This window comes from Ictidomys tridecemlineatus, chromosome 4 (genome assembly GCF_052094955.1).
Source record: "Ictidomys tridecemlineatus isolate mIctTri1 chromosome 4, mIctTri1.hap1, whole genome shotgun sequence".
NCBI classification, from domain to species: domain Eukaryota; kingdom Metazoa; phylum Chordata; class Mammalia; order Rodentia; family Sciuridae; genus Ictidomys; species Ictidomys tridecemlineatus.
This window is the reverse complement of record NC_135480.1, coordinates 188,101,563-188,204,351: the sequence shown is the minus strand read 5'-3', so window position 1 is coordinate 188,204,351 and position 102,789 is coordinate 188,101,563. Positions and strand designations below refer to the sequence as shown.

The following is a 102,789-nucleotide window of genomic DNA, read 5'->3' as shown; positions in this document are numbered from 1 at the left end:
GCTTGCTCACCTCTGTACTTACCTATATTTCTATGATTCTTTTGCCTTGGAATCTTGAAAACCCCAAAGATAGAGAATCCATGAGGCTGTAGAAGCCAAGAGGAAGAGACAGGCAGAAAGAGCAGGGATTCAGGAAGAGAGGAGGGAGCAGAGAACAGCTCACAGTGGCAGAACAGGCCTGGGGCTGTGGAAACCTGGTTCTGAAAGGCAGTGGGATACCTGGAGCCAAGCTTTGTGGTAGCTGCTCTGAATGACTGCCTTGCCCTGCTTTTCTGGAATTTAGCTTTTTCTAGTGGCCTGACTTCCCTGACACTACAATAAACCTTTATCATCCGAGCAAACACAAAGACAACTCTGAAATTTGCCAAGTATACACGACCCATATGTGAACAATTTAAAATACACCATGGATATCTCCACTGCACCACATAAAAATAAATAAAATAAAGGCATTGTGTCCAACTACAACTAAAAAAAATGAATATAAAAAAAAATTCAGATCATTTCTTCCTTTCCCAAACTACCAATTAGTTTGAAATAAAGCAAGCAGGTATGGAGCAGACTGCTCTTTTCTGTACCCTATTTGCTTATTTTAGGAGAACTGGTGTTCATGCTGTCTCAGAAATAAACTCTTACATTTTTTGTTGGACTTAGATAAATATATATTATGTGGGGCTCCACTGAGAAGCATCAGAAATCTAAGTTCCAGAAGTTTTTGTTAAAAAAACAAAATAACATACAGCAAGATAGGTGAATATGCTGTGCATAAACATAGGAAGTAACTCTATGCTATGAACAGTTGAATTGGTTTCTATAAGAAGAATGCACAAAAACATCAGTTTTGAAATAACTTGGAGCCACAAGAACATATTGTAACACCCCATATCATACATCATGGTTTGAGAGATTTAATAGATAGTGGAAACAAAGTTTGAAATGTGTGACTTCAAAGGCACAAATAGAAGAAATAGATAATAATTTTTTAAAGATGTGTATGTACCAGTATATATAAAATATGTGTTTTTAATATTATTATTTCTTCTAGGTGCTTATTGTATGTATGAAATAAAGGAGAAAAAAAGCAGATAAATAACCAAAAAAGTACAGAGAGGCTCAGAAAGAGGAAGAAGATAAAGGTTAAAGCGAAGTAATTAAGTTTTCAAAGAAAAAAGAAGAGTGATAAATTGCCATTTTTTTTTCAGGAAAAAAATATGTAGAAATAAAATAAGCAGATTATATATTCATGACAAATGCACACTAAGGAAAATCTTAGCACTAGAGGAGCCAAGATAGAAAAAGGAACTAAGAATAACAGTAAGAATAGAGCCTTGCTGGTTTGTCATTTTATTCCTTAGAAACTCTCTGACAATAAAGTAGAAGCACAACTCTAGAATACAGACAAATATAAAACTATGCATTAAGTGCAAAAAAAGAAATTCAACCAAAACCTAGAGCCTGTCTTTTGAAGGTAAAAAAAAAAAAGTGGTTTCTCCTGCTTTTTCAATTTCTGAACTTGACCTGATGTATCACGTGAAATCACACTACTATTACAATGGACAGGAATCAACTCTATCAAAAATGAAGCTCTGAATCCCACGTCCTATAAAATTTAATACAATAGAGTCTTCCTCTGCTGCCAGCTAACTCAGGAACTGAATTCGATGATACTCTTTGCTGTACAACGTGTGACACAAACTTTTCCCATGAGGAAGAGGAGCTCTCTCCTGTTATCTGACACATTTCCTAGCCTATGTTTCCAATCATCAATTCCAATGGTTCTGTCCATCTAGGGGTTCTGTGCTGTCATTTTCCCCCCCTCTGGGAAACAAGAGGCAAGGGATGTCTACTGTTACCCTTTCCCGTCTGGGCCTGGTGGGCCTCTGCTGTAGCATTCCTCTGGCTCACTGAGTCTGACAGAGACTGCAGCATTTCATCTGAGAACCTTCAGCCTTACACTCCCACTGTTCCCTCTGCCCTCTCACACATGCGTTCCAGAATTCGGTGGATGCTGGGGAAACTGGGCCTGTCTGCAGGCAGCTTGCTCCAACACAGACGCATGAGATTGTACAGCTCCAGGGGGCAGTTCTCAGGGCAGGAGAGGATGTGGCCATCCCGCACATAGTAGATGACCTCCTCGTGGGCCATCCCATAGTAGGGCTGCAGGCCATAGGAGAAGATCTCCCAGAGGACCACACCGTAGGCCCACACATCTGACTCTGTGGTGTAGCGGTTGTAGAAAATGGACTCTGGTGGCATCCAACGGATAGGGATAGCATCGTTCTCATTAGCTTTGTAGTAGTCTGCTGAGTAGATGTTCCTGGAGAGGCCAAAATCTGCGATTTTCACCACCATGTTCTCACCTACCAGGCAGTTCCTGGTGGCTAAATCCCGGTGGACAAACTTGCGCTCGGAGAGGTAAGCCATGCCGGCTGCTACCTGCCGGGCAATGCAAAGCTGCTCAGTGCAGGAGAGGGGTGGGGGTCCTGGACTGGAGACCTGAGCCCTCGTGGACAGGTCACTGTGACTGAGGCTGCAGACAGTGTGAGGGGACATGCTGCGGAGGAACTCGTTGAGGTCACCGTAGGCCATGTATTCAAAGAGCAGGCACATAGGCTTCCCAATAGCACACACACCTGCAACCAAGTAGCACACTCAGTTAGCTGGTTTCCAGAATCACACAATGGAAAAAGCACTCCAAAAGCAAATGACCAGATCGGAAAATATGGGCCCTATTTTTTTTTTCTTTGTTGACAGCATTATGGTCAAACCTTGGCCCTCCTCCTTTGTTTAAACATCTCCTATTTACCTTTGAAGATTCAACTTCTTTGTTATCCTTCTTAGGGGGGCCTCAGCTTCTGACCTCTAGTCTCAGATTTTGCTTCTAATATCTTTCAACATAGTACCTACCTTCCCATTTTTTCAAGAATTGTTCATTTGAGATTTTTCCCCAATATTTTAGCACTTGGCCAGGAGAGACTATGTCTTATTCCTCTTTAGATTCCCCATGTCCCCCAACGTGTCTGGCTAACCAGGTGCTCCATGTTTGGCGAGTGAGTTCATGAGTGGATGTTTGCTCTCAGTATGTGACGTAATTGCTGGGTTTCTGTTTACTTCTCTGAAGAATTATAATGAGGAAGATGTATCAAGTTTGGAAAGAATAACAAAAATGATCCAAGATATCCTCGACCAAGTATTTAGAAAGCTATAGTAAAATATTTTGAAATTTAGGCATAAATAGAGTTTTAGAGTTAATGCCAGGAGGACATTTGCAGATCTTAGGACTGCTATATTTGAGAAGGAAGCCGGAGAACTTGGAATATTAGATCAGATGGGCGTAATTTCACATCACCATAAAAATAGATTGCTAGATTTATTATTTTTTCAGGCCAAAATTAGAAGCTTATTTTTTTAAAAAGAGACATAAGAAATAATGTTATCTTTATTTATTTATTTTGGAGTTATTTTTTAATTCTAGGGGCTATAGAAATCAGCATATTTGAGAAAATTAAGCAATGTCAACTGGATCTAATTGAAAATTTCTTCTATAAGGTCATCTTTAGTCAACAGGGATTTACCTACCTCATCAACTGGTGTTACCACTGTTAACGCCAGTTGAATTGATTTTAAAAGAATTCTTATTTGGGGAAAAAATAATGACAGCATAATTTTCTGAGAAAAAGAAATCTTCTGGAACTGAGGTTATTTAATGAAATGTTTTACTTCTTCATGCAGAAAATATTATATAGAAAATTTCTACTTTGTGATGGTTATAAACAATTATATATTCATGTATATTATATGTAATTTATAATTATGCATGTGAAAAAAATATGTATATATTTAAGAGTTCAAAATGTTTTATATATTGTGATAACTCCAACCCCATTCTTAGTTGGGACTTCAAAGTAGAATCAAACTCTTAAGAGAAGGATTGTTTTCACTTTTGTAACTTCAGGCCTGGCTCCCTGTGGCCTTTCAATATAAGCTGCTGGGTGAATGGATTTAAAGATGGAGAGGTGAATGGGTGTAAGAAAACATCATGCCTATTCCAACCCATGTCTTTCAATACTAATGTGACATCTTCAACAAATCAAATCACCTTGTATTATCGTGCTATTTCCTCAACTAGAATATTGGGTAAGAGTCTATAATTTCTAATGTCTCTTACTTTTGAAAAATTCAGCATAGCCTTGCATTTATACCCATCTCCAATTTATGACTACAAAACCATTATTTACTAGGATTTCAATAAAACCGAATCAATTAAAAAAAAAAACATGTTCAATGAGTGCCTGATAGTCTACATGTGTGTAACAAAGCAACTTTCTTTCATTGAAGGTAAATGTTATAGATTTTTCCAATTCTCCTTTTACCATTGTTATCTCATTTAGATGGTATTAACTTCTAAGAAACTGTGAGGCTGGTGGAACCACATGCATGAATGATTACTGCTTATGTACACTTAAGTAAAAGCAGACCCTGTGTTTATAGGCTGTTGATGTGGAATTTGAATATGGCATTTAGCAAATGGTAATATAAGTCTGAGTTCTTGTTGGGCAATAAAAATGAGGGAAAACTCTTAGTAGTGATGTTTAAACATGCCACCACAATAATCACAAATTTGCAAATTGCACATAGTTTGTCTTTGAATCAATCCCAGGAATTCTAGATGTTGTAAAATTGTAACTACTTATATATAAATGCAGAGTCAACATTTTTAAGGAACAGTAAAACACTATTCTGCAACAAGAAAATATCTTGCTTTGGTGCTCATTGCATATTATTTCCAAAGGCTATTCAGTTACACAAAATTCAAGGAGCAAACTGTATTTATCTTTTGTCAGTACCTCTTTCAAAATCTAGTGCCCTATTTTCTATGCCTGATAGATGTTGGTTCTCTCAGGACCATGTGGTAAGAGGAACTCAGCTCTCCTCACTGATCATCAGCAATTCCTGATTGTTCAAGGTCACCATGTTTGACTGAGACTCAGAGATAAACCATCTAATTTAAAATGCATTCTTAGGCATGGTTTTGTAAAAGCTGGATTTGAAGTGGTCATAAACATGGAGCAAAAAATAGACAATTGATACCTGAAGTTATCTGCCCACGAAGAGTGGTTTGGAGGAATTGTGTAGAGTGAGACAGGCAAGGACAGAATCTTTGGGCATATTGAATCTTGGAGTTGCGGGTGGCAGTAGGTGGGGGAAAGAAGAGCCCTTGAACAGGACGAAGGGGGAGGAAACTCTATGTTGCCCCCAGCGTCATTTTACAGTCCTTCTCTCACTGCATGTAACCTGCTCACTTTCAACTTTTTGAAATCCTTCCTATGGAGCCTAGAACACACCTCCCTCCACCTCCACATTTTTTTGGTAGGTAATAGTTGCACATAATGGTGGAGTTTGTTGTTACATATTTTGTACATGCACACAATATAACAATATAATTTGGCCACTGTCACTACCCAGTATTTCCCCTTTCCTTCTCCTCCTCCCTCCCCCTGGTCCCTTTTCTATTGGTTGCTCCTTTTCAGTCTGTTTTACTGTTCTTATCATTTTCCCCACTCTAAATGTTGCAGTGCCACAGGGCTGAGTCCTTGGACCTCTTTTCTTTTGCTGACTTCTTTTCCCACTCCTTAGGTGACTTTAAATACTTATATGCCCTCATGATTTCTGATTTATACCTTCAACCAAGACATCTTTTCTGAACCTGAGACCTCCACATCCACCTGCCTGCTTAGTTTTATCTGGATGTTGCGTGAGCATCTCAAAAAAAAAAAAAAAAGTTTTAAAAAGAACTCCCGCTTTCTACTAAGGAAACCTGAAAAAAGTGGGAAGCATCTCTTAAAATGAATTCTCACTCTCTTTCCAGTGGAGACACCTGCTCTTCCTGGTCTTACCCAGCTCAGTCAGTGGCCCCTTGATTCTCTCAGCTGCGAAGCTGACACCCACTCTCCTTGAGTCTTTCCTTTGTTGCACAGCTCCCATTTGGCCTGTCAGAATGTTATTTGGTGCCCTCTGAATTACACAAAGAGCCCCATCACTTCTCAGGCTCCTCTCTTCCACTCCCTGGGGGCACACCACCCAGCTTTTCTTTCTGTTACTGAAATACCTGTTTACTGTCTCCTTGCTTTTATTGCCTCCTTTCAGACTATGTTCCATAAAGCAGCCGGAGAAGTTCTGGACAAATGCCAGTCATGTCACGTCTTGTCACTTCTTGGCTCAAAGGCTTCCTTTACTTCCCATTTTATTTAGAGTAAAAGTCAGTTTTTAATAAGGTCTAACAGAATCTTTCGACTGTTCCCATGACTTCACCTCTTAGGTCTTGTCCTTGATAACTCTTTCTTGCTCATTCTGCTTCAAGCCTCTCCTTGCTATTCTCCAAGCACAGGAGACACGCTCTTGTCATGGGGAATTTTGCAAATCTTATCATTCTTCTAGGGACGCTCTTTCCCATGCTATCCACATTGCTACTCCCTTACCTCCACTAGGTCTTTCTATAAACGTCACATTTTTACCAAAGTATTCAAATAGTTTACCTTACAGTCCAAAGAGTTCTCTTCTACCTTGATTTATAAAAAGTCTTTGGCTATAATATTTCACCATACCATATTTTTATGTGTTTATTTTTATTATCTGTCTTTCTCAAAATGAATATAAGCTCTGTGAGAGCAGGAATATTTGCAAGTTTTGTTCACTGCTCTGTGATTATACAAACCAAATATTTGTTAAGGGTTTGTTGCATTTATGAATCCAAAAATAAATAGGAACACTACAATGAGTAAAAAGAATTTAAATTACTGTTCTTGTGGCACTCTTGTTAGAGAAGAAAAAGAAGAAACAAAATAAAACGTAAAATATAGAGACTCTTTTGATATTAATAAATTCTGTGGTGGAGAAGCATTGTCAATGAAAGATTATGTAGGGACATTTAAAACATTTTATAGAAATAGGAAGATGGCAGCAAAGATGGAGGAAATTTGATTTGATGAAATTAAACATAATGAATTCAGAAAGCATGGAACATCCTCCAGGGTTGAAGCAGAAAAAATGTTGGGACCTAGGTGAAGAGGCTGACCTTGGGAAGGAACACAGACATCGGGAAGTAAAGGGAAAAGTATAAATAAGTGAAATGTAAGAGAAGAAAAACTTGGAAATCCTGTTTTCTGATGAAATAAATTCCTTCATATATTTTCATACCTAAGAGTTTCACGATGTTGGGGTTGTCGAATTCTGCCATGAGAGCGGCCTCCCTCTGAAAGTCTGCCTGCATATCCGCTGAGGCTTCTTCTTTGAGCATCTTTACTGCCACCATAGTGAAAGGTTCGTAGGGAAGTAGGCCAGGAGCCCTGAGAGATAAATTTATTGATAAAGAAACCAAGGAACAGGAAGATTATGTGTACCCACCTTATGGCCCTAGACATCCCCACATTACTTCATCTTTCCCAGAGCCACAGAATCAGTTGTACTTCAAACTCCTTGTCTCCCAATTAATAAAACTCACTGGGGCTGTTTTCAGCATAGATTAAGGTTGAGAAATGCATTATTTATCAATTACTGGAATTCTAAAGTGCAAAGACCTAATGAACTATCATTGTGCTCTAATGCCTTAATCTCTGGCCAGAATCTAAATTCCTTGAAGGTAGGGATCGTGACTTATTTATCTTTCTATCCCTCATATAATGTGTGGCTTGTTTATTTTTGGTTCCCAACAAGTATTTGTGTGAGATTTTCACCACTCATGTAATCTTGACACCACGGCTGCTACCAATATAGGTCAAGATGTATCTTTATGTAAAAAAGTTTTTTTTTTTTTTTTTTTGGCAGGGGTACTAGGATTAAACCCAGGGTCGCTTAACCATGAACCACATCCCCAGCCCTTTTTTTTAAAAAAAAATATTTTATTAGTTGTTGATGGACCTTTATTTATTTATATGTGGTGCTGAGAATCAAACTCAGTGCCTCACACATGATAGGCAAGCACCCTACCACTGAGCCACAACCCCAGCCACACCCCAGCCCTTTTTACTTATTTATATTTTAAATTTTGAGACAGGATTTTGCTAAGTTGCTGAGGCTGGTCTTTCTGTGTAGAGACAGTGTTTTATTCCATTTCACACAAAAGCAATAAATGGGCTAATGCTGGCCCTAATAATACTCCTTTATAAGCTCATGGTTTTCTCCATTTTTGTGGGATTTTTTTTCCCTTTCTGTTTTGTGACTCCATTGACATCTATGTGTGTTAAACTCTGAATTCTTAAATTGAAATGCTAATTCAAAGTAAACATCATATGGAGAAAATAACAATAGGAAATTGAAGAGAATTAAATTTGAGAATACTTTCCTAAAAGCAATGGAAGAAATTTTGGTTCAAAATGTAAGACAATATTTTTTTTCTAGAAAGAAAATGAGATTGAACTATTAGTAATTTCTTGGGATTGGAACAAGAGACTTTTATATTTCCTATAAGGTACTTCTTTGAAATGCAATAAAATATTTTGTTTTCACATTCATGCCTATTTTCAAGACAAAAAGGGGAAACTATCAAGATTTAAAGTATAGCATGTAATATGAATAAAGTTAATGGCGTGAAGAATTAACAACTATTTAAAAAAATATATGTACACACACACACACACACACACACACTTCAGGCTAATGGTCAGGTAACTTTCAGACATGACATATTTTAATGGATTTTTTTTCCCATGGGTAACTTTACCTTGCTTGAAAGACCCTTCCAAATGCTCCCTCTCCGATATCTCTCACATATTCAATGTTATTCCTTGGATACTCCAGGCTGAGCAATTTGGGATTCAGAAGGAGTGGCATCCTCTGGTACATGGGGTTAGGATGCAGCCTGTCTAGGAGGAGCTCAGAAGGTAGTGTGGTGAGGGTCACTGCTGCTGCTTCTCTGTAGGTAGAACAGGCAAGACAAAGACTGAGTTCAAGGGCAGGTAAAACCTTTGCACTCCAACTTAGATCATCCTGAAAGTTGTGGCATTTGAAAAAAAAAAAAAAACCAATTGTACTAAGGCAGCCCCAGGATCTTCAGTTTGAAAGCAATAAAATATTTTGTTTTGTCTAGAGTCAAAAGGCACATTTTTCTCAAGAATTTTGTCACTATCCAAATTGGCAGGGGCAATGGGATGGGGAGAGGATATGGGGATCAGAAATATCCATTTTCTTCCAGAGTATTAAGTTCTATCTGTTGTGAAGTAACTTTAGGACATGTGATTGTAGGCAAAAAAAAGTCACTGACATTTGTTTGTTTATTTTGGTACCAGGGATTGAACCCAAAGATGCTTAACCACTGAGCCACATCCCTAATCCTTTTTATTTATATATTTTAAAAATTTTGAGATGGGGTCTCGCTAAGTTGCTTAGGGCCTTGCTAATTGCTGAGGCTGACCTCAAACTTGCTGTCCTCCAGACTCAACCTCCCAAGTTGTTAGGATTTGTGCCACTGCACCTAGAAATTATCAACATTTTCAAAAATCATAATAAGACAGGCTTAATTTCAAAGCAGGGCTATGGGTTCTCTTAGAGGCTGGAGGTATTGTGTATATTCCTCTTTCTATCCCCAATTCCAATATTAAATATGTAGGTTTTAAAATATTATTCTGTGTGATTAGCTTCAACTAGGATCTCACCTTTTCTTATTTTTCCATTCTTTTCTTCTTCGGCAGCAATAAAGAGTAGTTATTGTAAGAAGCACAAATACTGCAAAACTGGACATGATGGAGATTATTACAGTCATGGAGTACGTAGGTGAGACAGAGAAGGAAGAAGATGAGGAAGAAGGCAAATTGGGAATGTCCACACTCGGCTTTGAAGACGTCATTGGTGGGAATGCTGGAAGTAAACGGTAATTCTTTTCATTCATTCTCAAACCTTTAAAAAGCAGTTTTTATAATGAAGAAACCAGTAAATTAAATTTAATGTTCAGAATGTGCTTATGTATTGGATTCTCCCTGGTTACAGATCTATAAAATCCAATTGTGCACATAGAATCATATGACTTTAAAGATGAAACTCAAAAGGGAATTTTTTTTTCTCCCAAGAGAAATGTGGATTCTGGGTTAGTGCTCTTTGTACTGTGTTGTATTGTCTATGATTGACAACAGTTGTGAAAATGGTTAAATACAATGTTTTCTTACAATTATACTGTAGTCAATTGTCTAGAGTGAGCTTTTATACACATGTACTATCAGTTTACAGACAATAGAAATAATGAAAGGAGACTAAAAAAATGAAAACATTAATATACAAATGAGCAGAAGTTAGTTCTTCTAAAACTTGAATTCCTGCCAAACTCCAATGTTAAAGGCCATTGCAATTTAACAACAATTAATATACCCATTACTGCTGAAGACCAAAAGATGCCATACTTGTGCCATTCTGTAGTGTGCAAAGGCTGTTGCATATGTACTAAAACAACTTGGTTAATTATATTTTGACTCCTCTTTATAGATTAAGACAAGAACACAGACACAGAATACTTTAACAACATAACTAACAAGAATGTTTTAATAGCTAGGAATGAACTTTGTACCCTAAAAGAGAGAATAAACCTTTCAGTGTTCATGGAATACTGAGACACATAATCTTAAGCAAGGCTATAAAGGCGTTTCAAATTTCAAAAGCCAAAATTATGCAGATATACTCCTGACCAAATGCAGTTAATATAGATTAAGTAAAATCTAATAGGATTTTAAATCCTATAACTTTTTAGATTAAAAAAGGTAAGAGTAGCCAGAGTTATAGGTTAGATTTTTTTTTTTTTTCTGTGCTGGAGATTCAGCTCAGGGCCTCACACATGCTAGGCAAATGCTCTACCACTGAGTCACACCCCAGCTTCAGAAAAAAACTTTGAGGGTATGAGACTTGACCAAAGCTATACTTACTGATAAACTCAGAGTGTTATCTTCTTACATTAGATATAAAGTAAGAAAGAGAATAAATGCTACATTTAGTTCAAGACTGGGGACAAGAAACAATAACTACAGAAAACAAAGAAAATAAGAGATAAAATAATAGCCAGATGCAAGCAGAAATTAATAAGTTAGAAGGAAACAAAAATGATAGAGTTGAAAATAGAGTAATAGTTTAATAAAAAACTAATCCGAGGAATTTTAATTTTAAAAAAAGAATAAGGCACAAACAAAATTAGGAAAGATAAAGGAGTTATGACAACAGATTCAAAGATCAATAAAAATGCAATAATACATAATTGTGCAATTACTTTTTAAAAAAATCTTAAGGAAAATGTTAGGTATATGTTAGTTACCAAATTTGAAGAATAAGCAAAGGTGAATATAACCATAATCCAGAAATCAGTTTTAAAAGTCACTGTAGAATTATGAATATAATTTAGTCTTGAAACAGAGAAAACTTCCATATTTTATGATACGTTCCAGTAAGAGAAAAATCTTTTGGATTCTTCCAGGAAGTTGCGATACTAATATCACAACCTGGCAATGTTATCACAAGGAAAAATGCGTATGTAGATCATACAACAGACTTAGAGGATCCTAAATGAAATATTAGCAATTGACTGCAATATTGTTAAAGAACAATGAAATGATATAAGGGAATGTAGTAATATCACATTAGAAAGTCAAAAGAAAAATTTATCCCAGCAGAGGCCTAAAGCCATTTGATAAAGGACATTTGTAGAAGTGGCGGTTACCAGACGCTCCTGTATCTGACTTCTTAGTCTGGAATGGACACGATGGTTACGCCCTGCCCACTACTAGCTAAGCAAAGGAAAGCCTTCATGCCATTTGAAATAGGACACTTATAACAGCAGAGGTTACAAGGGGTGCTTAGTTTCAGGAGTGGACACAGGGATTGTGCCCTGACCACCAATAGCTAAGCAAGTGGCTTTGAAGCCCATGGAGGTCCAACTTGGTCCCTGCTGTGACTCAAGCAGGCACCTGGGGCTAGAGAAATATCAGCAGAGCACTAAAACATCTGTATGGGAGGGATGACAGCACTCCTCTTCAACACCACAGCAGGGGTGGACCCAGACGTCCTGGGTCCACTGGGACTGGCTTGAAAGCCGGGCCAGTGCTCTTCAGACTAAAGCCTCCCTAGGCTTCTTCATCCAAGTAGGGAAGTTCCCCAAGTGAGTGAGCTCTGCTTCATGCCAAGAGTAAAGTAGAAGCAGTTATTAAAAGACAGGGAGAAATGGCTATTTTTGTACCTGGATTTTACAGTTTGTATCATATCAAACACGTGAGGCAGCATAATGAAATCTGTAAAATCAGTAAAGTCACTAGTTAAGTATAAGGACATTTTTTTTTCTAAAAAATATCAGAAAATAGAATTTAATGGCATGTTTAAAGAAAAATCCATGAAGACTCATTAAGATTTAATTTTAAATGCAAGAAGTTAAATGGTTTGAACAATAATCTTGCTGTAAGGATTTAAATGTACCTTCTTTTCAGAATAGTTCTATTTGTTTATTCCTTGATTATTGCTTCAGATCTATTTGCTCTGATCTTCCCTAGAGCTACATCAATTATCTCTTTGGATCTAAATTATTGATTTGTATTTCCATTCTGTCTCCATTTTACCTTTCTTTTTTTTCTGATCAATTTTATCTCTTTATCCTTTTCCTGTGAACATGAGGGGGAGTTATTCAGTCATCCATCCATACATAAATACATTCATTAAATCAATATTGATTGTTAGGCATCAAGAATGCTGTGGTGATCATGACAAGCCTAGTCATGGGAAAGAAACTAGAAAACAGTTAATTATAATAAAATGTAAGAGTTGTTACAAGAGAAGTAAGGACAGGAAGCTTGTAAGCATATAGAGACAGTACCAATTCAGGTTTAGGCATACCGGATAGGTTTTATATAGTCATGTCAGTTGAAAAAGTTGCTATTGTGTGTTTGTGACTCCTACATGAGCTTTAAGTTGCAAGAAATGAGAAACCTTGTGAAAGGGATTAATGCCTTTATGAAAGAGGGGGTTGAGAGACCTCCCTTGCCCCTTCTGCCATGTGAGGTTGCAATGGGAAGGCAGCTCTGTCCATGAGGAGAGCTGTGTCTACAGCCATGTCTGTGACAGCTCCTTCCATGGCTTTCATCTGACACCAAATCTGCTGGTGCCTTGATTTTGGATCTCCAGTGAGAAATAAATTTGTTGTTTATAAGCCACCCACTATAGGGTGTGTTTTATAGCATCCTGAACAAACTAAAACAAATTTATACATGGGGGTGAGGTGGGTGAGGAGAGTGGAGTGGAGTCAGGGTTGGAGAATGGTATTCTAAAAAGAAAAGAAAAAAAAAAAGCATGTGTCAGTATTTGAACAAAGCTGTTGCAAAGCTTTCCTAAAAATGCAAATATAGTTTCATTATTGAAGCTGGGGAGTATCTAGTATCTACAGGTAAGGCTGCAGATATCAGGTTTAGATCATAAAAAGTCTTGCATGCCAATCCAAATCATTTGAGTGTGCCTTGAAGCAAATGGAAAAACTCATTGGAGTGTTTCAAGCATGGGAGTAGCATGCTCATCTTTTTGCACTATAAAGACCCTTCAGCTGCTACTGAGACTTCCATGATACAAATATTCCCATTAAGGCTGCTTTCAATCCACTAATATGAAATGCTAAGTGTGAAATTGGAAAGAGCAGCACACCATCATGTAGGATGCAGATACCATGGTTAAAGAAAAAAATCTAAAAATTTCTATCTTAGGTGGAAAGAACACATAGGAAAAAATAACCAGACTCAATTGAACCAGAACTTAGTCACACTGAAAAAAAAAAAACAGATTCATTTCCAAAACCAGAAGCTGAAAAGAATGAAATCACATTTATATACTACTAAGAAAAAAAGACATAGCACTGAGGATTACCACATGTAGCTACTAACCTTGATTTCTCCAGGTAAAAGAAAACTATTGCATGATATACAAGGTCTCAGGCACTCACAGAAGATCTATTCTGAGGAAATACTTGAGGGCACTCTAACTAAATAATAATTGACTCAAAAATTGAGACTTTAAGATGAAGAATAAAGAGTGGTGATAAAACAATATATGTCAATCCAAATGGATCATGCTGAAGTAACTGGGAATTTTTTCTCATTGTCTAAACAAGAATCAACAGAGAGAGCTACTCTGCAAGATGAAACCTAATAGCACTGGAGGAAGGAAAGAAAAACAGAAAAAATATTCTAAGTGTCTTATTGGAGATTCTAAAGTCCCATGGGGGGACAGAAATGAGAAATAAACAGAACATGGAAATGCATAGAAAGAGCTGAGGTCTGGCATTCACTGACTAGTGGGGGTGGTGGGAAATAACCAACAATAAGTAAATAAGGAAAAGGAAGAAATGAGAAAAAAGCAAAATTCACAGAAATGCTAAATACAGTAAGGATAAAATTAACTACATTACTTGTTATACAGAATACGAATGGACTAAATTCTTCTATTAAAAGAAAATGACTTCAGATTGAAGTAAACCCAGGTATATGTTGTTTATAAGAAAAGAACATTAAGAGATAGAGATTCTAGGTACATGTAAAAAGAGAAAGATTACCAACACAAATGCCAGATATTTAAAGTTAAAAGCACTCAAATAATACAAGAGTGACATTTTATATTGATAAAAGGCTTAATATGAGAGAGAGTCATGAATTGCTATGCCTCATAGAACACAGCAGCCAAATATTTAAAGCAAAATTAATTATAAATGCAAATTATCTGATGAAATGAATTATGCATTAGATTGGTATACTGGAAATTTTAAGTCAGAAATCAAGTCAACTAAACCAATAAACCCGTGTGTGTATAGAGGGTCTATAAAGTTCATGCAATTATTCAACAGACAACATTAGTGTATTCTGTACTAATGGAAGAAGAGGGCCTTCATCATAGAAAATAACGGTTGTGTTGTAATTTTTATCAGATCATATTCTGTGTTTGCTATTCAATTCTAAACATCTCTCAATCTCTTGTTTACCCAGCAAAGGGTAAACATGGAGGTGTGTGTTTTAGAAGTCAGGTTGCAAAAGAAAAAGTTGAAAATTGAATGTATATAAAGTGAAGAGAGAACACTACAAGGAGATAGGATACCTATCCCCAAATAGTTATAATGGCTGTCCTATAGAAGATGGATCAAAGGAGAACAAAGGTAAGTTGTTGGAAGTTATAGGGGCCCAGAATTTAAATTAAATAATGGTTAAAGTCACTTCTAACTCAAAGTTTCTGTGAACTTAATATCATGACAAAATTTATCCAATTAACATTTCAGATAACTAAGCAGCTCATGAATTACATACAACACACACACACACACACATGTACATGCACAAAGTTTACAGTTTCATTTGTGGACACATAGTAGCTGATCATTATGGAAAAATGAATTGTAAACATAATGCATATATCTATCTAAATGTTGGCCAAAGGTCAAATTGTTAAATTTTCTGAATGACTTAAAATTGTGAACTACAGAATTTTTTGTGTATTAGGGTGTATTCAAGTATGAATCCTATAATCTGGTAAGTTTTATTATAAATGAGGTCTTGGAAATAAAAAACAATGAGTACAGAGAAATATTAGGTTTAAAGATTAAGGAACTAGGTTTTGAATATAGAGCAAGAATCAGATCTGGGTTCTAATCCTGGCTCAACCGCATACAAGGTTGGTCGACTCTGACAAGTTGTTTACTCTTGCTTTGTTAGATTGACTAGTATGTAAAATAGAGGGCATTCACAGGGCCTAACTTCATAGGGCTGTTGGGAGTAGTGTGAGAGAGAATATATATAATACACTAACCATTTTGCCAAGATTTGGGCACCTAGTTATTCATTCTCCATGTGTATGTATGGAGACAGTAAAGATGGGAAGAAAGAATTGAAAAGAAAATCATTACAGGAATTAGCCAGGTTACACTTTTTGTCCCACAGAAACATTGAAACAGGAGAAGACAGACACACTGCTGAATGTTCCTATAGTAAAATATGTGAAATACCCCAGAAGAGAAGAATCGTGTGCTCAGCAGACAAAGAAATGGAAATAGCACAAAAGCTTTACATGCTCCTAAACATATTTCACATCAACAAAAGAAATGATAAAAAATAGAAATGACTATAATTTCAGTTCCCGAGTTTAAGCAAGAAGAAATATTGCAAAGATTAACAAATGATTTTAAAAATTCTTCCATCAGGTGAACTGGTAAGAGCCTTTGGAGTTGGCTCAGAAATCAAGAAATTTCAAAAACTATTTGAGGGCTTTGCATTCTCCCTAGAATATGCATCACCGTTTCCTAATAAGAACACCTTCTCTGCATAGTAACCAACCTGCCAGAAGAGCTGAAGTCAATTTCTTTAGAATAATTTCATGTAACTCAGGTAGAACAGACTTTTCGTACAAAAGTCAATTTCTTTAGAATAATTTCATGTAACTCAGGTAGAACAGACTTTTCATACCACATGTTCTGATGAAATAATCAGTTTATGATATTTGAAGCTCATTTTCTTACATGTATCAAAGATTTTGTAAAACTATGTTTTATAAAGACTAGGAAATTAGTCTCGTAGCTAGTTTGTGCTGCTCAAAATTTATTCATAATCAGTATAAAAGGCAGAAACATAGATTTGTGTGTGTGTGTGTGTGTGTGTGTGTGTGTGTGTGTGATGTTACCTTTAGGATTAAAGGTTAGCACCTTTCGTAGAGTAAACCCTAAATAAATATGTGAACGAATGAGCACATGAACAAACAAAGGATAACAAAGAACACAGTTATCAACGAAGGGTCCAACCAATGTGAGCTTGGGCTGGTTTTTTGACAAAGAATTGAAATGTTTAATTTTCCTTCCTCCGGTCCAGGAATAACAATTGACTGGCTTCCAGAATCTTAGGTTTTCAAGCATTTTCCAAACTGCTCTTGTTTAATAACAGTGATTCATTTGGGAGCAGTAGTATTTTTTTCTTTTACTACACAAAGACTTAGTGCTTTAAGTAAGCTGGTAAACCTCAAGCCCTGGCACTCAGCCAAGAGCAGGAGGCATCAGACCTGAACTGTGCACCATGGAAGAGAGTGTAATCTCAGCTTTTGAGCAGTCCAACCAAGAAAGGTAATTAATGTGAAAACCTTCTAGTTTCATTCTGAGGATTTCTGCTTTCCAGTAGGTCAAAGCATCATTCAAAAGAAGTTAGTTTCAAGGGCACCCTTTCCCAACAGCCTTCCTGGGTCCTTTACAAGGGATTTTGTGACAACCCTTTTAAGAACCATTCAATTTACCTTTATAAACATTATGAGGGCAATTAGCTATCTTCAAAAGCACTTATCTTTATTCTTGTTGCATAGGAGGATAACAGATAATGATGGTATATATGTAGTATACTACTATATTTTTCATAAAAACTCAGAAAAAGGATTTTGAATTTTTTCACCACAAACAGATGACAAATGTTTAAGGAGACAGATATGCTTACTATGATTCAAACATCACATAATGGATCCACATATTGAAACATCACACAGTGCCTCATAAATACCTATAATGTTAAGTGTTAACTACAAAAAAAAACACTTAAAAATTCTACAAATTGTATCTCAGATCAATTTCATCAAAATAAGTATGAGACCCAGGCAATAGCACTTTTTAAACCTCTCTGGGTGCTCAGTGTGTACATGGGATGGAGGATCACACTGAGCATCCCTTACTAAGATCAGCAGAAACTCACCTGATTCTACAGGTAAAATGAGAAGAACATGAGATTCCAGTACATATTTAAGATAGTCTCCATCTGATTAGTATAACTAATTTTAGAATCAAGAAAAAAATTGGGGTAAAAGTGAATCCTAGGTATTTTCTCTACAATTTTTTTCTTGTGTCTATACAGAAATTTTTCTATAATGAACATGGAATTCTCACACAAATAATAAACTTTTGGCAAAAAAAAATACAAAATGCTCATCTTCCAAAAGAAGGACTTGTCAGTTACAAATCAGCTCAAAGAAATAGATAAAAAATAATGAATGTAAAATCAGAAGATGACATTTTAAACTTGGTTTATCTTATAGATATATAAGGCATAAAACAAGCTAAAGACCTTGAAGGGGTAGATGTCTGTCATTTGTGTCCTTCACTAAATATGATGACTTCCATAGTCTAATTAGAAGCTATAAACTAAGATCTTCTCATGTTGTATCCTGGGTTAATAGGGTGCAAAGTCTTTGAGGGTGCAAAGTCTTTGAGGGTGCTTTACATTCTGTTCTAAAAATCATGAAGAAGGAGTGTAAATCCGCATGCATGAATCCAATTACATACAAATAAGGTTTCAAGGGCACAAATAAAATTACTTACTTGTTAGGTTTTCTTTTTTAAAATCTGAAGGGAAAGGATAAAAATTTGTTTTAAGTGAGCATCCAGATATCTCATGTATTCTGTGAGAGAGTGCTAAGAAATGCAAGTTCACTTTCAGTTTTTTAATATATAACTGGAAAACATTATTTGCATTCAAATGTGAAAATTACATCTTTGAAAATTAAACCAGCTGTTAGGGATAACAACATAGTTCCTTACAAACGAAGTTCATTAAAGCAACATGCAGCAATTCAGTTTTGTTTCGTGAGATCAGCATTTTCAAACATGTGGCTTATTTTTGCATGCCTAAAAATCTGCTTCATTGGCTAAGAAAGAAGACTTTTTTCCTTTATTCCACTCTTTTGACAAAATATGTTTCTTAGCCATTTTTTCTGCACATTCCAGAAAAACGTTATAAGTTCTCATAGGCTGCTCTATAAAATAAAGATCTCAAGCAGCAGTGACCTTTAATTTGTTTTAAAACAAATGGAATGAAATTATGCTAACCTGGGCAATTAGGATAGCATTAGGATTCTACATATTAGGTATGTAAGGAAGGCAAAACTCAAAAAAACAATTAGAAATGCCTAGAAAGCCTAGAAATATTAGGAGCTTTCAGTTCACACCTTAGTTTATTCAAAACAGTACATTTATTTTAACTTCCATAGTCTTGGGGTGGGGGAGACTCTGTTACCTAAATATGGCAGTCTGGTACAGGCCTTGGGATCCCAGTGCATGCTGGGAAGCTTGCTGCAGTCTGGCACGGAGAGCAGATGCATCCCGGATCTGTAGAGTCCTCTGTGGGTCTTTTCTTCCATCATCAGCCATTCTTTTGCACAGAAGAGCTCCTTTACTGCCAAGCAGTACTCTCTAAAATATTGTATGGAGAACAAAACTTGATGAATCATGGCATGTTAAAGCCAAATCTGTGGTGGAGCTTATTCTGTATTTTCAAAACATCATCATAATTCATCGCCTGTGTTTGCAAAAGCATTTTTGAAAGGACTCTTTTACTTTAAATAATGTGAGGCCACATGAGATATGGTATATTATGCTGTGAGATTAAATACTATCTTGTTTTGTTTTCTCAGGGTAATTAATGCTACTGGGGAAAGGAGCTGTTCAATTTAACAGGCATTGTGAGATTAGGAATCCCCAATATGTCTTCTCTCAACTTCATATTAAAATAACCATAAAGGTACAAAAACAAGCTACACAGAGTTTAAAACATCATTGCATACTAAAAGCCATGGATCATTTTCAATCAGTTTCTAGCCTGGGAAATCTTTCTATATTCTCAGTGTCACTGGGCAGGGTTTGAGGCACACCATCTGCACATCTGCATGTTTTGTTCTCTAAGACAGAGCTGCACCACCTCCATGGAGTTTATAGGAGGGAATGTGGTTCCTGACCCAGCCCTCTTCCCGAGAAGCATTGTCCTGTCCCCTGGCTGCGTGTGCTTCCATCTGAGAAAACCAGAGTAATGTCTATTTGAATATAAAGCTGTTATGTTCATCTATAATCCAGGAAATGAGTGAAAAAACTGAAGAGATATTAGTTGGAATATTTGGATTTGGGGGATTAATATTAGCTTAAGGGTAATATGACAAAGCTATATAAGAGAAATTTGGTTAATGCCAAATTAAGATATTTGGGATTAATAAGAGGAAATGAAAGATAATTAAGGAACATAGCACGCGTCCTTCTTTCAATACCTGAGAGGATGGAGTTGTGTGTGTGTGTGTGTGTGTGTGTGTGTGTGTATACATATATTCAGTTGCCCAATAATGTCTTTTTAACACTCACGCCTATTCTCCTGCTTGCCCAACTTGCCAGTATGGATGAATGAATTGTCTGTAGGATGAACAAGGGAGATCGTGAGCATAAAAATGAGATTTAGAATTTGGGGTATGTTTGCAAGAGAAGGGAGAATGAAGGAAAAAAAAAAAAAACCTGGAGAGTGCTGCTTAACTTGCTACCTTTTATGTCTCAATCTCACTCCTAGCTTGCACAAACACATCTTCTTGTATTTAGACAGATAGAGATCTTCCCCAAGGATATTCTTATATATGATCATGAAATCAAATGTAAAAGCTAAAAATAATGTTCCCCAAATTGAGCATATGCCAATAAAATATAAGTAAACAGCATTAATTTGGCTTACAATTCCAGACAAAATTGCAAAGAACAAGCATGGAGGATTCAGTACAATTATTCTAGCTTAATTAGATGTACCCTGAATATCCTGTTTTTAAAATGGCAACTTTTCTGCATTATTTTCTGCACTCAGGATCTCTGTCACCCTAGTCCTCATTATTTTTTCTAAGTTTGGGTATAAATTATTTATTATGTTTGTTAATATATCCCAAATGCCTAGACCAGCTTTTGGAGCCTAATAGGAGATCAAGAAATGTTTGTGAGTAGATGGAATTCCCTGTCATTCACGAGAAAAAGGACACATTATGAAATGACTGTTTTAAATTAGAAAATCATGAGCAATGGTAGGCTCCTAAAAATCTCACAAGAAATTAGAAGTACAATGCAAAAGGGCAGAAGACCTTTGAACCACTAAAGAATAAAAACAAATAGAACTTTTACAAAAGATCTAACAAGCAAGCAAGAAAGCACAAAATGAGAATATCTGAAAATCAGAATCTCAAGAAAACATCCTTAGGAAAATTATTAGTGTGTAAAATTTTTATGTATCATTAATGAACTAATGGATCAAACTGATAAAAATCAGAGTAGAAAGGACTGAATATTTTAATTATAGGTGATACTAATATTTTCATAATACATTTTAATTTTATCCTTAAAAATATAGTCTTTATAAAATGTAAAATTTTTATAACTATTGATTATATATTAGAGGAAAAAAATTCCATAAAGTAAAAAATGAGCCAGGTCTGGAGGCACACATGTGAAATCCCAGTGTCTTACTTAGGAGGCTGATGCAGGAGGATTGCAAGTTTGAGGTAAGCCTCAACAACTTAGCAAAACCCTATCTCAAAATAAAAAAATAAAATGGGCTGGGGATATAGCTCAGTGGTAAAGCACCCCTGGGTTCAATCCCCAGTATCAATCAATCCAAAAATGTGAAACATTTTAGTTTGTATTTTCTCACTCTGACGTGAATAAATGTTTTCACATGAGAATTTGAAAAAATAATTTTCCAATAAAAATACTTATCTAATAACAATTAGAATTAGGGGGACAATAGTACACTCAACTGACTTACAGATTTAGGAGATATTTAACTCTGCTATGCTAGTAAAATTCAGATCCCAATGAAAGGAATTTTTTCCTTAAAAAAATCAATTACTTTAAATCTTAAAAAGAACATCTCTGGCCTCATACATATAAACCAATCTAGGATATAAATGTTGGAATGTTTTCTCAATAAATATTTTTTGTGCTAACATATAAAGAGACAAAATTCAATTTTTTTAAAGAGAGAGAATTTTTTAATATTTATTTTTCAGTTTTCGGTGGACACAAAATCTTTATTTTATTTTATGTGGTGCTGAGGATCGAACCCAGCACCCCTCGCATGCCAGGTGAGCGCACTACCGCTTGAGCCACATCCCCAAGCCCTCAATTTTAATTCTGGTAAAATTTCCTAAACTTTAGTTAAGAAAGTAGATTCTAATTAAGAAAGAGGTCTATCATTATCTATAGATCATATTATTTCTGGCAGAGAAACCACAAGACTATCAACCAAAAAATCTAATAGAATTCTGTAAAATGGTTGATATCATAAAATAAAAATAGTAGCTTTATTATACACTAACAAGAACGTCTTAAATAAAGAGGAAAAAATACCCAGTGTGTGGATAAGGATTCATGATTTATAATTGACAAGACTTGATTCCTCTCAATCATTAGAAGATATAATGCCAAAAAATTGGAACAAACTAAGAACTGCGTGAATATACTCTGAATATTTCCTTGTCCAAAAGCTGGCGTCTGGCTCGTATTAATGAGAGGGTAATCTTGAGTGGCCTGACATTTCTATCATAACTTTCCTTTTGATGCTGCAGTTGTTCACATTAATTGCTTTAAAGTTCTTAGGCAGTGCCAGGAAGAGCTTGCCCCTAGTTATTTGCTCACCTAACTGCTCCCACCTCCACCACCCCAATAAGTAAAATCAGCAATAAAAACAAACGACTACCACATGCAGCAACATGGATGAACATCAAAAACATGACACTTTGCTGAGCAGAAGAAGCCAGATACGAAATGGTACATGAGTGTAAAATTCAGGAACAAGCAAAACTAATCCATGGTCAGAAAAATCAGAACAGCAGATGCCTTTGGGGATCATTGATTAGAATGAGCGTGTATGCATTTTATGGGGGTAAACATTCTGTCTTTCCTGGACCAGTGGCTACATACTTGTGTACCTTTGTCAAGACTGAACTTGATGCTTAAATGAGGTTCAGTTTGCTGTATGTAAACTATACTTCTACCAGCTAAATATCTCAATAAAAGAATATGGCATTCAAAACATTTCATTGAAATCTTCCAGAAAATGACATAGCTCAACTGTAAAATTTCAAATTTCTAAGGAAATTAATAACATTTTTATCACAATAAGGAATGAGGGAGGTAACCGTATCACTGTTTTGTTGAAATTCTAGTCCAGGGGTACAATTATACTGTAATTAGTACTCATGTTACAGTAACTGAAACCATAAACCACACCTAACCATAACTTAATAAGAAAAAGCAATGTGAAGGAAATCACCAAACTTTACTAACAGGCTAAGCACGATCTTATTAAAAGGAATGATGTAGCATGCTTCTGGGTGGGAATACTCAATAAATACTGCACTTCTCTCAAATTGAATTTTATAAACTTTTTGTTATTCTAATCGAATTTTAAATGAAATTTACCTGTTGACTTTGTCAACACCTTTCAAAATTTCCTACATAAAATAATTGCATAACAAGTAAACATTTTTTTAAAAGATAAAAACCATTGCTAATGGTATCATACAAATAAAACATTCTACTTTCTGGTGTTTGTCTGAATCTGTGTAATGTAAGCCAAACTGGAATTTTCATAAAATAAGGTTCATTTTTAGAAGAGATTTTTATCTGATGCAATGGCAAAGCTTGGGAAAGCATGACTGTGTCAAATGGATGCAAAGCATGAAACTCATTATGAATGAACTGCATGAAGGCTTCAGCCTAGAACAGTCCAGGATGCATGATATGGTAAAGAGGGCACTGAGGCATGGATTATTGGAATTATGATAAATACATTATTTTACATCAAAAGAGAAAGGGTGGAAAAACTGATGATGTGGCAGTGGACAACTGACTCACTCCATGGAGTAAGTTTAAGACTCTTACTTTTCTCAAACTAAAATCATAAGAAAAACTTATAAAACAGGTATCTAATAAATTAGGGCACGTAAAAGGTTGACTGATTTCACTACCAAAAAAAATGAATTAGCAAATTTTGCCTCAAGAAATGACCTACACAAAATAGTTGTTCCTCTAAGACACACACCAAAATGTTTATAGATGAAATTATAAAATATCTATGATATACTTCAAAATAAGTAATCTGGGATGGTGCTGCAGTGGGCTGGGTGAGTGTGAATGAACTGAGATTGAGTATGAGTTGACTTAAGCTGAGTTGACAGGTACATGGGCATTCTTAGAACAATGATCTCTACCTGTATACATATAAAAATGCCCATAATTTAAAAATTAAAAGAAAAAAACAACTGAATCAAAATCAGAGGCTCATTTTGCAATGAGAAAAATAATTTGCAAAACATAAATAAATAGTTAAATTATAATCTTACAATTTTATTAGATACGAGTGAGCAAACTAGTAGAAAAACTTTTTTTAAAAAGACCTAAAAGTATCAAGCACACAGAAGATTTTAATTTTCTTCTTTGTGACTTTATAAATATTCTAATCTTTATGCAATAGAATGATGTTTTATAATCAGAAAACCACAATGACTATCACAAAAAAAGGAAACACATTTCTAATCAAATTATTGTTTCTCTTCAGCAACTGTCCATAGCGTTGAGCTGATTCATCTGTGTCACTGCGTAAGTATGGTAACTATCCCAGTGACAGTGACAACCACAGATTACATAAGCAGTACTACGGAAAAGGCTGACAGAATCTACTGTCGCATACTGTTGTTAGTTACACTTCTTATGTATTATATGTGTGCTACTTTCTAGTTAAAGGGCTTCATTATTGAGCAGAACTCCAACCATACAATTTTGAGAACTCTCGAAAGAAGCTTAAGAAACAGAAATGTAAATTTAAAAAGAGGCATTCAACAAACTCATTTGTTTTTGTTTTTTCTTTTTTCAAATAACTACAAGGGCATTTGAAAAATATTTCTTAATTTCCTGTAAGAACAATTTTTTTTGCTTCTTCTCACCACTCTTTCCCCCATTCTCTTTAGTTTATATTTCCTTCTCTTTCCCTTTCTTATTCCCAGAAATTTTTCATGTCATGCCTGATCACCATACAATCTTCTTAGGTGAAGAAACAAATTATATTACTCTGACAGTGTCAACAAACATTGTCAAGAACGACTGAGCCCTAAAATTATGTTAATTTAAATAGTTAAGTTTCCACCCCAAAATAGAAGCAGAAATGTGCAATGTTGGCAGTTTTCATGCTTTTTTTTTTTTTTTTTAAGAAAGTCCAGGAAGAATAATACTCTATCTGGTTTCTAATACATATTATGGATGCAATTCATCCTTTACTCCCCTCAACTCTATGGTACAGATGAGGAAACTGAAGTTTAGCCAAAGATCATTTATATCTAAAAATGAGAACTAATCATAATTGAAATTTGTTCTATTTGATTCAAAAGCCAGCATCTTTTGATAAGTCTTACTATTGGAGCCCATGTGAGTTTAGGATTTCTCTTTTTATTTTGCAGGAAGCAGGACTACTTATAAATAGGACAATAATGTGAACACTGCAAGAGTAATAGAATATTATATCTTTTATGACATTTTTTCTATAAGTTCGGTGTCTTTGTATTATAGATCATCATCAGTGACTCACTTGGTAGGAATTTTATCCCCTGAATCACCTCCTCTTTTAGTTGAAAGCCAGCTTTTGACTTTTCTATGGCAAATGACAACTTCTTTTGAAAACTTCCTGTTTGCAGACACAACCATGGAAGTTTCTCATTTACATATTTGTGAAGTTTTACCTGCAAATGGGGGTGGGAGTAGGCATTCCCCCAGGGCTGCACTCTGGGAAAACGTGGCTGCACAGCAGAGCCTCTGCAGCCTGCCGGCAGAGTGGGCTCATGGCTTTCAGTTCATTCCAGGCTGTGTGAACCAGTAGCTCCTGGGCTTCCTCGGGGTCCGCGTAGGAGGTGTTGAAAAACACAAGAGCATCTTTTGCCAGGACTGCATGGCACACCTCCCCTCTGTACTGGGCGCAGTAGCCTTTGTAATCTTTCTGTGGTTTACTGAAGGAAGAAATGAACAACATTCCCATCACATGCTATTTCTTGGCATTCATTCTATGTTGTTGTTGTTTTGGTTGTTTTTTTTTTTTTTTCAATTTCACATCTGCATCACAGAAATAGGAGAGCAGTGCACTTGCAAACTGTTTGAAATGTTCCATGTGAATATTGTCTTCATTTCCAGCTGCAATTATATCATCTCTAGCCAATCTAGAGGGCTATTATGAAGGCCAAATGTGATCATGGGCATGGAAAGCTTTGGGAACGGTCAAGGACTGAATAGATTTGGGTATTTTTGTTATTTACTTTATAAATAGAATTCTACTGCTTTGGGTGAGGTCAGCTCACCCACTTCTTACAAAACAGCTAAATTAAAAAAAAAAAAGAAATGCAGTGGAAAAAACATTCATCATGATGGTTAACAAAAGATAGCATTGGATAACAAAAAGGAGCATAATAATTGCTCTGATCCAAAAAGCTTGCAGCTTTAAGAACATTGTTTATTTATGTGTTAGGAGAGTTAAGTAGCCAATCTTTGTAGAACACTTGCATCGCTGACACACCTTGCATATTTACATTCTCTCACCCACACCAGAATTTCACTAAAGAAAAAGCCATGCATGGAGAAGAAACCATGGCATATGGCTTTCTGAGGAGCTAAGTAGCTTCTTTAGCTTTGATAGTTTCTCATCCCATGTCTTGGGGGAAATTGCCCCAAATGCTCTGCTTGGTAAAATGAGACAAGTAATTATTCTGAGGTTAGATCATTATGTGTTAATTGGCAATATATGGAAAAAATCATAAATCCTAGAGTGGTAGCACAAAAATAACACTAAAGACTTATTTTCTATAACAGCTGAAAAGGATAATTGGGAAATGGAAATTACTGCTGGTGCTATTACATATCCACCTGTCTACTTCATGCAATATGATAGTATCTGTAATAATTATAACAACTCACATTCATTTGACAGATATTTATTGAACACTTGCTATGTGTAAGCACTGTGATGGTCTCAATATATTCTTATGCTTTCCATTAGATCTCTGTTACTAACAATGACAGAAAACTCTTACATTGTATTGTCATTCAGATTTGTACAACACTTAGAATTTAGCATTTCATTACCTTTATATAAAAGATTTAAAGTGAGACAATTAAACACATTGAAATTTGTGAGAAACTTCAAAATTGTTAAGCTACCCTACTTGAATTTGAAAAATTGGTGCTTTGCAAATCAGCATTGGCTAGTCTTTAAAAAAAATCATTAGAATGGACAGCACATTCAGATAAAACAACAAATGTCTAAGAAACACAGCTATCTATATACTTTAAAATGATATTTGGTAGCATAGCAAATATCATTTTAAAGTATGTCCTTTAATTTGTTTAATTAGTCCTTTAATTTGGACCAACCTTTCACTAATTAGTCAGAATTATTTTTTCCTTATCATTTCATTTGCTGGATATTTTTAAAATAAAGGCTTTGAACAAAAGAAATAAATAAAACTCCCTTTCAAACCTGTGTGAATTTCTCTGGTCAGAAATAATTCATGCCTTACCTGTGTAGGGCCCTCAATCCATAGTGATGCTAAGAAAGTTTCAGAGAAGCAAGCATGCTGTGCTTTAATAAACTTAATAATAGATAATAACGAGAAATAGCTAAAACTGGTTTATAAAATCGTCTCACATATTCATATATCCTGGTATAAAGGGAGGATGAATAAACATTAGTGTAACCCTACTCACTTAATGGAAACGACCTCATCATATAAAAGTTGAATATTTCCCAAAGGGTCTGGGAACTCCTAATTAGCCATCCAGGTTCTGATGGTTTCATGTGTTAACTACCCAGTGTTGTTACTTTTTATATTTCCATGAATATTTTTAAAAACAAATGACATTCTTTATTTTTCCCTCTAAGTACACAACAAAACATGTCTTTTTGGGAAAAAAAAATTGGAACAAAGAAAAAGTATACTAAAGGAAAATACTAATGAAAATAGCCTCAGAGGTAAGGAGTATTAATAATCATCTTATAATCAATCCATCTCTCTGGATTTCTGATGCTGGAAAACGACTTCAGTGTGTCTTAATAGAACTGAATGCTCACTTTTGGGGGGCATTGGCTACGTAGTGCAAAAGAAAGAACCAAAATAGGAAAAGCCGAATGTGGTGGCACATGCCTGTAAACCCAGTGACTGGGGAGGCTGAGATAGGAGAATTGCAAGTTCCAGGCCAGCCTGAGCAACTTAGTAAGACCCTGTCTCAAAATAAAAAATAAAAAGTGCTGGGGCTGTAGCCCAGTGGTAGAATACCTCTGGGTTCCATCGCCAGTACTGCAAAACAAACAAGAAGGGGAAAAGAAATGGATTTTAAATAAAAACTAGATCTTGGTTTACATTTTGTTTTTTCTTCCTGAAGACCATTAGCTTGTGAAAACCTTTGTACATTGGGAAATCCTATACAAGGTGTATAATTATTAGTATTTTTCCACATAATGTATGATGTTCCTGTGATCATTAAGGACTTGGCTTTGGGTAGCACTGCTATGCTTGGATGAGCTCCGTAATTTAAGCATATGGATATATAGGACTCCCCCACCCCAAGTATATATTATATATCTAAAAATATTTATCTATCTATATAGCTATGTAGTATTTATCTATTGACTGCTAGTCACACTTTCAGTGTTCTAGCTATTTCCTCTTTCTTTTTTTCCCCCCCAATATTGCACACTGAACTTAGGGTGCACACTGAACCTAGGGTGCGCTACCACTGAGCTATGTCCCAGTCTATATATCTATATCTATATCTATCTAACTATATACATAGTTAGATAGATAGACAGATAGATAGATAGATATAATTTTGAGGCAGGGTCTCACCACGTTGCTGAGGCTGGCTTTGAATTTGTGATTCTTCTGCCTCAGTCTCTTGAGTCACTGGAAGTACAGGCGTATACCATCCCACCCAGCCATCTACTTTTTTGAAGAAAGTTGTAAAACTCAAATGTCACACTGTAATTAAATTTTAGACCTAAGACTTGGAGGTAAATTAGGCCATTTTGTCCCTCAATCTCCTAAACCTATTGTTTAGAAAAAAATTTAGAAAGGAGCTCACAGCAACTGTTCCACTGTTCAAATGAGCAAGAGGACCAGTTGTTTCTAGGATTGGCTCATCAGGAGTCCCAAGAACCACAGGCAGAGAAACATAACTTTAGCTGGATGTGAAGGAATAACATCACATGCAAAAGATCACCAGTCAAAAATCTCTGTGGTCACGCTTACACTATATATCCCTTGAGCAGATACTTGTCTTCACTGTGAAGTTCGTAAGAGTCAGTGCTGTCTCTTAGAATCCACATAGTAATTAAGCATCTATTTATTCCTTGGGCAAACAAATACATCAAAGCTATATGACTTTGGACAAGATTTAAAACAAATTTTGTTGGGCAATGACTGGAGTTTCTTGATTCTGCTCTCCTTATCTTCATCATTGCCATCATCTTGTATTACAAGCCTTAGAAATTAGGAACTTTCAAAAAATTTTTAACACTCAACCCATAGCAGGCAATTAATGGTGTATCAAGTAATAAACATTAAAAAAAAAACACAAGCAAGCAAAACATGAGTATAAAAATAGTTTCTTACCTCCATTCTATTAACAGGAAAGGAAGTTCCCATAAGAAATTTTAAAAAGAGGGGAAAAAGAAAGTTAGTACCTTTTCATCTTATGGTTTGAAAGAGTTTCAATCTCTAAGGCTCTGTTAAGTTTTCTGCTTCTATTGGAGGCTAGATCCTGCATTAACAGGCAGATCTGAAGAAAGGAGATTAAGAAAAGACTGTCCTGGGAATTATATTCTTTTCAAATGGAGGTGCCCTTGCTGTTCTTCTGGGTATGTGGCCTGGGTGGTCAGTTACACAGGGTTCCATACTCTCCTATGATTTCTTTAATGCTCTTCTTGAAATACTGTTTTTTAACATTTTCATTTTGCAGTTAACTCCATAAATTATGTAGCCAGTTATGCCTGTGGGAGTAAAGTTCAGGGCGCTGTGAGGTGGTCATGCCTCTCCTGGGGTGAACTACAGATCCTACTCAGACCCTCTCCCAGTATGAGGGCCCTGGGAGGCTATGAAGTGGCCTTCCTTTCTGAATTATTCCAACTTCTTTTAGAGACGTTCAAGATTCATATGCTTTACCAAGTGTTTTGTGGCCAATTTTCTCCTTGTTCCCTACTTCCATTGTTAAAGTAAAATGTGAAACGTGCTTTGTCTAAAACCAATTTGCTGCATTAGAATTTCTCTGAATGTCACGGTCTAGCTTCCTTGGAAGATGTTAGATCCATTTAGGTTGGGTGCAATTCTTTTGGCATTTTTCAGAATTCTAAAATGTTAGTTTCCTTGAAATGCAGCAAGTTTGTATTTCTGATTACTTTTTTTACATCACAGGAATTGGTGACAACACAATTTTTGCAACCTTGAATGTATGATTCAAGGTTGTTTTTCTTACAAAAATGTTTTAAAAGTAGTCATTTTTGTCAAATTGAATAAAGAACCCTGCAAGTGTTCTAAATTGGATAAAAGAGAAAAAAACACAATGACCAACCACAATGACCTACATAATATGTGCTATAGTATTAAAAATACAAAACAAGTCAGGACTGTTTGGCTATATTATCTGGGAAAAATTTTACATTTTTAATTCTGATAAGGGTAACAAATTAGGTAAAGTGGGTTTAGGTAAACTGGTATTAGGTGAACTGATTTGGGGTGAATTAGTCTATTCTGAATGTATGGCACTCATTCCATGAAAATACTGGTATTTTCCATTCATAGAATGGATCCCCTTATATTTGAAATTTTTAAACCAATTGTTTTCATGCTCCCAATTTCTAAAGTAAATGATTATAGAAAATATGTAATCACATACATAAACACACACACACACACACACACACGACACTTTTTTCCTTGCAATGTCTAGAGGAACATTACTAGCTCCCTCTTTGTTCCATTAAGCAGGCTCTGTACACAGGCACACAGTTTTGGTTCTTGGCCTTCAAATGAAAGTGGAAACCATCCCAGCAAAAATCAGAGGCCAGGAGATGAGCTATTTTTCTAGATTTTCCTCATACTTGAGTGATTTTTGTGTAAGGGGATTATAAAATGTTGAATGCAGCTCTTTTCAACTGTCTAAGAATTGAGAGACTAGCACACAAAGCCAAGAAAAGTGTCTTTATTTGTATTTTTTTAAAAATAACATTACTTTCTGAAAAGAACCACAAGCATTAGGGCCTAAAGTTAGGAGAGGGTCCAGCGGTGGTACTGGCCATCACGATCAAGGGCTGTGGACTGTGAATTCTCCCTCATAAGGTACAGTGTGGCATGGAGGCCTCTGCAGGACTCTCCAAAGGACACATGTGTCCCATGAGAGAGTCAGTAGTCAGATGTTTGCAACAAGAGGATTTAATAATCCATTAAGGCATTAAAGGCCTGGATCCTGCATGTCTGGGTTTTAATACTGGCCCTAACATTTATTAGCTATGTGAATTTGGAACCTATATGAGCTTCTGTCAATGCAGAATTCTGGGAAAAGTGGCACCTATAATCCCCAAACCTCATGATAAGTCTCCCACTGTGACAGACTAGGTGGAAGAGGACATTAAGAAATTCTGGAGAAAATGGCATATAGTTTGGAGGAATCAAAACAGATTCTAATAGCAGATGAGCAGAGAGACCCATTGAAACTCAGTGAGCAAAGGTGATAGGTACAGAGAGAGACCTCACTTCATAACACAAAAAGAAGACTCAACAGCTTAGAGATGAACCAGTGCCAAAGAGAATCCAGCCGTAGTACTTGGGAGGAAATAAGATGCTTTAATAGACTTCTATAACAAGGGCAAGTAAGCAACGAGAGATGAAGTTAATTTAAGGTGACTGGTAGTTTCTAGACTAGAAAGACAATCAGGAGGTACTCTCATTCATTGGACTTCCATGTGTTTCTTACAGACTCTTTCTGGGTGGTGGGTAGCTAGGGGACAGGGAAGGGGTCTAAGAAAATAGTGATTTATAAACAAATGATTTTATTTCAAGGCTAGTTTTTGTTTTTAAACTTCAGGAATTTCCAATAGCCACTGTTATGGTTTGGATATAAGGTATCCCTCATCCCCCACCAAAGCTCCTGTGTTAATGCAGGAATATTTAGAGGTAAAACAATTAGATTTTGATGGTTATAATCTTATTAGTCCATCCTAGTTTGAATGGACTGACCGGGGGGTAACTATAAGCAGGTGGGGCATGGCTGGAGAAGTTGGGTCACGGGGGGCATCTTTTCTCTGAGGCCCCTTCCTCCTCCCTCTCTCTGCTGCCTGGCCACCATAAATGGAGCAGTGGCCCTCCATGAGGCCCTTCTGCCTTGACGTTCTGTCAAGTTGGCCGACCATGGACTAAATCTCTGGAATCATGAGCCAGAATAAATTTTCTCTCCTTTAAATTGTTCTTGTCAGGTATTTTGGTCACAGCAATGTACAGCTGACTGACATACTGTTACCCAATGTTCTGCAGAATCTTGAAAATGATTTGGAAAAGTCCGTAAAACGTTGGCCTTCTTTTGAAACTTGCCTGGGTTCTAAAACAAGAAGCTGCCTGATTGGAAAAGCATGCTTACCTTTTATGCCTAACTGCAGAACATCTGGGAGCAATTTAGTGTGGCTACTGTCTGTTACTCATTTATTCTTTCCCCTTTATTAAAAACAAAAACAAAACACTTTTAATCAGTTTAAAACCAGAAGAAGTCAGCATGAAATTCCAGGGCATGGTGTCTGCTCTGTTGATAAGAAGACTCTTTGCCTTTAGTGGGAGAAAGTTCATTACAGGGATCATGGGCCCTTTGGCTGAGTGATAAAGGGGATTATGTGCTCCCTTCTGTGCCACCAGCTGCCTAAAAATTATGTCCAGCTCTGGAGGGAAATAGGAGAGTGGCTATCAGACATAAGGAAGAGTATGTAACATGGCAGTACATTCAATCACCTCTATCAATTTTGTTGTAGAGTTCAAAGTTCTATTTTTTTAACAATAGTATCGAACATCAACTCTTGAAATATGGAAAATAAAACGAAGTGGTCCATTTTACAGTGAGGGAACCCCAAACTATTGCATCAGATTTCTGATGATGCTATGTAAAATTCAAATGTAGGGACCAGAAGTTCTGGACCCTGGGGTCAACCCAAAGAAGGGGCATTGCAGACAGTGGAGAGATTGGTAGAAGGGGGAAAGGCTAACAGAGGAGGAAGAATGTAACCGGGGAGACTCCTCCCTATTCCCTTAAGACTGGAAAAGCACAGACAAAACTTTGGACCTCATAGTCTGATAAAGGACATATTCGTGCTGTTAAAAATGGGAAATACAAACATGTATGTTCTTCTGAATCTCTGTGCCTATTTTTTATGGCTTCTGGCTGTTCCAGGACCATGCTCAATACAGGGATCATGGGCCCTTTGGCTGGTCTCCACCACAGGGCCTAGGGTTCTGATGACAAAGACAAGGCATCTTGCCCAATACCAGCATCCTGGTGAGTTTCAATCGTAACTTGAGTCTTTGGGGTTGTGACTGGAGGGGAAATGCAACTTCTTGGTTGATAGGCAAAAGATGCAAAAACTTTTGTGACGCCTTTTGATGACTAACAGCGAATAAATGATGAAGAAGGAAATGTATCACATTTCTGCAGGCACAGAGGCTTGAGCAGACTCATGGAAGGCTTTGGGGAAATGAAGGCCAATCTCTGTTTTGAGTTGTCCTTCAAACCCTAGAAATATCTCTGGACATAATTCTAAGCACTAGACCATTTGCTCTTTGGATTTCCAGTTGTCCTGCTGAGATGAGTAAATAAACAGATGGAGTAAAAGCTTCCAAGTGAAACACAGGTCGGTGACAGAGGGGGCTGTTGACTACATAACACAAGGGGAGCATGGGGACAGCTGAAATGAGAGACAGCAGCAGATTCTGGGGTAGGAAGCATTGCTAGAATAGCAAGAGGAGGCACCATGTCTGACTGCACCTCTGGCCAGCCCTATTGGAGGCCACAGGAAAGGGACTTAGCAGATAGGGAGAAAGTAGATGCTATACTCAAGCAAGAACAGGGAGCTCTGGGGAGCCTAAGACCATGCTTGTCTGAAATGCTCCTGAAGAGAGCTGCTCCAAAGATCCTTTTTTTAAAATCAGATTGGCCTCACTTCCCTACATACTGATCTCAGGAGCACTCCAGGGTTGGGAGGTCATTTCCTCAGTGATTCCAGAGGGAACTTATGAGACATCTAGCAGGTCTAACTGACAAGAACAGGTCAAAGACTGGAAGAGAAAATGGCAGAAGTCTCAGAGCTCTTACTGGATGCACTCAAGATCCACTGCCTGGGAAGCTCTGGGGAAAGTAGAAGAGAGTCAAAACCTCCAATAGTCAGGGACATCCCACCTGAAAAACAGATGAGGAGTTGAAGAGAAAAATCTTGGAGCTTTTATGAGCAGGGCAGGTAATAACACTAGATATGAAGCAAATTTCCAACTCATAGACCTATTTTTGGTCTATCATACCCTCTCTAGACTTCTAAGTCTTTTTTCTTTTTCAGTTTTTGACTAAATTCTCATTTCTTTATTTGATCCCTAATATTGGACCTTACTGTGATTCTGTATATGGACTGATTTAAGAGTGGCTCGTGCAGTTCAGAGAAGGGCAAGATCCCAGGTCCCAGGTATAGGTTAACACTTCCTTTATGCTGTATGCTCTACTCAGGTTCTCTGATGACCCATTAGCCACTACTGTAAATATATCCTTATCCAGGGTGTTCTCAAGTTTCACTTCCAGGTCTCAATTTTACCTACCCTCTGAAATTGACCTCCATATCACACTGGTGTCCACTGACTGGTCAAGTCATTGCTGGTTCCAGGCTACATGGCCATTCTCCTGACTGAGATGACTGCTCTTCATCTGCATCCAGGCATTGCAGTTGCAAGCCTCCCGATGCCTCACGCTAATCCATACGCTGCTCCCACTCTCCCTTCCCTCCATGCACATTCCACTGTTATTTTCCATGAGCTGCTATTTCTGATTGGCACTACCCCTCACCCCTTACCCCAGGATATTGCCTTCCTATGCTATCTGTGTCATACCTAAAGGTTCTTTCTACCATCAGAAGATACCACTCTGTTTTTAGGATTACAGATTTCTCTTTGGTATATTCCATTTACTAAATTGGAGTTGGAATAGGTTCTCAAATGAGCTGGGACAGGGGTGGCGAGATGATGTGGCTATGTATAGTATGGTAAAGATCATGCTGTATAATCTTTTCAGCATCTTAAAAATCAAGCCCATGGGATGAATATACCCTTGTGTGGAGCAGATAAAACCATTTTTATTAGGTTCTCCTGCTTACTGGTTAAAGCACTATTTCCACAATTATTTTTGCATTTATGATGAGTAGGCTATAAAGGTTTCCACATTAAATAAAGAATCCCTGTCTGGCTCTTCAGGCTTGGTATGTATGGGAATGAGGAAAGAAGGGAGATGAAGAATTTGGATACACATTTTGGGGGCCTTTTCGGGGCCCTTTTCGGGGCCCAATCTTAGAATGGAGGTACATTGATTAATGAAGGAAAAGGCCAAAGGAAGAGAGAGTTTTGAAACTTCTTATTTGGAATATTAGAAGCAAAATACCTTACCGGGATCCCTTACCCTGACGTGAGATGGCAACGTTAGTGTAAACACAATAGCAACATGTGGTTGGGTAGATGGCAGAACTGGGCAAGTCAGTCTGAATCTTTCTTTCATTCTGTGTACCTTGAGAGGGATCAGAAAGTGCTTCAGGCCCCATTAAGGATACAAAAAGAGCTGAGGGGGGATTTGGTAGGCCTGCTTTAGGGCCTTGGTGGGGACAGACAGGATGGCCTCTCTGAGGTAGTTGCAGAACAATCTCTAGATGGGTTTTGGTGAAGGATTCAGCTGAGAAGCAGAGGGCTGTGCTGCTCCAGAAGGAGCTGAGTCGGCCAGGGAGGTCCTCTGGGTCCCAACCAAATTCTGAAAGCAGAAGTTCCCCAGCTGCTGTCTTCACTAGAGATCGGGGAGGGGAGGGGTCCAGAGGACATACTGCATAAATACTTGTCCTCTCTTCCCCTGCCATCTAGGGGAAGAGATGGAAGGAGGGAGGGAAAGAAGAACTCTGGGAGGGGATTATCTTTAAATGAATGAAAAAAAAATCACTGGGAAATGAGACTCGAAAGATGGGTGAAAGAAAAATTTTCTCTTATCTTCAGTGGAAGTGTAGGTTAATCTAAATCGGATCCATTTATTTGCTCGAGTTGGAGTATTCATATGTCAATATGTTGTCTTCATATAATGAATATATGGCATGTGTACACACACACATATATATACCTATACATTATATAGATATATAGATAGCTAAATTGAATAGGTGTATTTATTTACTTAATAGGTATTGATCATATAATCAAAGAAAACAAAGATAATGTGACTAGAATAATTCCAGTAATTCAAAGGCATCAGAAATTTCTAGTACCTCCTGGGCCTTCTCATGTCCTCATGTTTTGCTTTTATTTATATATTACTGTTTGTCCTACACATCTCCTCAATCTTAAACGCTTCAGAATTCATTCTCCTGCCCCGTTACCAGAGGACCTCCCTGGCCGACTCAAGCCCTTATACATTGCATTTCTCTCCTAGCAGATCCTGGGCCTCCTCCTCTTCTCTCTGTACCAATCATTGCTGCTGTTGTTCCGGTCTTCATGACTTTTCTAGACTCCTGGAAGAGTTTCCTAGCTACTTGCCATGCTTCCAAACCACTTGACATCCTCCCTCCTGTCAATTTGCTAAAGGACATATCTGACCAGAGCACTTATTTCCTCTAAAATAACTAAATGACTTCCCATTGATGGACAAGTGCATTAAACCTACCCAGGCCTAAACTGGTTAGAGCCCACACTTCAAACTTTTCTTCCCACTTTTCACCTGACTGCAGTCTCCATCATGTTCTAGACCACTGACTTGCTGCTTTGTGAACATATTTCAACCTGTTTATCTTGTACACACATCTTCTGTTCAAATACTACCTCTTTCCCAAGGACTCCCTTCAACTCTTCCTCTGCTGTTGTTCTTGGTCTGTGTTTCTGCAATACAGCATAGTCTGAGCTATCTAAATGTGGCTGGCTAACTTCCCCTCTAGATTGACAGTTCCTGGAAAGCAAGACCCGTTTCTTAATTGTTTCCATTCCTTACTTTACCCAACACATCCAGGATATTTAATAAATGCATATAAAAGTGCTCTATAAAAATAGCAAAATACTGTGTAAATAGAAAACATTTAATTTCATTTCATTTTAAATTGAGTTGAATTTACTTTAGGAGTTGTGCTATTCTCTGGAAGAAATGATTTTCCCTAATATGACACTACAGGTGGACATATTCCAGGAGGTGGTACAGGGACACTTAGTTTTGGAGTCTTTCTTTCATGGGTATGCCCCAGAGGCCCAGTTTTGTCTAGTGTTCCCAATGTATTTCTCTGAAGCCTCTGTTTACTTTGCACTAAAAAATCACATACATTACTGGAAAGTTCTTCATCAGGGAAGATCAAAGAAGTGGCACTGTAATAAGAAACAGCAGGCTCTGGGGAGCTGGCCCTGGGCAAGGTTCTACCAGTGCCTTACATGTGGGGCCAAACACCTCTCTGCTGATCCCTGGACAGTAGGCCTGCTATGAATATAGTATGCCTGGCATTTCCTGATACGGGGATTATTTCCAACTCTACGAATTCCATAAATGTTCTCAGAAGCCTTTGGGACATTTAAATTTTAAAAATAAACCTTTATAACACAACACAAATATCCTAGAAATCCGTGTGTCAGCTCTTTTCCTTGAAAATACCTGTATGTCCTGCTGTTGCATAAAACAGGAAAGGAACAACCATAAGAGTGTTACTCACAGGAACAAATGCCCCAAGAAGTAGCCATGCAAAATTGGCTCACATATGGTAAATATCCGACAACTTAGTCCTGGAGAGCCCTGGGGAGTTTGGATAACTCAAAAAGAGAAAGAAATGGGAAGGGGAGGAAAAGGAAATTGTAAAAAAAGAAAAAATAAAGAAGAAGGTAAGGAAGAAGAGAAGGGAGGGAGGAATGGGGGAAGGGAGAGAGGAAAGAAAAGAAAGAGACAGAAAGAAGTGAGCTCCTCAAGTTGTTGCTCAACAATTGGACAATCATGTGAGGATTTAGTTTGTGAAGCAACAAATTAGCCAAAATCCATATCTAGGTCACCTCTGGAGTATTCTCACTGGGGACTGGAGGAGATAAAGGTTTTTCCCAATGCCAGATGTGGTGGAATAGCACCCACTCTCCCCTCTCCTGCAGCCACGGGATCATGCAGGGCCATCTTACCTGATACACTGATGGTGGCAGCAGCCTTCGCTGTACTGAATTTCTCTCCGTGTCTATTGGTAGCTATGCATGTGTAGAGACCTGGCTTGGTGATAAACAGCTGCAGCCGCGAGTCAATCACTCGGTCTTTCACACTCTCTTGAATGGACCCAGAAGAAACCTGATGGAGTACAGGGAAAAGAAAAAGTAGAACTAGGTCAAGGATTTCCTAATATGTCATACTAGTAAACTAGAAGGGAAAAACATTGGGATTATGATCAAAAGGCATGTGGTAGATTGCAAAAGTAGCCAAAAATGTTTCCGGCCCTCGGCCCAGGACCTTACAGTGCGACTGTAGCTCTTCAGAGGTAGTATCTCTTTCCACACTTTGAATCTGGGTTAGTTTGCCACTAATGTTTTAGGATGGTTGAGCAGAGACTTGTAAAGTTCTTGCATACTGTGGCCTGCTTTCCTTTTGCTTTGAAGCCTGTGACCCCCTGTGGACAAGCCAGTGCTAGCCTGATAGGAGAAAACACACGTGGTCATTTACCTCCACTGCTTCAGATAGGAGCCAACAGCGCCGTTAAACATACGGGTAAGTCTATTCTGGACCAACCAGTACACAGTCAAGCTGCTAATCACAAGAGCCAGACTGGTCAAGATCAGGCAATCTTGACCCAAATCTGTAACCCTAGCTGGCTTTTGGCAGATTAATAAATGGTTGTTGTTAAGTCACTAAGTTTTGGGGTGGTTTGTAATATAGCAACAGATACTTAATGTAAAGTATGGAAGATGATGCCCTAAGCAGATCCTCCAAGATGCTTCCTCTATTTCCTGAAGAAAGGGACAGTCAAGTATGAGGGATTACAGATCTCTGGAATTCTTTTCATAACATGTGATCAGTTCTCCATAAATGCATATCAGAAAGATAAATGAATATTTTAAAAAATGGTTGCAAAGCCAAGTCTCTCTCTAAGACACAGCATTCATATTGCTGGACTTCTGAAACCAGAAAATCAAATGTCCTTGAAAAGCTAGAATATCAGTGCAATATTCGCACACAATTGAGAGGTTAATTGACAGTACTTATTCCACAGTCACCATAACTCTAACTGTATGATAAAGAAAGCTGCCCAGCACATTCTACCATGTTGCAGAGTTAGAATCCGTACCCTAGTTGATCTGATACCAAAACCCATGCTTTTAATCATCATATTTCTTAGTCCTTCCCCAGTCCTGGAAGGGAGACAAGTGAGGAGCCATTAGAAATAAGAACAGCAACAGTAACTGTTAAAGTTTAGATCTCAAGTGCCCCCTGAAGCCTCCTATGTAAAAGGTTTGTTCACTACTCTGTCACTAGTGGGAGGTTAGGGCAGGGCAAGAGGACTAGTGGGAGGAAATTACAACATTGATGGGAATATTGGTCCCCCAGGTCTTTCCCTCTTTCTCTCCCTGCTTCCTGGTTGCCATGAGGCGAGCCCCCTCCTCTACTGCCATGATGTACCGTGGTGCCACAGGCCCAAAGCAACGGGCCCAGGGAACCATGGACTGAAACCTCTGAATCACTGAGCTAAAATAAGTCTTTCCTCCTTTTGAGTTGATTTTTCTCAGGTGTTTTCTCACAGTGATAGAAAGCTGACTAACAGAACAACCTCAACCAATCAACCAACGAGGAATAAAATAAATGTCTGAGATATGTCATGGCCAAGGCGGTGGCACTTTTTGTAATGGTTATTTCTTCACTGTTTTCCTGAGTACTGTACCTACCATCTTTTCAATAATTAGTCCCTAATTCTCACTACTTCTATGGGGGGGGGGGGAAGGATGCCAATTTGAGGGAAATTCATGTAAAATGACAATTAAGGAAAAACCCATGTTATGCCTTAGCCTTGCTTGGAGGAGTATAAATAGGGCCAGAGGGAATCTGAGCCTGGTTACCTTGGAAGAGATTCCTCTAATAGTAGGAAATGAAGCTGAGAAAGAGGAATCTGGAGCCAATTATCTTACTATTTTGCAGGAGAGAGGATTTTCAAAGACTGGCAATTCTCCCTAGCTCCAGGTGGCCCCTGTCCTTGGCACCAAAGCTTTCTCTAGCAATGAGGCAGGGAAAGTTTGTCCAATTCACTTCTTTCTCTTTTTATTCTCTACCCTCACTACGAGTCTCACCACTAGTCTCCATACCTATGATGAAAACTGGCTTATGTGAGTATCAGTTTACCTTAACTGGGGAAAATTCCCAGGTCAGATCAAGTGTTATGGCATTTTCCCCAGATAAGCAACCTCAAGTGGAAAGAAAAATATCTTTCTGAGATACACCCTAAGTTGGAAATTCTAGTTGAATTCATCACTATCATATTTATCAGAAGTTCAATGTCTTATGGATCTGAGCATGCAAGTTAGAAAGAACTGAACAATTTGAAGTCCAATTTTGGACTTCCCCTGAATTGGAATACAAAGCAGCAAGGAGAAAAAACAAAAACAAAACAAAACAAAAAAACAATGAGTACAAACCCTATGTTCAACTGACATGCTCTATGCTGTTTCATATTTTGTTTTGTTTTTTAAAATAATCCCATTTCAGTTTGTGTATTACGTGGAATTCGTAGGGCCACTGCTTTCCTCCTTTGCAAATCTGTTTCTCTCCTTCAAGAAGCAGGGCCATGCAATGCCTTGGAGACAACTTAGAAATAAGTAATTCCGAAATGCTGCTTAGACTCCCACTATTTTCATGTTCACACCTAAGAAAGCCACTGCTAAATACCTCCTCAAGGTCACTGAAAACATCCTTTGTAGGAAAGAGACACAGTTTTTAAGCTGCCTGAGCTCTCTTCTCCTGGATTCCACCCAGGTGTTGAAATAGTTTGGTGAGGAGACCAGCAAATTGGGAGGCTCACCCCTGCATTATGACGTGGCTCCTAAGTGCTTTTCCTCCTGTGTCCAGAGACCTCACTTGATTCAGTGGGTGACTCATGCACAGCAGGCCTTGTTAGTCATAGTTTGAATTTGTTTTTCTTTCTTCATAGATCATCCTGACCAACAGTTTAGTATTTTTGATGATCTGAAAATAAAAACAACCCTCTGCCCTCTATTTGATCTTTTTGCCTCCCTGCTTTAAAAGATCAAAGGGACTAGTTCAGATTATCACTGTGAGCTTTCACCAAGATATGCCTAAAAAATACAGAGGACAATGCCCCGCCCCTGTATTTGGGGGTGTTATATCTGAGATTGAACCAACTGTGGAGTGAAAATATATTTTTTAAATTGCATCTATACTGAACATGTACAGATTTTTTTCTTTGACATTATCCTCTAAACAATACAGTATAACTACTGCTTATACAGCATTTACATTGTATTAGGTATTTAAAGTATATGGGAGGATTGCATAAGATTACATGCAAATAATACTCCATTTTATATAATAAAAATGAACATTCAGGGATTTTGTTAACCACAGGGGTCCTGGAACCAACTCCCCAAGCTCCCTGAGGGATGACTGTACTTAATTGAAATGACTCTGTCTGGAGTTTACAGTAAGTACATTGGTTTCTGCAAATCACTCAGGCACTCTGCCTTGAAGGAGCCATATACACAGCTCTGTGCTCTGGGGATAGGGTTTTGTCTTTTTGGTTAAGGATAGCTTTGTGCGGCCATGGATGTGTTAATTTGATTGACCACACTAATCATTTCACTGTGTTATATGTAAAATCAAACCACCATGTTATACACCTTAAAGATGTAGAAGAAAAAAATAATAAGATTTTTTTTAAAAGCAGTAAAATAGAAAGTTCTATCAAATAGTCTTAATAATGCACAGCTGAAACAGTGTGTACAAAAACTCTTTGAAGGTGATATAGCAGTCCTGACAAATAGAATATTTTTATGTATCATTAATAGGTTTTTTTTTTGTGTGTGTGTGGTGCTAGAGATTAAACCCAGGGTCTTGTGCATGCAAGACAAGCACTCTACCAACTGAGCTATATACCTAGCCCTCATTAATACATTTTAAATTGAGAGATGTTGCTGTATCAATTCTGCATAAAATATAGACAAGCCTCCTTTTAAGAATTTTAAAAACCACAATCTTCAACATAAATGGTTTGGCTATTTATTTTACAAAATTCCTCTATTAAATTAAGATACTTCAACTTTTAAAATGTCTTAGGAATTACATTTGTTGGACAAAGAGAGACAGACATGTAATTTTTTCTAAATTTTTAGTTGAATGTGCAAATATCAGAGGTATTATTAACATAACTTTAAATAAATCCAGTTATAAAAATTACAAGGATTTTAGTTTTAAAAAGTAAGCTCTGCTCCGTTCACATCAAATTACTACATCAAATTACTTGTAAAAGGAAAATAATATTACCAGTGAGTCTAAAGTTCATCTGTGACTACAAATTTCCATGAAAAAAATAAAAGAATGGTATTTCCATAGGAAGAAAGCAAAATATTTCTTAATCATTTTAGAGTATGTTGCTTGACTTTCTCCAGCTCTTGGGCTAACGGTCCAGGGTTTTAATTTACTGGCATGTGCACAGGGTGGGGGTGGGGAAGAGGAGCAATCCCATCTTTCAGATGGCTGAGTACTTAGGAGCATGTCCGGAGGTTAGTTTACTAGCTCCTAGTTAAAGTCACAGTTCAAACTGTTTTATTCTGTGCCAACTGTCTCCCAGCTCTATATCTGTCTTCATTCAATACCCTAAAACAATATCAGGGCTGTGGGCTCCTTCATATTCTCTTGGATGCACTTTCTGAGTTGCTACTTTCACAATGTTCAATGCCTGAAATTGCCTCCATTTCCTGTGGTTTGCGTCAGTAAGGGCAAGGGCATGTGGATTTCGGTTTGGGCTTGGGTAGTGTTACCAAGAACTTGGCAGTAAGAACAACACATGCTCTCTGACCATAAGAACTGCGGGTATACTTTTGCTTTCTTCCTGAATCAAAGTCACCGTTGGTGTATTTTATTCCTGTTTTAGCCTCAGAAGGGCTAGATCTGTTTTGCCTTATACTTTTGATGAGTCGTATCTCGAATGATTAATTTGAGGCTCTTTTATTGTTCCTGAACTCCAACAGAGAATGATCACGTATCCTCCACATATCTACTCTCATGCAAGCCTTTTGGAAATACTGAATTTTAAAAAGCATGCCTAACCATTTCTTCATTACTGTAAGACAAATGAGTAAAGTTACATGTCAGCCTCCCAATTTCCTTAGCATGTCTTTATGCCACCTTCAGAGGCTTATGTCAACTACGACAGCTTCACGGAAGAGTCACAAAACACACTGCCAACTAGGATTGGATTTCAACTGACACTTGAAATTTATTTAGAGTGGTAAAGCAGAGCAGGGACTATGTGCTACTTTATTATAACCTAACAGAATTAGAGAACCTTAGTCCGATGTTATACTAGAGGTCATCTTTGACAGCCATCTGACGTCTGTGTCATTATCCACATGAGGGATCCATGTCTGAGTGGCAAATGGAACTCCCTTCAAATCACATTAGCTGAAGAGGGACATTCTTAAGTCAGCTAACTGTGTCTAATTCTCATTCTGTCATGGCTTGAGTTACAAGTGACAAAGTGGTAATTTGTTTGCTCACTGTCTTCTGAAGGGATCTAGGATAGATAAGATGAACCAATCTTAATAACAAATTATAAGAAAGTGGTTTTTCTTAGGTATCAGAAAAAGATAAAAGGAACTTTCCGTCAACACAACAGAAGTGAAAACAAGAATGAATAATTGAAAGCCTTGGAGGATTGCAAAAATATAGAAGATGTCCTTTGTTATGGGTAGCCATAAAATTTGGCATCCTGTTTTACATCTTATCAAAATTTCACACAAGGACACAGTTTGTTTTCCACAGCCTTCCCTCCCCTCTCCTTCCTCTTCCTGTGCCCTGTGTCCTAGTTCTCATTTTTCAGGGCTCCAGCCAACCAGTCTTCTTAGGACACACTGCATCACAGGGAGCAGGCCCCCGGAGGGGTGGGAGTATAGAGCAGAACATTACTTTCTGAGATTTCTTTTTTAATTTAATTTTTTTAAAATTTTACCTTTTTAGCTTAATACAGCATAACCAACAAATAGAAATTGTATATATTTATAAATTGATGTTTTGATATAGGTATACATTGTGAAATGATCACCACAAACAAGCTAGTTGACCGATCATCTCACATACGCTTCTTTTATGCTGCAGAATTCTAAGTTTATAGGTCACCCATTAATGGGTTTCTTCTTAAAGTTTTTGTCTTTAACGTTCTGTTATATTTTTCCAGAGTATTTGCCTTATTTTGTTTGCTATTTAATTCAGATGAGGAAACCCTGTAACAGTCTAAAAAAGAAAGGAATCAAAGCCATTTAGGAGTAAGAACTATGTTATGAAAAAACACTATGGGATTTGGGGTCTTCTCCTTGTAGACACCAGGACACCAGGAGTACATGCACATGGAGACATGGCCACATGAGAACACTGCAAGATGGCCAGGGGAAACTATCTACAAGTCAGAAAGTGAGATCTCACTAGAAACCAGCCCGGATGGCACCTTGATCTTGAACTTTCAGTTTTCAGAGCCATGAGAAAATTAATTTCTGTTGTTTAAGTCACCCCATCCATTCTATTCTGATATTGTTAGCTCTAGCAAATTAATATAATCCTGGAGAAGAGAAAGTTGAGAGGATATGCAATAATCCAAGTCCATGAAGGAAAGTGCCTTAGGTTGGGTAGAAATAAAATTTAATATGATGTGAATTATACCAAAAGATTTTGCCTACCTATAAGAAAAAAAAAAAGAAGTCTCCCATTTTCTTGTTGAAATACTTGCTTTAAAAATAATTGGAGGGAGCTGGGATTGTGGCTCAGAGGTAGAGAGCTTACCTAGCATGTGTGAGGCCCTAGGTTCAATTCTCAGCACCACATTAAAAAAAAAATTAAAAATGGTATTGTGTCAACCTACAACTAAAAAACAAATGTTAAAAAACAAAAAAGCATAATTTGAGACATCCTTTGTCTCTAGTATGCTACTGTTACTATAGTGCAATATGATAACCTATGTTCACTACAACCAAGATACCAAAAAAAAAAAAAAAAAAAAAGACTATCCTACAGGAGATGGAAGATGAAAATAACCAAGCACCAGTTGGATGACTTATCAAGGTTTGTGTTGGTAAGTTATTCTGAGTCATTCTTTCCCCACCCAAAGGTCTGGTTTGGACATGTACCATATCTCTTTAATGAATGACAGGGTGTCCTAGCTAGGATAAGCTTAAGAGTTGACTTAAGTCTCCTATTGTGTAGTAAAGGATTAAAAGGTTAGTTTGATGGGCTTAAGGTGCTCAAACCCTGCACCTTACAAAGAAAAGTCCTCCCTGTGGCTCTTGGGGACATCCTATTACCCCTTGGAATATTCTATCTGATAGGAGTATCTTTGCATCCTGAGAATTTGGGTCATACCAGATAGTTTACATTAACCATGTGAGTTAAAATGAATACTTCTTTCTGTTCACCTGTAACCCTAGAACATACTGCATCCATTTTATTTCTGGAGGTCTAAGATCAGTCCTGTCAGTATTTTTTTGTCTAGGTAATTGACCTCCAGTAACAACTCTGGATACCTATGCTAGGTTGAGCATCCCTGGATGGCAGTACTTTAACATGTTGTCACATATGATTGTTGGGAATTAAGTACTGTTGTTGCAACTTTATTGGGAGAGGAAAACTGATTCCCTCTTACGGATTTTAATCATTTTTCTTTTCCTGCCCTAGACTTTAGCCATAATAGCTTTTCTGAGTTCTGTGAGTGTTTCTAAAGAATCATCAAAGAAGAGTGTACATGAATGTGTGTTTGGAGTCTTGTGGATCCTAACACACCTGAAATGTGTAGACAAAACGGACAAATATCTAAAGGGCCAGGTTGAGCTGCCTGGCAACTCCAGTGGAAGAAGCAAAGAGAAGGAAGCTCTCTTCATGATTTAGGCTCCCAGAGTTCTTAGATACAAAGGTTTTTATAGAAGATCTGAATTGTAGTCCTTTTCCATCTTCCCAAGAGGACCTTTTGGGGAAATAAATAACTCCAATAAAGACACCTCCTATCAACTAACAAATTGGAGGCTAAACAGAAGAGGGCTGACCTAAGGAAAACGCATTCCTAGTATTGTCTTAAATGTTCCCTAGTCTCTGAAGAATTATGAACATGTCCATGAGGGAAAAATGCAATTTAAAATACCTGGCAGGTGCAGAAGGTATACGGTGAAATTGCGAGGGCATCAGTTAAATGATAACTCTCCTGCTTCAATTACTTCTCCTCTCTTCCTCCTACCCAACCCTGACATAGTGACACAGAGCAGCTAAGAAGTGAGAGGATCACAGTTGAGCAGGAGCTAAGAAACCAACCACAATTCCTCTGTGGAAGCATGACTACAATAGTCCTGAGAAGGGAGGAAGGGATAAGTCTTCCTGCTTATGAATGCATTTGGATGTCTCAGTTATTACTTAGGACAAGACACCTCAAATTACTAAATTAGGATGATGTTAATGATTTAAAATCATATAAGAGTGTCCAGAAAAATCACAAAGCCTGCTTGAGGTAGGCTTCTCTGGTAGCAAAAGAACCCACTTTGCTGAATAAGGGACAGAGAAAATAATAAAGATTGTATTACATGAAAATCATGCTTATTCAATGCCTAAGTTATAATAATAATCATTTTAGCTCATATCTTTATTCTTTTTCCACCTGAAATCTTATCAGATAAATAAACTCTAAAATCAAGAAAAATAAGTTCAGAGAAAGATGGAAGGTATCGTAATCAAAGGACCAGACATTTTTAGTAATTTTTGGAAGATTAAGAGAGATGATGTGAATGGATTGATAGATAGATTAATATCAAGTAACTAAAATCTAACACAAAAGAAGAGGTTTCTTGGGAGGGGAAGAGACACATTTTGGGGGCTGAGGTTATGGCTCAGAGGTAGAGCACTTGCTTACCTTGTATTAAGCACTGGGTTTGATGCTCAGCACTACATATAAATAAATGAATAAAATAAAGGCCAATCGACAACTAAAAAAAAAAAAAAGACATACACACACAAACACACACTTTTCCAAGAGTCCTGGAAAATTTCAAAGGTGAGATAGGTAAGCTGTAAGCAGAAGTAGACTTAGAGAATTCAGCAAGGTACCTGAAGAATTTTGGGGGGCTATTATATATGCATGGAGCACCAGGCTGAGGCATCAGCTCATGAGCTAGAGCTTGTGGATGAGATTTCCTTGTTGGGGCTTTCTATGGTGGACAACTCTCAGGGTAATAGAGCCTGAGGAAATGCATACAGACTATGTAGGGCTACCCTTATCTCTCCACAAAAATAGGCCAAACCAAAAGAACTAAAAGATTGATGTTTTGAACCAAATCCATTTAATAGCAGTCTAACTAGAGAGAACGTGGAGAGGAGAAAAGCATTAGTCAGAGATACAGTAGAGGAAACATCTAAGTTTGAGAGAAATTTGCATCTCATCTGCCTCACCTCCAGCTCTGTACCAAAGGAAAATACATAAATGTACCAACAATTCTATAAGCCTGGCATAATATTATTAGCAGCATAATCATAATAGCGCACTAAAAGAATAGACCATTCCCATTTTTGAAAATGGAGGCAGTAATCTAGAATAAAATTTGGAGCAATTTGAAACAACACCATGAAACAAACAAACAAACAAAACGATGTTTCAAGGAATAAAAGTGATTCAAGTAAAGGAAATTTTTCAATTCAAAGTGAAAACTACATGTTCATCAAAAAGCCATATAATTACTGGCAAGGCATTTTATTGCTTATAAAATATCTTTCAATTAAAAGCAATTATTAAATTAAGAATTAACATATTTTCACTTTACCTAATGCATTAAGCATATCAGCAACTAGAAATTGCATGAAAATCAAATGTAAATAGACAAATGATAGAACTTATACAATATAATGACAATAATAACTTATGACAGGTTCCTTTTTCAGATATTGGATAAGCTAGGTTATTCATACAAATCCTCACACAAACAAATTAAAATTCTGAGAAAAAAAAATTTAACAGATATAACAAAACTTAGATACTCTCCATGGTTAAGATACTTTTCCAAAGCCAGAAAAATTGAACTTTTTTTTTTGGATAGCCAAATCTAACTTCAGAACCCATAAAAGCATTAAAGATACAATAAATTGAGAACTCAAAGAACTAGTTATCAGGGACATTTCAGTGTGAACTACAAGTGAAGTAGCCCACATAAAGAATGACATTATAATTATTAAGCATACATTATAATTATCTGGGATGTCCAAGGAGCTTCAAACCTTAATGACATTATAATTATTAAGCATACATTATAATTATCTGGGATGTCCAAGGAGCTTCAAACCAGGATTAGTTGCAGCTCTTGTTCCCTAGCAGAAACAAGAAAAAATTCTCTCCAAGGGAAATTACCTTCATCTAGACCTCAAATTAGTTTCTGATATTTTTTCAATACAATGAACTGCATGTAATCAAAGATAACGAGGCACACAAGAAAACAGAATACAATGAACAAGAATCAGAAAGAAAACAGAAACAGACCTACAATGGTATTCCATCCCATGCAAATAAAAGCCAAAGTTATTTCCATGACCTACCCAAATCTGTAGGATCCACAAGGCCTGCACACACCCCTTCCTGCTTTGCTCTTTGCTCATTCACCTCTAGCCATGCTGACTTCCTTGCTGTTTCTCTGATAGAACATGCATATCCTTATCTCAGAGCCTTTGTCAGGTTATCTTGTCAAGCTATGTACAAAATCTCCTTCATCTCAGAGATTTGCTCAAATGTCTTTGTTTTAATGAAGCTTGACCCTGTTGAAAACAGACTCTCTCTCCCTACGGTCAATTTTTCTGTCTTCTTTTCTACCTTGATTATTTTTTTTCACAGCATTTGATAGAATCTACATAAAATATACAGTCTCTTCTTTGTCTTATTGTTTGTCTGTCTTTATTCATCAGGATGCCAGCTCTCTTTAAGGGCAGGGAACTTTGCCTGTTTCATTTGCTCCTGTTTTTACAGGACCTGGAGTAATGCTCAATGCTCCCATGCTCAACATATATTTATAGAATGAAAAAATAAAGTGTTAAAAGCAGGGCCTAGATCAAAACATTACCTCATATGTGTTAGCTCTTAATACCACTATTAAAAATGAAGAAAGGTATGTTGAACTGACAGATGTGGATTCTAATTCCAGATTGCTTTTCCCTAAACTGCCTTCCAGCAGGGAACTTATCTTTCACTGGAGGATTTTATGAAAGTGCATGGAAAGGATTTGTTACCTCTTCCTTTTTGACACAAAGGCACAAAGAAAGCATTTGATTTCTGACTATTCCCAGTGATACAAGAAAAGAAGCAACTCCTGGCATCCAAATTCGAAGACAGTGATTTCCAGGACAAAAATAGATGCAGGTGGGACCAATGATAGAAATAAAAATAACTCCCCAAATCTATGGTCTGTCTTGAACTTCACCACCAGTGGGTCTTCCCCAAACAAGTCCCCATACACATGACACTCACAGCATTTCCATTTTCAATCCAGCTGATAGTGGGGACAGGGATGCCTGTTGCTGTACAGCGCAGGGTCACAAAGGAGCCAAAGGAGACATTGTGGGATTCAGGAGCCCGCAGGATTCTGGCAAAAACTGTTAGGAAGACAGAAGTGGTGAGTGACTCTCCAATAGAGAATGACCAAGTTACAGCGGCCTTTAAAAAATGCAAATCCCACCATGTTTCCCTCTGTCTTAAGGTCAACACCAAATCCCTGGTCTCCAAGGCCTTCACGCCACGGATCTTGCATCACCAGCCACGTTCCCAGTGTAGGAGCTTGCCCCCACTATTCCTCCCTCTGGTACACTCATCCTGGGTCTACATATGGTAGATTCTTTGTATGGCTTAAGTTTCTGTTTAAGTGTCAGTTCCTTAGAAAGAATCTTTACCCACCCAACACACAGTGTAGCCTTCGCCCATTCATTCTCTCTTCATCCAATCTTATCATCTCTGCAGACCCTTACCACTATCTGATTGTGTGAAACCAAAAATTTTTCTAGTTTCATTCACTGCTATGTGCAGTACCCAGAGGAGTCCCTGATCAGAGGGAGCACAGGATATCAGGATACACTTTATGGAATTGAAGAAATAACTGATTCATGTTCTGCACCCTCTCAGTATCTAAGGGGGAGGTCAGACAAAAATCCATCACACTTTTCAGAGACTGAATTGACATATTGGCAAAAAAGAGTATTTTAGATAAAATGTGGGTAGGAGAATGAGTAATTTATGTTTCTTTCTGAGGCTGGATTCCCTCATTAAATAAAATGAAGCTCTTTTGATGTGAGAAGTTCTACCTTTAACTAAAGAATAGGGCTGAGGCCCAGAATGTATCATAAATTGGAAGGTAATTAGAATCTCAGAATTATTAAACTGGGAAGAGGCTTCAGAGATGGACCAGATTTCTGTTATTACTTTATAGATGTGGAAATCAAATCCCACTCAAATTACTTTTCTCAAAGTAAAAAAAGCGATGGGTGAGAAACTTGTTTTTATGTCTTCTGACCTCAAATAAATTTCCTTTTAAAGTGTTGTTAAATCTTTTTGATTGCCTATTACACTGTAAGTATAATCATTTCTTCTCCTGTCCATTGTTTTCTAGGACTTAAGCACAGAACATAACCTCAGAGTATGAAGCCCTAGTTAACACTATGATTTGAAGCTTAGCTCTTCTAGTTAGTTGACATTTGTGGAGGTTGGGTTTTTGAAAGTATGGAGAGAGGGTGTATACTAGACAGGAGACGTGCAAGACAATGACAGATCAAGGCAAGAGCTGTGTTAGAATATCCATTAAAAAGGATTATATAATTCAAAGAGATAAAGGAAAATGTGATTTACTTGACAACTGGATCTTTTTAGAAAATTTGAATTTGATTTCCAGTCTCTTGATATTGAGAATTCTAAGAATTGAAATATAGAATTTAGACACATAAATATTGGATTCCAAAGCCAGGAGAACAGAAAAGCAATAAAGGTGCTTTCTTCAAAGGAAACAAGTGGTTTAAAAATAAAAGGCAAAAAAAGACATCAAATGTTTAAAATATAACTGTATATGTGCCCCCAAAAACAAAAAATTGAACCCGATTTTAAGGTTCCCGGGGTCTAACTGCCAACCTACAAATACAGAGGGTTCAGAGAACGTGCTAAACATCACCATAGAGAAGCATTTCAGTAAAAGTCAGAATACAGAAAAATTTAAAAGGGAAAATTATTTAGTTTCTTTAATAAAAAACAACAATGAAGGGAGAAGTGATCTCTTATAGATTAAAACAATTATAAAGGACATACCACCCAGATGCAATATGTGGTTGTCTTTGAATTCTCATTCTACCAACTTAGTCTAGGTTCACAGGCTGTGGACTTCCGACAAGGAACCCTGACTGATTGGCATCCTAGAAGAGTGCACTCAGGGATCTTCCTTTTAATGTTTCTGGTAACAAAATAGAGACCTAGACTGTACAAAATATTTGAGTCCTTGTGCATCATTTGGCTGAAATAACTCTTGTGTATTTGGTATTATGGTTTCTGAGTGTGAGAATACTGCAATGAATATCTTATGGGTCTCTTTGCCTCTGAGAATCAGAAACAAGTAAGAATCCTGGAGAGATTTGGACTTGGGTCATTTTAATTTTATGGGTGCTGGAAAAGTGATCTAATAACATTGACAATACCTTGAACTTGAATGAGAACATTCTGGCTGAAGATGAGTAGGATAAGAAAATGTCTTAATTTATAAAGGCAAGAATTTTAATTTGGGGACTTCAATTCTTCTTGGAAATGTAGAAATCAGGGACAGTTTATATTGCTGTAATTAACAGCTTTTTTTTTTCCTCCCTTTGGCTGGTATTACTTGGAATATCATCTGGAATCGTTGCAAAGCCTCTAATGATCCATATTGCACAACCTAGTTAAGCATAATGTGTAAATAAATCAGAGTAAAGTTCTACAGTTCAAAGTAATGTTGAAGTTGATTTAATCAGTACATTTCTCACCCCATATCAGAATCTCTAGGGGCTCTAGCGAGATACATAAAAGATACTGACTCACAATAGCTAAACTATGGAAACAACCTAGATGCCCTTCAATAAATGAACAGATTTTTAAAATGTGGCATATATACGATGGAATATTACTCAGCAATAAAAGAGAATAAAGTCATGGCATTTGCAGGTAAATAGATGGAGTTAGAGAAGATAATGCTAAGTGAAGTTAGCCAATCCCCCCCACCCCCGCAAAAAAAAATGCCAAATGTTTTTTTTTTTATATAAGGAGGCTGATTCATAGTGGGATAGGGAAAGGGAGCATGGGAGGAATAGACAAACACTAGATAGGACAGAGGGGTTGGAGGGAAGGGAGGGGGCATCTAGTTATTAATGATGATGAAATGTGATGATCATTATCATCCAAAGTACATTCATGAAGACACGAATTGGTGTGAATATACTTTGTTTACAACCAGAGATATGAAAAATTGTGCTCTATATGTGTAATAAGAATTGTAATGCATTCCTCTGTCATATATAAATAAATAAATGAAAGAGAGACTGACATTGCTAGTAGCATTTCCAGCTCAAGACTGTGCTGATAAACTGCTGATCTCCTCCCTGAAGGGAGCATGTTTGCCCTTTAGGCTGATAATGGGTCGCCTTGTTAAGTTTGAAGTGTTAATAGAAGAAGGAAACCAGGGATTAAAGGGAATCTGGTCCCTCCTGCTCTCTAACATTCTCTCCAAAAGATCAAATAGAAACTTAGCCCTTTTCCCCAGTATTGAAAGTTATCTTCAACCCTTCCTTTCAGTTTTCCTCTGCTCTCAAAGCAGAGTCTAAATGTCTTCAGGGTTTCAAATGTCTCTTTATCTACTGCCTCCTTTCTTCATCCCCTGACCCTGGTCCATCTTTCCTCTTAATCCTTAGCACTACTTCATCACTGCTAATCTGTTCCTCTGTTGGTTGTCAGTCTCTTTCCCTGGAATGTAAGTATCACAAGGACAAGGTTTGCCCTTTAACAGGTTGACTCATGTACCTAGATACCTGCCTCCTGCATGGTTCATGGTAAGTTCCCAATAAGTGTTTGCCAAATGAATGGATGAATGAGTGAATGACTTCTCTGGTGAGATTGCAAGAAGGGACATATACATGTGTGAGCATTTCAGCCCTTCTTTGGACCGACATTCTCCCAGCAAGTCTGCATATAGGAAGGGTAGAGGTTGACGTGTGATTGATAGATAGCAATTTCATCAGGTCAGGGTTCTCCATCCAACAACCAGGAGTGAAATGGAGAAGATTGGGGAGAAGTTGAGAAGGATGGGGAAACAAGTTATGGTTATGTTACACTAGTTTTTAAGTGGACTAGAATGTTCTCTCTGATAAGTGGATGCTGACCCATAATGGGGAGGGGGGGCAAAGGCAGGGGAGGAGAGAGAGGATGGGGGCCTGAAAGATGATGGAATGAGAAGGACACCATTACCCTAGGTACATTCATGATAGCACATGTGTTGTGACACTACATCATGTACAATCAGAGAAATGAAAATTGTGCTACGTTTGTGTGCAATGAATCAAAATGCATTCTGCTTTCATATATACCTAATTAGAATAAACGAATAAATTAATTTTAAAAAGGAATGTTTGATTTTTTAAAATATATTTTTTAGTTGTCAATTGACCTTTATTTTATTTATTTATATGTGGTGCTGAGGATGGAATCCGGTACCTTACACATACCAGGCAAGCGCTCTATCATGGAGCCACAACCCCAGCTCCAAAAGCTTGATTTTCAATCCAGCTTTATCAGCAAAAAAACTGATAGCCTTTTATACATCTATATTTGTTTTCAATTCTAACTATGAAAGGTGAAGGGTTAGTGAAAGAAATTCCATCACATTTGAGATCACTGAGAACAATAAAGTCAGTTGCAATTAAAAACAAAAACCAGACTCATGCCCATCAATAATAAAACACTTGCAATAATAAACTTGACTGTAGTTCAGGAGTAAATCCCCAGAATTACAGTGGTAGCCACAAACTAAAAATACATTCTAAGTCATTCATTTAAAATGTAATGCAGTAGATTTCTTATCCAATAAAATATGCATTAAATATCCTTATTTTGTAATTTATTTGTAGGAAATTAAATATCAGTGTTTTGTTACATAAACAAGTCAACTGCTTACTAGAAGGGGCATAAAATTACTTAGTAACTTAGAAAATATTTATAATGGTTTGATATGGATTTTTAAGAAAAAATCATCAAGCTCTTCTTCCTGTATTTAGCCTTATCTATCATTCTCCAATTCACTGTGGGTTTTTTTCCCATTCATTTTCCTGTGGGTATGCAAGTTGTTATTCTTCTGCAAAATGGAAGATAGACACAGGCAATATATTTATCCCTGGGTTTTCTCTCAGGGAATCTGTTCATGAGTTTTGGGCTTTACTTTTCTTGGGCAGATTTGCAGAGATGACTGCAGATTAAGAATCTTATATTCAAAACTGTACTTATGCAGCCAGTAATTAAAAATTCTTTTTAACACAACCTGTTTTATTTTCTGTGTGTGTCTCCACTTCCCCCTGCATTTTCCAAGCTCTCTTGAAATTAATGAGCAGTATGGCCTGGAATGAACTACCTCTCTTTTCTTGGTGAGGGAGCAGTGTCAGAGGAATATTTAAGTCTCTGGTCAATTTCTATTTCTGAGCAATTACTTCAAAGGATAAGATGAATGTACATGAATTTTACTTTTTCTTACTCTTTTCTTTCTTATTTTCTAGCTTCCCTTAAAGAGGTTTCTACATGATTCAAACCAACAATGACTGATCAGAACATGTTGAAAAAATTTAAAAAACAAAAAATGCAAAAAACTGTAACTCTCGCTCTCTTCCCCAAATCACACAGAACCAGGCGAATTTAGTTGTAAGATACCTGGTATTTAGAAAGAGGAAAATATTTCAAATACATATTTAGCCTGCCTATACTGAAAATCTAAAATCTGAAAAAAAATTCTCTGAAATCTGAAATGCTGATAGACTTTTATACATCTATATTTGTTTTCAGTTCTAACTATGAAAGATAACATCATTCTCAACATTTTTCAAATTTGGAGCATTTTGGATTTTTAGATTTTTGGATTATTGATAACATCTATGCAAATATTCCAAAATTTGAAAAACTGAAATCTGAAACACTTTCAATCCCCATCATTTTACATAAGGGAGACTCAACCTGTATCTTATTAGAGACTCAAAGATAAAGAGGTACTAAGTCAAATTGTACCACAGGAAAACTCATGAAGTTCATCCCCAAAGCACCAAAGTTTAGGTCAGCAGAGCACAAACTTGGGGTTTATTCAGGATGCAAGGTACTTAGTGATGGAAAACTCGTGTTCTACAAATTTGATTTTTAGTCACTTTCTTCTAACCACATTCCACAAAAATGTATATGTCTGCATGCAGTTAAAGTGAAATATTTTTTGTCAATTGGAGCAATTGCATAATATTTCTCATCCTGTTGAGAGTGGAGAATAAAGCCTAATCTGGCTCCATGACATTTCAACATTCTCCAAAATTTTAGTCCCACCCATCGACTCAGAAAAGAGGTCTTTTAGGGAAGGGTAACTTTCTGTTCCAACCTGTGGAGATGTATATTTTTGTTCTGATTGATTTCGTTTCATTTTGTTTCCAGAGTTTGGATCACCTGATTTAAATATTCCTGTTGACTTGAGTCTTAAGAAATGTAAATGGCCAATAAGCTGATCATATCACAGAGCAGCCTATCGACTGACTGACGCTGTTACATGCTGTGACCTCATATCCCATGGTTTGTTTGTTGTTTCTTGACAGAATAAGGGCACTTAGAGGAGTTTGTAAGGTCAGGCATAGCGACTGACTGCAAAAGGGCCTTACATTTAAAAAGCAGCAGCACAGAGATTAAAAAAAAAAAAAATACCTTTAGTATCCTGGTCAGGTTCGCTTTCTTCTATTAATAGAAACAAGACACAACAAACAAACACAATAAACACACAAACAAAACAATACATCATGAAAAGGGAACTCTTTGACCCCAGAACATCAATTCCTGCAGCATGATTCATTAGAAACTGCTTGCTTCTTCTTTCAATAAGAACTGACTGTGATGGGGGAACTGCTGGCCCTTCTGAAAGCAAACTGTTCCATAAGATCCCCAATGACTACTTTTCGTCAGGCAGTACTGTACAGAGAATAAACTACAGCGCACCCCACAGCACAGCTCATTCATGCATTTCTATCTTGATGCAGACAACGGCCCTTTCTTTCAAAGCAACAGAGTACCACTATTCTCAGAAACCGGGCTCCCCCTCGCAGCTTGGCTTCTCCTCTTACTGAGGCCCTGTTATGGAGTCAGTGATGTTGAATCTGGGATCTCAGCTATCATTTCTATGGCAATAGACTTATGTTGTGGTAAACAGAGGATTAGGGGGTTTCTGTACAACCAGAGCCTACCACCAAGGGAGATCTGCCACTCTGATCTAACTCCCAGAGGCTGCTCAGAGAGCAGAGGGGGGGCCTGTCAAGACCTCGGGGACCTGCCAGTGAAGCGCTGGTCAGAGAAAAAAATCTAAAAGCTTCTAAGTTGGATATAAAGGGTCGAGAATTCGTAAACTTTACAGGACCCTAGATGAGAGAAATCAAAAACCGAATTAATTATTCCCAAATGTTTATTATAACTGTATCAGATAAAGACCCGCCCACCCCCACCCCCAGCCCTGGCTCCCAAGGAGCTCTATTATTTTTTTTTTTCCTTTCTGGGGGATTTATTTATTTGTGTCAATTTAGATCTTTTTAAATGATCAGCTGACTGTAATATTTGTTTATAAGTAAAAAATAGTGATGCTGATCTAATGGCTTTAAATGACAAGAATACTCTCTTCAGAGATTGTGGAGAACTCATATCCTCCATCATCTCTGAACTCTCTCCATATCTCTGTCATGGAGCTTAATTAACATTACCCAACCCAGTTTTGAGACCAAGAATCTAAGGTTTGCTGCAGGTGTTGAGTCAGAAACTCACCCATGGAGTTTTCTGCTCTTGGCACCCCATGGAGGTCATTTTTACCCTTAACACCTCATCTCCTTAAATTTAAATGAATTTATGATTTCTCAATTCGATTTTACTTTGAACTTTCCCTACTACCTCCACCAACCAAGTCAGTGGCACACTCTAGTTTTATTTTTTAGGTAGTCACTTAAAACTTCTGAATTTTGAACATATGGCTAGAAGGAGGTTTAGAGGCTGTCTGTCAAACAAACCTCTAAATGAAGAAACTGAATTTTTGCAACGTACCCAGGAGTGCCTGGTGACTTAAATATTGAATCTTAGGTTTCCATCTGGACACTGGAAACTAGCAGAGTACCCATTTGTATCATAGACCTTAATCAAAAAAAGCAAATGGAGGTCCAATAGTTGGGCCAGATAAAGCCTCAAAAAACTGTATGTGAATAGTTTGGGGCTAAGCAGGCTTTCTAGTTCCTTGGAACCATGTACTTGTTTCCAAGAATGGAAGAAAATTCTTTCTTTGGTCTTTTTTCTTTCCTCCACCTGTCAAGTATTTCTGAGTGGTTGGCGGGCCATGACTCCTATGGATATTAAGTGTTTTTATTTCACAGCTATTAAAGCTTCAAAATTTTATTCTAGTCAAGCTGAAGAGCAACAGTAAATGTTGAAAATCATATTCACTTGCCATTTTCTTCTCTTACCCTCCTTTTTTCGGGTTTCTAGGGAAAGTGCAGATCAATTCTGAGTCTCCTTTCAAAGTTGCTCCATGGATGTGTTACTGGACTACATTTGAACTATATGCTTGAAGCATAGGCCCTGTTGGAAAAATGTTGATTTCCCTTTGGTGTTTTTCACTTTGATGTTATTGTTGTTATTACTGTTTATTTTGCTTAATTTTATTTATTTTTTTTGTATTGGGAGAAGTGAAGTTTTGAAAGAATACACCTATTTCCTCTACTATGGATCAATAGAAACAATGTAAGAGATGAAAGAATGTTTAGGATTTGTTGTTTTCTCAATATGAAATTTGGTTCTACCAGAAATTTAACTTCCACATAGAAATTATCAAAATTTCTTTCTACGAATAAATGCAAATATGCAACTTAATATATAATACATGCTTCTGCATTAATACACACACATATATACACATGCACACACAATTGAGGTTACTTTAAATTAGGGGAAATTATGGAAGAATAACCCATAAAATCTATTTAAACTTCAGTACACACATTCAATGTATCAGCTTTTTGGTCATTTCAAGATCAAACTGGAGTCTTGATTGTCAGTGTGTCTAGCTTATCTAGCCTGGTGTGATTTCTCCTGGATTCTGAACTTATTGTTTTACCACTTACTAATTTTAAAATTCTCTGCTTCATGCTCTTTCTTCCCATTTCTTGTTAAATTCTCACTTAAGTGCTTTGTATGTAATGCACTGGTTTTTTCTTCCAAGTTGCTTTTTTAATCTTCTTTAGGGAGTTAGGGTTAGAACTATACTGGGCTCAGTATCATAATTTCATTGTTGGTTTTTTCCTCCTAAAATATCACATGGTCTTTTCAGAATAAATAAAATACTTAATTTTTAAAGTTCTTTTCCATTTGGATTTAGAGTGTGTTTTCCTTTTGCTATCTTGGGACTGTCCAGTAGAATAGAGACTGACTACTCTTATTGATATAATCTATTCATTTTGCTTCAACATTCAAATGAAGGAGTGATTCATCATTTTCTTGAATAATTTGTGGGATGCTCAGTATCATTACAGCAACCCATTTTGGTCAACTTTGTTAAAAAACAAAAAAATTTGGATAGGAACCAAATTGCCCACTCAAGCAATAATGATTTCTCCGGTACCAACAGGACTCCATAAATCCCAACCTGAAATAAGGATCAGACAAACTACAGTTTGGCCAGGACTGCCTGACTATACATCCTTATTGAACCCTGCTTTTTCAAGCTGAAGAGCAACAGTAAATGTTGAAAATTGTATTCACTTGTCATTTTCTTCTCTTACCCTCCTTCTTCTGTATAATCCGGAAGCTCTTGTCAGTATCCTCAAAGACAAGGATTGGGATGCTAGTTCTCCCCCATCCCTTGTTCTTCCTGTTATGGTCATATTATTTTACCACCACTGACTGATCCCTCTAATCAGACCATTGAGGTGACGGGTGACTGAATCTGTCTGGTGGGACTCCCCAAGTAAAGTCTCTGACTTAGGATTCCAGTAACATCTATTGGAAACCATGAATATCCAACACCCATTTTTATACATTTTGCTCTTATTATGGATTTTCTTCCCTAACTTGACTGTGTATATGTGTATGTGAGATTTAATTTTAAGAAAGATAGAATAAGGTTTTTTTTCTATTCAGTTCACTCTGTTAGTTGAACAGTGAAGAAATTTGGAGGATGTATCTATTGTTATATAGGAGGAAGCAAAGCCATCAAGATTCCCTGACAGAAATAAAAGAAATACATTTGAAAAATCAGGCAGACCTGATGGAAAGAAAGAGAAAATAGGCAGAACTTTGAAAAAGTTTGCATTCTTTTTGGTGACAAAATAGAGAGAAGCCCCCTGCAAAAAATAATAGGGATTTGTCTACATAGAGTGGAGGTCTCAGAGGAGGCTGATACTGCACATCCTTTGCTCTTTGTTGGATGGCATTGGAACCTCCTCTTTCTGGTAATAAAATTATCATGAGGAAAAATGTGCAAATAAATTAAACAACTTGGAGGTGAAGTCAAATATGACATGGCTAACCCTCTAATATCTTGGAAGGGTATTAGAGAAGTGTTTTGGGAAGGTTTGAGCAATAGTTGAACACTGAAATCGTGAAGGGAAAGATTTGAGATATGTATGAAAAAGATTCTCTGAGCATGAGAATTTCAGACAGTTTCCAGGTGTACTAGTCCATTTCTTATCTCAATGATTAGGATTAAAAAGAACCCCAGGCATTAGATCAGAGACTCTGCGCCCACTAGAAAGGAAAGTAGGCCCAAATCTCCATCATATCAGCTTAGGAACCAAATTCCTCTACAAGAGTCCTAAAGCACAAGAAGTAATCAATAAATGAGAATGTATCAAACTAAAGAGCTTCTTCACAGCAAAGGAAACAATCAAGAACATGAAGAGAGAGCCTACAGAATGAGAGAAAAATCTTTGCTACCTGTACCTCAGATAGAGCACTAACCTCCAGGATATATAAAGAACTCAAAAAACTTAACACCAATAAAACCCAAATAACCCAGTCAATAAATTGGCAAAGGAACTGAGCAGACACTTAACAGAAGAAGAAATGTGAATGGTCAACAAATATGTAAAAAAAAAAGTTCAACATCACTAGCAATTAGAGAAATGCAAATTAAAAGTACAGGGATTTCATCTCACTCCTGTCAGAATGGCACTTGTCAAGAATACAAGTAACAATAAAAGTTGGTGAGAATATGGAGAAAAATGTACACTGATACATTTCCGGTGGGACTGCAAACTAGTGTAACCACTCTTAAAAGCAGTACAGCAATTCCTCAGAAAATTTGGAATGGTACAACCATTTGACCCAGTTATCCCACTTTTTGGCATATACTCAGAGGACTTAAAATCAGCATTCTATGTATGGTAACACAGCCACATCAATGTTCATAGAAGCTCAATTCACAATAGCTAAACTATACAACCAACCTGGTTGCCTTTCAACAGATGAATGGATGAAGAAAACATGGTGTATTTATACAATGGAATATTTCTCAGACATAAAGAAGAATGAAATTATGGCATTTGCTGGTAAATGGGTATAACTGGGAATTATAATGCTAAGTGAAATAAGTCAATTCCAAAAAGCCAAAGGCTGAATATTCTCTCTGATATGCAGATGCTGATTCACAATAGGTGGGGCAGGGAGGGAGAAGTGGAAGTTCATTGGATGGGTGTGGGGAAGGGGAGAAAGAGGAGGATGGGAATGGGAAAGACAGTAGAATTAATTGAACAAAATTTCCCTATATTCATGTATGAATATACCACAAATGTAATTCCACATCATGAACAACCACAACAATGAGAAGTTATACTCCATGTAAGTATGATATGTCAAAATACATTCTACTGTCATATATAACTAAAAAGAACAAATAAAAATAAATAAACTTACATTAAATTTAAAAAATGATTAAATAAGTCATGTAGTGGCATATAACAGAAAGGCTCTGGATCTAGGCTGCCTGGTTAAAAGTCAGGCTATAATTAATTTATAACAGGTATTTCTGCTATGTAAGAAAACTATCTAGATGTGTGTACATGGGTGTGTTTTATTTATGAATAGTATAGGATTATCATGTTAGTTAAAGTAGCTTTGGAGTCGATACTCTTGTGTTTTCTAGATGGATAAAAACATCACCTTTAAATATTGATACTTTTGACTTCTTTCCAATAATAATACACATTTTAATTTATTACGTATTCCACTGAGTAGAATTCACATGATGATATGTCATAATTATATCATGAAGACTACTAATCAGGATGGTACTGTGAATTCATAAGTAATCTAGGTAGAAAAAATACACAGCAATAATAGAAAAGTTATAATTCTTTGTTACCTAAAAAGACAAAAGTATGTTCAAAACCAAAATGAATATTTCAGTTCATAAGAAGCAGGCGAAACACAATAGATAAGCAGGAACTCTTGAGTTCAGGTTCTCTGAACAGGGAGCAGGGGTTAAAGTTTGATCTCTCTGGCAGTGCACCAGCTGGGGTGGGGGACTGGAGATTTTGGTTCCCTCCTTGAAACCAGAGGGCAAGAGTGAAAGAAGCTTATCTGTGGAAGGCTCAAGAAGGAGTCCTGGTGCTGTTGCTCAATGCGTGCCATGCTTCCAGTTGCCAACTCCAGAACATGACAGACTGGGGGTCAGAACTTCCATTCACAACACCTCATTAAAATGCAGGAGCTGGAAGAATTCCTAAAAGCAACCTCCAAAATTACTGGAAATGGGAAAAATTATTTCAAAGACAGGATAATGTAAAGGGCAAATTATAACTTTCACAGTTACACTGGGAAAACAAGTGCTAAGACATTTAATGTAGGAATTGGGAAGTTAATTCACTCTGGAAGAAAATAAAGCCATTCAAAAAGAGAGTATAAGAAGCAAAAAAATAAAAAATAATAATATTTATTTAAAAAGGAACAGGGAATTAGGAGCAAAAAGTCAAAACTGAAATACAATCAATGATCCTAAAAAAAGAAAAATGCTAGAAATTAAAAATGCAATAACTGAACAAAATTACACACATACAAAAGATACGATAAACTCAAACTTGGACAAGGTCAACGGAAGAATCAGTAAAAAAAGATGTTAGTATTATGTAATTATACAGCTCTCAGTCCAAAGAGAAAAAAAAATGTGAAACATTAAGTACGAAATGGAGAAAACAAACTTGGAGGGTCAACTATATCCTTACAGGTAGGTGAGAGGTAAAGAAGGGGAAAGGCCAAGAGGCAATATTCAAAGAGAGAACAGTTGAGATTTTTCCTACTTCAAGAAATATTTGAATACCTAGATGGATTAAAGTAGTGGCTTTTAAAACTTGAAATTTATCAGAAGCACTTGTGAGGCTGAAAAAAAATAAGTGCTGGCAAAATGATTGAGATTGCTGAATACAATTTTTTTTTTTTTTTGGTCTGGAGCCTGAGGATCTGTATTTTGCAGAAGTACTTGAAAACTGTCAAGTGTTTCCAAGTGGCAGTGGGATTGTAAACCACTGTGGAAATGAATACATAGTGGGATAAATAAAAATAATTTGACACTGTTGTGGTTTTGAAATGCATCCACAAATCCTCCCTTGGAAAAGTAGGAGTCGAATTTTTCTCCTTAGAGGTGGATTGGACTTAGTGACTCATTTCTGACAAATAGAATGTGGCAGAGATGATCACTCATGGCTTCTGAGGCTAGGTCATAGAAATATTACTGATTCCTCCTCATATTTATTAGAGCTCAGGAAAGCTCTAGGACAAGAAAGACACCATCTTGTGAGGACACTCAAGCAGTCCAAGGAGGGACCTCTATGGGGAGGAATGGAGGCTTTTCACCAGCCAGCATCAACTTGCAACAACGAATGAGCTGGACCCCTGAGCCCAGTCAAGCTTCCAGATGACTGAGGAAATGGTCAACATCTTGACTGTAAACATGATTTGGAGGGTGGCCCAGCGGAGCCACTTTGGAATTCCTGACTCATAGAAATGAAGTGATCATTGTCCAATGTTGTCTTTGGCTATTAAGTTTCTGTATATTTTACTACGTAACAATAGATTACTAATACAGGCACCATGACAAATTATAATAAAAATATGGATTGTCAAAGGTAAAGAGGAAAAAACATGAACATTACCAGAAAGAATAACTGGATTAACAACCAAAGAATTATAGTTAGAATGACAGAAAATTCCTCATCGATAATTGTAGGAAGCCATGGGATAATGCCCACGGAAGGATTTACCAACTTAGATTTCAATGCTCATGTGAATGATTGGGGTAAATTAATGATATTTTCAAACATGAAAGACAGTCTACTACCCAAAGATCGTCACTGAAAGAACTAATGTAAAATATATTTCAGCAAAAAGAAATTGAAAAACAGAAGGAAAAAGTGACATGAAAAAGAAAACAGCGAAAAAAATTTGTGGCCTATTTTAGAGGAAGCCATCCAACTACTAACTCTAAAGCTATTTGATTCTTAGAAAGAAGTAAAATTTTGAATAATACTTAAGAAAGATGGCAGGGGATGACAGACGTGATGTTAGATGGGATGTTAAAGATTGATAAGATTTTTGCCTTAGTTAAGAAGATTAGAGATATGATTTTGAACTTTGTTAGAATTATAGTATTACCTGTATATTGTAAGAGTAATCATCAAAATATAGCATTGTGATTTATGATTTTAAGATCCAAGTGTTTATAGGGTGAGATCAATTAGATAATGAAAAAGAAAACTTGTCAATCCACCAGAAAACTGAAAAGGTATATAAAAATAATCAGAGAAGGTCTGGGGATGTGGCTCAAGCGGTAGCGCGCTTGCCTGGCATGCGTGCGGCCCGGCCCGGGTTCGATTCTCAGCTCCACATACAAACAAAGATGTTGTGCCCACCGATAACTAAAAAATAAATATTAAAAAATTCTCTCTCTCTCTCTCTCTCTCTCTCTCTCTTTCTCTCTCTCACACACACACACACACACACACTCTCTCTCTCTTTTTAAAAAAAAAATAAGCAGAGAAAAAAACCCAGCATAATAAAACATAGAATTCTCTATCTTAACAAATAATAAAAATAAGTTTTCACAATAAATACAAAGAACTAATTTTTACTTAAACAAATTCTTATATAAAAGTTCAAGCTATATTCTGCTACAGAGTAACAGGAAGGTTGGAAAGAAAAGGATCGAAAAATACCAAACAGTGGGACAATGCCAAGCAAAAGAAAAGTGTGGCAGCAATATTAATATCAGACAAAACATAATTTATAAGAAAAACATTAGTAGGGATGAAGAAAAACATTTCCCAAAGTTTGAAAAAGAATCCATAAAGGAGCTACAATCATTAATATGTATGCACTTAATAATATAATTTCAAAACACATAAAGCCCAAAGTGATAGAATTAAGAGAAGATGTTATAAAATAAAACTGTTGATACAATGCTAGATTTTTGCCAATTAGAAGCCTAGTGAGAATTTATTGTGATTGTCCAAAGTGAAGGGAAAATGGCTTATTTTAGATGAGAAGGCCAACATTCAGAAGGGAAGGTCACAAATTTTATAAAACATAAATGAAGGTGGTAATGACCATGTCTTATCTTATCAGACCTGTTTTTAATGATGTTACTTGAGAATGTTTCCCTTTCAGATGATGATTGAGAAGCTAATCAAAAAAATGGCACCATGTGTCATAATAGAAACAGAACCTCACTTTTTCTGGTTTTTGTTTTTGTTTTTGTTTTACACCTGCCACCCCTTTTAAAATGGAGTATGTTGGATGTCTCTACAATTTTGCTCAAATAATTCTAAAACCTGGAAAAGCTGTTGCTGTTATTGATGTGTAACACACTGCTATTACTGGAATTTGTATATGAATATCACATGTACATATGTATATATTCATGTATATAGGTATACATATGTACATAAGTGTATGTATATATATATATATATATATATATATAATTTAAATTTTGGGAAACTATAGCTTTGTTGTCAACTTTGGAAAAAGTATTCCTGTTTACCATGTTGAGTTGGCATTGTACAGAAATTACCAGCCTTATTGGTCTAGAAACTTGAAAATTAATTTTTTCCTTTTGTATAAGGTCAACACACTATATTATGTAGGGTCTTATTTACATGGATTTGATTGCAGAAACTAAAAATGCATTCTATAAATAATGAAAATAACATAAATGAAGGAGGACAATAACTTTAATTTACTCTTGCCTGCAATTCTAAATATAATCTATTTTTCTGGCACACAATAAATTTATTGAAATAGAAAACTAAGATAGAAAGTTTATAAATGATACATACATAGTAACTTCTCAAAATAGAAAGTTATGAATGTTCTCTTTAAGTTGTTCATTCCTCTAAATATACTTTTCAAATTGAAATTTTCTGAGCTTTTCATTACTTTGGGAGAATTCTTCGGGTGATAACATTAAAGATTAAGATGACTTGAAAACATTCCCAAAGAGTAAGAAGTGTGTATCAAAATCAGGGATGTGTGGGGTGATATAGAGTGGAGAATTAAATAATAATAATTATAATAATAATAATAATAATAATATAAATCCACAGAGAGCAGGAAAGAAATAAAAAAGAAGCAAAGAAATAGCAGGATAATAAAACACATCATGAAAATAAGTAGAATAAATAATAATAAATCATAGAAATCAATTTTCAGAAGAAATATAAAGACCTAAACTAAGTTTACACCTAAGAAATGTAAAAATTATATTTCATTCATATGAATCACTATGGTTTTTTGCCTTTTATAAATAGTATCTATTGAAGATTTAAAAATTTTTTTCATAGTGCCATCTTCATTAATTTTTCTCATAGTCAATATCTTAGGGGAATCCCTGACCATCTGGTGTGGCAAGAATTCCATTCCAGGGCTTCTTTTAAGGACACACTCAGAAACTGGGAAATCTAGATCTTATTAACAGGAAAATTTCCTTGCAATTATATTCAGTACCCTTGCAGCTGAATGTAGGTGGTAGATCTAAATTTACATCCTAACTTTGCTGTTCACTAGCTATTGATCCGGGTTGCTGCTTAATTTCTCTGACCTTTAGCTTCTTCATCCAGAAAATGTTATTATTAACTCCCAACCCATAGAAGTCTGGAGGGATTAAATGATAGGAAGTGTTAATGTGGCACCTAACAGGTAGCTCAAAGCACTGGAGTCAAGGTCTTCTATTTTTTTTTTTTTCCTGGAGCTATTGATCTTTAGAACATCTTTCTGACTCATGAAGACTGCTCCTTCAACGACTTCAAAGAGAGTGGGCTTTATTTTTATTTTATTTTTTAAAATGTCAACCTGTGTTAGCTGGCTGCATCCTGGATATTAATCACTTTGAGTTTTTTTTTCCCCCTCTGGGTGTTCAAAGCCTGTGCTTAACTCCATTCTTAAACTGAATTATCTAAGAGGAATCACTTGAAAAAAGAGAAATTCATTCTTTAGACCATGTTACCAGAATATGAACACTAATCTATATGGTTTGATGGAATGGAATATGTTCTTAAATAGATTATCACATTCTGTGCTGTATTTTTAATGAATTCCTGAATTGGAGATGCCTGTTAGTAGACAAGCACTATACAGAACAAATTGGGTTATTTAAATTGTTTTTGTTTTTTATTAAAAAAAAAAATTGACCCAGGGATGGTTGAAAAGTAATCCTGAAGCTCTGTGGTATTTTTGTTTCTGAACAGATTCTACTTTTGTTTTTCATCATTAAAAGAAAATCTGGCAATAATAATGGCAGACCTAAATAAACACCTAGTTTCTCTTTCCTGACTTTTGGTAGTTAATGCAAAGAAACTAGATCCTAGTGAGCTGTCACTGTTTACATTTCTGTTCCCTTTGAAGTGGGGTAGTGCATGAGGCTGTTTACCCACTGTGGCTCCATCTCTGAAGGAATCTGAAGGCAAACTCCTTCAGAAACAGACACATCATCCTCATTCAATGACTCTTTCCCCAGTCCTCAAAGGAAGGGCTGCCTGCCTCCATGATATCATGATTCTCGAAAGTGGCTTGGGGTGGGAACATTTCTGTGGCCTTTGAGATAATAACATTTTTCTAGCTTGTAAATATGGATGGTGACTAATGAGCGTCAGCAAGAAGTGTTTACCAAGTAAATCAGACAAGAGACTCATGGAGTTCACTAGTTTTTATTTCAGTCTTAGGAGCAGAGGGTGCAGCTATTGAGAATATTCTAGTTAAACTGGTTCTGGAAATATATTCGGAGTTTAACCATCAGTTAATAAAAAGTCAGACTTTCAGTTCTGATTTACTTTATTCATACTTAAAAAAAAAGAAACTCCTCTTCTGATTTTGATGGATGAGAGGCCACATGGCTTAATTCCTAGGACTGAAGTCTTCCTTAGTTTTCCTTTTAAAAATAATTTAATTCTGAAATAATTTCAGATTTGCAAAAAAGTTGCAAAGAGACTATAGATGGTTTCAGGTTATTCACCCAACTTCCCCTATCTTACATAATGATACACTTATTAAAATCTTAGCTGACTTTAAATGGCATTTTAAAAGAACCTACACTTGGGAAGATACCTGCATTTTGACAGTCATCAAATAAGGTGAATTTTATAAGAAAGAAGTGGGTTTTTTTTGTTGTTGTTGTTGTTTTTAGCCAGTTTAAGAAAAAAGTAGATAAACATTATAAAGAACAAATTGGGTCATTTAAATTGGGTTATTTAAATCCTATTAAAATTTATTTTTTATTTTTTGAAAAAAAAATTAGCTGGAAAAATAAATAAGAGCCACAACCTCCAACATCTGAAATCCCAGCATAGTGTCCTGGTTTCCTAAAGTGGCTTGAGTTGGGAGCATTCTGTGGCCATAGAATTCTGAATGCCACACAGGGCCACATGTCCCCAAATTGTAGGTTCCTATGATGAAGTTATGGTAGCCATCCGGCCATCTACAAACTTATGTTCAAGAGAGAATACCATCAAAGAGAACTTCGGTGTGAGTCTGTGAGTCAAACCACAGGTCACTGTGACTTTTACAGGACCACTAATAGATATTGTCCCCAATTCTCTAGGGTTCTCTAGTCCTTCTCTTATTCCCTGGTTATGAGTCAGTGTTGAGCTGTGCATACAGGGTCAATCTGTATTTCCCCTCTAGTTTCTCTTTCCTCTCTCATTGGGAGATGATCTACATCAGGACCTGCAGATTATTAGAACTCTGCTGGGTCTCACCTCTCTGAGAGATCTTTCCCTGATCTCTCACTGCCTCCTCGGTCCTCTGTGTGCACCCTACACAATCTCTATCACTGCAACTAGATTGCAGTTTAATTATTTTAGTTACTTACTTGCCTGTCCATCTCCCTTAGTAAATATGAAAACTTTTTAAGAACCATATTGCTATAGTTTGGATCTTAAATGTGCCCCAAACACCCATTTGCCAAAGGCTTGTTTGCCAGCTTATGATGTTTTTGGGAGGTGGTAGACCTTTTAAAGTTACTGCCTGGTGGGAGGAAATTAGATCATTGGGGACATGCCTTAGCCACCATGAGGTAAATAGCTCCTCCTCTGCTACATGCTTCCTCCATTATGTAATGTATTGCCCAAGGCAAGACGACCAAGTGACCATGGACTGAAACTCTGAAACTATGAACCAAAATAAACCTTTCATTTTTTAAAGTTGATTACCTTAGATATTTTGTCATAGTAACAGAAAAGTAATGTATGTCTTACTTTTCCTCTATATCTTTAGAAATTATTACAAGGAATATAGTAGACGTTCAACAAATAAATGTGATACTATCCTAACATTTATATTTTGCTATATGCCAAGAAGCTATCTTTCTACTTAGATATTTAAGATTCCTCTGGAATAAAAAAATTCCAAGTAGAAATCCTCAAGTCAATGTCTCCCAAAGTATGATTCATGGATTACCTACACAAAGGATCATTTGGGGTGGTATTAAAAAGCACTATCACAGACCTATTAGATCTGAATCTCTGGTGAATGTACCCTGAAGCTATGTCTTTTAAGAAGATCCAAAAACTTTTCTAATGTACACCGATGTTTGAAAACCACTAGAAGGAAGAATTCCATGAATCCATCAAATCAAATCATATTTGTATCTCTTCATATAGAGGTTTTGAAGTGTGTATAATCAATGACATGATCAGGAAAAGGAAAACAACAATATATTAGCATAAGAGAGAAGGCAACTTCTGGTCAATTTAGTGTAACAGATTCTATAACTAAACTTTAAACTGGATTCTGAGACACATGCCAGGTAGGGTCAAATATAAAGTAAGGAAGGTGGGAGAATGCCAGTTTCTCTTAAAAGACCATTTATTTCTCCCAGGCACTAAATTTTTAAAGTAATTTCCCCACTCGGAATTTACTTGGGAATAGTAAGTGAGAGAATGATCAATATTTCCAACAACATTTTTTGACAAGTATCTGTTTCTGTGATGAATAACATGGAAGTTCAGGATACACACTGAAGTTGCTTCCACTTTCATGCCGTTGTGTCTTTTATTTATTCATTTATCTTTTGGGACAGGTTGTCCCCAGATAGCCTCATTCCAGTTTACTATGAAAAGACTATCTTCACACAGATCCTGAGCTAAGCCTCCCCATATCTCTCATCACAGTGGGGCCAAACCAAAGTTATAATCTCTGACAAGTACCAAGAATGCAGGTACAAAGCATTGCTGATTGAGGGTAGATTTATGTTCTTTGGAAACCAGATGAGCAGTTGGTAATGTTGACATTCTATTGATGAAATTTGAGAAGCCTAACCAGTAGTAGTCTCTGGGTAGAAGTCATCCAGCTTTAGAACAATGCAAACAATAGACAATGATACTGACGACAGTCATTTGTCAAAGAGCCACCGTGTAGACACTGTGTCTGCTCTCCCAGGCCATTTTAAGAACTCTAGGCGGTAGGTAACATTGACCCCATCTCATGAGTGAGGAAACAGATTTGCAGAGGTCAAGTAAACTATCCAACCTCACATAACTGGTAAATGGCACAGACTGGATTGACACCCAGGTCTTGCTGATGCTAAACATGTGAACTCTGCAGAGTACGGATCTACCCAACATAATATTACAAAAGGAAAGAATCGAGAATGGGTCCTGGAAGATGCTTAAGAATCAAGACATCCAAGCTCCTTTGCTAACTTGAGCAAAGTCATGATTTTTTTTCCTGGTCTTAAGTTTCCTTATCTGCAAAATAAGAAATGGAACTATGATTTTGAAGCTCTGTTCCAGAGCTAAGCCTTATGGTTACTCTTTTGAGAGAATCAAAGTTAATACAGATGAATTCTATTTGAGACCAAAATTCCTAATTTGCCATTGAACTTGACTGCTTCTACCACAAAGGTAAAGATGACACATGGCAAAAAGAGCCATCATGGTCTTCACTAGTGCTTACATCATTGTTTCTGTGTCACAGAAATTAGATTAGCCCTAGAAATAACATTGAGTGATTTCTGTGTGCAATCACTCTTGTGAGAGCTATAAATATGTTATCTAAACTTATCTGACTAAAATGTATGAGGTAGATAGTATTATTAGCCTTGCTTTGTAGGTGTGGAAACTGAGGCACAGAGAGATTAAGGAACCTGCTGGAAGTTACACAGGCAGCAAGCAGGAGAGTGGGGATTTGAAATCAAGCTGTTTGTTCTAGACTCCAGAGCCCATGTGGTTCTCTTGAGAGTCTAGAACTTGGGTTGTTTACCAGAGCATTAAGTTTTCTCCAAAAATCATGCCTGCATAGGTTATTATTCATGGAAATAAACACACTAACTAAAGTCTCAAAGTATTGATAACCAAAGGAAGCAACTGAATGTAAAATTATTTGAATTCCATATTGCTATTGAATACTAAGTCATTTTTCCATGAAATCTTAGCATGAATCCAAATATATGAATTTTAAATTTACATTTTGAAACCAAGCCCAAGGTATGATTTTTTTCTGTCTCACAGAATTCTTGGAACACTGCTCAATGCATCTTCTTTAGGGATGAATTAGTTTATTAAAGAGAAAGAAAATTTCCCTTTCTGTATATGTATGTTAGAACCTGTACATCTTATTGCAATACGTGAAAAATGAAATTAAAACTTATTCCAATTAGAGTACACCTGCTTAGGTCACAATAACTTTTCCTTTAGAACCATATCAGATCTACATTCTATGAAGGAATTTAATTATTTTTAAGCACATTGTCTTCAACACTGCCATTTAAGAGAACCTAATTGCCCTTCGACTGGAAGCATGATCTGCCATGGTATAATAATGATTATTTTTCTTTTATGACATAATTATTCTTTTATGACTTTTGTGACAACTCTTCAGAAAAAGAACCATTTTAACCTTTTCCCCTGAATGTCCTACAGAACTTTTTAGATGAAATCACAACATAATTTCCCCTAAAGTCAAAATCCAATAGATCAAACTCTTCTTTTAGAGCATGCACTCTACTAAATCATGCAGATTTAATTTCTCCAATGATGGCCCTCAGGGACATCAAAGGAGTATGACTTTTTTTGGTTTGGTTTGGTTTTAAAATGCACAATGCATTCATGACAGCAAATCAAACCTGTTAGTGGCATCAAACAAGTAGGACTGATGCCGGGAACAGGACCACTGCAAATTTACGAAAACTGCAATCGTCAGAAGCACAGCACACATTGGGGTTTTAAATACCTCTCTCTGTGGCATTTGTCATATTAAGAGCTGTAGCATAAACAAAGGAAAAAGCAAAAACATTACACGATCGCTTCCACTTTTGTAGGTGCAACAAGAAAAATGTGATCTTTAGGACAGAAGGCAGCCAGAAGGCTAACATTTGGAAAACAGCACTGATCTCTTCTAGGTGGATCTATTGACCTCTGCTTATGGGAGAAGATAGACGGATGATAGATAGATAGACAGATAAATAGATAGATAGGAAGGACAGACAGATATGAATTTCTTTTAGTCTTTTGAAATTCTGCTTTTCACCTTCCATACTGCATAAATGTTTGCAAAAAAAGAAAAAGTTTCTGAAGAGATTTGGTCAGTCCTAAGGTACATGGTCAAGCCTTTAGACTTATCAGGTGCCCTGACAAGGGATAGCAATTTATGCACGGCTGGGGCTAGCCTTCCCTCCCCTCCTCAAAGTGCCTTGCCCACGTGTGGAGACAGAATGCTGCTTTTCAAAGCCCAGTGTCCATGAGGAGTCCTACAGGCTGCAACACCAGTCCTACAGGCTGAAACCTGCAACACCTCTACCTAAAAGGACTGTTCTCACTCCTGTTCTGCTTTAGTTCCTCTCCGAGTCTCACTGGGGGTATTGATGCCAAGCCACATTTGCTGCAAACCTTTCTTTCTTGGCTCCAGCTTCCCTGTCTTTGTCTTAATGGATTAAAACTCTCAGGGCAAACAAGGTAATAATGGAAAGTGCCATCAGCAGGGAGCTGGTGACACTCCAAATCTACCCACTTCATTTTTGGATCCCAAAGACTCTCTATCAGATTTTATACACAAAACAGGATTTATCTGAGTGTGAGATTCATAGAACACTGTCAGATCCACATTGAGATAAATTAAGTTATGATAGTTAAATCGAAGAACACAAGGAAAGAAAAACAATTCTATTATTTGTACATTGTAAATGTGTCTTTTCCATTAATTAAAAAAACAAAGACCCATCAGGACATAAAAACAAGACTGAGGTTATTAAACTAAAGAGATTTAGTTTCTGTGGTATTATTATTCTTTAAACACATATTTTTAAAAGGAGCATACACTGTTGGTTAAACACGAGGACATAAAAAAATCAATATGGCACTTGAGAGTTATCCAAAGTGACCACAGTAGCAACTCTCCTTGAAACCCCAGCCCAACTATTCAGATGAGCATATATCATTGTCATCGCCCTAGGCCACTGAGTTTCTTACTGGCCTTTCAGAGTGCTCAGAAGAAAACTGTTCCAGATGTACCAAGAAAATGCTGGGGCTCATTCTTTAAAGTAAAATGTAGAGCAGAATAGAGAAAAGGCAAAACTGTCTCTTGGGAGAAAATTTCTTCTACGAGGCCCTGAAAAGCCACTCAGACTCCTCTGTTTTCATACCAACAAAGGCATTATGTGGTTAATATTTTGAGGGGGAAAAAGACTACATGGAAAATGTTGCTTTCATTGCTTTGGGGACCTATTTAACACAAATGATCACAAGCATAAATAATATTTCTATTTAAACATAAGAAGGCTTTGTGAGATAGTATGGTCGGTTCATTAGTTTTATCATTGTATGTTTATTCCCATATTTGGAAACAGCTAAGGAATCATCTCAGTCAGAAGGAAAAAGCCACAAAACAGGTATAATGGCCTTTAGCAGCTGTAAGACAAATCTCAATTTCAGAGGCATTAAGATGTAAATCCATAAAATGTAAATCAAAGGAATGAAAAAATTAGTCAATGGTGATCCTAAGAAGCCAGTGATTCAAGGATGGACCCCAGATATGAGTTATATAGTACGATAAAATAAGAAAAAAAAATTATCAGAATACATGAAATCTATTATCCAGATTTCTTTGGTGATATTAGGAAAAAAGATGTCCCCTGGTCTCATCCTGCCATAAAACCTATTCAAATGCCCACTGTCCCAGAGGTACCTGAGATAGCCTGAATTTTCCATAGGAAAGTTCTACAGCTATGAGACTGACCACCCTTCTCTGCATTCCAGATGCCTGTGGAGTTGGGGAAACATTAGAAACTCCCCTGCCAACGTTACACCTCGGTGTACCTATGTAGGTCTCACCTAGCAGTGCTTCACGTCTCTGGGAACTTTTGTTTGTGTTACTTTTCCCTTTATGCTATAAGTCAATGGCACCTCACAAAGTATGTAAAAGGTTCATAGAGAAATCAGAACCCAAACTGAATGTTCATGGTGGATCTTGAAAACCACTATAAAATCACATAGGGCAGGTTTCTGTCTATAAGTAAGAAAGAAGAGTTAAATAGATAGAAAATCCATCGTCTGTTCTCTGACCCCTTCCCTTCCTCCATCTGGATGGGCTCCATTCATTTCCTCTGCAGGCCTCACTCTGTTTCTACACATTGGTTCATTTCCTAAGGAAATGGTGTGTTCCACGTTCCCTTCAGCAGACCTCCACCCTGAGCATTCTTGCTGTGAATACCTAATCAACACAGGGATCAACTGCCTTTGACAGAACTTTTCCCATCTTTGAGTTTGTCTTGGAGAGGAGCTGCAAAATAACATGTCACACCAGTGAACAGAAAGATTCACGGATCTTTCTCCAAATCATACATATTGGGAAGACATGTTTTTTGAAAGCATAAATATGTCTATTAGTTGTTCCTAGTTATCAAGGTTCAAAAGCACAGAGCAATGTGAAAAGTAAAAATAGAAGTTAGCGCTCAAGCAATCTACATGCAGAGGTGAGGACTGTTGGGTTTGACACACAGGTACTCCAATATCTACCATATATTGCTCTTTACTCACATAGCATATTGCTAATGAATTAATATTTCTAAAGCACTTGGAAGAGTACCATGTATATATATGATAAGCACTATACAAGTACTTTATTAAATTAAGTAAATAATTAAGACAGCAAACAATTATGTAGTGTTTTATATGTGCTTATGCTGATGGGTAATTACTGGAATCCAAGATGTAAATGCTATTCTTATTTCTATACTATTTTTGCAGGGAGGTGGTACCAGGATTGAACTCAGAGGCATTCAACCCTGAGCCACATCCTCAAACTTATTTTGTATTTTATTTAGAGACAGGGTCTCACTGAGTTGCTAAGTGCCTTGCATTTGCTGAGGCTGGCTTTGAACTTGTGAGCCTCCTGACTCAGCCTCCTGAGCCGCTGAGATTATAGGAGTGCACCACCGTGCCCAGTTTCATCTCTGTTTTATAGAGGAGAAAACTAAAGCTCAGAGTTGGGAAACAGACCCACATCATGTACATGGTGGACATTTTTAGAAGTTATTAGCTACAGATCTATTTCATTCTTTTTCATGTCTGAATGGAACTTCATCACACATCTCCTACAGATATGAAGTTAAACTCTTTTTAATTTGTTACTGTTATAAACAATTTTGTAATAAATAATCTTGAATATACAATTGTGAAAATTTTCCTTTAGATAAATTTGCAGAAATTAAATTGATATGCATTTTAAAATTTGATTTTTTTTTTCCAAAAAGACCTCCACTAGGCTATACAAAACTATTGGCACAGATGAAAGTGATAGTTTCCTGATATCCTCTCCATGGTTGGGACTCAAATTGTCCCATGTAAGTAATCTTTCTTTTAAATACTTTAATTGTCTTTGATATTTCATTATGAAGTGTCTCAGTAAAATCATTTATTTACAGTTCTTTCTTTTTACCAACAGGGACTTGATTTGCTTCTTATACTTGAGGATTTGACTTTCATCAGTGTTGTCTAGTTCTCAGTCATGTTTTTGAGTATTTCCTCTGTTTTCTATATATCTTTAATTATTTCTTAAACTCAATTTCAGCTTTTCTATCTTTTTTTCCCTGCACTAAATTCTAAATTTTAAAGAAATCTCTTCTAATGGGCGAATTTTTTCTCTAATAGGCCATTATTCTGTTAATTTTTAAGTTCAATCATTATTTTTAATATATTAACATCACATTAAATTCTTTCTTAAAATTGTCTTTCCTAATGTGTTTTCTTCGCATTTTATTCCTTCTTCTGTGTCCTTTTTTAAAATTTTTCCTGTACCGGAGATTGACTCAGGGGCACTTGACCACTGAGCCACACCCCCACCATTTTTGTAAAAAAAAATTATTAAGAGACAGGGTCTCGCTGAGTTGTTTAGTGCCTCGATAAGAGATTTCTGAGGCTGGCTTTGAACTCACGATCCTCCTGCCTCAGCCTCCTGAGTTGCTGGGATTACAGATGTGTGTTCCTTTTGGGTCCTTTAATCACTCTTATCATATTTATGTTCTAGTCCCTGTTATGTTGCTTATTTATTAACTGAACTCCTTTGTACATTATGGAAGCGAACACCTATTCAAGGTTGGTTGCTTCCTGTGGTGCCACAGTTTTGCACTGTGAACTCATTCTCTGTGTGATTTTCTCTCTGAAAAATCCTAGTTCACCAGGGTCAGGTGTTTCCTTTTGGAGTATTTTTGTTGTTAATATGTTGATCTGGAACCATTATTTTGTTAGATTCTCCAGGTGATGATTCCAGATTGCTGATAGTATTAATTCCATATCAAACCTTGTATCCTAAGTGTTTAATGTTCATCATTAGAAGAAATATTATTTCCTCCCTCTCAATTACAATTCAGGAAGCCCCAAGCTTTTGAGATCTTGCCTTTTTGTGCCCATAGATGGATTTTTTTCTCACCTGTCTTTCCACCTCTATGATTCTCAGTTTTATGAAGGATCTCAATGCCAGCTCCCACTTCATGTGGGTCTGAGACCTTGTCTCCTGCTTCTTTACTGATCTTTAGGTTACAGAGATGGGCATCTCTCCCATGACCTCCAGGATAATGGAGAATCTGCTCATGAACTTACGGTTCTATTTGTTTAATTCTTTTCCATTTCTGGCTTTTGGAGATTCACATTTTTATTCCTGTGAGTAATAATACAGCTAAGCCAGAATTTCTAGGTGTTTGTAGTAGCCAGATCTTCATCTCACCTTGTCTGCCACATTGCAGAAACTATAGTGTTTAACTCTGGTATATCTGATAGTTGAATATTAAATGCTAGGCTTCTTTGATATATAGAAATTCCACTATTTATCTCTTCAATCTCTTTTGCAATATTTTCCTTTGGCCTATTTTCCTGCCCGGCAAAGCTCCAACACTTTTGTCCTGTCTTTAAATTTAACTTTCTACTTTCTCTGAACTTCACTTATAAAGCAGAGCAAGGCTGGGTGGGGGACCCATCCACGTGCAGGTTGAGACCACTGCATATGCATGACCCTGCCCTGTTCTCTACTGAAAGCCTCATGCTGCTCCGTAGTCCCGGTTTCCCTTGTGAGTCATCCCTCTCATCCTGCAGCTATTTTAAAACCTTTCCACTCTCCTTACCCTCATGCCAGCCCCTTACAGAAGCATTTTCAGAGGATAACCTTCCTTTCTACCTCCTCAAGGAAATGGAGACCATGAGGCCAGAGTTTTCTTGAATTCCAGTTTATGAACTGATTCATACTGGAAAATCCTTCCCTGTCCCTTCTTCCTGTTATAAGGAAGAACATTCTCTTCCTTTCCAAGGAGAGTAACCCTATAATTTATCCTGGAAGCCTGGATACTTTTGAAAGTGAAAGAGGGACTCTATTAATAATTATTCCAGGACAACAGGTGTAACCAGAACTGTCCTGGGAAAACCAGGACACGTGGTCACCCTCTGTGCAAAGTTGATCATCCCACCCGGTCCCTGAACACACCCTGTGCAGACTCAAGAACACATTGCCTTCTCGCTGTATGTTCAAATTTCCTTTCTCATTCCTGATCTAACATTGTTGATATTCTTATAACAATTGCTCCCTTTTTTTTAAACTCTTTTCCTTTCTCTGCTTAATTTACCACAAACTCCTCTCCATCAGGAGGAGAGACAGCATTCAGTGTGACTCAGTTTCCTAGACTCTACTCCCTGTGTGGCCTCTTTCCCATTTTTCTAAAATGACACAATTTAGGACTTCCCCACAGACTGTTAGCAATGATTAAATGAAATAATCCCTGTAAAGCATTTAGCATCTATGGAACATTTTAAAATGCTAGCCATCTCCTTGCTTATCCTTGTAGAAAGACTCTCTATGTTACACTTGGAATCTTCTTGACATGAGACAGAGGGTAGAATACCTTTACTTTGCCCTTCCAGAGATCCAGCAGTCATTTGGAAAGGGAGTTTAATTCCCCCGTGGTAGGATGCTTTTTTCCTGTTTGTTATGACACACCGGGTACAGTGTGTTAACATGCCTGGCATATTTATCCTTGTTAGGTGCTCTCAGGGGCAAAGCCTATCTTTTCCTGGCATGCCCATCTGCAATAAGTGTAGCACAGCATCAAACGGCATTATAAAGCTCTGATTCAAAACAGCCATCACATGGCTATTTGCAGAATTACTACATGACACATACATATATTCATCTGCCCTGACTAATGATCAGGGTTCAGCCTCACCTTTGACCTTCACCACTGCCAAGCACTTTTGGGTTCTTCTAGTCATTTCTCTGTTGCTTTTTCACTGGTTGTGAGCTGACCCTTCCTCTAAATAGGTCATGTCTGCATTCTGTCTTGCAGGACTGTCAACTATTTCTTCAAGTGGAAGTCAACCTTTCAGAACTTCCAGACTCCAAATGGGATTACTGTAATATTCACGTTTTAGTAGTAATTATAATTAGAGTAGATACGATTTATTACATCCTTATTATGTTCCCGAAACTGTGCTGTCACATATTTTCGCTATTTTAATAGGGACTAGAGAGGATAGAAATAGACGTGTGAGCTAACATGATTATCTTACCTACTCTGAGAGGAACTTTTAATATATGAGCTTCTCAGTACTAGCAAGTTTTTTGTTTGGTTGGTTTCGCGTTTATTTTTGGTACTGGGAATTGAACCCAGGGTTGTTGGTTGCTTTCCTACTGAGCTGCAGCCCCAGTCCTATTTATTTATTTATTTATTTTGAGGCAGGCTTTCACTAAGATCCAGTGGCTGTCCTCAAAGTTGAGTTCCTCCTGCCTCAGCCTCCTGAATCACCAGGATCACAAGTGTGAGCCACCATGCCTGGTAGTACTGCTAGCCTATATTAACTGTTAAAGCAATGAGCATTACTGTTTAAATGTTAGGAAGAAAGGAGGCAGTATTTAGTCCTCCTAATGGCATAGTTAAAAATGTGTCAAGACAGGTCTTGCGTAATTGGATTCCAACCAATTAAGATAGGTGATAATTTTCTCTAAGCCAATGTTAAAACATTTTTTAAAAATACCTATGAAGACAGTGGCCTAAATTATTACCATTGTTTTTTAGAGTAGAGAGGGTTTATATTTGATTTCTTAATGGGGAAAATTCTTTTGTGGAATTTCATACCAATAGATAGGGTTAATTCTCCAGTATTCCATGGGAAGTTCAAGGAATAACTGAATCCAGGTAGATATTCAATGCATCTGAATGTGTTTATATTTTTATGTAGCTTTCACTGAAATAACCACATTAATTGTTGCATACTAATCTTCTCTAATTCATAAAATATTAAAGTCACTATGCTGAAAATGTATCTTTTTATGTCCTGAAAGCCTCTAGTATTAACCAACTTCATTCTTCCCTACAATGAGTTAATGGAAACTCTATGAACAAACAGGGCAATGACACACTAAAATGTTGCCTCAATTAGAGGCAAACGTAGGAAATGAGGTCATTAAAGCTGTTAGAGGAAGGGCACAAATCCACTCAGGAAATAAAACCGACTTTAAAAGAGCAAGTAGAAACTGCATGAGTGAGAAGGAGGAGATGCCAGAAATGATGGATTTGGGCCAAAGAGAGTCAGAGGGAATCAAAGAGGAAGCCTTGAAGCCTTTCCTGATTGAACTATAACTTGAGCCAACATGTGGTAGTCCAACATTTTATCCATTAAAGAGAAAAGCAGGAAAACGGGTGGCAATTCCTATAGCCAACACTTACCAAGTACATACAAAGGACCAGACTCTGCTACACACTCGCGATACTTGATTTCATTAAAAACAACAAACCCTACTTTTCAGACGGGAACACTGACAGCCAGAGATGTAGAATCTGTGGCTTGGGACAGGAAGGGGTCAGTACTCAATTTACTCACCCAGTACAGGTTGGGCTGGTAATTCCTACTTTTAAGCAAAATGGGGTATAATTTTAGATCGAGAACCCAAATGGACAAGTGAATAGAACACTATGGTCTGCTGGATTCTGATTTCTCAGTGAAGACCTTTCACACCGAGTTATTGAATTAATTGAATTTTTTTAAAAAAATTGACAACATATCACTATGTTGACAATATATTCCATAATCCACAGAAATAGAATCATTTTTGATGATCTGTTTTTGAGTTGTATTTTTCTCATCCCTTTATGACAGAATACTTCCTCTTTATATCTTTTTTAAAAAGTCATTCGATATGCTGAAAAAGTTGAAATTAATGTCTCCAAACATATCGATGAGGGAGATTTGTCTAAGCCAGGAAGAAGTTTTAAAATGCTGTCCTGTTGTTTTGGTACGACACTGAATTTGGTCAGTAGTCGTCAAAATTACCCGAGATTGAGAGTGATGGATGGAACATCGTTTTATTTTATTTTTTGTACTAGGCATTAAACCCAAGGGTGCTTTGCCACTGAGCTACACCCCTAGCTCTTTTTATTTTTATTTTGAGTCTGGGTCTCACTAAGCTGTTTAGGGCCTCACTAAGTTGCTGAGACTGGCCTGGAACTTGTGATCCTCCTGTCTCAGCCTCCCTAGTTGCTGGGATGATAGTCATAAACTGCTGTGCCTATCAGAACACAGCTTTTTACACTAGTGAAAATTTCCTTTTTTTAACTTTTCTGTTCTCATAGTATGAACCTCTGGTCAATACCTAGAGGAGTTGAGAGAACTGGACTACCTAGTCTCTTCTCTCTCAAGCCTTCCTAGGCAAACATGAGGCCTCCTGACAGCACAGTGACAGGAAGCCTTGTAGCTTCTTACCCTCGACTTCCAGCTTCACCAGTTTGGAATACGCGGTCCCGAGGCTGTTTTTTGCCACACATCGATACTGTCCTGCGTCCTCCTTTTGCACATTATGAATCCTTAAACTCCCAGATTCAAGAACGGCCACACGGGAATTTTCCTGCCAGAAATAAGAATATAAGTTGGAAAACATTCCTAACCAAAGAAACATTTGCTTATCATCATCATTATTACATAAAAATTATTAGTCTTTATTGGGCATTTATTATGTATAACACACAATATTAAATGCAATAGTGCAAGATGACCTAAATTAACTGTCATAAAAATACAAAAAAAACTGCTTTTGTTACATAGATATCATTAAAATTTGACATTATTTGTTTTACTTTAATATAACAAAGTTTATCAACTTTATAGCTTATTTCAGTTAAGTGACATATGGACCCCTGTGTATTTCCCGTGGAATATGCTAGGCATGGAAAGATGCAAAAATATTCTATGATCTCACTTAGATCATAGCTGTGAAGATGTGAAGATGTGATGTGAAGATGGGAAGAGACAATCAGGGTGCAGTATATTAGTAAATGTGGTGCTAAGACACAAAAGCAGCCCAAATAAGCAGATAAATAATAGATTTCTTAATTGACTAGTGTTCATGGCCGGGGAGGTATTTGTCAAGGTGTTTGTTCATTGATCTTGAGGCTTCTTGCTCTAACTTCTCTCCAGTGTGTGCTCATTTCTTCTCTTCCAAACTTCACTTCTCTCCCTCCTCTCAAGAAATGCCAATTCTCAAGCTTGGATTTTGGTTTCATTTTTTAATTTATCCTCTAAGTCTCAATGATTCAATGTTAAAATAAAGAAATAAATAAATGATTCAACCAAGCAACCAAGCAACCAAGACCACCGTAGATTTGCTTTGGCTTTGCCTCCTTTTCCATCCCTAACATTACTGGTTTCCATCTCTTTTTTTTCCCAAGCCAGACTGGAATGCCCTGCAGTTTGCGTAAATAGGAATAGACATATTTAAGTTTGGTCAGAATGTATATGGAAACATTTTTATACTAGGAGTCTGTCAGCATGTAGCTGAGTGCAAGGGCTTTTGTATTTTAAAATGCTTTATATACACAATGATCACTTACCCTGAGAGCACTGTCCCCCTTGATCCAGGATACGGATGGCTTGGGATTGCCCATTGTAGTACACGGTAGAACTGCCTTTAATCCCTCTATTATTTTTACATTTATGGGAGGACGAGTTATTTTAGGTTCTACAGGAAAACAAAGGTTCAAAATTAAAAAGGCAATATGACTTATTGAATGTAGAATTTTAACTTTTTATTTAATTCTAAATAGTCATTTTGAGAATTATCTTAAGCATATTGTATTACAAAATTCATCAAATACTAAGACAACTTAGTGGATATCAAAAAGAAATCAGTTTAAAAAGTTTGGGTTACACTCCTGCATATTTTCCCCAGAGATCTAAAATCAGCATACTATAGCAACACAGCCACATCAATGTTTACAGCAGCACAATGCACAACAGCTAAATTATGGAATCAACCCAGATCTCCATTAATAGATGAATGGATTTAGAAAAATTGTGATATATATATATATATATATATATATATATATATATATATATATATATATAATGGAGTTCTACTCAACCTTAAAAAGAATGAAATTATGCCATTTTCAGGTAAATGGATGGAAATGGAGAATATCATGTTAAGTGAAATAAACTAGACTCAGAAATCATCCCCAATGCCAATCCAATAATGAGGACACGGTTTTGAGAAAAAGGAAAAAGAAGGTTTATTGCTTTGCTAGCAAAGGAGAAACACGAGGGACTCCTGTCCCAGAGGCGGTGATTCTGCCCATCATGGGGAACATTTTTTTTTTTTTTAAAGAGATGATTCAGAGAAAATGAGATTAGGGAGGAGAGATCAGGAAGGAGAAGATCAAGGAAAAGAAGATCATGGAGGAGAAGGTTAGGGAAAGGGGAATGAATTAGAAGATCAGGAAGGAGAAGGTTAGAGGAAAGAAGATCAGGGAGAAGGTCAGGGAGAAGAAGGTTGGAAAACAGAAAAAAAAAACATGTTAAAGTGACAAGGGATGTAGTCAAAGCTTTAAGAGAACTCCTCTTACAGTAGGAGTGAGAGAATGAAGACAGATACTCTTGTTAGAGAGAGAGAGAGAGAGAGAGAGAGAGAGGCACGCATGCACAGTTTATGTCTTCCACTTGGAGGCAGGTCATGGTTCCCTTAATCCTACAAGCTGGACAAAGAAGTGTCCATGATCAGAAAGCAACATATTAAGGCTGGAGATTTTAAACGCAGACATTTTCAGCTAGTTATTGATTGGGCAGACTGAAAAAAGTTAAAAGATAAACTTTACTGGATTGGTGAAGGTCAAGGAATTGTGAAGGTGAAGTGGCTAATGGTCCTATTGCAGGGACTGTTAAAATCCTTTAGGATGATGACCTGAGTATAGATAGGGAAGGCTGTTTAGAGTAGATGACACGATGAATAGTCAGAGAAGAGAATGGTGATAAGCCCTCCCTAGAGGACAGATTTTGCACAGGCTTTTACAAACACAGGAGCTCAAAAGTAGCTAAGAGCCTAGTAGATCAGCATTCGTATTCACTAGCCCTGTAGACAGGAAATGGGGAAAATGCAGCACCCTCTACTTAACCAGAAAGTGATTCAGAAGAAACTCAAGATTGCAATGAGGTAAAAGGGCAGAAATGTCCAAAAGGTGCGAGATAAAAGGGTGTTTGGTTGTAACAGAACTATGCTTCCAACTGCACGTAAAGGTCCCAGTCAGGGTGTGAGGAAATAAAGATCTGCGTGCCTATGAGAAAGTGGAAGGGGGCAGAGGACTAAGAGGATGGCTTTGGGGTGGTGACTGGTAGCCGGAGTCAGAGAAATAGAATTCACTGGCCTGGAGGCTGGGCTTTGAACCTGAACTTGTCTCACTGCTGAACCTCCAGGCCTGATCCAATTGCACCAAGTCAAGTTTAAAATCAACGGGAGATTCTCTTCCCACTCACTCATCTTCACTTGCAGAGCCCCGCAGCTCTCAGCAGCTCCTCCCACGCCGTTGTTGGCCACGCAGCAGTAAATGCCATCATCGCTGTCCTCCACACTCAGGATGGTGAGGAGCTGCCCGTTCTCCCGGATGCTGTAGCGTGTGTCAAAGAGCCTGCGGGTCACAGAGGGAAATGGCAGATCAAGATGGGTGCATTTTGAGGGGAGGGGGACTTTGACTACCCAATTAAACTAGTGACTTTGTGGAAGTAGAAAAAAGACAAAAAGAAACATGAGTGAATTCTGCATAATAGAATGATGATTGTTGGCAATGCTTTTGAAAGGTGATGGCTGCTGTTAAGACCAAGGGTAAAATTTACTTTACTCAGGATAGTATGTCCTAACAAGAGTCTTTTCCCATAGTTACTGAGAAGAGGCACTAGAAAATGAACACACACACACACACACACACACACACACACACTCACACACACACGAAAATGAACACACATACATACACGCACACACGGTGAATGCACTCAGATATTTACAGAAGTAACTAACAATTCATTGAATATTCATTCTTCCATTAAACAAATCTGGAGGGATTAACAAGTGCTGGACACAGTTCTAGTTACTTGGAATACATTAAAAAAAACTGACAATTTGGAAAAAAAGCATTATTTATATTATCTATTTAATTGCATGTAAACAAACTGTCATTGAGAAAGAAATTAGGGCAGCAGAAAGAAATTTAGGCGGAACCACCAATATAAAAGTGAGTTGTAGCTGAGTGCAGTATATCGGTAACTCAGGAGGCTGAGGTAGAAGGATGGCAAGTTGAGGTCAGCCTTGGTAACTTAGCAAGACTTCCTGTCAATTTTAAAAATACAAAAGGCTGGGGAAGTAACTCTGTGATAGAGTGCCTTGGGTTCAATCCCTAATATCTCTCTCTCTCTCTCTCTCTCTCTCTCTCTCTCTCTCTCTCACACACACACACACACACACACACACACACACACTGAGTTATTTTGGTTTTTTCTTTTGCTTGTTAGTTTTTACAAACACAAAGTGTTCTTTTTGCCAAATATCCATCATAAGCAGAATGACGATTCCCAACGTCTCATTCACCAGAGGAATTTTGCACATGTTAAGAATAAGAATCTTAACGTGGGATATTCTGGATTATCTACTTGTGCAAGATGCAATGATCAGGGTCCTTAAAAAGTGGAAGAAGGAGGCAGAAGGGTCACAGGAGACATGACAATGGAGACAGAAGTCAGAAATAAATACAGGTTTTGGTACCTGGAAGGACAGTACTGCTGCAGCAAATATCTAAAAATGGAGATGTGGCTTCACAATTGAGGAATGGGCAGAAGGGGAAGAATTACGAGAAGCCTGTTAGAAAAAAGCCTAGATTTCTTGAAGTGACTGTCAGTAGAAATATGCATGTTAATGAATCTGCTCCTGAGGACTCAGAGGAAGTGAGAGGCATGGAAGAAGAAGTCCAAATCATCTTAGAAGATACCTCAGGGATCATGAATGGACGGTGGGAAATATGGCTGTCAGAGCACTACAGGTGAAGGCTTAGATGGAAATGAGAAACATGTTACTGGAAAACAAAGGAGAGAGGATCCTCCTTATGTAGTGGCAGAGAGCTGAGCTAAATGGAAGACAAAACTTGTAAACAGTGATCTCAGATATTTCGCTTGGGAAATTACCGGGGAATGTGTTCAAGCTGTGGCCTGCTTTCTTTTGTCATTTACAGTAAAATTTAGGAGGAAAAAGAAGATTTGAGGAAGAAATGCTAAACAAAAATGAAACCGGGACTTGATGATTTGGGAAATTTTCAACCTATCCAGATTTCAAAAGATATCTAAAAAAAAACTATTTTAAATATTTTAATTTTGACTGTAAGTCTCCTCCATCAAGAACTTCTGGGACAGCCTGCCTGATGGAATACTTAGAAGGCTATAGCACAGGGTGGGTTTCCACATTAGAACAGAATAATAGAAGGAAACATTAAATTACAGAGAGAGGCTAATTAAAAGAAAGATTATTGTCCCATCCAAATTCATAAACCCCCATCCATGGAAACAGGTGTGAGCCCTTGCTATGGAATCAAAGTTTATGTTCCTCCCAAATTTATATGTTGAAACCTAATCCTCACTGTGGTAGTATTTGGAGGTGGGGCCGATAAGTCATGAGAGTACAACTTTCATGAGTGGCATTAATGTCCCTTTAGAGGACACCCGGAAGAGCTCCCTCCCAGCTTCCTGCAGGTGAGGACAAAGGTAAACAATGACCATTTCTGCACTTAAGGAGTGGACCCTCATGTAATCTGCTGGATTCTTGAATTGGGACTCAGGGCCTTTAGAAATGTAAGAAATAAATTTCTGTTGTTTATAAGCCAAACACTCCCTGATACTTTTGTCCTACTAGCTCAGATGGGTTAAAAAGCATTTGGCCCTAATGCAAGCTACAGAACCTACTAGAAATGTTGGGGTTCACATTGCTATACATATTTCAATATAACATTTTTTATCAGAAAATTAATATAAATGAGGAAAGGGATTTTTATCTATTTAAGTCTGCTTTACTATACATGGTGAGTCCCTCCAACTGAAAAGAATAGACTTGACACTGCTGGAGTATTAGAACAGGACATGAGGTTTGTCCCCATTAATTCCTCAGCAGGTCATTAAACATGTGCCCCACACAATTTCTGTGAACCTTCTAGATTCTAATCCAGTGGTTTCCCTGACCTCCTTATGTCAGGTAAACCACTGCTTTCCTTTAGGAAATTTTCTTAAACTCATTGAACTTCAGATCTTACATTTTTAAAATCAGGCAACTTGTACTTAGCATATCCCAGAATGATCTGTACAGGCAACTTGTACTGTGCATATTCCAGAAGGTGAACTTTAGTACTGCCAAGAACTGCGGTTGCATTTATGTCAAAGATAAACTGCAAGGTAGCGGCAGACATGCTTACCAGAATAAGACAGAATACTTACTTGATGAGAATTTTATTTCTGGTCCAGGAAATCTCAGGCTGAGGATAGGATTCCACTGCACACATGAAAGTAGCCACTTCTTCCACTAAGGCATCCACAGTTTCAAGAGGAGTGGTGATGACAGGAGCTAAAGAGAGGAGAAATCAAAGGAGAACATTCTAGAATGTTGTTTACTACTCCTTCCCTAAGTGGTCAGAAATCATCACATACATAAATGAGAATTATATTTTCCCAGAGCAGAAACTTGCCGAAAGGAAAGATTTTATGTAGAGACCATTGTTTCTACTCCCAAAATAGTCATTTGAGAATCAAAACAGAAGGCTTTTCAGAAAGGAGGGCTTAGAGTTTATTTTATATATGAATAGAAGCAGATCCAAATTTTGTGGAGCCCCCAAGTAATAAAATTCTGTGACTGCCCCCAAACCAAAAAGCAAGAACAGAAGTGAATCTGAAAAGAATTCAGAGTAGAAAAGAACAGCAATCTTAAAGATAATTTTCCCCAAAATTTTATAAAAAATACATTGTTCCCATTCCTGAATCCATGGAGAGTTTTAGAAGGGGCTATGAAGCTGAAGCTTCATTAGCTTTATAGAGAGTACATAACTGCATATGGGTGGAATAGAAAGAGATTCAATAATAAAAGGACCAATAACCCAAATAAAAAATGTACAAAGGATTTTTTTTTTGGTGGGGGGTACCAGGGATTGAACTCAGGGGCACTAAACTACTGAGCTACATCCCCAGCCCTATTTGGTATTTTTTAATTTAGAGATAGGGTCTCACTGAATTGCTTAGCACCTCGCTATTGCTGAGACTAGCTTTGAACTCGTAATCCTCCTGCCTCAGCCTCCCAAGCAGCTGGGATTACAGGCATTTGCCCTGCACCAGACTACAAAAGATCTTAATAGATGTTTCTCTAAATTATACAAATGTGCAATGAGCATGTGAGAAGAGGATGAACCATAAAAGAAACGCAAATCAAAACCACAAGATCCCACTGCACATTCACTAGGAGGGCTAGAATCAGAAAGAAAGGATGTGGAGAGATTGGATCCCTTGTGCAATGTTAATGTTAAAACTGTGAAGCCAGTATGGAAAAGAGTATAATGGTTCCTCAAAAAAATAGAATTATTATATGATCAAACAATTCCAATTGTTGGTATAAAAAGATTTGAAAGTTGGTATTCAATAGACATTTGTATACCATGTTCAAATTGACAATACGCAAAAGATGGAAACAACCTAAGTGTCCACTGACAGATGAATGGATAAACAAAGGACATATATCCATACAAAAGAAAATTATTTGACAATAAAAAATATGTGGACATGGTGGCACACACCTGTAATTCCAGCTGATTGGGAGGCTGAGGCCAAGGGATTGCAAGTTTGAGGCCAGTCTCAGCAACGTAGTGAGACCTTGTCTCAAAATAAAAAATAAAAAGTGCTGGGGTATATCTCAGTGTTAGAACACCTCTGAATTCAACCCCTAGTACTTACCGCAAAATAAATAAATGAAAAAAATAAAGCATCATTATATTCTACAACATGGGGAAGCTTGGAAACAAATTAAGTAAAATAAACCAATTGCAAAAGACCACATATTATTTGATTCTATTTATATAAAATATCTAGAATTGGCAAATCTATAGAGACAGAAAACATATTAATGGCTGCCTAGGACTGGGTAGGAAAGGGAGAAGAGAAGCATTAGGAGGTGACAGTAAGGGAGTCAGGATTTCATCTAAAAAGATGTAATGAAGGTGTTCTAAAATTGACTATGGTGGTGAATGCACAACTCCGAATTGTACACCCTCAATGGGTAAAGTATATGGTGTGTGGATTATTGCTCAATAAAGCCATTTTGTTTTTATAAAAAGAAAGATGACAGAAAGAGAGGCCATAGATACAGTGCTTCTCTCTCTCCCCATCCTTCTAAAAACTGTGGGTTACCAGGCTAGGACGTAGCTTTTGCTTAGCATGGGTGAGGCACTGGGTTCGATCCTTAGTACTGTGTAAAAATCTGAACAAATAAAGGCATGCTATAAATCTACAACTATAATTTTTTTTTAAATGTGGGTTACCTGGATTAAAAAAAAAAAAAGAAACAGGAACAAGAGCTTAGAAGAACAGGTTGGGGGACTCAGTGATTGAGCGCTTGCCTTGCATACATGAGGCACTGGGTTCAATCCTTGGCACCACATTAAAAAAAAAAAATATATATATATATATATATATATATAGATAGATAGATAGATAGATAGATAGATAGATAGATAGATAGATAGATATAGATATAGATATAGATATATAAACAGGTTGGTAAAAAGTGCCCCCTCTTTAATGTTTCTGGAAATCCATGAATTCTATCAAAATGAAGGATATGGTATCCTGTCATCTCAAGGGCTCTGATGGTATAGAAAAGAAAGTACTAGAATCTAGACTTAGGTGAGCCTGGAAATCAACCCCATGGCATACTCTTATTTAAAATAATTTTCAGAATCACTGCTGTGGCCATTATTATTATTCATCTTGTATTTATTTACTCTTTTCCATGGAGCTGTCACTCCATTGGATTTGAAGCAAATAAAGGTGGTGAATCTACACAATGGAATATTATTCAGCCATAAAAAGCATGAAATCTTTTCATTTGGAACAACATGAATGAATGTAGAGCTTATTCTGTTAAAGTAAAATAAGTCAAGCACAGAAAACAGTGTACTATCATACTTGTAAGCAGAATCTAAAAATCGTTGATTCCATAGACTTGGAGACAGAGTAGTAGTTACCAGAGAGTGGGTAAAACTGGAGGAAAGGAGAGAGGGAGAAGTCCATCACTGGACACTATGTTATTCGTTGCTAGCAAGAATAAGTGTTGGTGTTCTATGGCACAGCAGAATGAAAATAATTTACAATAATACATTGTGTATCTCAAAGTAGCTAGAAGAGAGAAATTTGAAGGCACCAACCATAAAGACAGGATAAAATTTTCTTAAGGTGATAGATATTCTAATTACCCCTTATTGCTATCCAGTATATACATGAATTAAAGTATCACATTGAACCTCATAAATATATACAAATATTATGTACTGGTCAAAATGAATGTAAATTTAAAAATTCTACAAAAAGGAAAAAAATTAAAAAGCTCCGTCTTGTAAGGGCTACCATCTAGGTGATTTGTTAAGATAGATACATAAAATGATCAGCTATAATAATTAGTTTTGTCTGCTTTTCCTGAATTACGAGTGACCCTTATGATCCAAAAATACCAACATTTGAACAACAGATTATATCTCGACTTTAGTTAAAATGCAAGGTGGGATCATTTAGAGATGGGATAGTGGTGACAGTCTTATGATGTGCCTAGAACAGACTGGTCCATTGTTTGGCCATGGAAGATACATCCACTCTTTGAAAAAAAACTTACTTTTCCAGTGAAGTCAAAGCCCAGTTCATCTGCTGTGAGAGAGGAGAAATGGCGGACAGGAGTGTTTTCTTGGGTCATGTCTCCCTTGCTAATGTTATTCTTTAACTTCCAGTGTAAGCATCATATCTTTCCAGCTTCCTGACTTGCTAGATAGAAACAGATGCCCTTTTCTTTAACTTTAGGTCATCCTGTGTAATACTCTTACAGCGCTTACCATAAAGACTCTATTAAAATTCTCTTTTTGTTGTTATCGTTCCACACTCAATTATCAAAACCTTGAGCTTTGGGACCGTGTCTTAGACTTCTTTCAAGTCCCAGGTTTAGCATAGTTACTGATGTACTGTTTAAATGAACTAATTTGGATTTCCAAGGCCTTTACAAAAGAAATCAAGGAGATTTTTGCAAGAAAATAGTTGAAAAAAGAGATGCGAATTTTTAGGTAAAATGACCTCCTCTGTATAAGCATCAGGGTCACCCTTTTCCCAACTTCCCACTAAAATCACTGTTAATATATGCAGAATACAATGTAAAGAAAGAGAGATGAACATTATTTAAGAATAGTTAAGACACATAATGAATAGACTAACAGGCACCAATCAGGGAATGACCCAGAAGTAGTATATAGAGGAATGAATAGCTAATCATTTTTAAAACTGAAAAAAAAGCAACAAGCCTCAAATATTTAAGTTGAAAATGCCACCAAGTGGCAAGATAGATTTTAATAACAAAAAAAATTCATCTCCAGATAAATTGTATTAAAACTGTAAAAATTAAAAAGAAAAGGAAAATTTAATCCTACTAGAAATAAAATCAATTAATAGGAATGCCAATTAAGATAACAATCGAGATTATTCAGCAACAATTTATAACCAAAGTCAATAGACGAATATCTTTACAAGGTTGAGGAAAATAACTGCCTGCCGGGAATTGTATAGTCATCTTAAAAAACCATCTTAGGAAGTCAAAATTAAGGCCCCTATAAACTGAAGCATATATAAAGTGCTTACTTCTCATAGCTAAAACAGTTACTAGAACATATAAACTTAGTAGGACCTAGCCTGAACCCCAAAGATAAGTGAGCATTGGAAGAACAACAGAATACTTAGTGATAAAACATAATCATTAATTTTAACATGTTATAGAATATTAAAATGCAAACCATTAATTTCTGTGTTTAAAAAGAATGGAATTAAATTCTAGACCAACATTACAAGATGAATGTTCAGAGAAGAAGGTAGGTGGATAGTTAACACATGCTAAACCATAAGCAATAACATGACAGAAATACTAATAACTACAAGTGGGGAGAGAAATACAGGGTTAAATGCAAATGTTAAAACCTTATTAACAGTTACCACTAAAAGAATAGATTAAAAATTCAAGCTTCCAAAACAGCAGGAGAAACAGAAAGACTAGAAAGCCTATTATCAGTAAAAACAAACAAACAAAAAATGAATAGATGAACAAAGACAGGAAGAGAAGCAAGAATAAATAAGTTAATAAAAGGCATGTTTAATGGAAGACATAACATAATGTGGAAGCGACAAGCTCAGGTACGTCAGCAATCCCAGTAAATTTCAGGGGTATAAACTGACCTATGAGACAAACAGACACTAAAGCAGAAAAGACACATCTAAACAAAGTAAAACAGAAGTATTAAAAATAAGGGGAGAAAAATAATACAAAGCAAATATTACCCCAAACACAGAGATATAGCAATTTCAATCAGAAAAAAAAGGTGATAAGCTTTTACAGGGAAAGGAGAAATATTGCCTTATGCTAAAAAATAATCCATCAAGAAGATACAAAACTCAGGAAACTTCATTTCTTAGGAGTATACACTCAAAATAAAAGTAAAGTAAAAATCACAAGAATATATGGAAAAACTTCCTAGCATTATATAAGTGTTCAATGTATCTCTTTCAGAAACTAATAAATCAAACAAAAATAATTACAAGAGTAAAGAAGATAAAAACACTAAAATTAGCAGCTCTGATAAAATATGCATGTATAATATTATGCTCGAATGAAAAATATATTTTTAAACATTCAAAAGTATTGAAAACCTATGAAGCTACAAAGGAAAGTTTAACCTAGTTCCCCAAATCAATTTCATACAGTCTTTATTTTCTAACCAAATGCAGACCTGTAAGATATTTACAATAAGAAGTTAATAAAATGCATAAATTCCCATTCTGCTTATAAATCAAAGTTGATCAACTAGATATTATCAGAGAGATGACACTTCTTAATTCTTTTTAAATTTGTATGAAAACTATAAATGTAATAATTTTCAACAACATAGATTATATAGATCACATCTTCAGAACACAATTCTATGAAACCAAACCCTAATGAATAATTTGTTTAAAATGAACTAAAACCAATTAAGAACTTTTAAACCAAATTGTTTTAAGTATTTCTAACATCATAAAGGAAATCAAGTTGGGTGCAGTGGTGCATGCCTGTATTCTCAGTGACTCGGGAGACTGAGGCAGGAGGATTGAGAGTTCAAAGCCAGCCTTAGCAAATTAGTGAGGCACTAAGCAACTCAGTGAGACCCTATCTCAAAATTAAAAAATGAAAAGGGCTGGGGATAAGGCTCAGTAGTTAAGTACCCCTGGGTTCAATCTCTGGAGAAAGAAAGGAAGGAAGGAAGGAAGGAAGGAAGGAAGGAAGGAAGGAAGGAAGGAAGGAAGGAAGGAAGGAAGGAAGGAAGGAGCGAGCAAAGAAATAAAAATTGTAATTAAAAGCCTTATATAATAAAAAAACTACACTTCAGAATGTAGTAGAAATGCTGCTGTCAAATCATCACCAAGAGCTCAAGAGAAATTACATTATCAAAGAACAAATCTGTAAAAACCATGAGGCCCCTCAACAAAGGTTTTCATGGAAGTTCTTTTTAAATTTTGAAGAAAAAAATAAGTCTCAAGTTCCATAAAAGCTGCAGGAAATGCAAAATATAGAAAGTTTCCCATGTCAACTTTTGGAATAACACATATTGATGTAAGTTAAACAAGATGTAAAATGCTAAATAAATTTTAAACACACACACACACACAAATCAAGTCCAATGGCATATTTTAAAACAACCACTAGATAGTTGGTCACAAGAAAAAAAATGTAAGGAAAAACTTATTAGAAAAGTTCTTTAATAGAATTGATTATACCAATAGTTTAAAGGATATCTATAGATATCAAAACAGTAAAAACAGTTCATTATCCATTACCTATTGGGGAAAACAAAACTTCTAGTTAAGCAAGATTACGACAGTATTTCTTTAACATTGTAAGGAGTTTTTCCAAATCTTCTCAACTCAGTATAACTAAGAATAAGCAGAGTCAGCAGAGCATACATTTCGTGAAGCAAGGAGAATCAGACGCTGAAAGTTAAATTAAATAAGGCCTGTTAGAAGGGTGCCCATTGAGTTTCCTAGCGAGGAGGTCAGATTGACTTTGGCACATGCAGATTCAAAGGATTTAGGGCAGCACAAGCCCAGTAACAGTTGGTGAGGGGCCAATGGGTGGTGGGGCCATGGAGACTGTGGGGAGGGGACACAGAGTTTGTGAGAGGGAAGGGAGAGGCTGGATGGCACTAGAAGGTGAGTAAAGCGACAAAGTAAGCTTCAGTGCTGACTGGAATCTTGGAGAAAAAGAGGAGATAACTGAGGGAAACGGGTTCCTGAAGATGCAGACAAGGTCGGGATTCAGGGCAAAAGAGGGATTAAGTAGAGTTGGAGAAGAGAGTCCTCTTGGGGCACATTAATGGGGAATCAGCAAGGGACGGATGCAGAGGTCGGCTTTCCCATTTGCTAGCAGGAAGCTGGAGAGAGTTTGTTGTCTAAATGCTCCTCTTTTCTCAATGACTGGGCTCTCAATTTGTGACTTTTATATGTACACACAGATGTACACGATAGACACAAATATATATGTGCATGTTCACGGACATTTACAACATAAATGCATATATAACAGACAATGGATAATTAATTACATATATGGAAACAAAGAGGAAAGGAAAGAGCAAATGAATAACAAAATTCTGAAGGTATTCCTAGTTATAAGCATTATGTATAATTTCATATTTTTTGTTTTGCTATACTTTACAGGATTTTTTTTAAAAATGAAGACTTACAGAGCTGCAATTGTGGCTCAGTGGTAGCATGTGCAAGGCACTGGGTTCGATTCTTGGCACCACATAAAAATTAATAAATAAAATAAAGGTATAAAAAAGTTGTATTTGCTTAAAAAAATGGCTTACCTTGTGTATAAAAGTGCTAAAGGAGTGCTAATATGAACTGGTATTTAGAAGAGGTAGGGATGATTCTACTTCTTAAAATAGAATAAATACTTATTAAAACCTCTGTAGTAGGAAAAATGTAGTTATAGCAAATAAGTCAGAATATCACCAAAATGTTGATTTTCTAAATGCAACGGAAGCAAACTTATAATTGATAAAGTTTGAGAAAGTCAATCTCTTAAGAAAAAAAAATGTATATTTTTCCTAAATAACTAATGAATAAAATAAACAATCAATAATATAGTCACACAGATTTTGAGGAACACACACATGTCTCTCTCTCTCTCTCTCTCTCTCTCTCTATATATATATATATATATATATATATATATATATATATATATATATATATATACACACATACATACATACACACACACATACATATACATATAAAGCTTTTAGGATATAGATAATGATGGATCCAAAGTCCAACTGATGATGTTGAGTGCTTTCACTGTTTAAAATGATCGTTGGGCAACCAGACATTGAGAAGAAATCAACCACAGGGCTAGAATCCAGATCCCAGGTCCATCATTTCCCAGTTCCACCTAGACAATTACCACACTTCACCTTGGTGTCTTTATCTATAGATGGAGGTGATAATAAAGCCCACACAGACTTGTCACAGGACTAAATAAGCAAATATATGAGAAGCATTTAACACTGTGCTTGGTCTGCATGGAACACTGTATCAGTGAATTTTATTTTGTAATTTAGCAACAGAAACCCAGACTGTTTAATAATTATCCCCAGTATGGTCTACAGGAGCTGGCTTGTACTGACATTCAAGAGTCAGTTGGTAATTTTTCAGGAATTTTATAATTGTTAAATATAGACATTAATAAAAACTAAATTTTATTAATTTATACTTAAATGTTATATTAAAATTAATAATACTCAAATGCCATCACTTCCTGTTTAACTAAATTTTACTATTATCCATGTTCTTCAGGGTGTTGTCACGTCATGTATCTGTATGGTAGACGTAGTGTCTAAAGGATGGCACTGCGAATGCCTTTTCCAACTTGATCTTCAGTATTTATTTATTGGTTGCTTGAAATTGCTCATGGCTTAGAGTATCTACACTACAGAAATCAACGGCAAAAATTCCAGGCCTTTTTTCTTAGGGAGAGGGATATTAAATCTATCCCAGTACATGGTTAGTTAACAGGATATTATGTAGTCAGTGCAAGTAATGGTTTGAAGAGTACTAATAATATAGAATATGTTTATGTTTTAATGCTAGGTAGACATGGCAAGCAGCAGAATTGTGTATACAATATTATTACCACAGTGTTTTAAAAAAATACACAGAAAAAATTTATATTATCAGCCCCAGAGGTATACATGACTTTTTCTATTTTACATTTTCAAAATAAATCTTAAATGCCACATATTATTTTTATACAAAGCACTTTATTCATTAGTTTTTTTCCTCTCAATAAACAGACATATAAGTGGCAGGGGTAATCATTTTATTATTAATATTATCTTTCACAAAAGATGACAAACTCTGTTGAGATCAGTTAAGTAAGTCTTAGAAAGTCTTGAAAATCTTGGATATGGAGAAATACATGAGCCACTACTGAGAACTTCATTATATTAACACATTCAGGGATATGATGATCTTACATGTGTTTTGACTAGTAATATTAGTGTCTGAATAGATTAAGAACCTACTGTGTGCCCTGCATTATATTTTTCATTCATTATCTCTTTTGTTTATCACAACAAACATAAAGGTAAACACTATTAATATTCCCATTTGCAGATGAGGCAGGGGAGCTACAAATAGTTAAACAATGTGCCTAAACATCACAAAAGTAGGAAGTAATAGATCTGAATTTCTGATTTAAGGTTGATAGATAGTTCCTATCTCTTATAAGATACATTGTGTCTTCAGTCCTGGTTACACAAAGGGGGAAAAAAGGAAGATTGACATCAGCATCAGTTTCTATAGGTGGAATATAATTAATTGGTTAAGTCCACTTTACCTATATTCCAAAATGATCCAAATGTGTTTTCAAATTCTTACTGATACCATCACATCCTTGTATTTAGTGATATTTGTTGATTCAGTGATTGTCTCTTGTTTACTTTCATTCTACTACCCAATTTTCATCTCAGCCAGAGCCTGTTTAAACTGAGGCACTATTTCTCCTCACACCCCAAGAACTACAGGAACAACAAATACATGAAAACAAACACAACACTTTTCCGAACCCAAAGAGAACTTAACTTGAATACTAGCTTCTAGACAAGTTAGATGCTATATTTCTTTCCTTTGCACTTCATGGGCTCTAATATGTGACCATAGACATACCAACTTCTGATTGAAAAGTTGCTGATTGACATGACCAAATGACTGGGTACACAAAGAAGCCTGGTGCACTTTTCCCTTTCTGTTTTAGTAAAATCAGAGCCAAGACTTAGAAAATATTCATGCTTCACCAACATCATGAATGCAGTATTTTTCTTCATTATGAGAAAACACTTTGGTATTGGACATTTTTCAAATTCTCCAAAGAGGATACTCAGCATTGATCATCATTTGGTATGTCCTAGGAACTGACATACTAAACTGAAGATGTAATAAAGTAAAAGCTATTTTTTTTGGTTATGATTTGTTGTAACTTATAAGGTTCACTGATAACAATGCTCACTAACCACTTGTTAATCCTGTGTCATTAATTCCTTGCAACACAGCACCTCTTGGTCCTTGCCTTCAAGGGTGGCATTGGCACAGGCAGTTCTGTTGAGCCTGTTAGAATATCTGAAATTGCCTCTCTCGGGGGGCACACCTTTGGGTTAAGCCATAGACTCATAAAGACCCATGTGAATCTTGCCTGGATATTATCCAGAGGTGATTGTTACATCAATCATTGCCAGTCCTTAGCACAATACTGGATTATGTTAGGCACGTCTTCATTTTATGAAGAAATGGAGGCTTACAGAGACTGTGCTTTCCCTACAGGCAGAAAAATGTTGCGGACCTGGGAAGAGGAAACTCAATCTCATCATTCTCTTCTAAGCTTTAAGTGTCCTTGTTTCACTCTATTCATTATCCAACCTCTACCCCATGGTATTTTTTCATATAGCCCAAACTCTTTACCCTCTACTTCTTTAGCTGCGCTGACCCTGGAAAGCACCAGTCATGAATTAATCCACCATCTGTCCTTGCTGCCCCTATGTTCAGATTGCACTGCTGCATAAAGCAAAACAACTGTTCAGGTCAAGGCCACCACAGAGCTGCCCCTCAGCCCCAGCTGGGTCCTCTGCATGACCTATCTAATCCTTCTGTCATCTTCCTGAATGGACTACTCAGGTCCCCCTCACCGACCCCTCACTGTCAGGCTACCCCAGTGACCTCAAGTCCTACTTCACCTTGGGCAAAAAGGTAGAAATTAAAGAAATCTTGACATTTTGCTCTTTCTTTCTCTTCTTTAAGGTCAATAATATTAGAAACAACTGTGTTTCCCTAAACATGCAATGAGTAACTCTTGCCATGCAGGTCAATATAGAGCATTCATCCGGGACTTGACGTCCTGGATTTCAATGACAGCTGTGACCATACTGACTTAGTCATATGTTGAATCTGTGAATTCTATCCCTGTATACATATAATTTAAAAGAGAAGGTTATTCAATCATATCTAAAGATATAAATCACTGGGACTCAAAAATTTCTGGGTATGGTAGTAAAGGAGGTCATTTTAAAAGTTGGGTTTTGATAGGCGGTTTTTGTGCATATTAAACAAATCCAGAGTTGTTTACATGAATTCCTGTACTCCCTCAGAATTTAATATCCTGCCATATGCTTAATACCCCACAATAAAGCATTAAGTGTCATTGACGCATGTGGTTGAGGCACGTATTCAACAGAATGTTGTCTACTTTCATATAAAATTTGTAAAATTTGTACAAATTTTACAAATTTTATATGAAAAATTTGTATAATTTGTTTGTAAAATTCTCCTACTTGAGGTTTTGAAATTAAGCTCATCATTGAATGTCTCTCTAGTTGAAATGATGGAGAAAGACAATGTCCTTCCCCTTGTGTTTAAACATTAGAAATCTCAAATTAAACTAACATAATAAACTATTGTTTGTATGTGTTGTGTATTGAGTTTGTTGAGAAAATTATGTGCAGAGTTAGAAAAGAATCCTCCAATACTCTTCTACTATTAAATTTGTCCATTTATTTCATAAAACATAATTATAAAGATTCCTTGATTTCAATTATGGTAAATGGTGTGGAAAAAAATATGCCACCTAAATAACTTTCTTATATTACCTTTTGCCAAGAATAGAGAAAACAACTATGAGATTATTTTGGTGGAATATTTTCATAACTTAATAGTATTAAGATATAGCATATTATTTTGGTTCTTTTCTATCAATAATTCCATGCACTTCAAAATTTAAAATTTTAAAGGCTGTGTTCTAGATATTACTTAGTCTCAGAGCTGGTGTATATATTAAATGAGTATTTGATCTCCTAGACATAATACTTGGAGCTAAAGTTAATGTTAAACCCATAATAATTTAGATTTTTGCAATAGATGGACTAAGAACAAAATATTGTTTTTATTTTTAAATTTTGAAACCTAACTATAGCAATATATAAAGTGTAAGAAACAAATTTGGAATTGTAAATATGATTACTTTATTTCAAAGCCAGGAGTTTGGACCGTGTTACCTCTATGCTGCAGTACTTTGAAGTTTTCAAAAGAGAAATAGTGTGTATTTGAATTAAGGCTTTATCTGAGAAGTTTAGAAACTGAAAATCCTTTCTTTCTGGAATACATATTAGAAGTTATTCATACAGGGATGTTTGGGATTTTTTTGTTTTATGTACCAAATCCTGATTTGGATCATCAAAATCAATTGTCCTGCTCTTTATAAGACTAGATTTTAGTAAGTTTCAATAGTTACTCATGGCACTTTTATGTAACTGCATGGTGTAGAGTCGCACAGATAAGATTTATGGCAATCCATAAGTCCAAACATTTACATGCTACCTTTCCGGACATCCGTTGTACGATCAGGAAGTATTAAAATAATCTGAAGAAGATGCTAAGTCTTTCTGGCTATTATTAGAGACTTGAAAAGATCTAGATTCACTTTTATCTGAAGCTGCCTTAAAATATTCATGGGAAAGTAAGCATTTTAATACATTTGAATATACCATTCTGATCCAGTAAAATGGAAAAAGATAAGCAACAAAACAAAGTAAACATATATAATCAGACCTAGAACAAAGCTATGTCTTATTTTCATGTGGACCTTGACCATAGGGCTCCAAAATTTTTTGGTGAACCACAAAATATAAAGATGTTTCCCATCTTAATGCAGATACTACCTTCATTTATCTACACAATGTAAACTTCTTCAGCTGAAACACAGAACTTTTTTCACTCATTGTCAAACATTTTGTTTGAAAACAGTTTAATATCACTCAATTTACTTTCTCTCTCTCTCTCTCTCTCTCTCTCTCTCTCTCTCTCTCTCTCTCTCTCTCTCTCTCTTTCCATCTTTCAATGCAACCCTTAAACACTTGGCAAATCACGAATTTTCCAGTCTCCCTGATTTGAAATACGCTAGTGTCAGTTTCATAATACACTGGCCAGAAACCATATCGCTGTGTACATTCTTGCTACTGAAACAGGTGTTTGTCAGTTTCTTAAGTTGCTTTCCTTTCCCCTGAGGTGGTGTTATTTCCGGTACATTCCAAAGGCTCTGAAAAAAACTTTTGTGGGCTCTTGCCAAGCCAAATCATGACTCTGGCCTCAAAGGTATCAAAAACCCATTGTCCTCAGACTGTCATTACATTGTCACTTTGTGTGCCTCTCTTATTTCTGACTTTTAGCAACTAAACTATTTATTAAGAATTTAGTAAACTTAAACTGAAAATGCAAATGAATTTAGTTCAAAGCAAAACACTTTGGGTGTCCAGAATTTGGGTGGATTATATTCCTGGCAAACCTGGTGTGAAAGGTTTTTGTCATCCGTTTAGACCACCCTGAAGTTTAGCAAACATATAAACAAAACAAACGCTGATAGTTTCCAGTCTATCTGCAAATAATTCCCATAGGAGGGAACCTCTGCACCAACTGCTTTAACTTTTTTATTGCAGAACTTAGGAGGGGGATATCGGTGGAGAGGAGACCATCCACCAATTGCTTCTGTATCTAGTTTCCTTTTTCTCTATACATTTCATCCTGACGTCACCAAGTAAAAGTCAAGCCCATCATACTATGAATCAGTGATCACTGAACGCACACACACACACTTGAGAACTGTGACAAAGCAACAAGAGGACAAGATTGCTCAAACCAACCTTTTGGAAGTTTCTCAGTCCCGCTGAAGGCAACCAGGGTGAGAATATGTACCAGTGGAATGTTGACGAGCTCTCTCATGGTTAATCCAGGCTCAAGCAGGAGAAATTTCCTTCTGGACAACGCAAGGAAAATGCCCCACAGTTTACATTTTAAAGCAGAGTTTGTTACACTAGGGTTGTCCGCTAATGACTGTTGGTGTCAGCAGCTCCACGGGCTCTAAGTAGAATCAGGAATTCTCAGTCTTGGCTGTAATGATGGACACGGCCAGCTGGTGAGTATCCACTTAGGCCAGTAATGCAAGTGGAGGGCTGGAGGAACAAGGGAAAGAAAATCCTTTCAGAATCCCTTTTAAGACAGTGGCAGAAGGACAATACCAGATGCCTATTGCAACCATCCCTGTATTCCCTGAGGTACAGACTTTCTGATCTTCTGATTTCAGCCCACCATCTCTCCTGCAAACTGTGACAGGGGGTCTATTTAATTCTGACCACTCTCCATCTCTCACTCCACCCTCCACATCCAATTCATTCAGATTTTAAATAGTCCTTGGATTCTTCCCCTCTTTTTCTTCACATAGTATCATGTTATTCCAATCTCTTTCCCATACATTCATCTTCTCTGATTGACAGTCATAGCATCCTGTATCTTCTCCCTGTCTGTGTCTTATCTTCTCATCTCTTTTCAGACAGCCCTTCCTGCTCAAAAACCTTTGGTGACCTGACATCATATAAAAACATATGTAGGGGCTGAGGTCATGGCTCAGTGGTGGAGCACTTGCCTTACATGTGTGAGGCACTGGGTCCGATTCTCAGCACATATAAGTAAATAAAGGTCCATCAACAATGAAAAATATATATTTTTTAAAAATGTAAATCTCTTTTTTTGTTGTTTCTAAAATTTTTGAGTTAAAATTTTTATTTTTTGGCATTTTTTAATTGATTTTATTTTTTAAAATACATGACAGCAGAATGCATTACAATTCTTATTACACATATAGAGCACAATTTTTCATATATTTATTTGTATATAAAGTATGTACACACTAATTCATGTCTTCATATACGTACTTTGGATACTGATGTCTATCACATTCCACCATCAATGCTAACCCCCCTCCAACCCCTCAGGTCAGTCACCTTATATCAGAGAAAACATTTGGCATTTGTTTTTTGGGGATTGGCTAACTTCACTTAGCATTATCTTCTCTAACTCCATCCATTTACCTGCAAATGACATGATTTTATTCTCTTTTATTGGTGAGTAATATTTCATTGTATATATATGCCACATTTTTAAAAATCCATTCATCTACTGAGGGGCATCTAAGTTGGTTCCACAGTTTAGCTATTGTGAATTGTGCTGCTATAAACATC

General features: G+C 36.8%; 1 protein-coding gene across 1 annotated transcript; it reads right to left on the bottom strand.

The window, feature by feature from the left end:
- Window positions 1-1,258: 1,258 nt before the first annotated feature.
- On the bottom strand, window positions 1,259-101,609 carry Musk (muscle associated receptor tyrosine kinase). The gene is made up of 15 exons (XM_078047941.1): window positions 101,416-101,609; window positions 87,344-87,470; window positions 84,350-84,501; window positions 82,432-82,559; window positions 81,308-81,449; window positions 56,271-56,300; window positions 49,803-49,927; window positions 38,242-38,401; window positions 29,455-29,461; window positions 25,540-25,803; window positions 19,026-19,201; window positions 9,651-9,852; window positions 8,720-8,911; window positions 7,198-7,346; window positions 1,259-2,633 (listed from the first exon to the last, which is right to left on the bottom strand). Exons 1-15 carry the CDS (start codon window positions 101,492-101,494, stop codon window positions 1,951-1,953), a joined length of 2,616 nt encoding a protein of 871 aa, XP_077904067.1. The 5' UTR covers window positions 101,495-101,609; the 3' UTR covers window positions 1,259-1,950.
- Between the last annotated feature and the right edge of the window lie 1,180 nt (window positions 101,610-102,789).

What these genes read in the sequence shown, in the direction of transcription:
- Musk (XM_078047941.1), bottom strand. Translation starts at nt 101,494, where the DNA reads ATGAGAGAGCTCGTCAACATTCCACTGGTACATATTCTCACCCTGGTT. An exon ending in ACTCCCACCCCCATTTGCAG is followed by an intron (nt 19,202 to 25,539) that starts GTAAAACTTCAC and finishes ACAATATTTTAG; the next exon opens with AGAGTACTGCTTGGCAGTAA. An exon ending in TACCAGACTGCCATATTTAG is followed by an intron (nt 9,853 to 19,025) that starts GTAACAGAGTCT and finishes GTTTACTTCCAG; the next exon opens with CATTCCCACCAATGACGTCT.